General features: G+C 39.1%; 2 protein-coding genes and 1 pseudogene across 2 annotated transcripts; 2 read left to right on the top strand and 1 right to left on the bottom strand.

Moving 5' to 3' along the window:
• Positions 1–3941: 3941 nt before the first annotated feature.
• Positions 3942–12614, bottom strand: LOC112927676 (large ribosomal subunit protein uL18-like). Its single transcript, XM_072743520.1, has 2 exons — positions 12456–12614; positions 3942–4779 (listed from the first exon to the last, which is right to left on the bottom strand). The coding sequence occupies exons 1-2, from the start codon at positions 12612–12614 to the stop codon at positions 4027–4029; spliced, it is 912 nt and encodes a 303-aa protein (XP_072599621.1). The 3' UTR covers positions 3942–4026.
• A 181-nt stretch (positions 12615–12795) lies between these two features.
• Positions 12796–46688, top strand: FMR1NB (FMR1 neighbor). The gene is made up of 6 exons (XM_026009078.2): positions 12796–13170; positions 25906–26025; positions 29726–29866; positions 31859–31955; positions 44933–45081; positions 46525–46688. Exons 1-6 carry the CDS (start codon positions 12855–12857, stop codon positions 46539–46541), a joined length of 840 nt encoding a protein of 279 aa, XP_025864863.2. The 5' UTR covers positions 12796–12854; the 3' UTR covers positions 46542–46688.
• A 16567-nt stretch (positions 46689–63255) lies between these two features.
• Positions 63256–63360, top strand: LOC112927697 (small nucleolar RNA SNORA70; annotated as a pseudogene).
• The last annotated feature ends 80819 nt before the right edge of the window (positions 63361–144179 follow it).

Consider the following 144179-nt stretch of genomic DNA (forward strand, 5'->3'; position numbering starts at 1 on the left):
AACGAACTAGGGGTGGTGGAAGGGGAGGTGGGCGGGGGGTGGGGGTGACTGGGTGGCGGGCACTGAGGTGGGCACTTGATGGGATGAGTACTGGGTGTTATTATGTACGTTGGCAAATTGAACACAAATAAAAAATAAATTTATTATTAAAAATAAGTAAGTAAGTAAGTAAATAAATAAATAATAAAAAATTCATTACTTGAAAAAAAAATAACCTCTCTTTTCCTAGGCCAGATATGGACAGATTGTTCCCATCTGGGGCAGTGACCATACTGCCAACTATCACAAAGCTTGATATGTCACCCCCAATTTGATTTGACTGTGGGGGATCTTATGACCACCTCACTATCAAACAGCAGCTCCAGTGTTGCTTCTACCAGACAGAGGACTGAGCCACTCTTTGCCTGGATTTTCTACACTCCTGTACCCATTGCCCGTGATGTCCATGCTAAATGGGTACAGACGTTCATCTTGGACTGAACTCAAAGCAGGCTTTGTGTTCTTTTCACTCACTTCCAGGGACAGCCTCCATTGCCTCCCTGCCTCCTGCCTGGACACAGAGCTTCCTGAGAATAGCCATACAACTCTTTGGTAACCAAAGACCCAGTGGGCACAGGCTATATATCCGAGATTCCGGTGCCTTTAGCAGGATCTATCTGGGGGCCTTAGGGACACAGTTTATCATCATTTTATATGGGCTTTCCTTCCACCAGGAGGTGTTTCTAAGGTAAACTTGAGGAGATTCCCAATGAGATAGCTGGGGTCTTAATATCAAAGATATTCTTGATCCCTCGTCTCTGCTTGTGTTGGATACCTGCCCAGCTTTGCATTATTTACTGACTAGACAGTTTGCACTCTGGCCAACAGCTCCTGCTGTTTCTGACTGAATACCTCACTGCAAGTGAAGCTAACGTCAACTATAGGCACTAGCCACATGGCTCTAAACTGCCTCCCACCTAAGCCCTACAGTTTTCACGATGAACTTTGTGTTCTTCTTTAGGATCGTCTTCATTTTGCAGTGTCTTGTTTGCCATTGTCACCATTTCCAGAAACCCCATTGGCAAATCCAATTAATGTCTTAGTCCAATGGGAAGGCAGGTTTCACTGTGGGATAATGACAGAACATGAGACCATGTGCCTCATCTCACTAATACTTAGGCTTCTGAGGTACCCCCAATTAAACCTATTCTTGTGCCCACTGTACAGGACTGGCATCTTCTTTCACTCACCTTCCAAAGATAGATTAAATGGAGCAAAACTAGAGGCAGGGAGGCCACGTTGTTGGAGTAATGAGTCACTGAGAATGAAGATGGTGGGATCACTATGATATTTAAGAGCTAGAATCAGTGAGACTTGGTGATTATTATGTATGGGGAAAGAGAAAGGGAAGAAACTAGGGTTACGATTTACATGGTTTGGGCTTGATTAATAGTTTTCTTTCAGAGGAATGGAGATTTATTCATACAACGAATGTTTATTAAACATATACCATGAGTCAGGCAGTGTATTTGATGTGGAGATGCAGAAGAAAATGACACTCGGAAACAGAAAAATCAGCATAAAATAATAGATAATTACAGGGACAAAGAGATAATTGTGCCTCTTCATATGATGCAATGAGAAGGGCACAACTCACTCAGCAGTGTTCCTGTTAAAAAAAAAAAAAAAAGCTTAACCTAATAATTCGGAAACATCAGACAAGTTCAAATTGATGGACATTTTACAAAATAAAAGGCTGGTACTTGTCATAATTATTGAGGTCATAAAAGACAAGGAAACACTGAAGAACTGTTCCCAATCAAAGCAAACTGAAAAGACATGACAGTTAAATGCAACATGTGGTCCTGCATTGGATCTTCAACCAGAAAATACTGTCATCTTCTGTTACAGAGGACATTATCGGGAAACGTGGCTTATAAATCAGGTCTGCAGATTTCGTGCTAGGACAATGCAAATTTCCCATTTTTGATAATTGCGCTGTGATTATATAAGAGGATGTTCTTGGTTTTAGGAACTACATGAAGTATTTAGGAGCAAAGGGCTCCGATATGAACTGAAAGAAGTTTTAAGCAGCAGCATAGCGGCTAAGCATGCTTAGGCTTTGGGGTTAGACTGCAGGAGCTCCAATCCCAGCATAGTTATTTACTACCTATGAGGCTTTGGGCAAGTTATTAAAACATTCTATAGTTTAAGATTCCTCCCTGGTAAAATGGAAGATGTTAATAATAGCACCTAACTCACAGAGATGGCATGAGAGAGAGATTGCCATATGTAAAGCACTTAGCCCCGTGTCTGGTATGTATGCATAACCAATGCTGGCTGGATTTCAGCTCTTTTGCCTCTACCCTGGAAATACAGAGAGAAATGGGATATGGCTCCCTTGTTCAAAGAGCCACAGTCTAGTGGGAAAAACAAGGTTAATAGATAATAACAAAACCACGAGATGAGTGTTCTGCTAGGGATTTGAGCTGAGTGCAACTGAACCTAGGACAATGAGTTCTGCAAGAGGAAGTCAGGAGAAGTTTCACAGAGGGCTTCTGGTTTGAAATGGATCACCAGGGGTGAACAGGAGTTTGCCAAGAATGCACTTTTTCCCATTTTTGTCAGGCCCAGGACATCACTGGTGCAAAAGCACAGAGCTCTGGGAAGGGCATTAAGTAGTAAGTAGAGTACAGCTTTGGCCATGCAGTAGTGGTTGGCAGAAGGGCCAATATTGACTGCTAGTCAGTTGACACGGGTTGAGATCCCAGCTTAAATATCACCTACAGCCTCAAACAAAACAATCTCCCTAAACCTTGATTTCCCTGAAATATGGAAATATTAACACTTCCCTCATGCCTGTTAGGAGGAATAAAATAATATGCTTAGCCCAGCGCCCAGGACATGGCTCATCCCCAATAAAGGATCGTGGTTAGTACCAATGCTAGTGTTAGATATTTCTAGGGTTTGCCACGTTTCCTGATTCTTCTTTCCTAGGCACAGGCCTCCTTTGAGTGAGGCTTGGCCCTGTAACTTCCTCAGGCCCACGAGGTGAAAGCAGAAAGGATGCATGCCCTTTTTGGGTCGAGGCATTAAAGAGCCAGGATGCTGTGATTCTCCACACTCTCTTCCCCTGACACAGCGATGTGGAAGCTCAAGATGAGAGGGTGCTATCAGAAGACAGGGGCACATCTGTCAATCCAGTTAACGGTGACAACAATGAGCAGAGTGCCGCCTGCCAACCTGTGTTGGGCATGTAGCTTGAGCAAGCAATAAACCCTTGCTGTTTTAAGGTACCAAGACTTTGGCATTTTATTGTCTTTATCCACCCTTATAAGCCCTGAGGAATAAGTGACTTTTTCTAGATCCTTTGGTGTCCCATGCCTATTCCAGCTAGGGGAAAATAGGCATTCATCACTCTCCCACTTTGTTGATGGGGTGATAAAAACGGATGGAAGATTTAGAAGCATGTGTGGTTAACAGAGGAATTCAAAATCATTGTAAACAAAGAAAAGTCATCCTGTCTTGCAAAGACTCAAACAGTGAGTGGAGGAGGTGATAAACATGGAGCAGATCTTTCTTTCTCTGAATTAACTACGAATTTGGTTTTTCACATTCAAGCACCATAAGATTAGTGATGTTATAACCTAACCTTCTAGGGAAGTATCAGGAGGGACTATAATCTTGTCTGGGGCTCAGGAAAAGTCTCACGAAGAAGTGATATTTGGGGCGCCTGGGTGGCTCAGTTGTTGGGCGTCTGTCTATCTTGGGCTCAGGTCGTGATTCTGGGGTCCTGGGATCGAGTCCCACATCAGGCTCCCCACAGGAAGGACTATGTCTCTGCCTCTCTCTGCCTATGTCTCTGCCTCTGTGTGTATGTGTGTCTCTCATGGATAAATAAATAAAACCTTTAAAAAAGGTGATATTTAAACTGAGGCCTTAAGGAGGAAGAGGCCTTTTTTTTTTTTTTTTTTTTTTTTGCTTGGTGAATAAGTTTATTATTGGCTTTATCTGAAAAATCTTCATAGAAAATTATGGTTTGGTTTATTAGCTCTCAGCAGCCCGCTCCTGAGCTCTAAGGAAGCTTGCCTTCTTCTGAGCTACCCGATCTTTCTCTTGGGCAAGAGACATCTTAGGACGGTTCCACCTCTTCTTCTTAACTTCTTTCTTAGGCTTCTTCTCATAGACGGGATTCTCTCGTATAGCAGCGTGAGCTTTCTTATACATCTCCTCCATCATGTCTGGAGTAACGTTGTTCTTTATATATTGAGAGAATTGTTTCTTGTAAGCATCTTCATCTTCCTCCATTAGGTAACGCATATAATCTGCAACATTCTGACCCATGATGTGCTTTCGATGAACTTCTGCATTGAATTCCTTGCTTTCTGAATCATAACCAGGGAATCGTTTGGTACTGTGAGGGATAGACAAGCCTCCGTCCACTGCTCCCTTGAGGGCCCCAAAAACTTTATTTCCAGTGGTAGTTCTGGCAAGCCCTGCATCCAAATAGCAGGTGAAGGCACCAGGTTGAGGCACCAAGTGTGTGAAAAGGTAGCAGAGAGCATCATGAGTCTGGGCGAGCTGGGTGTAGCCATAAGAGGAGGAGCTGAGGCTGGGGTGGTCAGCAAGGCACAGAGCAGGTGAGCTCTCATGAACCAGGATCCAAGGAAAGGAATTCGGGTTGTCAGGGCAATAATAACTGTCGAAAGGTTTCCAGAACGGGAGAGGGATGTGATCCGATTTATGTCTCTGCAAGTACACGGGGGTCACGGTGCGGTGAATGGACGGGAGTGGGCAAGGCTACAGGTAGAGACGAGCTGAGACTATCTCAGGAGTCCAGGGACAATGAGGGGGAGGCAGTGGAAACAAGAACAGCGGAAGGAATAGAGACCTAGTGTATCAGTCAGGGTTCTCCAGAGAAACAAAACCCATAAAATATGTAAAATCAATATAGATTTAGTTTGAAGAATTGGTCTATGCGATTATAGGAGCTGACAAGTTCAAAATTCCTAGGGCAGGCTGGTAGGCTGAGAACTCAGGCCGGAATTGATACTGCTATCTTGAGGCAGGATTTCTTCCTCAGGGACATTCCGATTTTGCCCTCAGGGTCTTTCAACTAATTAGATAAGGTCCGCCCAGATTATTGAGGCTAATGTCCTTTACTTAAAGTCAGCTGATTGTAGATGCTAACACACAGCTATAAAATACTTTCACAGTGACACCTAGGCTAGTGTGATGGACTGACTAGGTTCTACAGCCTGGCCAAGTTGACACGAAAACAAATCGTCACACATAGTTTCAGAGTTAGAATAGAGAGCTGTTGGTGACTGAATGAATGGGGATTGGAAAATATGGAGGACTCAGGGGCACCTGGGGGGCTCAATGGTTGAGCATCTGCCTTCGGCTCAGGGCGTGATCCTGGGGTCCTGGGATCGAGTCCTGCATCAGGCTCCCAGCAAGAAGCCTGCTTCTCCCTCTGCCCTATGTCTCTGCCTCTTTCTCTCTGTGTCTCTTATGAATAAATAAAATCTTGGAAAAAAAGAAAAGAAAAGAAAAGAAAAGAAAGAAAAAAAAGAAAAAAAGAAAAGAAAAGAAATGAAAAGAAAAGAAAAGAAAAGAAAAATATAGAGGACTCAGAGAAGACTCCTAGATTTCCCACTTGAGAAACTGGACAGAAGGTAGTACTGCTGATTAAGATAGTGAACAGTGCAGAAAGTGCGGGTTCGTGGCGGAGAATCATTGAATTTTGGATGTGAGCCGTTTCAAGTGCTGCGAGTCAGCCAAGCAGAGATGCTTAAGTGAGGTTAGGGAGAGAGATCTAAACTGAAGTTTTGTAAGTAATCAAGATGTAAGGGCAAGTCAGCTGCTGGAGCGTAGTGATCCTTTGAGGGGACAGTGTAGAGTGAGGGAGGAAAAGAGAAGAAGGCCTAGCAGAGGGCCCAGCGGAGGGGCCTAGAGGAGGAGCATCCAACAGAGTAAATAAAAAACACATAGGAAAGGAAAATGAGGAGGCAGCAATCTGAAAGTGCCAAGGGCTTCCTGAAGGAGGGAACAGATTTATTGTCATCATTTAGACTGTAGCCTTTAGGGAGCCAGCAGAGGTTATTTCAGTAGGAAGAATCATTTGACTGCAGTGAGTACGGTGGGTTAGAACTGTGAGACTGTGGTGGAGAGACCCTTTAGGAAACTTTTGCTGGTCGAGGGAAGAAGTAACTATGCAGGTCTAAGCTAGGACTGTTTAAGTAGAAATAGAAGGGAGGAATGGGACTGAGGAGTATTTTGAAGCAAGATCAACCGGCATCTAATTGGACATAAGGGATTAAGAATCCCAAAAAGCTCAGAGGTAGTAAATCAAAGGGATCCAAAGGATGAGAACATCTACAGGAAAAAGCAAGTCAGGAAGAGGTACTGGTTTGGGAGAAAAAGATCGGAAGGCCAGGTTTGTACATGCTTCGAGGTATAGCAGAGTATTTACACCTGCCTCCCAAACACACCATATCTATCATGTCCTTCCATTCCTCTGGGTCTCTGTTCGGCCTCTCCTCCATGAAAAAAATCTCCCCCATCTTGTTTGGCTGGACATTTTCTATTCAATCTTCAAAACTTAAATTAAATGTCACTTTTCAGTAGCTTTCACTGACAGCCTCAGGCTGAATTATTTGCCCTCTCCTCTCTGTTCCTATGGCACTCTGATCACACCTTTGTTTCTAAGAGCATTCATCACATTGTGTTATAATTGTATTTTACATGCCTGCTTCCCACCCTAAAGCAGAGCTCCCAGAGCCCAGGGCCTCTGACTTATTCCATCTGGTTCTCCTAGAAGCAACAACATTGAACTTGCTTTGTTGATCTCGAGTTTAGAGCTCAGAACAGGGGTGAGGCAAGATATATAAAGATGAAAGCACCACTGACACAGAGTGATCAGCAAAGAAATGAAAATAAATATATCACTCAGGAAAAATCCAGCACAAATAAGTAGCAGTGGGCTAAATCTCAGGGAATGCCTACATTTAGCCAATGGGCTAGGGATTAGAAGGACATGAGATTTGTGCTTTGTCATAGCAATTATCCATTAAAATCTATTTATTTAGTGGATTCTGTGTGCCACTCACTGCGTAGGCATTAAAACTACATCAGTAAATAAGAAGCAAGATCCCTGCTCTTACAGAGCTCACCGTACTGTGGGGACACATGGCTTCCTCAGGGAAGGAAGAAAATTAACAGTTTCAAATGCTGCAAAGTGTTTCAAGGAGGATAAATACTTCAGTGGCTTTCGGGTTTGAAAATTGGAAGGTGGAGGAGCCATCTAGCCAGTTTCATTGCAAGGATAATGGCCAAGAGTTGTGATGGAAAGGAAGTCAGAGAAGTAGAGAATACAATTTTCTGGAATGTAGTAGGCCCTTGAGATGCAGAAAACGAAACAGGTGGTAGAATCAGATAATGTGAGTCCCAAACAGAGGAGATTGACCACAAGCATTGAAACCATGGTCTCAGAGAGCAAAGGGATCTAAGGTCTTTTACTGACACTTTCTCTTTACCTGGAAGTAGAAGGAGGAGCAGCGTCCATCACAGAGGGTTTTCAGGACAGTGATGAACCCAGGAAGGGTTTGTCAGTAGGAAGCTAAACTTCAGCTAATTCAAGGGGAAGGAGAACAGGGAAAAGGAAAAGTGTGAGGATTTAGAATAATTTCTCTGCATTAGGATGGAGAGGTAGGATTCTCTATACCGTAGGAGGCGCAGTGGAAGGAGCTGATAGAGCAAGTCAGATGTGGAACGTGCCTGGGTGGTAGTAGCCCTGAACTGGCTGGGTATGAGGCTATTGAAGGCGATAGAGGCTCACTCAATCTTTGGGGGTTTGCCTCCCTATACTACAGAAACTAGAAAGCTAAACACTACATTTCCCATATTTCCTTGCAGACATGGTTTTGGATGTGACTTAGGTATGACCAATTAGACAAAATTATATTATGCTTGAATTCCAAACTGAGCCAAATGTGGAGCAAAGCATCACACGCAGGGCATTCATTTTGCTGGTGAGAGTCTGGAGTCAACAGTTCTGGCAGCAAGTTCCCAATCCCCAGGTCCCAGCTAATGTAGCATTTTCCTAGAACCACCAGTTCTAGAGCCCCAGTCTCTAAACTAGAGCAAAGGTAGTAGTTCCTTTTATTGGATGACAAGGATATCTCACACGAGATACACTGGAGTGGATTGTTTTTTAACTTGGCTCTCTTCTATAGCACACAATTACTTTCAGCAATAATCATTACATGAAATGAATAAATATAAATAGCCAGGAAAGAAACGCAGCCAGTGTGAAAATTTTCTTTTACTGAACTTCATATGTATGTATATATATATGTATATATATATAGATATTAATAAATAATAAAGGAAATATTAGAATCCGAGTGCAAAAAAGAGAAGAAAAACAATGGGTTAATACTTCTTAATTACACTGATAATTTTTGGGGGGAAAAAGGGAGAACAAACTTACATCTATATATTGGTCTGTTGCAGTAATGAATAATAGCATTCTAGTTTAATAAAAATCAAATAACAAGAATAGCACTGTACAAAGAAGGATCCATCTCAATTTTAAAGATTTTCAAATTTGGTAAAATCGTTCGTGAATGAACTGTCATTTCACATTTACACTTACTAAACAAGCACAAATATTAGAGACATGAACTATACCTGAAGTGAGCTTGCAAACTGTGATGAACTAATTCTCAAAAACGAGCGTATGTTGTTGGGTCCCACAGGTGTTAGGGATTGACCAGTTGGAAGTTCTCTAAAACTGGAAGTTCTGCAACTTAACTTCCATGTAAATACAATGTTGGTTAAAGGATATGTCATTAAGATGTGCTGAATTGAAGCTTACAGATCTATTATTATGACTCAACAGTAGTCACAGCAATTTGTTTAGAACATAGTCCAATAAATGATTTTTTTTTTTTCAGAAAGTAAGCCAGACAGGAGAGCAAATGCTTTGTGGTCTCATTTATATGCAGAATCTAATTTTTTTTTTTTTAAAAAAGTCAAACTCGGGCAGCCTGGGTGGCTCAGCAGTTTAGGGCCGCCTTCAGCCCAGGGCGTGATCCTGGAGACCAGGGATCAGGTCCCACATCGGGCTCCCTGCATGGAGCCTGTTTCTCCCTCTGCCTGTGTCTCTGCCTCTTTCTCTCTCTCTCTCTCTCTCTCTCATGAATAAATAAATAAAATCTTTAAAACAAGTCAAACTCCTAGAAAAAGAAATGGAGATTAGAAAAGAGATTGCCAGGAGCAGGGAGATGGGGAAAATAGGGAGAGGTTGGTAAAAAGGTTATAAACTTTCAGCCATAAGATGAATAAAGTCTGAGGATCTAACATGAAACAAGGCAACCACAGTTGGTAACACTGTATTATACCACTGAAATTTGCTAGGAGGATAGAACTTAAATGTTCTTGCCAAAAAGAAAAAAAAAGAAAAAAAAGATCCCCCCCCCAAAAAAAAAACAAACGAGAAAGAAAAGAAAAAAGAAACAAAACAAAAGATGAATATGTCCGGTAATGGATGTCTTAGTTAACTAGATGGAATCCTTTCACAGTGTACGTGTATATCAAATCACTATGTGCACATTTTACATTTCTTACAAATTTTTTTAGCAGTTATACCTTAATAAAGTTGGAAAAAGAAGAGGTTGGCTTAATAGAACAGTGAAGTCACCTCTTGAAAACCTAGTATGACACCACCTAGGAGAAGGCACCTTGTGAGTTGTACACTCTGAACTAGGGCCAATACTCAACATACAGTGTGGTTTCTTCCATAACCGGAGACGTGAGGCTAAGAACTAAGGGTGGTGGTGAAAGATACCTGATGACCCACTTGCAAAAATTTTGTGCTTTGCTTCTCATCCCCACAACTCTGGTTCCTGTCATTTTAGAAGCTTATTATCTAAGAGAGGACTTTTTCTTTCAGGGAACACAACAATGGTTTGCACTGAACTAGAAGCTGGGACTGCCACTTCATGCCACCAGGCAAAGTAGTTAAAAAGAAAAAGAGAATGACTATGTTGGCTAGGGTGATCGATCCTGATCACCATTAAGTACTATATGCTTAGGGGAAGGAACTACGCTGTGTTTCCATTTCCCTACTGAGGCATCCTTTAGATTGCTTTCACTAAACCAATGAACATCTTTGTACATGTCTCCTTTTACACATGGATGACAGGATAGATGCCTAAAAGTGGAATTTCTGCATCACAGACTATGTGGATATTTAACTTTACAAAGTGTCATCAAATTGCATTCCAACGTGGTTGTACCCACTTCCATCGCCACCAGCAATGACTGAATTTCTATTTCTGCATATTCTTATGAATATTTATTAATTTTTGCCAATCTGATGAGCATAAAATGATATCTTATTGTTGATTAATTTGCATTCCCCTGATTACCTGAGGCTGAGCATCTTTTCATGTCTGTCTATAGCAATATTTAAAAAAGTGTCAATTCTCAATTTCCCACAAGAACAGTAGTCACATTCTGAGCAGTGGTATGTACCACCTCATGAAGCAGTTCTTGTATTCATGCCCATATGACAGATTTTCCTCCCTAATTAGGTCTGGGTTGACTAGTATCAAATTTAGCTCCCTCAAGAATATAGAATGAAAGAGGAAAGCCAGTGCAGAATTTTAAATCACCATCTGATAATCTTCAAAATGGCCACTTCGTATGGCTTTTTGTGTCCCCAATCTTGAATTAGTGTTATGTAATCCAGGGATTGCTCAGGCATAATCTTAGGGATTTTGTCCCTCTGAGTTCCAGTTAGTAATTTGGGTTTCTTTTTTTCTAAGATTTTATTTATTTATTCATGAGAGACAGAGAGAGAGAGAGGCAGAGACACAGGCAGAGGGATAAGCAGGCTCCGTGCAGGGAGCCCGACGTGGGACTCGATCCTGGGACTCCAGGATCACGCCTTGGGCTGAAGGCAGGCGCCAAACCGCTGAGCCACCCAGGGATCCCCGTAAATTGGGTTTCTAATGGCTTAGGAGTACTGGCATTGTTGTAGAACTGCTGTGTCTTGCCTCTTTGCAGCAACTGCAAATGCTACCATCCAGGACAAGTCACAGCAAGCTAGAGCGAGAAGGAATCTTCGTAATCAGGCTGCCCATAGCCCATGCTTTGCAGAAGGGGAAACGGTCTCAGAGAGCATAACCTGTGAAGCGGTCAAGAGCTGAGTGCCCAACCTGCGTGCTCTGGCTTAATCCCCTGAACCCTCAGGGTGGTTGTGTGGTGCTTGGTCACATGATCATTCTCCACATGTGCTATGACATGAACAAGGTTGCTGTTGGGAGGCAACTGTTCATGGATTTCTCAAGTTTCTGCATGTCTCAGGGGAGCTTTTGTCTTTTGTCTCTGACCCACTTGTGTTGCCTCTTCTGCCAGCATCTAGGAAACTGCAGCAGGCCACCCTGTTACTCGCAAGTAGGCTAAAATCTCCAACACTTCAGCTTCTTAGAGTTGCAAGCAGTAGTTTCAGAAGCTGTTAATAGCGTTTTGTGGGGCAGGTGTCCTCTGGTTAAATTAGTTTGGGAAAAGCTGAGCCCAAAAAAATCATAAAAAAAAAATACAAGGAAGGAAAAGCAGGTTCTTTTCTTGTCAGATCCTTTAAGAAACTAAAGAGCCCTGTGAATTGCTCCTGGATGTGGGGATGGGGTTGAGCGGGCTAATTTCAAGAATTATTTGCATAGAAACTTCCCTCCCTCCTTCCCCCTGAGGAATGCCTATTAACAGTGGCAAGAACAACAGGAACAATAGCATAAAATCAGCAGAAAACCATTTGGAAATCCAGAGTAAGATATTGCAAGAATAGGGATGGAAACGCAGTGGAGAGGGCCAGTTTTCACAACCCTTGAAAATTGAAATGAGGCAGGCTACAGTTAAGCCAGCATCAAGCACTCGCTCCTCTCGCAGGCCTGTCCAAACCGTGCAAGCTACTGGGATTTTGCCCGAGAGTCCGATTCGAGAGTCAAAAAGGGGGCTTAGAGACGATGCTGACTCTGTTTAGACATTGTAGCGCTAAGGCCCCAGGAGGGAGGCACTTAGGGCCCCCCCCTCCGATTCTTTAGTGGCAAACGATGGGAATAAAATCTAAGTGCTCTTAGAGATACTCTTTAGTGTTCCTCGCACTTTCTTTGCTGTCACGTTGTCCTGTCTCATCTGTTTGTACCCAAACCTTTAAATCTCTGCAGGCAGGTATCATTTCGGTCCGCTTAGAAGCTCCGAGGACTGTATTGGCTACAGTCACTGCGCACGTCCAGCGCCGCCCGCTCCAGCTGCCTGCCGGGCCGGAGTCGGCCCAAACCCGCAGGGTCCCTCACGGCGATCGAGCGCTGCGTACGTGGCTAGTGTGACTGCCAAAAGGGCTTCTGGATTCCGTTTCATTTTAGTGACCTAGAGTTAACATCTAAGCAGCCCCAGGGGGTAGCGGCCACCGCAGGGACTAACGGTAGTGACCGCAGAGCGCAGAGCGGGACGCAGGGGCCGAAAGCGAGCGGGGACGAAGCGGCAAGGCCGGAGTCGGAATTCTCGCGAGGCATTGGGCGGCTCGGGGACGAGCAGTCCCGCCACAGCGGGCAGGCCTCAGGCCGCATACGTTCGCCGACAGCAGGTTTCACAAGCAGCAGGAGGGCCAGGCCGCGGCGGGGTGGGGGGGGGGGGGGCGAGTGGCGCGCAAACGCGGACAGTCGTTAAAAAGGGGCGGGGCCTGGGGACGACGGCTGGCACGTGCCACGTGCAAAGTGGGCCACGTCAGCGTCACTGTCCCGGGGGATTGTGGGGCGTGAGTCAGCGACATTCGAGGTCTCACCTCAGCGAGGCGGCCACCTCTAGCCATGCCTTCCGAGGGGAAGTCGATGCGGGGGAGGACCCGGTCCAAGTCCCGGGTGCTGCGGGGAGCGCGCTCCAGGCTCAGCTCTGAGGCGGGGTGCGTTGCGGAGGATCCGGCGACGGGGTCGCATCCCGGAGGTAGCCTCCCGGGCCGCCAGGCCGTCATGGCTGCCACGCCTCAGCCTGGCTGGCAGGCGTCTCTGTGTGGCCTCCAGGCCGAGACTCGCCACTCTCTGGGAAGGATGTGGGCCCACAAGCGCTTCGCGCTCCTGTTGCTCGGCATCTGGGTCTTCGTGCTGTTCTGTTACTACCTGAACACCGGTGAGTGAGGGTGGCGGGCCTCTGGCAGCCACGCGCTCGCGCCGGCTCTCCTGCCCTTTGCCTTCTACCTGCCTCGTTGCCCCTGAGAGCCCCTCAGAAAGCCCTTCCCTCCCCGACTTCCCCGCATAAGATTCTAACCGCCCTCACCCCCCCCCCCCCCGCTTTTTGTTCGAAAAGTGGCGGTGACCTTCGCCTCCCGTGAAACGGACTTGGCGGCGAGCAAGTGAGGCTGTTTAGTAGATTCCAGCGTTGCCGAGCCCCACGCTGCCCAGTTCCAAAATGTGCTCGTCGCCCCGACCTGAAGCCCGCGTTCGTTCGTACAGCGGTTGCTCCTCCTCTCCCGGCCCCTGGCAGCCACCACTTTGCTTTCGGTCTCTGTGGATTTACCCTCCCTGGACATTTCGTATAGACTTAACATAGAATATTTTTTCTTTTGTGTCCAGCTCAGTTTACTTAGCATAATGCTTTCGCGATTTATGCCTCTGCTACTTCGCTTCATCTTAATGGCTGAATATTATTCTGTTGCATGAATATACCGCGTTTTGTTTATCCATTTATCATCTATCTGATGGGCATTTGGGTTATTGCCAGGTGTTGGCTACTATGAATAATATTGCTGTGAATATTCATGTACAAGTTTTTGTGTCAATGTGATGTGAATTCGCTTGGGCGTATACTTAGGAGTCGGACTGCTGGGTCATAGGGGAATCCCATGTTGAATTTTTTGACGAAGCCCCAAATTGCTTCACAAAGTAATCGAACCGTTTTACATTCCCACTAACAATGTGGGAGGGTCCCAATTTCACCAACATTTGTTACCACCCCTTTTTAAAATTTTTTTATTTATTTATGATAGTCACACACAGAGAGACAGAGAGAGAGAGAGAGAGAGAGAGAGAGGCAGAGAGAAAAGCAGGCTCCATGCACCGGGAGCCCGACGTGGGACTCGATCCCGGGTCTCCGGGATCGCACCCTGGGCCAAAGGCAGGCGCCAAACCGCTGCGCCACCCAGGGATCCCACCACCCCCTTTTTGATCATCACCATCCTAATGGATAGAAGTGGTACCTTATAGTGCATTTCATTAGTGTTTCTATAAAGACTACTGATACTGAGTATCTTTTCATGTGCTTTTTGGGCGGTTGTATGTCTTCTTTAGAGAAATGGCTGTTCAAGTTCTTTGACCATTTTTTAACTGGATTGTATGTGGTTTTGTTATTGAGTTGTAACAGTTATTCATGTGTTTTGGATGTATTATTTGTACATATTGTCTCCCATTCTGTAGGTTGTCTTTTTTACTTTCTTGATAATGTTTTTTTTTCATGCACAAAAGTTTTTAATTTGAGGCATCCCAGGTGGCTCAGCGGTTTAGGGCTGCCTTCAGCCCAGAGACTGATACTGGAGACCCAGGATCGAGTCCCACATCGGGCTCCCTGCACAGGGCCTGCTTCTCCCTCTGCCTACGTCTCTGCCTCTCTCTGTGTCTCTCATGAATAAATAAAGTCTTTTAAAAAAGAGTTTTTAATTTGAGGAAATGCAATGTATCTGGTTTTTGAATTTTTTTATTTTGTCACTTGTGCTTTTGGTGTCCTATCTAAGAATCCATTGCCAAATCCAAAGTTAGAAAGATTTATTCCTATGATTTCTCTAAAGTATTTTTTGGTTTTATTTTATTTTTTAAGTTTTTTTAATTTTTTAACAAAATTTTTGGTTTTAGCTTTTCTATTTAGGTTGTTGATGCATTTTTTTTTTTTGTTTTAAAGATTTTTATTTACTTATTCATGGGAGAGACACAGACAGAGAGAAAGGCAGAGACACAGGCAGAGGGAGAAGCAGGCTCCATGCACCAGGAGCCCGACGTGGGACTCCATCCCGGGTCCCCAGGATCGCGCCCTGGGCCAAAGGCAGGCGCTAAACCGCTGCACCACCCAGGGATCCCCTGAATTGATTTTTTTAAATAATAAATTTATTTTTTATTGGTGTTCAATTTGCCAACATACAGAATAACACCCAGTGCTCATCTGAATTGATTTTTGTATATGGTGTGTGTTAGGGATCCTACTTCATTCTACATGTGGATATCCAGTTGTCTCAGCACCATTTGTTGAAGAGACCATTTGTTCCCCATTGAAAGGTCTTGGCATCCTTGTTGAAAATTAGTTGGCCATAGATGTATGGGTTTATTTCTGGACTCCTAAGTTCTGTTCTGCTGATCTGTGTATCTATCCCTATGCCAGTACCATCCTTTTTTTGATTACTGTAACTTTATAGCAAGTTGAATAATTGGGACATGTGAGTTCTCCGGTTTTGTTCTTTATTCATTAGGTTTTGAGCATTCAAGACCCTTTGTAATTCCATATACATTTGAGAATCAGCTTTTCCATTTATGCAAAAAAGCCACTAAAGTTTTGATAGAAATTGCAATGAATCTGTAGATCAGTTTGGGCATCTTGCCATCTTAACAGTATTAAGTCTTTCAGTCCATGGATATGAGATGTCTTTCCATCTATTTATGTCTCTCTTAATTTATTTTAGCAGTGCTTTGTAGTTTTCAGGGTACAAGTCTTTAACCTCCTTGGTTAAATTTTATTCCTAGATATTTTGTTCTTTTGAATGCTATTGTAAATGGAACTATTTTGTTGATTTCCTTTTTCGATTGTTCATTGCTGGTGTGTAGAAAAACAATTGATATTTGCATGTTGATCTTGCAGATTCTGCAGAGTTGCAGGGTACAAGGTCAACATGCAAAAATCAAAGTACTAGCCTCCATTTCCCCTCTCTTAAAGTTCTTCTACCTCTAACCTCATCTTACTAATCCCCCTTACCTCACCTCTCAAATTCCTTTCTCCATCACCTCCCTTCACAGAGACCTTTCCTTGCTCACTTCCCCCACACCAAGGCCTTTCCTTCTTTTATGGTTTGCCTTCCCCGCCTCCTCTACTTTCACAATTGACTTCCCTCTTTCACCTTCTGCCTCAAAGGCCTCGTTTCCTCAAGCCCTCTCACAAAGTGGGAACTTCCCTCTCCTCACATAATACTAAACTTTCACCTCCTTTCTTTTTTTTTTAATTTTTATTTATTTATGATAGTCACACAGAGAGAGAGAGAGAGGCAGAGACACAGGCAGAGGGAGAAGCAGGCTCCATGCACCCGAAGCCCGACATGGGATTCGATCCCGGGTCTCCAGGATCGCGCCCTGGGCCAAAGGCAGGCGCCAAACCACTGCGTCACCCAGGGATCCCTTTCACCTCCTTTCTTAAAGAAGTGCTCTTCTGTACTTACAGAGGCCTTCTCTCTGTCACCTCCCTTCACAGATGTATTCCCTCTCTCATCATTGCTCCAAAGTTCTTAACTTTTAGTCAAGGTCCTTTCACTTTTCACCTCCCCACAATGACTTTCCTTTGCTCACCTTATAGGCATCCTCTTCCCTCACTCAAAAGCCTTTCTTCTTTATCTCACAAAGCCCTGAACTCCCTTCACTCATTCTTCCTTTGAAAATGCCTTCATTCACCTCACGCTGTCTTCTCTCTAACTTACTTTCACAAAGCCCTTCCTTGCCTCAGTCAAATTCCTTGTCTTAGCTCCTTATTTACCCTTCTCCAGGCCTTCTTCACTCACTGTCCTCTTAGATGCCTCTTTCAGCCCTCCAAAAGCCCTCCTTCCCACTCACAGCTTTCCGCTCCACCACTCAAAGGCACACTCTTCTTCCCCATAGTCGACTTTTCCTTCTTCTACTCAGTGGTCTTGCTGCCTCACTTTCCTCAAAGTCTTCCCAACTTTCTTCTCCAAATATGTCTTGCCCCCTCACTCAAGTACTTTTCTTTTCCCCACAGCCTTCACTTTTTAGCTCCAAGTTGGCCTTTTTAGAAGCACCTTCTCTACCTTACCTCCCACGGCCCACCCTCCCTTCCAACTCCCTCTCAATGGTATCCTATCTCCTCATCTGTATAAAGGCCTTGGCTTTCCCATAGTCTTTCTCCCTCCCTCAAACTCTAGCCTCAAGCTCAGCCCTTCCACCATCCACCTCTAATCTCAATGACTTCTCTTTCCCTGCCTGCTCCAGGGCCATCCATGCCCTCAACCAAGGTTCTCCCACAGCCAAAGAAGGGGGCAAAACGTGGGGAGATGCATTGTGAGTAAATGGAATATAGACCTGTATATACTATGTTGTAACTTTGTGGATTTATGACTTTTGGTGAGGGGTGAAATTTAAAACTGAATAAAGTACATGCTATGCATTCTTTTCCAGCTATTTTATATAAGCTGGGAAAATAGGATTTTTGTTCTTTCACAAATATCTCAAGATACTTTTAAAATGATTGCTTGCAAATCATATTACTTCAAATTATTCGTATTTATTTTTCTTACTATTCATCTAAAATACCAGAGTATTTCTGAATTACTTTTACTGTATTTGTAAATGTTAGTTACAAATACATTTGAAAGCCTTACAAACTGAGAGCTTTTTCATTCTCTGAAAAAGTAAGTTAAAAACAAAACTATAAATTGTACATCATTTTTTCTTAGTCCATGATTTCTTCATTTTCTATTTCTATTTTGGGTAGAACTCTTACAAAAAAAGAATACTGTTATTCAGTGTGATTTCTTTATTTCCATGGGGACTTTTTCCAATATAGGCTTAACATGTTTTCTCCTAAAATAATCCATGATTCATTCTTTATATTGTCAGATTTCCCAGATTCCCAGGAGGTGATATGACACTGGATGGATTAAGTACCATTTTGCATTTTAAATGGTTTAACTTAATTAATTTAACTAAATGCGCTGTGTTATGGGTTAAATTGTATCCCTTCCACAGAAAAAGTTGGAATTTTAAACCAAAGGACCTCAGAATGTGACCTATTTGGAGTAAAGGTCTCTATAGAAGTAATTAAGTTAAAATGAAGTGAACCCTAATCCAGTATGATTGGTCTCCTTATAAAAAGGGGAAATTGGGACACAGAATTAGACATTCATAAAGGAAAGACAAAATTAATAGAATAGGGAGAAGACAGCTGTCTATAAGCCAAGGAAAGAGGCTTTTTTTTCTCAGCCCTCAGAAGGAACCAATCCTGTTGACATCTTGATTTTGGACTTCTAGCCTCCAGAACTGTGAGACAATAAGTTTCTGTTGTTTAAGTCACCCAATTTATGGTGCTTTGTTTCAGTAACCCTAGGAAACTAATACACACTGAAGATTTAAATAATTTGGCCATGGCCTGGAGTATTATGGTGAAAGCAAGGCATGTGGTCTTAGAGCTAAATTCCCCTTCTGCTTACTAGACAGACCCTTCTGAGTTCTCTCTCTCTTTTTTTTTTTTTTCTGAGTTCTCTTAGATTTAATGCCACCAATGGAATTTGAGGTTGAGGGACTTGAGGTAGATCTGGGATATCTCTAGTTTTGTATTTTCATTTGGGCTCCCAAGACACTTTGCTTTTCAGGTTCTGTTTATGTAGAAGATATGTAGACTAGAGGCATACAGAATGAGGAGACTAGCCGATTGAGGACTGGGAGTTTGATCCCACCTATTCCACCGATTCTCTGTAACCTATTGAATCAGTCCTCATTGCACATTTTTTCAGGGAGATTTAAAAAATAAAATAAAGATTGAATAATAGGTAATATTTTCGGAATGCTTTAAAAGCTCTATGGACAAAACCATGTGACTAGTTTCTCTATTATTATATTAGAATACTTCACTTATCTCCTATCCTTGGGAAATGAATGAGACGGTGCATATGGTCTGGCTACTTGCTGTGTACCTCATTAAGCATCAAGCTTGCTCTTGCCTTAACCATTTTTGTGTGTGATATGGTTAGAGAAGCTCTGAATTAGGAGTTAGGAGACCCAAGTTATTTCGATTCTGCCACTGACTTGCTGTGTGACCTTTGATGAGTCACTTTACCTCTTTAGGTTGCAGTTACCTTGTCTAAAAATTGAGATTTCACTAGATGAGTGTTTCTCCTGACTCAGTCATTTGTATAACACCTGCCTGGCTCTTGGTTATCTTACTGTTACCAGTTTTTCGTATTTTGTTAAACTGCCTATTTTTTTACATAAGTATATTTATTTTAAAAGAAAGCTGTAGCACAACTGTATGTGGAAAACTGATCATATTTGCTATCAAGAGAATTATTTATAAAAATAAATATCCTGAAAACAAAGTAATGTTATTACATTTACAGTTCTAAGCAATAAAAATAAACAATGAAAGACATATGCCAAAATATTTACTCATTCTACATTGTACTTCATTTAATCCTTACAATCCTTCAAAATAAATATTATCCCCATTTTGCAGATGAATAAAGTGAGGCAAAGAGAAGTTTACTGACTTGAAGTTCTCCGACTAGTCTGTGGCAGAGCCAGAATGCAAATTCAGGTCTATTTGAGGCCAAAGCCCAGAAAGACTGCAGCATAGATAGACCCTCAACTTACCAAAGCCCCAGCAGAATCTTCTCCAACGTGAAAACATGAGCCACTGTTCCCATGCTGTCTCCTCACTCTTTAATTCAGTTCCTCATCTGAGAGACCTCCCTGCAGAGTAGGGCTGACAGCATAATTCATATAAAGAAAATTCAGGGTCCTTTGTTCAAAATTTATTATACATTTCAAGATGATAACAGAACCATGAGTAGGGTCCTTCTAAGAGCCAGACTCTGTAGATTGTGCAGGTCTCATACCCGTGGAGCCTGCAGCTTTGAGTCTGTTTTTTTTTTTTTTTTCTGAAATGTAGTTAGATTTTCAGTCTTTTTTTATAACAGGGAAATTAAAAAATGAAATTCTTTGTGATGGGGAAACATAATTGGTCCTTTACCATTTCTTGCTGCCATTTAAAGAAGCTGGCTCCTAATCTTTTGTTTGCTGAGCATGTTAATGAGTGTACAGATGCAAATTAGAGGTAGAGAGGATGGAATTATTCTGCCTATGAAAAGCAGTGCAGGAGGGTAAAGAGTCTGGAGTCTACTAGAGTGAAGAGGAAGATCTGAAAAGACTTGGGTGAGGGCTGATGGGAGATTTTGGAGAGAGGAAAGGACAGTTGAATTGCTCCCAGGGATGAAAGAACAGAGATGTTAAGGAGAGTTTTATAAAGGCTTGCCATATGGTGAGTTATGTCAACCTTGTTGGGTGTCATGGTAGTTTTGATATGCTAGATTGATTGATCTATCTACCTATCAATCTGTTGTGTGTGTGTGTGTGTATGTATATATATACATATGTGTGTGTATATATACACACACATATATATATATAAATGAAAAAGAGAGGAAGAGAGAAACAACCATATATTTCTTTCTGTGCTTTTAAAATAAATACATAAATAGCAAAAAATAACTACATACATAGATATTCAACTGTGTTCCTCCTAAAATTAACTCATGTAATACTTTTGGTACTCATGCCACACTTTGGGAAGTACTGCTCAAGATAATTTGTAAATAATTATCTTTCAATATAGGGAAGAAAGAAACCAGTGGTAGAGTGCAGCTTAAAACATGCTGGAGAATTTTGTTTCAGGCTGTCACCAATGGTGCCTATCTGAGTAAAATGTTTAATTGTCTCCTCTATTTCAAATGTCCATTGAAATGACCAAAAGATCTATAATGGTTGAAAACCAAAAGAACGAAGAAGGGTGCCATATGCCATCAATATGCCAGAATTTTGGAGGGTTTTCTGAAAGATAGACTGGAGGCCAGGCCAGACACTACTAAGGAAAGTTGCAGCAACCTGTGTTTGACCTCAGGCTTAGGCCAAGCCTATCTGGTAGGGCCTGGAGACTAGGGTACTTTGAGTTGGGGATCGATCTCTGTCCTAGAGGGACACCAGAAAGTACAACCTACTATAGAAGTTAACCTAGAGTGGAAAACTTAAGCCACATTGTGCTATACTGCCAGCCAATGCTTCCTTCATATGATGCACCAACAAGGACAGTCAGTTGGGGAAGAGGAGCACCAAGTGAACAAACGGCAGTTTCTGGTCCTGTCAAAGCCACTTATAATTGATTTCTTTTCTGTATGGTGTACAACAGTGAGCCCTCTACTCTATTGAAGTGTGCCTGGCAATATTAATCTCATTTTTTTGTACCCAGTGCTGGAAGCACTCTTCTAAGCCCTTGGTGTGCCCAGCTGCTTCTAATCCTTTTTTGAAACTTAAATATCATCTCAGATAGGCCATCCTCTAGTTAAAGTAGGTCCCTTACCTTGTACTGTATTGGTATCCCCTTTCTTCACAGAGCTCATTACAATTGGTAATTATTTAACTTCTTAGTTTACTTATTTTTTTTCTGTTTGCTCCACAATACTGTAAGCTCCAGGAAGGCAGGGTTCTTATTTGATTTGTTGTATTCCCAGAACCTAGAATATAGTAGTCATTAAATACATATATGAGTAGGAGTTAGGAAAAACAAATAGAACAAAATGGGTTATTTTAAATATTGTCAAGATATGTAATATACAGTGAAGATAAAACTTTAATGAATGAATGTTTATGCATAGTGTTAAAATACATACAACAAATGGTTTTAGAAATTCAAGTAGAAATGGACAAAAACCACAGTCACTGTGGGAGACTCTAATACATATCTGTTAGTCCTTGACAGAAAAAATAAAGATATTGAGCATTTGAATAATACCCTGTAGCTTGATTTAGCATTTATAATAAAGTTCATATTCATGTAATGCATTTCATATCATAAGAAAGTACTCTACAGGTTGAAAATACACACTCAAGTGTATGTGTATGGAAATTGGTCTCATTAAAATGAGAAGGGTTATTTTCATTGATGTAAAGGAGATTTAAAAATTATAAGTGGATATTATTATGATTCCATTGTAATAATTATTTTGTAAGTGGCTGATTTCCTAGAAAAACATGAAGAAGTGAAATGCTGTTCAGGAACTATTCTCTCTACAAAATACAGTCAGACTATTTATGGATGACTTTTCCCAAACTTTTAATGGATCATGCATTTCTTGTTCTGTTTAAATTGTTTCAGTATAGAAAAAAGGATGGGAAGCTTCCCAGATTATTTTATGAAGCAAATATAAACCCCACACCAAAACATACAGAGAGATAGCACAAAAGGAATTGCAGGCACACTTAGAAATGTTGATCCACAAATCCTACGTACAGTGTTAGCACTATGGGCTTTATTTCAAGAATGTAAGAATATTTTAATATTGGGAAATATATTAATATTCAACAGTTAATAAGCAGAGGGAAGTATGATTGTGGCAGTAAATAAGAGCATTTGATAAAATCCCAGTTCTGTTCTTGATTTAAAAGTAACACAAAATAACAACAGAAAATCTGTAATAAATCAGGACTAGAGGAATGCATCCTTAGTTTAATAAAAAATGTCTGCCCTAAGCCAGAAGTCAAAGTTATACTTAATGCTGAAACACTAGTGCATTCCCATTAAAGTCAGGATTGACTGTAGTATGCCCATTATCATAGCTCTTTTTCACCATAGTTTCAGAAGTTCTAGCAATACAGTGAGACAAAAAAGAAATGAGCTGTTAGTATTAGAAAGAAAGGAGACAACATCATCTATATTTAGTGATAATATGATTGTATAGATCTGGAATGAAAGTGAAGAAGAGTGGAGAGCTAATGAGTCAAATAAGGTAGTAAATCAGAATATACATGAACCAGGGCCACCTGGGTAGCTCAGTGGTTGAGTGTCTGCCTTTGGCTTAGGTCATGATCCTGGGGTCCTGGGATGGAAGCCTGCTTCTCTCTCTGCCTTGCTCTTTGTGTCTCTCAAGAATCAATAAAATAAAAATTTAAATATATATATATATATATATATATATATATATATATATATACCAAAATCAATAGCCTTCTTACATACCAATAGTAAATCAGTAAGAAAATGTGATGATACAGATCATATTTGCATAGCAAAGTATATATGATATAAGGGAGTAAACATAGTAAGAAAGGTATGGGACCTATATGAATGTAACTATAAACCTTACTCAGAGAGAAAAGAGAGTTGAATGAGTGGAGAAAGCAAACCTATTATTGGGTGAGAAGATTTTGTACAGTTATCACTTCTCTCCAAATGAGTTGACATATAACTGAATTCATGCCTAGCACATGAGACATATAATAAATGCTTTTTAATGAATATTAAGGAAGTGAACATAATTACAATAAAAACATTGCTAGATTTTTTTGACTTGACAAAATGATTCTAAGCTTCATCTAAAAATGTTCTTCAGGGATCCCTGGGTGGCGCAGCGGTTTGGCGCCTGCCTTTGGCCCAGGGCGCGATCCTGAAGACCCGGGATCGAATCCCACGTCAGGCTCCCGGTGCATGGAGCCTGCTTCTCCCTCCGCCTGTGTCTCTGCCTCTCTCTCTCTCTCTGTGACTATCATAAATAAATAAAAAAAATTAAAAAAAAAATAAAAAAAATAAAAATGTTCTTCAGAGTTAAGAATAAAAGTTTGGTAATGAAGACTAATGAAAGGATTGCCAGATCAGTTATTAAAACATATAACAGTGTAAGATAAATTATAACATTTATTGGTGGTATTGGTGCGTGAACAGATAGATTCATGGAACAGAGTAGAAAGTCAAGAATCAGATTTATAATTGTTTAATGACTTAGAATATGATGGTGAGATCATAATTAGGAAAGGGTGGATGTAATGTATTTGGACAACTGAAAAAAAAAGCATCCCTACTTCAAAATATATTCCAAGTGGATGAATGACTTACATTTCCAAACTGAAGCTATAAAAGTGTTAGAAGGAAATATTGGAATTTAGAATGTCTTTCTAAACATGACCCAAAAGGCAGAAATAGTAACAGAAGAGATTGATCTATTTGATTACATAAAACACCTAAAATTTTGAACTTCCCAAAACATCATAAAAAATATAAAGGTAGCTGACTATCTTGAAAAATATTTGTAACACATGTGGTAGACTAAAGCTTAAGTTCTCTATTATACAACAAATGTATGAAAGATGTAAGCTCTCTGATGACTAAAGGTGCAAAGTAAAACAAAAGAAATACCATTATTTTGGCCATCAAGCTGGCAAACAACAACAGAGAAGTCTGGGGTGCAAAATAACTGGTATTTGCCTGCACTACTGGTAGAAGTGTACCTTTGAGCAGCCTTCCTAGAGGGTAGTGTGACCAAAATCAAGAGCCATCCCTTAATTATTTATCTTAAGGAATTTTTCATAGCTATTTGCAAATACAGAGTTCCAGTGGTAATCATTACAGTGTTGTTTATTTCTTATCTTCTTTTTTTTTATTGAGGTATAATTGATATATAACATTGTTAGTTTCAGGTATACAACATAATGATTAGATATTTGTATATATTTCAAAAAGATCACAATAACTCTAGTTAACATCTGTCATACGTAGTTACAGAATTTTTTTTCTTGTGATGAAAACTTTTTTTTTTTAAAGATTTTATTTATTTATTCATGAGAAGCAGAGAGAGAGGCAGAGGCACAGGCAGAGGGAGAAGCAGGCTCCATGCAGGGAGCCCGATGTGGGACTCAATCCTGGGACTCCAAGATTGCGCCTTGAGCTGAAGGTGGCGCTAAACCGCTGAGCTACCCAGGCTGCCCTGATGAAAACTTTTAAGATCTACTCACTTAGCAACTTTAAATATGCAATATGGTGTTCTTAACTATACTCACCATAGTATGCATTACATCCCCAGGACTTATTTATTTTGTAGCTAGAAGTTTGTATGTTTCGATGTTTTTAACCCATTTCACCTACCTCCACCGCCTCCCTCTGGCAACCACCAGTCTCTTCTGTCTATGAGTTGTCGTCGTTGTTTTGTATCTATGAGTTCTATGCAGTGTTTTTCATAATATCAGCATCTTGTGAATAACTGAAATGTCTTTCTATGTGGGAATGGTTAACTCAGTTGTATTAGAGCCATATAATGGAATACTGTGGGATTTTTAAAAAAGATTTTATTTATTTATTCATGAGAGACAGAGGGGCAGACACATAGCAGAGGGAGAAGGAGGCTCCTTGCGAGGAGCTTGATGTGGGACTCAATCCCAGGACCCCAGGATCATGACCTGAGTCAAAAGCAGATGCTCAACCGTTGAGCCACCCAGGTGCCCTAAGTACTGTGAAATTATTAAGGATAGTGTTGAAAAATATTGAATGATATAGACAAATCCATGCTACAGAGACAAAAATGGATATACTTTCCTCTGATATAAAAGGAAATGATGCAAATAAAACTAAAAGCAGTTTGTTTGAAATATTAAGGAAGAAGGATAAGGAGAGTTTTACAATGTCTAAGGCCTTGATTTTTGTCTGTAAATAAAGATACCATCAATATATGCCAAGAGTTTCTGTGATGGAATCTAATTTAGTTCGGATACATACTGTTTCCAAGTAGTTAATTGATTGGGCCTCTGAGTGTTAATGCTGTTTGTTGGGGGCAAGTTCAGTATTATAATTCAGTTTACAGCACGAGATGTGTTAGCCTATGACTTATGCATTTTAAAATTATTTTTTAATCACAAATTTTAAAAAAATTAATAGTTTTACAGTTTCACAACAGAATCACATTCTGATTATTAATAATAGTACCTAAGCTATTATGAGATTTAAGTATAATATCTGTTAGCTCTTAGACTTTTCATAATCAAATTAAGCAAAGGGTAATTACTATTAAAAGGTCATAGAAAGTGATCAATGCTTTGTATGTTGGGATTAATAATTTCACTTTTTCTTAAGGGTTCTTGAGTTTTGTGTCTCCAAGTGAATATATTCTGTGGAGCAATGAAGATGCTGATGGACAGTCTCTGGAAAAAATTTCTGCATGGGAAACTCTGTTGAATTTTTTCCTTCCAACAAGTAAGTTCTTTGATTTTTTTTTTCCTCTCAATGTCCTCGTTTTGAAATGAGTAGTTAAATGTTTAGGAGGCAGTGTGGTCCATTGGCACGGGGGTGAGACAGACCTGAGTTTCTTTTTTCAAAAGATTTTATTTATTTATTCATGAGAGCCACAGAAAGAGAGGCAGAGATATAGGCAGAGGGAGAAGCAGGGTCCATGCAGGGAGCCTGATGCGGAACTCAATCCCAGGACCCTGGGATCAGGCCCTGAGCTGAAGGCAGACATGCTCAACCACTGAGCCACCCAGGCATCCCCAGACCTGAGTTTTAATCCTAACTCTGCCCTTTGCCTTAGGCAGGATAGCATCTCTGAACTTCAGTGTCCTCATCTTTAAAATGAAAATATTTACCACGAAGAATTGTGAGGATGACTTAAGACAATCCATAAATGTTTGTTATTCTTTATAGAAATGCTTTTCCTTCACAAATATCTAAACCTTTCACAATTTACCTTAGTGGCATTGTTTGAAATTTAGTCACTCACCCAGTACTGTGAAATCAATGTCTTCTTTAGCATTAACCAGAGAATTTTGTGGCTCTAATATTACGGAATATACCAGATGTTTTGCCATCTGTTTTAATGATAAAAAGTTCAGGTTTCAAGTCACATCATCTTTTTGTGATTCTGGATATAATGTGTTTATCAAGCACATGATGACCCCTGAGAATTATTAACCACAAATAAACATGTTTCATTTTCTACAGCATGTGGTGCCCTTTCAAGGAGAAGCTTCAAATAAATTGACATGTGAATTACAAAGATGAAACTTTTATTAAAAATCATTAAAATTTATTCTAACAAAATTTGATGTACATATATAAGCACAGAATTATATTCACTGTTTAGTTTCAGACTCTACCACTTAATTCTTCTATGATCTTGCATAAATCTCTTCACATTTCTCTATACTGGTTTCATCAAGTATAAAACAGGCATAATACCCACTCTAAATGAGAATAGCAAAACAAATGAGGCCCTTAAATAAATTTTAAAAACTGCCATGGTCAAGTTGAGTGAAGAAAGAGAAATTTGAAGGGTTTCCTGGCTGGCTCAGTTGGCAGAACATGTGACTCTTGATTTTGGGGTTGTAAATTTGAGCCTCATGTTAGACGATAGAATTTACTGTAAAAAAAAAATAGAGGTGCCTAGGTGGCTCAGTGGGGTAAGTGTCTGCCTCTTGATTTCAGCTCAGGTCAAGATCTCAGGGTCTTGAGATCAAGCCTCTTGTGGGGCTCCACACTCAGCAAGGAGTCTGCTTCTCTCCCTCCCCCCAACCCCTGCTCATGCACACACTCTCTCTAAAAAAAATAAATCTTTTTTAAAAATAACAAAATCTTTTAAAAACAAGAAAGAAATTTGAGGGGGTAGTATGTTGTGAAACTAAAAAAAAAATGGTTTAGTGATTGCCAAAATTGGTCATAAATGACAACAAATGATGATTTAAGCTTTAGAGCTTATGAAGATAACAAACTGTTCCATAATTGTCTCTGATAACATTATATAAATACTGCAGCCGCCTTTAAAAATAGTCTAAATAAGAATATCTGCATTTCCAAAATATTCCTTCATCCTGGTTGCAGTAAGTTGAGTCAAAATCAATTGTATGAGATGCCCAACAAAATCAGACTATTCCATTTTAAGAGAAACATTGGACCCAGGTTGATTCAAATCTTTCAGAAACAGTGATTAAATATTTATAAAATGTATATGCTATCTCTTTGAAAAGAATAGCTATAAGTTCATAAAATGTGAAATACTTTTAACCAATTTTTTCCTCCCCTGTATAATTGAAAAGGAACATTCTTCCCACTTAAAGCGTGCGCGCACGCGCGTGCGCACACACACACACACACACACACACACACAAAAGCCTGCCGTTTTGTCATCAGGCTGTTCATGAAAGATTTATCTCTTGTGCATTAAAGTGATAACCTTGAGACAGACTGGCAGGGAATCTTGAGAGGTTACACAATCCTCCTCTCTTTGACTCAGGTCGTGATCCTGGGGTCCCAGGACAAAATTATATACTTAAACCTGATAAAAAGTATTCTACCCTTTTTATTCTTTAGAATGCAGGTGTCTCAGTAATTTAAGTCTGAAAGTTAATTTTGGTATCTGGCATAAAGTCCATCAGATGCAATTTCAGTTTAAAATAACAGAAGCTCAGCATTAGGTGAGATCTTAGAGATCACCCAGTCCAGTCTCTTCTGTGATTTAAAATCTCTTCTATGATTTCCATTCCTGGAAGGTGGTCTTTGAGCAATGCCAATAGTGAAGAATTCAACACGCAGTAAGTCCATACCATTTCTGACTAGGCCTGACTATAGTCACCCTTTTCTGAGTGTGTGGTGCCTAGAACTGAAAATGGTATTCCAGATGAGTATCCAACCTGGGGAGGAAAGTCACTGTGGGCCTGGCAGAATTGAAGAATAGATTGCCCAAGTGTATATAACAACAAAGTAGACCAAAGTGTCACATGTCTAAAATGTTTTGGAAATGAATATCCAGGCCAACTGGTAATGCATTAAATTTGTGGCCTTGCACAGGTTACTTTGATCTTCATTTCTTTATTTCTAGAATGGGGATTGTATGACTTAGAGATTTTTTTGTGAAAATTAGAAATAATACGTGTAAAGCGAGGAACCTGGAGCAAATATGTGCCTAGTGAATAGTAGCTATTATTTTACCTTAGTTTCAGGAATTGCCAATCTTTAAAAAGGAGGCTATAATAAAATATACCAAGAGAGAAAAGTGTGCCTGTAACCATGACACTGTTCTTTGCTGATGTTAAAATTCTTTGGGGTGATCATAAAATATCAGTTATTAACTTTTCTAAGTCTGTAGTTGTTGATGGTATTGGAGATTGAACTAAATCTATGCTGGCTTTAAGCCATAATGTGGAAGTTTTCTTTTTGAATAAAACTTTGGTATCTTTTTGGTTGTCATTTGTTTCTCTTATAAAGCAGGATTTTTTTTAAGCAACAGCTATTTGAGCTTGCAAGTCTTATAGATTCAGATATATATGAATTTATTACAGTTGCATGAACTTTGGTATTCATGCCATAAGTTTTTGCCTACTGAAAATTAGAGAGTCATAACTTAAGGCCAAAAGGGAGAGACTTAAAAAATACTGTAGTGCCAATATGGTAAGTGTTCACAGGAAGTAGATCAATACCGATAGTATCCACTTAACCTTACGCTCTAGCAGTAACCTGTGAATTTTACTTACATTCCTTTTCGTTGACATATTCAGTGAGTTTCTGTAGCTTAGTAAAATTGAGTGAGAGGATATATATGATATTTTAACAAGGTGTTAGTTTTAAGGACGTTTGGTATTGTTATTTAGCTCCTTCTGTGTTAGATTTGCATCACTACTACTCAGCTTATGATCCATAGTCCTTTTAAAACTACCTTGCCAATGACCTCTTAACAATTTATATTTTTCTGCAGTTCATCTAGAATTGAAAGTGTGATGTTAAATAACTTTGTGGTAGTTTTTAGCTTAACTCTTATTTTTTCAGCATTCATCACTATTTGTATATATCATCTAGTCTGTACCAGTTTGATTGTTTATCTTTTTTGTTTTGCAGTCATCATTTAATTAAGGAAAGTGCTTATTAACCATACTGAATTCTTTTTCTTGGATTTTGTTTCTAAAAGCTTGCATTCCAAAGGAGAATGAGGTGCTGAAGGCTTGCAATGAACAGCGAGATTATAACAAGAGTGAATGTTTGGAATACAAATGCTGTTATTCATCCTCCGAGACTAGTAACTTCAGCTGCTTCGTCCCATTAAAGGATAGTAAGTTCATCCTCTTAAGTTTATTATATTTCTATTTTTAAAAATCAAATAAATAGGTCACAATGGCATAAATTTAAATTTGGATCTCCCAGGGACTCCTGGGTGGCTCAGTGGTTGAGTGTTTGACTCAGGTCGTGATCCTGGGGTCCCAGGATCAAGACCTATATGAGGCTCCCAGCAGAAAGCCTGCTTCCCCCTCTGCCTATGTCTCTACCTCTCTCTCTCTCTGTGCCTCTCATGAATAAATAAGTAAAATCTTTTAAAAAAAATTTTTGGATCTCCGAGCTTAACACTTAAAAGTGTGCTCCCAGCCCTAGAGCAAAACTGTCTAAAAGTCCAGAGGTGGTCAGGCCTCTATCCATGAATAGTTTCTGCTTAGTCCTTAGATGTGACTTTGGCAGTTCAAAATTAGTTTCATCTTTTCTTTTGCTTTAGTCACTCTCTTTCTTATTCCAAAGATTCCAGACTCGAGATGTAACCCTCAGTGTCTGGAGAAGATACCAGTCAGGCATGCCTTAACTTATTTTTCTCTTCTTACCTTCTCTTCCTACTTGAGGAGAATTCTTCCCATTTTTTAAAAAAGTTTTTTTTTAAGATTTTATTTATTTATTCATTCATGAGACACACACACACACGCACACACGCACACACACACAGAGAGGCAGAGACACAGGCAGAGGGAGAAGCAGGCTCCATGCAGGAAGCCTGACGTGGGACTCGATCCCAGGTCCCCAGGATCAGGCCCTGGGCTGAAGGCAGCGCTAAACCTCTGAGCTACCCGGGCTGCCCAAATTCTTCCCATTTATCTTGTCTTCAACCTCTCAGTATGTAACAGTAGACTCGAATGTTCCTTGTTAAGGTTTGTTTATTAGCTTCTCTTTGTTCTATTGTTTTTGAATCAGGTTCTTAAGATTTTTTTTTCTCTACAAAGTTTTAAGAACTAGGCCATCTGTTTTTGTGCCTGCATTTGGATAGTGGGGACGTATTACCAATTGGTCCCATCATGGACATATTAGATATGATTAAACACCAACAAATTCTATAAAAAGGATGCATACAAAACAATGTTTTAGGTTAATGTAGTCCTTATTCAAATTATAGCTCTTTATTGAACATCTAGCAATAATAATGGAAACTGAAATCCAATCATGAATATAGTATTATAATTTCAACACTGTCACATGGTGTTTATAATTCATTCATCAGTTTAGCCTTTATATTATATGTGAAGAGACATTTGGTCTTTGTAGAGGAAAAAATTAAAGTGTGATTATAATTCCCCAATCATATAGAATGCATTTCCAAATGAATATGAGAATAAAATATGCTTGAGGCACCTAGGTGGCTCAGTTGGTTGAACATCCACCTCTGGGTTTCGGCTCAGGTCATGACCTCAGGGTCATGAGATCAAGCCCCATAGTGGGCTCTGCAGTCAGCATGGAGTCTGCTTGTCCCTCTCCTGCTCCCCTTGCCACTAAAATAAATTAATTAAAATCTTAAACAAACAAAAATGTTAAAAAGAATAAAATATGCTTATTCACCTGCGGATTCTTGATTTCTGATTTAATGTTTTGTAATTTGGAAGTAAACATTTAAGAAGCCATTCCTTTAACAAGTTAACTATTCATAGATTAATTCACTCTTTGAGTGCTCGAGGATGTATAACATACGGCCAAGGAAAAAAACACACTTAGGCCATAGGAAGAAATATATAGTATGAGTCATAATAGTCTCAACAAAAACAGTAGCATCATTTTGTTAAGGCTTCCTTTGGGAGGCATGTATTTCAAGTGTAGTATTTAGTTGTATTTCAAGAACATTTCATAAACTTTTACTACTGATAGAGTAGCGAAAATATTTACCTGTCATATAAGACTACCTCCTTATTTTGCTTTATTCACTGATAGTTTTTTATAAGGACTTTATGAAAGAGCTCAGATTTGCTTCTCTTGCTTAAGTCATAAAAGTAACAGGATATAATTAAACCAACAGAGCCCACACAGATGTTCCGGATGTTTGGGTTTGGTATGATCAGCATGATCATGCTGGGATGTCTGCCCATTTATTGCTGTACTCTTTGCCGGAGGAGGTAGGCAAACATAAACTTTTATTTGCTGATTGCTGAGTGTATTTGGATATTTCTGTGTAGACACATTTATTCATATGCACTAGAAACACAGGGATTATGTTTGGGTCCCTATTGTTTAAAAGAAGGTAGCTTAGGAAAAGCCTCAAATAGAGTTACCATAATATTCTTAAATACATGTTATTTTATTTTTCCATAAATTTAGACATTCTCTTGCATAGTCTGTAATTCCCTCATCAAACAATTGGAAGGAAAAATACATCAGTGTACTGGGAGTGTGTGAGTGGAAGTGGTTATTAACTGCAAGTCAGAAGAGTTCCCAGAAGTGTCATCTCCATCTAGTAGACGGTCATCTACAATTGGGTCTTAAAAGCCTTGGTCTGTCTTCAAGCCAATTTGTATCAGATTTCTTCTTAGCATCTTATAAAAAATCCCGTGGCCTAGTGGCATGATGCTTCTAAGGTTTTTAAAAAATAGCTCCCTACATTCTGTAACAGTGGATATAGAGATAGAGAGCAGGACCAGGATTAGGGTGGGGTGGGTGAGGCAGTTGGAGCACAAAATTTAAGGAGGCACTCACTCTCAGGTTTGTGCAAGTGCAGGGTTGGCACTAGCATGACCCTGAGAGTAATTATTTCCCTCAATTCTCCAGTAAAGAAAAGGTACTGGGGCACATGGGTGGCTCAGCTGGTTGTCCACCTCTTCACTTTGGCTCAGGTCGTGATCTCAGGGTCATGAGATGGAGCCCTAAGCCCCGTCTGATGCTCTATGCTCAGTCAGGAATCTGCTTCTCTCCATTTGTCCCTCACTACCCTTCACCCCACCCTTGCTCATGCATGCATATGTGCATTCTCTCTCTCTCTCTCTCTCTCTCTCTCTTTCTCTCTCTCTCCCAAGTGAATGGATAAAACTTAAAAAAAAAAATAAAAGGTACCTGTTGAAGATTAAGTATCTTTTATGTTTTTATTTGAGTTAATGAGAAAGTGGTATCAGAGATACCAAAAATTGTTTAGATTTCACTGGAAGATTGACACTACACACAAGTTACCATTTTCCCATAAAGATCATTAAGTCTTTTTTCTTTTTTCCACCTTTTCCTGGAGTTTGGTGAATGTGTCATATTCATCACTGTATTTTCAGTCCATAGTAGGTTACCTCATATATTAAGGTGCTTATATATTTTTGTTGAATAAATGAATGGTTGAATGAATAAAGTATAGTAGATGGCATTGGCTAGCCTGGAAGTCAGTCTTACAATAACTTAAACTTTCTCATAACTTAAATCATTTTCTTAGACCATTTTATTGCAATGGGATTGTCCTCTACTTACCCTTTCTTTCTTTTCTTTTTTTTTTTAAAGAGTTTTATTTATTTATTTGTCACAGAGATAGAGCCAGAGAGTATAGTCGGGGGGGATAGCAGAGGGAGAAGCAGCAGCAGCCTCCATGCTAAGCAGGGAGCTCAACGTGGGGCTTGATCTCTGGACCCTGGAATTATGACCTGAGCCAAAGGTGGACACTTAAGCTACTAAGCCATTTTGAAGACACAGTGGAGTCATAGCCTTTCAACTCCTCCAGTTTGCTATCTGACAAGTCAGTTCTCTCACTTTTCACTTGGTTTCCTATATTGAATGTGTAATCCCTAGGCCTCTCTCATTTTCTTTCTTTCTACAGATGATTGAAAATAGAAGTAGAGTTTTTGACCCTTCTTCTGTAAAGTTTGATTTCAGATAAAAGATAACCCATGAATAAAAATTAAATAATACTTGCTAGAAAATAGTAGCTAGGATTATACCATGAGATTTACAGTGTCTTGTATAATAGGCCTGGTATAATAATTTCATTATGGCCCCTCTATTGTGTCTCTGTCCAGGAGTTTAATGGGAAAATTCAGGGACACTGGATTTTTCTTTAAAATGAAATTCAAAGAATTATTCCTTGATAAGAATGTATTTTCTTCTTTCTACATAGTATAAACTACTTGAGAGAGTTGAACAATATGAATAGTATATTTATTGAACACTAAAAATTTTGGTTTACTCTCATTTATTCATGTTTGTTTTTTAAATTTATTTTACAATTTTGGGTAAGAGTGGTATGTTTCTTCAGACATCCTGGGTTGTTTGTTGCAACCACAGAGTATGTGCTTATTAGCAGTTTTCTGCTTAGCTTAATTTCCAGGAACAATGAATGTTTGAGGGTGGATGGGGCATTGTCAAGCTTTTCCTGGTAAGCTGATTTTAGAGGCAATGGGAAAAATTGTGTTAGATAAAGATCCTATCCTTGATGCCAAACAAGGAGCTTAAATGAAAACCAAAGCCTGCTAACCAGCACCCCCTGCCTTTTTGGCTTAAGATATCCCTTTAGAAGTATCTCCTTAACTCACTTGCTAGTCTTCATTTCAAACAATAAAGAGATAGATAAAATATTACAGTAGGTAAAATAAATAACCACATAAAAGGGAAATAGATGCAGCAGTAAAATCAATATGTAGTGGTTTTAAAGAGAAAAGAAAGTAGCCAAACACAGTTGTTTGTCTAAATCAGAGGGGCTAAAAGACAAAAGCAGATCTGCAGTAACATGATCTGGGCCTATTTGTTGGAAGAACTCTTGAGGCATTGGAAGATACTCTTAAGCTCCTCCTCTGGTTGGATCCTGTCCTATGCATTAAATATACATACCTTCATATGTTGTACCTCTCCCATCTCGGCCTTTAGTTGGAAGCCATAATAAGTGATGTTTTGACATTCCTCAACTCCTGAAATTTGGACAGTAAGTTTTATTTACAGATTGCTTTAGGACCTAACAACTAGCAAGAGTTGGAGGGAGTAAAAATGAGAAGTAATATGAGCAGGTGGGAGAAATGAAAGCAGTTTAGGGGAAGAGGATAAGCACTTTCCAGAACCAAATGTATTTTATTCTTTTGGTGCCTAATTCGTGCTTTCCACAGTTGACCATATTCAGTCACTGCTTGTGCTAGGGAAGGATACAGAAATGTCTAAGACATTGGCCCCTCTTTTAAGGAGCTTAAATCTACCTTTAAGTCCCAAGCATGACATGTTAAATAACAATATAAGATGGAATATAATTAAGGACTAAAAGAGTAATGGCAGTACCTTGTCAAAGTTCTGAAGCAGTGGGGATCAAGATGAGTGGGAAAGGACAGAGTGGGCTCCATGGTAGAGGTGCTATTTGAGCTAAGTTTTGAAGGGAGGTCAAGATTTAGTTTGGAGGAGGCTCCCACAGAATTCATTACATCCAGATGGAGCCTCCTCACTATAAACCCCTTAACTGCTTGTCATTTGTAAGCAGAGGTGACTGAACTTTGCCCCTGGAGTAATCTATAATGGAATCTCTAGCTAACTTCTACTTAACTTGAGTTCAAGAGTGGTACAAACCAGGTACACTGAGAACTCAAGCCAGCTTGAGCTGGTTGCACATATGCAAAAGGGAGCAGAGAGCATTAGTGAAAAGCTTTCTAAGAATTTGCTACTAATAGCCTTATTAAACTTGCATATAAGATGAGTTTTGAAATTCATTACATCTTCAAGGTTATGTAAGATCTATTTTTATTCTCATTAATAGAGATCAGAAGCCTCATTAGGTTTAAGTGTCACTGGCAGGCTTAAGACTTATATAGAGATGAAGGAAGGAAAAGATCAGGTGGATGAGGACAAAAGGAAGCAGAGGAGGGGGGCTCTAGTGGGAGAGAGGAGAAAAGTGGTTGGCTGAATTGTTCCCATTACAGTAATAAAGTACCAATAATAGAAGTCTCAAGTGCCAAATTCATTTTCTAATTTTTATCTGTTTTTAGATAAAGTTTAATCTCTATGCATAGGCCAGTTAAACATCTGTGTATTATACAGTCATATGATGCTTGAGTATGTACATAGCTTTGGTAAGGTGGAAAATTCAAACAATACCATGCCTATTAAACTCAGATGGAGTGCATTTTCTTGTTTTTTTTCTTCCTATCAGATTGAATTTGCAACTTTGAATTAAGAAAAAATTCAGAACTCAGTCTGCAAATGACAAAACTATGTTTTCTTTCAACTAATAAAAAGCCCTGTTTTTTTTTTTAAGATTGTAGATCATCTGATACACAGATGATGTAAATAGCACATCCCCCATACACTTTCAATATTGCTACTTGCCAGATGGCTGTTACTGAAAATTTCTACATTTAGACAAATCCTGCTGCGTGATTCTCTGTATTATAATGTGGTTTTCATTATGCAGATAGTCTTAATACCACTTAGTTTCTTAGAATAGGAGGTAAAGAATTGGGAATAAATGTGTCAAAAATTGCCTAAAAATCATCACCCATTGAATTTTAAAAATAGGCATTTACATTTTCAAATCCCCATGTTTGTGTGTTTCATTATACTGTACAATATAATTAGTAATGTTATTTTGAAAAGCTTTATGCAGTAATTAGCCAACTGCTGAAAGGTTTGAAGTTCTTAGGATTATATACATATGAATTCAGAGAAAGGAAGTAAAGTCTATAAATTTTAAAAGTATGGCTAGTCTCTGAGAACTTTGATAAAATATGATCAGATGAGAATGTGAGCAAACTGGAGCCCTGCTCTAACATGAGTCACTATAGATTTGAAACTCACATAAAGCCTGTTCTTCTTGGACCGTGTTCAAGGTAATTTAGTTACTGAAATAATAAGAGAATCTCATTATATGGGGATTATATGTCTGAGGTGTTCCCATTGCAAGGACTCCAAGGGCAACATTTTAGAGAATTCTGGAATAGTAGGTACTATTAAAAAGAACATTTTGTTGCCAAGTAACTAATAACCTCATTGCAAAATGGCAGTGGCCTTTTCTCAGTTCCTATCCAACTTGACCTTTTTGTCACACAGTACACTGCTGACTGCTTCCTTCTTGAAACTTTCCTTCTTTGGATTTCATTGTTCCCCTTACCATTCTGATCCATCTCAGTTTGCTTTTCTTTGTTTCCTCAACTGGGGTTGTCGAGTCAACTGCCTTTGACTCAGGTCCTAATCCCAGGTTCCTAGGATCAAGCCTGGTATTGGGCTCCCTGCTCAGCAGGGAGTTTGCTCCCCCACCCCCTACTCTCAAATAAATAAATAAATCTTTAAAAAAAATGAATCCTGAAATCCTTACCTCTACCTCTTCCATATTTCCAATTGCCCTTGTGAATTATTTGTTCTGTTAGCATCTTAAATGCATCATGTAGAAAACTGAATTTATCTTTTTTGCTCTCAAATCATCTCTCCTTGATGCCTGTCCATTTTTGTCAGTGATTTCTTTAGTCTCCCAGGCCAGAAACCTTGGAGTCATCTGTGACTATTTACCTTCCTTTATTTTCAATGTGTGATCTACTCTTTTAGTCCACTTATCACTTTTTGGTTTCCTTTGGAATGAGTCTGAAATTTGCCTCTTCTCAAGTTTATTGTTACAACTTGGTCCATGTCTTGTATGCTGTCAACTTCTGTCCTTGGTAAGTGGTTTCAGGAAAGGAGCAAAAAGGAACCAAGGTGTATTAGTCTTCTAGGGCTGCCATAGCAAAATACCAGAGACAAGGGGACTTTAACAATAGACATTTAGTTTCTCACAGTTCTGCAAGCTAGAAGTCCATGATCATGATGCCAGCTGATTTGGTTTCTGGTGAGAGCTCTCTTCCTGCAGATGGACATCTTATCACTGTGTACTCACATGGCCTTTCCTTAATGCATGGGAGAAGAGGGAGAAGAAGAAAGCAGATTTTCTAGTTCTTAGTTTAAAAAATTGAAAAATTGGGGCACCTGGGTGGCTCAGTCAGTTAAGCATCTGACTTTGGCTCAGGTCATGACCTCAGGATACTGGGTCCAGCTCCCTGCTGGACTCCCTGCTCAGCAGGGAGTCTGCTTTTCCTTCACATTCTGCCCTGTCCCCCTGCTCATGCTCTTTCTCTTTCTCTCTCAAATAAATAAAATATTTTAAAAATAAACATCTGAAAAGTTAGGTTTTTTTTATAGTAACATTCATTTTACTGATTGAGGCTCCACCCTTATTACCTCATTTAAACTTAATTATTTCCTTAGAGCCCCCAATCTGCAAATATAACTGCATTGGAAGCTAGGGCTTAAATATATGAGTTTTAGGGATATAATCATTCAGTCCCATAACACAAGGCTAGCTAGCATATAAAGGCAAAGAAAGGATTGAGAACTGCAGAGGGCATTGGAATGAGGTATTTAATCCTTAGAGTTTATACAAGAGAGACTATAATAACTAGGATGGGACTACAAGTGAGATTTGGAAGATGGCTAGGAGTTGAGTACTGGGGAAGGTTCCTGTCACTTTAATAGGAATTTATGGCTTAAGAAGGGGAGAGTTAGTTAGAATGCTTGCCATGCAAGTTTGGGCATATACCTGGATTCCTAATCTATGTTCCTTCCAATACATCCTATAATGTCCTGCCAGATTAATCTTCCAAAGATAGTATTATTTCATTTCATTATATTTTTCAAGAACTTCTAATGTATCCAAGAATATCTGGATTCCAGATCTTGTGTTAGGTAATGTAAAGGACAAAAAGGTGATTCAGAGCATGCTCTGTTCTCAAGGGACACATAGTCTAATAAGGGATATATACAAATACCCAAGGTAAAAAGTCACACTCGCATTAGAAAGGTACAGGTAAAAACAATTATTTTATTCGACCTTTTCCAGTTTATGTAAAGTTTTCACATACTTTGTCTTATATGACCTTCAAAACAGAGATGCAGGAAGGTTTGGTCTCTTGCTCAAAGTTACATAATGATAGAGCAAGGATTACAAACTATAATCTGAGTTTTTCTACTATAGAAAATAGGAAGAAAAGAAATGTAGATAAAATACAATGGCATCTTGTTGCTTCAAGTCCACTCAAAAGGCTGTGGCTTTCAAAGTTGTCTATATTAGATTCATTTTGTAACTCCAATGACATTTCTTAGAACTGTCCATGTACCTTGTGTTCTGTCTAGGGAACTATCTTTACTTTTCTTGGCATACCCCCGGCTTTATTATTGCCTCTATTGTTTTGCCCATGTGGCTCCCAAATTTTGGGATTGTTCTTAATCCTCTTCACTAATTTGAATTCTCTCTTACCTTAATATTGCAACTGCCCCGATTCGTCCATGAAGTGTTCTGCAACTGCTCCAGATCCCAATGTTTTCTCTTTTGTTGGAGCCTCTCTCTACATTTGTGTTTTTAGCCACATAGTATAACTCATAATTATCCTTTGTCTTATGTTACTAGTTTTCTTTCTCTGGCTGAATTGTAATTTCTGTGAGGACAAGTTGCCAAGCTTTGTACTTCTTTGAGTGTTGATCTGTGATTTCCCAAATGGGGTCCCTGCACTAGTATCATCATCATCTCCTGGGAGCACGTCAGAAATACATGTTCTCTAGCCCTACTCCAGACCTACTGAATCAGGGGCCTGAGGGTTAAAGCCCAACAATTTGTGTTTTAACAAGCCCAGCAAGTCATTTTCTCTTTTTTTAAAAATAAATTTATTTTTTATTGGTGTTCAATTTGTCAACATATAGAATAACACCCAGTGCTCATCCTGTTAAGTGCCCCCCTCAGTGCCCATCACCCAGTCATCCCCACCCCCCGCCCACCGCCCCTTCCACCACCCTTAGTTCGTTTCCTAGAATTAGGAATCTTTCATGTTCTGTCTCCCTTTCTGATATTTCCCACTTATTTTTTCTCCTTTCCCCTTTATTCCCTTTCACTATTTTTTATATTCCCCAAATGAGTGAGACCATATAATGTTTGTCCTTCTCCGATTGACTTATTTCACTCAGCATAATACCCTCCAGTTCCATCCACATCGAAGCAAATGGTGGGTATTTGTCGTTTCTAATGGCTGAGGAATATTCCATTGTATACATAAACCACATCTTTTTAATCCATTCATCTTTCAGTGGACACCGAGGCTTCTTTCACAGTTTGGCTATGGTGGACATTGCTGCTATAAACATTGGGGTGCAGGTGTCCCAGCGTTTCATTGCATCTGTATCTTAGGGGTAAATCCCCAGCAGTGCAATTGCTGGGTCATAGGGCAGATCTATTTTTAACTCTTTGAGGAACCTCCACACAGTTTTCCAGAGTGGCTGCACCAGTTCACATTCCCACCAACAGTGCAAGAGGGTTCCCTTTTCTCCACATCCTCTCCAACATTTGTGGTTTCCTGCCTTGTTAATTGTCCCCATTCTCACTGGTGTGAGGTGGTATCTCATTGTGGTTTTGATTTGTATTTCCCTGATGGCCAGTGATGCGGAGCATTTTCTCATGTGCTTGTTGGCCATGTCTATGTCTTCCTTTGTGATATTTCTGTTCACATCTTTTGCCCATTTCATGATTGGATTGTTTGTTTCTTTGCTGTTGAGTTTAATAAGTTCTTTATAGATCTTGGAAACTAGCCCTTTATCTGATATGTCATTTGCAAATATCTTCTCCCATTCTGATGGTTGTCTTTTAGTTTTGTTGACTGTATCCTTTTCAGCAAGTCATTCTCATGTACACTCACATTTGAGAACCACAGGTCTCTAGAACATGTGGTAGGGAACTCCGTAAATAATGATTGAAATAATCTAGTCAGCCATTTTAGTGGATTTTCTATCTTTTCTATGTTGCAAATGATAAATTACATTGAAAAGTTTTTTATCTATAAGATTGATGTTATGTTCTTTAACTGTCTTAAAGAATTTATATTAATTACAGTTTTTTAAGAAACATGGAAAAATCAACCTACTAGACCAGTATCTATGATGCTCTAGTCTGTAGATGACTTGTATGGAAGAACCTTGGGAATGTATAATAATATAGATTCCCAAGATACACTCGAGAGATTCTGGTTTAGTAAGCCTGGGATTTGGACCTGAAATGTGTATTTTCTGAAGCACCCCAAATGAATCTGGTACCTAGCCCATGTGGAACTACACTAGACTCTCTAGTTCAATCATTTTTACATTCATTCTTTCTGCAAATATTTATCGAGTTCTTACTTTGGTCTGGGCACTTGCTAGGTATTACATTCTTCATCTGATCATCAACCTGGGCAGCCTCACTTTCAATGTTACAAGCCACCTAAGCCTATAGCTTCAGGGTTCCCTGATTTACTAATTCTGAGGAATCTCTCTTGTATTGGCCACCCACTTTCATGCCCATATCCTGAATCTTGTCATTCACAAAAAATTAAACCTCTGAGTCTCTGAAATCTTAAACTTTAAAATCTGAAACTACTCTTTGACCATAGGTGCTTTATCCTCTAGGTTTTTTCTTTCTTTTAGTCTTGCTACACCTGTTCTTATTGGGACCTCTAGGCTCTTTAACTCTGTTTTCCTCTATCTTTTGTCTTTTAATATTATATGGTTTTTCTTTTTTTTATATATATATTTTTTTTATATGGTTTTTCTATCCAGCCTCTGGATCCTGTTGTCTGATATGTAAATCCATTTTTTTCTAGCTCCTTTGTTTCATTGAAATTGAATCCACACCACTTGTCTGCTCCTAGATCTCTAAGTTCCTGGGAATTCTTAGAGAAAAAAAAATCTCAAAACTGTATAGATCTGTATCACAAGAAATTAACAGTGAGCCAATTACTGTTTTCAACCCCACACTCTACTTGATGTTTACAAACAATATACTTCTTTGCCACTCTGGTCTTTTCATACAGTGTACCACCCACCGATTGAAATGCTTTTATACATCTTCCTATCTCTACCCTTCTTTTATCTGGCTCACTCCACTCTGGATGCAGACCTCAGCTTAGACATGACCTCCTCTAGGAAGCTTACCCCAAACCTCTGGCCTAGACTGCTTCAGCCGGACTTCTTCCTATTTGTCTCCTACCAATCTCTGCTTACCTCTGTTTGATTATCTCAATGTATATAATTATCAGCTTATAAGTGTCTGTCTTCTCTTCTAAATCTTAAGCTTCTTGGGGGCAGGATCCATATATCGTTCATCTTCATGTCTCTAGTGTTTAGAATGGTGTTTATTTCATAAATGAGCAAATGTGTTAGTGAATGAATATGATATAAGTTGACCTATATATTTCTTTTTTTAAAAAAGATTTTATTTATTTATTAATGAGACACAGAGAGAGAGAGAGAGAGAGAGAGAGAGAGAGAGAGAGAGAGGCACAGGCAGAGGGAGAAGCAGGCTTCATGCAAGGAACCCAACTTGGGACTTGATCCCAGGTCTCCAGGATCACACCCCAGGCTGAAGGCAGCACTAAACCGCTGAGCCACCAGGGCTGCCCCTGACCTATATATTTCAAGTGTGAATATGCTGGTCACAATATGACATTTTACATAAAAAGAAGAAAATAACCTCTAGGACTCTGGACAAATCGTTTCACCCCTACTTTCTCCCTAATGAGAATGAGCATTCTTATTAGATATTGGATAGAATATCTAACATTGGATCTCAATAATAAATAAGTCTGAACCTAAGTCCTAGTTCTCTGCAACCTAAACTAGTGCAGTGCATTTCAAAATAATAAGGCCATGTTGCATTTTCTTTGTCAATTAAGGTGAAATGTATTCCATTAAATTAAAAATAAAATCTATGGATAAAGAAAACATTTTAATTACATGAAATAAAATATAGTGAAGTCACATTAGAAGAAAGCAAAAGTTCCCAATTTCTTATCTAAAATTCTGAAGTTCAAAAAGCTCTATAAACCTAAAGCTTTTTTCCTAACTCATTTGGTAGCAAAACCTGAGCTGACCTGACCTGAGACATTTTCTAGTCATTATTTAATCTTAGAGTGAATCTTTATATATTTTGTTGTAGAAAATTAATGTGTTTGATCATGAGATGTTTCCCCAGACCTTATGGGAGTATCATGTAATATTCAGTATATCATGTATATTACCTTTCTAAAACCCAAAATATTGGACATTCTGAAACACATTTGGCCCCAAGAGACTGAGAACTATGTAGTTGTTTCAGTTATTCTTTTGAGACTGAAGTTAATAGCACTACAACATAAAGAGGCCATAGGTAAATCATAAATATATTTTTGGCCTTCACCAACTATTTCATTTATGCCTGGAGACATTTTTATGATTAATCGAAGAAAAAGTATTTATTTGCTCCATATTTGTCTTACCTAGTAGAGCTCAGTGACAACTCCGTAATGCAGTTTGAGGGGAGAAAAGTGAGTATTATCTTCAAAGTCATCTTTTCAAAGGCAGGCTTATAAGTCTCTGGGCCCTACATGCTAAGAACCTGGTTGCTCTGTATAGCTAAGTAACACTGTCAGGAGCCAGGTGTCCTCTTCTGTATACTATCTAGTTTTGAGCTGAGGATAAGACTATGTATTTGTCATTACCTTTTCATAATATCATATGGAAATCTTTCTTTCTCTTTTGGGTTTCTTTGAGCATTAGCTTTGAGCATCTCTAGTTTTGCTTCTTGGCTTGTGCTTAAATCTTTGGAAAGTGAAAGATCTTGGAGCACCTGGCTAGCTTATTCGATAGAGCATGCAACTCTTGCTCTTGGGGTTATAAGTTTGAGCCCCACAGTGGGTATAGAGATTATTTTAAAAAGATTTTAACAAAATCTTTTTAAAAAGAAAGTGAAAGCTCTTATAAACATAAATATCAATTAATATTTCCTTAACCCTCATTGGGTACCAGGTTCTGTGAGATATATTAAGTTACAAGGTAAGGCTCTAGCCTGAAGATTTTTTCCAAACTCTGAGGGGGGAAAGAGACAGGTTTGCATAGTTAGTGAGAGATTGTTCTTTAGATTTAGGCAGATGTGTATTTGAAACCTGGCACCACTACTGAATAGTCTGGTGACCTTAGGCAACTTACTTTCTCCTCCCTGGTGCCTCAGTTTTCCCATCTGAAAAATGGACATGATAGAACCTGCCTCATCAAGTCATCATGAAGTTTAAGTAAGATCATGGCTTATATACAGGCCTTGGCATGTGGAAAGTCTGTCATACTTGTTGTTGTTAGTCATCATTCACTAATACTGCAGTGTGGTCTAATGGAAAGAGGCTGTGTTTTAGAGCCAAACAGACCTTGGTTCAAATGCTAGCATCTCCATTTACTACTTCTGTGTGACCTTGTGTGAGTTATCTTTCTTCTCTAAGCCCCAGCTTAATAATTTGCTGAACAGGAAATACAATATCCATCTTATAGGATTGTTATGAGGATTCAGTGAGATAAGGTATGTAAAGTATGTAAAGCACCTGGCCAAGTTACTAGCCTGTGATAGGCTCTCAGGCACCCACAACCCTGACTAATCATGCAAGTACAAGGAAGTACAATATTGAATACCAGATGATAGCAATAGTCAGTGAAAGTGCAAGCTTCTAAAATAGTAGATGATAATCTAATAATGTGAACTATTACCATTTAGTTTTGAAATTAATAGGATGGAAGAATCCCTATAGGCTAGGAGTAAAGGGAAGGTTTTCTTTTTGTTTTAAGATTTTATTTACTTATTCATGAGAGACACAGAAAGAAGCAGAGACGTAGGGCAAAGGGAGAAGCAGGCTCTATGGAGGGAGCCTGATGTGGGACCCAATCCCAGTACTCCAGGATCACACCCTCAGTTGAAGGCAGACGCGTGTAACTGCTGAGCCACCCAGGCATCCCAAGGGAAGGTTTTCTAGGCAAATATCTTGAAGGGTGAGTAACATTGATATCAGCAAAGGGGAGTTAGGACAGCATTCCTATTGTGAAGGATCAAGTGATCAAAATGACACTATGTAAATTGATAGTAATGGTTATAATGATAAATATGAATGAGCCAAATGCAATATTTTCTATCAGATTTGCTAAATATGGTGAGTTAAACAATCAGGTGGGACTGTGTAAAGAGTTATATGAGTAAATAGCCTTTTCTTTATAACCCATCACTTTTTTTATAACCCATAATTGTTATTCTATCTATCACTGTTCTATCACTGTTGAAAAAATAAGGCTTCACTTTGAACTTGGAATATTACAGCAAATGGGCCAATCCTTTACGAAGGAGAGTCAGCAGAATTTTAAAGGATATGAAGAAACAAAAAATGAAAATGAAGAGGGATGCTGAAATGTCAGGGACAGCAGAAGAGGAGGAAGGTGCAGGTGATGATAAAGAGCAAGAGACCAAAGGTAATTAACAGTAGGATATAAGATTTAAGTATTTAATATTTGATTCTTGTTACCACCATCTTAGTTCAGTTATATATTTTTTTTACCACATAAATGCTTGAACCACAGAAGTATTAGTTTCTAAAACTAATTGTTTTATCACTAATTGAGATATTTGGATGCTAGGAAGGTGTACAAGAAATGTGTCAAGTTGTTTGGGTACCACATTATTTAGTATATATGGTTTAACCCTTTAGAAGAAATAGTGGAATGCCCGCTCTGACTTTTAGGCTCCATGAAAGATACCCTTGCTAAATAATAAAGGCTTTAGTTCCCCCATACGCGTTGACCATGACAAATATCCAGGGGAAGGAGGGTAGCTTCGGTAATCTGACAGATCTACAGTCAAATCCTGGATCCTAGCTGTTAATGTCAGCTACCAGTTCGCCAAACTTAAATAATTCAAGAGAGGGGATCCCAGAATCATACACCAGGGACTACCTGACCCTCAGTCTTACAGATTCCCTAGGCTTGGCCTGGGTTTCCTCCTTCCATAATCATTATGAAGAGCCAACTAAGAATAAAATGGCTGGTGAGAAAAGAGGTATATTTTCGGGAACAGAGTATAGGATTTGGTGAGGGGATGGTCAGGAGACTCAGGCCATTAATTAGTGGACAAGTTAACCTTTCAACAACTTGATACCATCAGCAGAAATTTTTGTGTAGCTTAAACAATATAACAAATATGAAAATGCTTTGAAAATTGTAATGCATTACTCAAATTTAAGTTGTTAATTTCTAGCCTCAGTTACAGAGATGCAGAGGAATAGAATAACAGACAATTGACCTTAGTGTCAGGAGACTCTGGTTTTAGTCTCTGTTTTGCCATTACATACAGCGGGAGCTTGAGCAATTCCCTTAACTTTCCTGGGCTTCAGTTCACCAAGCTGTAAAATAAGAAGTTTGGATTAGGTGAACAGGAAATGTGATTAATCTAAGAAAAAACAAAATCCTTATACAAGGTATATATATAAAAAATATATAAATACATAATATATGTAAGGTTATATGTAAGTATATATAATAATCCTACATGTCTATATATTACTGATTTGTATAAATTTAATACATACATGTGCATATGTATGCAAACATAGACACACATATATGACATTATAAATAGAATAACAAAACAATTTCTGTGGGCCATTTACTGGGGCATGGAAGTTCACACCAACGACAATTCAGAAATTGTCATTGTATTTGCCACAGTGTGTTTTATTTTTATGCCTCACAGTAATATGAGATGGTACACTGACAAACTGAAAATACGTGAGTTAAACATAGCATTGAATATATAGAGTTTGAGAACTTCGTTGCAATCATTTCCTTTTCTAACAAAGCGTGATGTATGTATATTAGTCCTATCAAGTTGTTTAACTCTACTTTGCTTTTCTCCAATAGCATTATTTTCCCACTAAGAAGAATGTGAACCATTCAGAGCAGAGGAGACTGTCCCAGTCATCTAAACCTGATGGAGCATTTTAGTACAAAAATTAATTATTATTTTTGTCATATTTACTTCCAAATATAAAATAAAGTTGATAGTTCTGTTTCTATGCATCAAACCAGGCTCTGAATTCTTCTTATTAAAAATAGTTTCAGAATTTAAAAAATATATGAAAAGCATTGGTAGCATTTCAGGTTCTAGATAGTGACAGGATTTTTGCAAATTGGGTTATGTTATAAACATATACTTCTGTTAGGGTTAAATAACACAGAGATTTCATGTTCATATTCACCTTCTAGCAAAAGCAAAGTGTGTGTGTGGGGAAACTTAGTGGTCATTTTTCACTTTATATGATAATGTGTTTATTTTGAAAAAAAGAGGTAACAATATTTTGTAGTAGAGTTCTTATTTTGTAATTTATAACATTATTTTTTCCACTATGAAAGATACACTCATAGAAAATTTGATAAATACTCTAGAAGAAAGAAAAAAATCATCCCATAATCCTACTACCAAGACCTGAACACTGTTGTTACTTATTTTTTTTTTTAACAACTGTGTTCTGTGACATACTTGAATTGGCTTTTAAAAAGTTATCTTTTCTTTATGATTCACTTTCCTCTTTTGAAATGTGTGGGGCTCAAGTTTACCTGGGCTTGTTTCTCACTCATTCAATAAGAATTGATTAAGCTTCTGCTATGGACAGTGCACTTTCTATGTGCTAGGGATATAGTCATGAGGAAGGTAAAGTTGGCCTTTCCTTCATGGAGCTCACAGTCCAGCTGGAGAGGAAGCCAGATAAAGAAGTAATGACAAGATTCTGATAGGAGTACCAAGTTCTATGAGAGTATTTAGCAGGGGCACTTAGCCCAGACTTCAGGAAGAGGCATAAAATGAAAGGTAAGAAGGACCAATAGGTGTTTCCCATGCAATCGCGGTGTGTTGGGAGGAGTGTTTCAGATATGAAGGCCCAAGGACATGGAGTATTTGGAATACTGCAAATAGTTCAGGGTGGCAGCAACTTCAACTTAGATGTTAGATTAGAAGAACTTTATTTTTGATTGATTGATTTATTTGAAAGAGAGAGCACAAGTTGGGGGAAGAAAGAGGGAGAGGGACAAGCAAAGTCCATGCTGAGTCAGATGTGGGACTTGATCCCAGGACCCTGAGATCATGACCTAAGCCAAAATCAAGAGTCTGATACTTAACTGACTGAACCACCAGGCACCACTGATGAGAACTTTATAACCCAAATTTTAAAAATGGGTTTAATCTTGTAGACAGAAGGGAACCAATGAAAGGTTTTAAGCACAAGAGTGGTAAAGGTTAATCTATGTCCTTAGAGGTCACTCTGACTATTGTGTGGATAATTGGAAGTAAGTAGCACTGGAGTCAAGAGAATCAGTTATGAGGCTATTGTATTAATATAGATGAGAAAATATGGTGTCCTGGGCAAGGGTTAGTGGCACTGTAGATAAAAGTAAATGCATCTAAGAGCTATATATATGGCATGTAGCATTACTAGGACTTGGTTATTTGGGGAAGCAATGAGGGGGTTGAAATGAAAGTATGAATTTCAGGTTTCTAAATGATGAACCAACTGGAAAGATAGTGGTCTTATTCCTATTCAGTGAGATGAGACAATGGGGAGAAGGACAGGTATGGCAGGGGAAGATGAGTCATTTTTGGATAGGCTGTTTGAAGTGCCTTTGGAACATCCAGGTAGAGATGACTAGTAGGCAGTCAGATTTATGGGTCTGGAGCTCAGGGGAAAAGTCTGGCTGTGTATAAAAGTTTAGGAATCATCAATATAGGGATGATAATTGAAGTCCCAGTTAATGATTGATATCAACCAACAAGAATAAGAAAAAAAGAGAACACAAGCTTTTAAAGCATAGTCAGAAATGGTGTAGCTGTCAGTGGAGACTGAAAAGTATGAGGATAAGCAGGAGAGAGTTGTTGGGGAGGAAACATTTTTATATACATTTCAAACTCATTTTGGCTGATCTAAGAATAAAATTGAAAGAAAAATTAACAGGAGAAAATAAAATTAAATTATGTAGACACAGAGGCTCTATAAAGAGTTTGAGGCCTATAGGCAGTCAGGCAGTTGAAGCTTATATGCCATTCAGAGCTAAGGAGAAATAGGATAGGGGTCTGGGACTTCAAAAGGAAGACAATTCACAGGTAGATAAAAAAGAGTGAATGTTTAATAAATGTTTGCTGGGCCATACAGAAGCAATGGGATACACAGAGAAATTTTAACAAACTTTGCTAGATTCCTCGTCTGCCACACCTAGTCCATATTATACTGTAGTTATCTATGCTTAGTAGGTCCCTTCCTGGAGTAGATCCTCTATCTAAATCTTTTAGGCAGTTAGCAGGAAGGCAAAAAAAGAAAGAAAAGAAAACCTTCTTGAGTTTTTTCTTAAAAAAATCAGCCTAAAATAATCCACATGCCAAAGAGACATATTTTGGGGTGGCAAGTTTTGCTCCCCTGCAGAGTAGTTTAATGAAATCCAAGAGGTGGCACATTTCAAAGAGGAGGGAATGATCAACAGTATCAGAATTCTGATTGATTTCCACTGGATTTGGCAACATGGAAGTCATTGGTGACTTTGGCAATAGCAGTTTCAGTGATGAAGTGGGAGCAGAAACTAGGTAACTTGAGTTGCAGAGTGACTTGGAAGTGAGAAAGTGAAAGCAGTGTGGACAGCTTGTTGAAGTTTGGCTATGAAGTGAATCAGAGAAACAGTGGTATAGTAATTGGTAGTTTAGGTTGGGGAGAATTTTTTCAAGATAGGGAATAGAAGGAGCAGAGTGTAAAGGCTGGCGATGTGGGGAAGTTTCAACTGATCCCCAACTTATCCTGTTCTGTTTATTCCATGGCATTTATCACCTGTGAACATACCATATAGTTATTTGTTATGCTTATTGTTTATTTTTTGGCTTCTACCAGAATATAAGTTCTTCTAGGACAGAGGTAGTTTTAGGTATACAGTTAAGGGATATATCCCAAGTGCCTAGGACAGTGTCTGGCACACAGTAGGTGCTCAACAAATAAAATACCCATTGGATGATTGGATTGGAAATGAAGATATTTTTGTAGTATTCTTCACTTTTGTTATGATTAGTGGGCACTTGCAAACTGAAGTCTTAGGAAAAAAGCCAAACTGTACAATAAATTATCACCAAAGTTTAGTAAACAAGTGGTTGCTTTCAAAGCTATTCTCCAAGAATCTGATACTGTTGCTCTAAATTTTAAGAGCTGCATTCAGGGTAAAATTAAATTAAGAACAACCAAAAAAGTTCTCTGGGTAGAAATAAGTAATAAAACAACTATATAAGGAAATGAATACTTTATAAAATTGAAATTTTAGCAAAAGCAGTGGCAATCTATGGATATAAGCATAGTGTGATGCAGTACTCTGAAAGCAATAGGAACATCTGCAGTGGTTCTCTAACAGATTAGAAACTAGGTTGCAGGGGACACTGATAGAGATTACCATTAAGTGATAATGTGAGGGGAAAGAATGTGAGTTTAGAGTGGCAAACAACTATAGATGCAGAGTAAATGCTGGGCCAGAAATGAAAAGTTGAAGCAATTTAGGGTTGTTATTATTAAAGATTAAAAGTCAAAGGGAGCCTCGTGAGAGTGGGAAGGAAATAAGTTTTTCAGAGAGCTGTCTCCAACACCAGTGCCTAGTGCACTACTAAATCATGTCTGACATGGCTGACCAAGTCCTGCAAGAGATAGATTGGTAGATAAGTGTGTCACTAGCATGCAAACTTTAACAGTCACAGAATCATTTCCCTCAATCTATTACTGTATCTGTGCCAAATGAAAAGACACTAGCTAAATAAGAAGTACTTTTGATGCAGAGCCTGATTACTTAAACTGATTAGGGTGACTGCTTTACAAGCAGAGATGATGAACATTCTCCCCAACTACAGAGACATTGAAACTTTAAATCAAGAATGACCGGGCAGCCCGGATGGCTCAGCGGTTTAGCGCCGCCTTCAGCCCAAGGCCTGATCCTGGAGACCCTGGATCAAGTCCCACATTGTGCTCCCTGAATGGAGCCTGCTTCTCCCTCTGCCTGTGTCTCTGCCTCTCTCTCTTTCTCTCTCATAAATAAAATCTTAAAAAAAAAAGAATGACCAAGTGTTCAAAACCAAAGCTCTTCCACCTTACCCCATGGCCAATCAGATATTGGTAGAGAATCTGGATAGATGTAAAGTTTAGTTGTTAGGAAATGAGGATAAGATCTCTCTTAGATATCAGCATCATGGACAATAGAAGTGCTCCATAAAATAAGGGCTTGTCTTTAGTATAAGAAGACACATTTTATTCATTATGGCATTTTGTAAATATTTCTCATCTATTTATGGTCTAAATGATGTACAACTTCCTTTGGGAGGACTAGGAAAACTGATAATACCTATTATAGGATTGGCAGGCTGAATTCAAAGCCTCAGATCAAGCTGTAATATGTGGGTTAGCTGTTGTCTGTCCCAGATATCAGGCAGAGGACTTGCCAAAAAAACGGAGCTGTATGTGGGCTTAGCTTCAGGGTAAAATGAGCAGAAGGAGGTGAAACTCAAATGGAAAATTATTTAGGAATAGCAAGACTAGCTATATAATATGTGGGGCCTAGCACAAAATGAAAATACAGGGCTGCATGTTCCCAGTTACTAAGAGTTTCAAGATAGTGACAACAGAATTATTAAACCAAGCACAGGGCCCTTCTAAGAGCTAGACCTGTGCACAATTGCATAAGTTGCATGCCCACAAAACCAGCCTTGAGGGATAGTTGTCATACATGACAAATTTAGTTATCATATATGGATCCCTCCCCACCTTCACCCCTGCCAATGCCAAAAAATGATAAGGAGTTAATGGAACTCAGTGTTAAACTTAGCAACTAAAACTCTATCGAAAGCCTTAGAGTATGGTTAATGTATGAAGGGGAATGCAGGTGTTGGCCAGGGCCTACAGATGGCAAAGTGGTTAGGGTAAGGGTTTCTAGTTGCACTCTTTACTTTCTCTTCATTGTGCCCAGAGTCAGATTCCATTTTTAAAAGGTGAATATTACTGAAATTTCAAGAACAGATAATCCCAATCTTACACAAATTGTTCCAGAAAGTAGAATAACAAGAAAAGCTGCCCATCACTTTTATGAAGCTGGTATGCTATAGATACCACAACCAGAAGAAGATAGTGCAAGAATATTAGAGAATATTAGAGGCCAATTTAACTTAAGGACACAGATCCAAAAATCCTGTGTGTGTGTGTGTGTGTGTGTGTGTGTGTGTGTGTGTGTACTGAAGCCAACAATGTGAATGCATAGGGATATAATTACATTAATGAACTGAAGGAGAAAAATTACATCATTTTCTGAAAAGGTACAGAAGAAAGCAACTGATAAACATCAACATCCGTTTATGATTTAGATATCTTAGCAAACTAGAAATAGAAGGAAAAACTCCCTTAACCTTTTAAAAGAAAATAAACAGTATTAATGAAGACAAGTTAGAGGTATTCCCTTTAAGGTCAGGAACAGGCAATGAAGGCTGCTATCACAGCTACTATTTTTGTTTTGTTTTGTTTAAGTAAATTCTACCCTCAATGTGGAACTCAAACTCAAGACCACATGATCAAGAGTTGCATGCTCCACCAACTGAGCCAGCCAGGCACTCCCACAACTGCTGTTTAACATAACACTAGACAATCTAGCCAAAGAAGTCCTTTAAGAAAAACAAATATATCCTTTAAAGACTAAAAGAGGAAAACTCTGTGATTTGCATACAATATTGTCATTTACATAGAAAATACAAGAGAATCAACAAGCAATTGGGACTAATCAAACAGTTAAAGATTGTTGTAGTCAGCACCTAGAGTCCATAAGAAGTCTTATTTTATACCAGCTTCCGTTCACTTACTGCGTTGGGAAAGGATAACCACTCTCCTGGTTGCCCAGAAGAGAGGGGTTTTCTTGGATGCAGGACTTTCCATGCTAAAACCAAGACAATTACCCTAGCTCTGCCTCTGATTTCTTTCTTCCCTTATAACCCCCAGAAATTTACTTTCCTTTCAAGCTAGTCTATGTATTAAAATTTGTTTGGGTATTGTATTTTATTCAACATTCCTAGATATTTTTAGCATAAGGTATGGGTCTACATCAGCTCAATCTGCTCTTTTTTCAGAATTCTTCATAATAATCCTTTAAGAATAATGAAATGTTCAGTTACATGGGAAAATGTTCATGTGTAGAGTGAAAAAGATGATAAAGCTATAATGAATAGCTGAGTACCATTTTTGTTATAAAAATATATCATGTATTCATATCTTTGAAATTTTTGAGATTTTCTTTAGAGAATTTCTGCAGGTAAAATTGACTTTAGTGTCTTTTGGGGTGGTTTATTGTGGGTAGAGGAAAAAAGAAGTCTGATAGCTTGTTGAGCAGTTGAAAAAGGGGAAGGATGGGATGGTAGAAGAAAACTGGTGAAGATTGGGAGAAGTAACACAGAGACAATGTTACCATTGTAGTGAGAGGGTTTATATTATAAACATTTATGACCCACAGCTCTTTCTCTTTTTTCACATTACATGACTCTTCTCTCACATTGGAGAGAGAAAGTGATCAAATGTTATTCCTCAAGAGCCCAGGATCCAGATGGCATTGTCTTATTGAACATGTAACTAGGTCATTGGAGCAGGCATTTTGAACAATCACTTACTAAAGGGATTTTGTAAAATCCATGCTTCAACCAGAACAAAAATATAAGTTAACTAAGATATATTTGAATGTCAAGTATTCCTAGAAAGGCTCTGACACATCTTGGGGTTTTTTTATGGCAATAAAGCAAATTGGTAGCTGTGAACCCAGGTTCAAAACAGTTTTGATGAGTTGTCAGGTATTTCTTGGTTAGGAAAATGGTAGAGATATGTTCTTGGAATTTTTAGGTATATGTGTGTCACAGGGAAATCCCGTCTGAGGCAGTTTCTTCTTTTTTTTTTTTTTTAGATCTTATTTATTTGAGAGAGAGAGAAAGAGAGAGAGCGCGCGCGAGAGAGAGAGCACAGAGAGGAGGAGCATAGGGAGAGAGAGAAGCACACTCCCCACTAAGCAGGGAGTGTGACTCAGTGCTCTATCCCAGGACCCTGGGATCATGACCTGAGCTGAAGGCAGATACTTAACCAACTGGGTCACCCAGGTTCCCCTGAGGCAGTTTATTCTTTAAAGAGTTAAACACAGGTAATGTAGAGAAGAGTGGGTGGGTATAACGATAAAGGAGTAGCACTAGGAGATCTTTGGGGTGATGGAGTAGTTCTGTATGTATCTGGACTGCAGTAATGGTAACAGTGAACTTACACATGTGATAAAATGACAAAACTGTGCACACACATTGTACTGATGTTAATTTCCTGGTTTTGATATTGTACTATAGCTATGTGAGATGTAACCATTGAGGAAAACTAGGTGGTGGATATGTGGGACCCATCTGTTCTATCCTTGCAGCTTCCTGTGAATCTCTAATTATTTCACAATAAAGTTAGGAAAATTAGGACCAAATTTTCTAACCTAACCAAAAGTTAGGACCAAAAATTAGGTCATGTAGACTAGCATCACCCAGGAAAAGCCAATGTAACTCCCAAATATTCTGTCTACTTTGTCTTAGTTGAGCACCAAGGCTTGGAGAAGAGTTTTGGGCTGACTGATATGTGTGTGCCTTGCCAAGCAGTGTGTTAGGCAATGGAAAGGTAAATATAACCTGAAAATCCTTGTTCGTTTTCACTTTTATAGGCCACAGTGTCTTGCTGCAGTTAGAGAAATGACCTTCCAAAACATTCCACAATTGGTTTATTTAGACTGTTTAGTCAAATAACCAATTGATTCACTAGAGGGTGAAAAAATCACCTAATGAATTGAATGATCAGTTAGAATGTTAGGTTCTTCACTCAAGTATAGACAGACATGGGATGCATGTTCATGATAAAATGGCTTACAGAACAGCTTTTATACAACTTGACTTACAATTTTTTTAAGTAGAGGGTCATACTTGGAACAAGCATTAACAACAACTAGTACATTGGAGAATGGACCTTAACCATCTAAGCTAAGTTTAAATGTAATAAAAATATTTAGAATTAGGAAAGACCAAAATTCTCTAATTGAATCACCTCATTTTATATGTAGTAGAAGTTTATATCTGAGTAAAAACTAAGATTTAGACATATCTAGGCATCCATTTTCATAGGTTCATTACATCAGGCATGGGACCTGGTTAGCTTTGTGCTAGCCACCAGCTAGCAGAATCTTAGTGATGGATGGGTGAGTAGAGTGTGTATTCCTCTGATTGTCTCCATAGACTAGGCCCGAGCCCTATGGAGAGAAGAGCATTCTTTCCATTTCTCCTTGGAATATAATATGTATTAAGGGTAAAGCAGAGAAGAAACAATAGGCATAATAAATTATGTGATATGTTAGAATGTCATTAATACTATGGGAAAAAGTAAAAAGTACAGCAGAAGGAGAGAGGCTCAGGGAGGCACAGATTGCACTACTGAATAATCAGGATAGAATTCATAAAGCAGGGACAATTTGAGGAAAGATTTGAAAACATTAGCTGAGCTGATATCTATGGGAGGTGCATTCCAGCAGAGAGGATAGCTACAGCAAAGGCCACAGGCAGGAATGTGCCTGTCATGTTTGTGGAACAGCAAAGAGGCCTGTGTGGCTGATTAAGAGAGCAAAGGGAAGGGTATGAGGTGAGGAGGTAAGAGTGGTGGTCAGGGCCAGAGGATAGATAGGGTCTTATAGGCCATGGTGAGGATGTGGGCTTTCTCTGTATTAGATGGGAAACTGGTGTGGGGTTTTAAGAAGAAAAGAAATGGGACCTGGCTTGTGTTTTAATAGAATCACTTAGGTTGTTGTGTCGAGAATAGACTTTAGAATGGCAAGAGGAGAAAGAAGCAAGGACACCAGTGATGAGCGTGTTGCAGCAATGTAGGTAGGTTAAACCAGAGTGGAATCAGGTGAGAAGTGATGTGACGAAGGTCTGATGCTGGGGAAATTTTGAAGAAAGGGTTGATAGGATTTCCTAACAGATTGGATGTGAGGTATAAGAAAAAGAGTAATCAGGGAAGAATTGGAAGGATGGAGTTGCTATCAGTACTGATCTGGGGAAGGTTGCAGGAGGAGTAGATTTGAGGAGATGATCAGGAAATATCCATGTTGAATTTGAGATGATTATTAGATATTCCAGTGGAGATGTTGACTAGGTCATTGGGTATAGGAGTCGGGAATTCAATATTGCAAGAATTATCAGCCCGTAGATGGTATTTAAAGCCACAGGATAGAATGAGTAAGATAAAGAAGAGGACCAAGGAGTAATCTTTGGGGCATGCCAAAATTGACGTAAGGAAAAAGAGGAGAGCTAGCAAAGGAGACAGGGAGTGTCAAGTGAAGTATGAGGGAAACCCAAAGTGTATGGTGTTCAAGGGAGGAAAAGAGGAAAATGTGATCCATGGCCAAATGCTGCCAATAGGTCAATAAGATGATAGCTTACACTTGGAGGCTTATCAATACTGAGGTCATTGTAGACCTTGATGAGAGTGGTGTGGTGGAGTGGGTGGAGTGAAAACCTACTTCAAAGGAGTTTATGAAAGACTAAGAGGAATTAGAGACACCAGATATAGGCAACTCTTTTGAGAGATCTTGTTTCAGGGAGGAGCAGAGAAATCAAGCGATAGTTGATAGGTGGTGGAGACTGAGATAAAGAAAAATGTGGTTTTCTTAAGGTAATGTATATCATAATTGGAAAAAAAGATCATTTCCCCATTTGAAATTTATTGACAAATGCACAATTAATGCAGATTGTGTTGAATTAAGACTAATGGAAGAAGAGGGAGTAAAGCAGCAGTTTTCAAAGTGAGATTCCTGGAACAGCAAGATCAGTATCATTTGGGGGATGTGTTAGAAATGCAAATCTTGGCACCTATGCACCTCCCACCAAGACCTACAGAATCAGAAATCTGTACTTTAACAAGACCTTCAGGTGATTCTGCTGTACACTGAAATTTGAGAGCCACTGGTGAAAGCACCATTATCAGGTGAGTGTACTTCAAAATCATCAACAGAATATCTCCATTTCTTCATTAAGAGCGGAAGGAATGTTTTTTTTCCCTCTCCCTTCCCATCTCTAGGTTGCTCAAGTGTCTTCATCCTAAAAGAAGTCTCTGTCTCTCTCATGGGAAAAATAACAGCATATTTGTATGCTGATGGGAATGATCTAGTACAGACTAAAACACTGATGATATAGGAGAGAGAGTTGTAAACTTGTTGGAATCATGTGCTTCAACAGGCGAGAACAGAGGGATCTGATGCTTAGGTGGCATTAGGAGCAAAGAAAACATCGATGGTAATAGGCAGGAAGGCAGAGAGCATGGGCACAAGCAAAGGCTGTGGAAGTTCTTATTGTTCCAATTTTCTCAGTTAACTAGGAAGCAACATCATTAGTTGAGAGTGAGGATGGAGGAGTTTTGGCAAGCTTGGCATCACATTCTGTGAGCAATACTCTGCAGAAACAGTCACTCTCAAACATTGCTAGTGGGAGTATGGAATCATTATAAAAGGACTCCTATGGAGAAAGATTTAGCAAGATTTTTATCCTTTGACACAGCAGTCTCACTTCTAGTAATTTAGCCTGAAGATATCCCTCCACAAATATGAAACAACATATGCACAAGGTTATTTATTGCAGCGTTGTTTGTAATAGCAATATATTGGAAATAACCTGACCATCCACAGAGGACTGGTTGATGGACTACCATGCATCTGTAGAAAGAATAAGGAAGATAACTATAAGCTGACATACAGTGATTTCCTGGCTATATTATTAAATGAAAAATGCAAGGTACAAGAGAGTTTATAGTATGCTACCTTTTGTGTAAGAAAGAAAAGGGAATGAGAATATATACTTATTTTTTTTACAAAAAGAAACGGATAAACCAGAAACTAAAGAAAATTATTACATAGAAGTGGTGGGTAGAAATAGGGTAAAGGGAAACAGAGATGGGGATAAGACTTCTCTCAAGTGTCTCTTATCATATTATAGTCTTATTTAGATGTAATTCAATATATAAGGTTCACCCTTTCAAAGTGTACAGTTCAATGGTTTTTAGTATTCACAAAGTTTTTCATCAATAACAACCATCTAATTCCAGAATATTTTCATCAGTCCCAGAAAAACCCCACGCTTGTTAGCACTTAAACCCCTTGCCTTACCTCCCCCAGCACCTGGCAACCACCAATACACTTTCTATCTCTATGCATTTGCCTGTTCTGCATACTTTTTACAAATGCAGTCACGTGACATGTGATCTTTTGTGTCTGATCTCTTTCACTTAGCATGATGTTGTCAGGGTTCATCCAGGTTATAGCATGTGTCAGTATTTCTTGACTTTTAATGGCTCAATAATATTCCACTGCATGGATATACCACTTTTTGTTTATCCATTCATTAGTTCATGGACATTTGGGTTGCTTCCTTCCAATTTTTGGAATTATTATGAATAATGAGATTATGAACACTCATGTACAACTTTTTGTGTGTTTTCATATGTCTTGAGTATATATCTAGTATATACCTAGAATTGTTTGGTCATATGGTACTACCGTATTTAATATATTGAAGAACTGCCAAACTAGCAATGTATTAGGGTTCCACTTGCTCCAAATCCTCACCAACATTTTTTATTTTCTGTCTTTTTGACTGTAGCCATTCTAGTGGGTGTGAAGTGGTATTACACTGTGGTTTTGATTTGCATTTCTCTAATGGTTGTTGAAGTTGAGCATCTTATATGTTTATTCTATGTTTATTCTTATGTTTAGGTGTCAATTCCATGTCATCTTTAGAGAAAAGCCTATTCTAATCCTGTGCCCAGTTTTTTAAAAAAAAATTAATTTGTTTGATATATATATATATATATATATATATATATATATATAGAGAGAGAGAGAGAGAGAGAGAGAGAGAGAGAGAGAGCACACAAGTGGGAGAGCCAGAGGGAGAGGAAGAGAGCCTCAAGCAGATGCCACAGTGAATATAGAGACCAAGGCAGGGCTTGATTTTACAACCTAGAGATCATTGACCTGAGCCAAAACCTAGAGTCAGATGCTTAACTGATTGTGCCACCCAGGTGCCCCTGTCCAGTTTTTAATTGGGTTGTCTTTTCACTGATGACTTGTAAGTCTTCATGTATTTTGGATAAATTCAGATATATGATTTGCAAATATTTTTTCCTCTTCCATGGGTTGTTTTTTTAATCTGTCTATCTATCTATCTATCTATCTATCTATCTATCTATCTATCTAAGAGAGAGAGCACAAGAAGGAGGGGCAGAAGGAGCGGGCAAGAAGCAGACTCCATGCTGAATGGGGAGCCAGATGTAGGGCTTGATCCCAGGACCCTGAGATCATGACCTGATCCAAAGTCAGATGCTTAACCAAGTGAGCCACCCAGGCACCTCAGTCTTTTCACTATCTTGATAGTATCCTTTGAGGCATAAAAGTTTTTCATTTTGATGAAGTCAATTTGTTGATTTTTATTTGGTTGCTTGTACCTTTGGTGTCATATTTAAGAATGCATCACCTAACCCAATGTCAAGAAGTGTAAGTTTTCTTCTAATGTTTTTATACTTTTACACCTTACATTTAGATATATGACCCATTTTTACTTTATTATTCTATATGGTATGATGCAGGGGTTCAAATTCATTGTTTTGCTTATGGGTATGCAGTTGTCCCAGCACCATTTGTTGAAAATATTATTCTTTTTCAATCTGATTGTCTTATAACTCTTATTGAAAATCAATTAACTATAAATGTAAGGCTTTATTTCTAGACTCTCAATTCTATTCCATTAATCTTTATTTCTATCCTTATGTCTATACCACACTGTCTTGATTACTCTTGCTTTGTAGTGAGTTTTGGTTAGGAAGTGTGATTCTTCCAATATTCTCTTTTTCAGATTGCTTTGGCTTTCCCAGACCTCTTGTATTTCCATTTGAGTTATAATGTCTGCTTATTAATTTTTTCAAAAATGGCAGCTGGATTTTGGGTGAGGATTTCACTGAATCTGAAGATTGTTTTGGGGAGTACTGCCATGTTAAAATATTAAGTCTTCTAACCCCAATCATAAGATGTCTTCTCATTTGCTTAGGTCTTTAATATCTTTCACCAATGTTTTCTTTTTTTTTTTTAACCAATGTTTTCATTCCAGTTTTTAGTGAAAAAGTCCTGTACCTCCTTGGTTAGCTTTATTCCTTAGCATTTTATTTTTTGATGCTATCGTAAATGAAATTGTTTTCTTAATTTCATTTTCTGATTTTTTTATTGCAGTGCATAGAGATACTGTTGATGTTTGTATATTGATTTTGTATCCTAAAACTTTGCTAAACTCATTTATTAGTTCTTTTCAAAATATTTTATTTATTTATTTATTTACTTAGGAGGCATGCATGTGCTAGTGAGCAAAAGAAGGGTAGAGGGTGAGAATCTCACTCAGACTGTGCTGAGTGCAGAGCCAGATGCAGGGTTCAGTCTCATGACCCTGAGATCATGACCTGAGCTGAAATCAAGAGTTGGATGCCCAACCAACTGAGCTACCCAGTTGTCCCTCATTTATTAGTTCTAATAGATATTTTAGCAGCTTGCTTAGGATTTTACATATAAAAGATAATATTTCCTATGTATAGATAAAGATAGAAAACAGTTTTAGTTCTTCCTTTCTGATATGAATGCCTTTTATTTCTTTTCTTGGCTAATTACCTTTTCTAGAACCTCCAGTATAACATTGAATAGAAGTGATAAGAGTGGACAGCCTTGTCTTGTTCCTGATGTTTAGGAGAAACATCCAGTCCATCATTGAGTCCAATGTGCAGTTTTTATAAAGTTGTCCTTTATCAGGTTGAAGACAATTCCTTTTATTCCTAGTTTGTTTCTGATTTGCTGTTGATGAAGTGTTAGATTTTGTCAAATGCTTTTTTCTGTGTCTATTAAGATTATCATGTGATTTTTCACTTTATTTTATTGGTATGGCATATTACGTTGATTTTCATATGTTGAACCAACCTTGCATCCTTGAGGTTAAGTCCCATTTGGTAATTATGTATAATCCTTTTTATACACAGCTAGATTTGGTATTTTGTTGAGGATTTTTGTGCCTATATTCATAGTGGGTATTGGTCTATAGCTTTTTTTGATTGTGATGTCTATGTCTTTTTTAAAGCATTTTATTTATTTATTTGAGAGAGAGCATGAGTTGGGGGGGAGCATAGAGAGAGAGAGAGAGAGAAAGAGAGAAAGAGAGAGAGAGATGGGGACAAGCAGAATCCCCACTGAGTGCAAAGCCTGACATGGGGCTTGCTCTCTCTCACAACCCTGAGATCATGCCCTGAGCTAAAGTCAGATGCCTAACTGACTGAGCCACCTAGGCATCCCCATATCTTTTTCTTTATTGTGGAAAAATTTAGATTTAGCCAGCTGGACTCAGTTTAAATGATCCCAATTTTGTTGGCAACATCCAGAGCATCATAGTCAGGAGCCATTCAAACATATACCTTCTTCTCTCAATCAGGCCTGATCAGGGTGTTGACTATGATATATCTATGTCATAGAGCTTCTTCACAGTCTATTTGATATGGTGCTTGTTGGCCTTGACATCTGCAATGAACACAAATGTGTTGTTATCTTCTATCTTCTTCGTGGCTGACTCAGTAGTCAGGGGGAACTTGATAATGGCATAATGGTCAAGCTTGTTTCTCCCTGGGGTTTCTCTATTGAGGACATTTGGGCTGCCTTCAGAGATGCAGTGTCTGGAGCCATTGGAAGGTAGGTGACATTCAGATCTTTATTCTGTGACTGTGGACACCTTTCAGCACTGCTTTCTTGGCCTTCAAGGTATTTGATTTGGCTTCATCTTTGGGAGGGGCAAGGGCTTCCTTCTTTGCAAACTTTTGCACCATCTTAATGAAAGGGCTATGTCTGGTTTTGACATCAGAGTTATAATCACCTCATATAATGAGTTGTGAAGTGTTTCATTTTCTTCAGATAATAATCTGAAAGGGATTGTGGGACTTGGGCTTCTGTTTGGGGATAGTTTTTAAATTACTAATTGAATTTCTGCTTTTTAAAAGTCTATTTGGATTTTTTTATTTCTTTGTATTATTGAGTTTCAGTAATTTTTACCTTTCTAGGAATTTATCCCTTTCCTCTAAGTTGTCTAAGTTATTGGCATATAATTGTTCATAGTATTGTTTTTACTTCTGTATCCTTTTATTTTTGTTTTTTTAAAGATTTTATTTATTTATTCATGAGAGACATGGAGAGAGAGGGGCAGAGACACAGGCAGAGGGAGATGCAGGCCCCATGCAGGAAGCCCAATGTGAGACTCGATCCCAGGACCCTGGGATCATGACCTGAGCTGAAGGCAGATGCTCAACCACTGAGCCACCCAGGAGTCCCCCTTTTTTATTTTTGTAAGGTTGATAGTAATGTTTCCTCTTTCATTTCTGATTTTAATAATTTGAATCTTCTCTCTCTTTTGCTTGGTATTGATATAGTTAAAAATTTGTTAATTCTATTGACCTATTCAAAGAACCAAACTTTGGTGTCATTGATCTCTATTTTTCAACTTTCTATTTTATTCATTTCTGCTCTAATCATTTCTGCTCTCTTCTGCTTGCTTTAGGTTTAGTTTGCTCTTCCTTTTCTTGTTTCTTAAGGTGGAAGATCAGGATATTGATTTGAGATTTTTTTCTTTTAATATAGGTCTTCAGAGCCATAAATTTTCATCTGAATTTGTACCTTATAAGTTTGCTGTGTTGTGTTTACATTTTCATTCATCTCAAAGTATTTTACAATTTTCTTTTGTGATTTCTTCTTTGACTTTATGGTTATGAAGCAGTGTGTTGTTTAATTTCTACTCTTTTGGGGTACCTGGGTGGATCAGTCAGTTAAGTGTCCAACTCTTGATTTCAGCTCAGGTCATGATCTTGGGGTCCTGGGATCAAGTTCCATGTCAGCCTCTGCTCTCAGCATGGAGTCTGCTTGAGATTCTCTCTCTCCCTTTCCCTCTGCCCTTCTCACTCATGCTCTCTCTCTGTAAATAAATAAAGTCTTAAAAATAATAATTTCTACTCTTTTCATATAGTTTTAGCTTTTGAACCATGTAAATATTTGACATATCCAAAAGAGAATTAAGAAAAGCAAATTAAGTTGAATGCATACAAAAACAAATGATCCCAACTGTCTATCAGATTGGTAACTAAATCACAGAAGAAAGAATTCAAGTAAATTTTGACTCTAAACAATCTCAGTAGGATATATCCTAAAGATATAAAAATCAGGTGATTATATAATTGTGGTTTATTCCTATACTTTTAATTTTGTTTCATTGATCTATTTATCTATGCTGTCCCCAATAGCACACTGTCAAAACCACACTGTGGGACTTGATATCTGGTTGTGTAATTCCTTCAGCTTTATTCTTTAGAGTTGTTTTGGCTATTCTTGACCTTTTGCATTTCCATATAAATTTCAGTATCAGCTTGTCAGTTTTCCTAACAAAGCTGCTGCAGTTTTATTTGGATTTCATTGACTGCATAAATCAAGGAAGAATTGACATATTAACAGTGTTCCCCATGGGGGCCCAGTGTACAATGGCTGCAAACAGTATCCTCCTTGGTAATGTGTGGGTTGGCCTAAGAAACCTTAGAGACAGCCCTTTCCTGTGGACATTGATGTCTGACCTCATACTATCTCCAATCTAGTCTCCAGACAGGTATGCAGGGTACCTTTGGAAAGCCCAGGACATGGTGGCCAGGGTCTACATTGGCCAAGTCATCATGTCCACCTATATCAAATTGAAGACAAGGAGCATGTGATTGAGGCCCTATGCAGGGCCAAGTTCAAGTTCCCTGGCCACCAGAAGATCCAGACTTCCAAGAAGTGGGGCTCTACTAAGTTTAATGTGGATGAATTTGAAGACATGGGTGGCTGAAAAGTGGCTCATCCAAAATGGCTATGGAGTCAAATTGTAGCCCTTTGGACAAATGATGGGGTCTGCACTCATGAGAACTATGGCACTGCCCCCTCCCTATTCATGCTCACCAATAAATCCTACTTCCTGTCAAAAAACCCCTAGTATTAACAACACTGAGACTTTAACCTATGAACATGATATATCCCTACATTTATTTAGGTTTTCTTCAATTTCTCTCAACAATATTTTCTAGTTTTCAGTGTAAAGATCTTACAGATCTTTTATTAAATTTATTCTTAGGTATTTGATAGCTTTTCGGTACTATTGTAAATTAAATTTTTTTCTACTTGTCCTGATCTATATAAACTAAATTGATTTTTACATTTTAACTTTATATCAACATTGTTAAATACACTTATTAGTTCACATTGCTTGCAGATTCTTTTGGATTTCTTATATATATAATCATGCCTCGTGTTAAATGATAGCTTTTATTTCTTCGTTTCTACTTCTTTTACCTTTTATATGTTTTCCTTGCTTAATTACACTATCTAGGATCTTCAGGACAGTATTAAATAGAACTGTTGCTAGCAGATATCCTTGTCTTATTCCTGATCTCAGGGGAAATTAAAAAATGATTTAAATAAAAAATAAATGTTTTTTTTTTTTGGTAGCTATTATTTATTCAGACTAGTAAAGTTGCCTTTCCCACCTGCATGGCTCAGTTGGTTAAGTGTCTGCCTTTGGCTCAGGTCATGATCCCAGGGTCCTGGGATTGAGCCCTGCATCAGGTTCCCTGCTCAGCCAGGAGTCTGCTTCTCCCTCTCCCTCTGCCCATCCCCCCCACTCATACTCTCTATCTCAAATAAACGAATAAAATCTTAAAAGAAAATTGCCTTTTCTTCCAAGTTTGCTACAAGTTTTTTTTGCTATGAGTTTTTTTTTAACATCAAGTGGTAGTAGAATTTATTACATGCCTTTTCTGCATCTGTAATTTTCTAGCTTTTTCCTATATGCTAAATTATACAAATTGATTTTCCCACAAACCCCACTTCATTGAGATATATTATCATTGTTAAATATCACTGGATTAGATTTACACATATAAATCAATGTTTTTAATTTTCATTTTTAAGCCACTTACTAAGTTATAGCTGCCATGTTAAAAGCTGTACCTATATAATATATTGATGAGTATAGGTACAATATATTGTACCTATTTAATAACTTGATGAGTTTGGAGATAAGTAAAAACCATCAAGACCGTAGACATATCCATCACCTTCCAAAGTTCCTTCCTGCTCCCTTTATTATTATTATGTGATTTTCATTCCTTGCAATTTTTTTCAAGTTTTGGTTATGCTGGCTTCATAAAATATGATGGCAAATATCACCTTTTTTTTTTCTGATCTCTGGAAGTGTTTGTATAAGATCAATGTTATTTCTTCTGTAAGTGTTTGAAAGAATTTACTAGTAAAGCCATTTAGGTCTGAGGTTTAACTTAGTTGCAAGGTTTTTTTTCAGGAGGAAGGTTTTTAATAACAAGATCATTTCTTACACACATATAGGACTCTTTTCGTCTTGTGTCAGTTTTATTGAATTGTGTTTCTCAAGGAATTTAATTTGTCTGCTTCTTCAAGGGCTGCTTCTGATCTATTCTCTCACTTTTCTGAGTCTCCCAAGTACACTCTCTACCTTATCTCTTATGTTTCTCATATGTCTAATTTCCATCCTTTTTGCTCCCCATTCTTCTTTCTAGATATTATCTATTGCCCTATCTTTTAATGCACTAATCATGTTTTCAACTTTGCCCAATCTGCTGTTAAATCCATGTGTTAAAGTCTTAGTTTTAGTTATTTTATTTTCTGTTTCAGAATTTCCATTTGGCTTTTTCTTATAGTTTCCAGTTCTCTGGTGAAAATTTCTCTCTTGCTATCTATTTTGTTGAACCTATTTATCACAATTATTTCAGAGTCTGTGTCTGATAGCTCCAGTATCACCTATGTTTCTGTTTCTATCCTCTCTCTATTGCTCTTTGTCTTGTTTATTTGTATGTCAATAAATTTTGATTGAATGCCCAACATTATGTATGAAAAATTATAAAGACTTCAGATCATGTTATCCTCCTCCAGAGAGGATTACTCCTCTCCTCTGGCAGATAGCAGAAATTCAGATCACCTTATTTCAACTACAGACTTTTCTGACTCAAGGCTATTTTGCCATCTTTATATGTCCAGGTTTGCTTCTGGTTCACCCCTATTTCTAGGGGTAGCCCTCTGGGAGTTTCAAATAAGAATCAGGGTTGTTTGCTAGGGCTCCTTCTACTTGGCATATTATAACCTCTTTTTCTCTCTCCAGCACTGTGAGCCTGTCACAAACTTGCTCTGCTTTGCTGATGCTTTCTGCCTGACTTCTTGTTCTCATTCTCTGCACAACTTAAACTGTAAATAACTTTAGAAGAAAACTGGTTCCACATGTTAGGTTCTATTTTGTGTCCTCCTATCTCTCTAGGATCTTGGTCCCTCAATAGTCAGCTAACTTGGCAACTCCAAACTTGACTTTTATAGTTTTCTGAGCCCCTTAAAGGCAACCTAAAGCTGATCTGCTGGCTTCGTTGTCTCGTGCTTTATGCCAAAATGATCCTGAGGGAAAAATAGTGTGCAGAACGTAAGGATTACCTTAATGAGCTTCTCTTCTTTTTGGATTTGATCTCTCAAATCTTGGCTGTCTCAGTAGTCCCCTGATTCTTTCATAAAATATATTTTTTTTAAACCGGACTTTTGTAGTTTTTCTTGTTAGAATATTGGTCTGCTAGAAGGCTAGTCTATCACAGAAGTCTTCTGAACTCACGATTAAAATGTGTATGTGAATGCATGTATTTCCCCTTATCTCTATACATTGATCAAAAAGATATAAGAACAAAAACTCTCCAGTAACAGTGAACACAGCTAGCAATCAGATCTTTGTTTCTGTACATCATTTCCCACTAAGATGAATTAAGTTTCCTTGAAGAAATAGCTGATTTCAAGGAAAGCACAAGATGAGTCTGAGTAGCTTGCTGGACCAGAAATTAAGAAAAAGATCAGAGAATGATGGGAACATGTCATAAGGACACAGAAGCCAAACTGAAGAATTCCACCCACTGGCTAAGCCTGGAATAATTTGAACACCAAAAATAATAATGATGAGGAAACAAAAGCAAAATGAACTATTGGAACTTCATCAAGATAAAAAGCTTCTGCACAGAAAAGGAAACAATCAACAATACTAAAAGGCAGCCTACAAAATGGGGGGAAATATCTGCAAATAATATATCTGATAAAGGGTTAGTATCCAAAATTTATAAAGAACTTATCAAACTCAACACCCAAAAACCAAGTAATCCAGTGAAGAAATGGACAGAAGACACGAATAGAAACTTTTCCAAAGAAGACACCCAGATGGCCAACAGACACATGAAAAGATGCTCAACATCACTCATGATCAGAGAAATACAAATGAAAATCTGTCAGGATAGCTAAAGTTAACAATACAAGAATCAGCAGGTGCTGGCAAAGATGCAGAGACAGGAAACCCTCTTACACTGTTGGTGGGAATGCAAACTAGTGCAGGCACTCTGGAAGACAGTATGGAGGTTCCTCAAATAGTTAAAATACAAATCCAGCAATTGCAGTACTTTGTATTTACACAAAAAATACACAAATACAGATTCGAAGGGGCATGTATACCCTGATATTTATAGCAGCATTATCAACAATAGCCAAACTATGGAGAGAGCCCAAATGTCCATCGACTGAGGAATGATAAAAAAGATGTTGCATGTACACACACACACACACACACACACACACACACACACGAGAGAGAGAGAGAGAGAGAGAGAGAGAGAGAGAGAGAGAGAGAGAGAGAAATATTACTCAGCCATCAAAAAGAATGAAACCTTGCCATTTGCAACAATGTGGATAGAGCCAGAGTGTATTATGCTAAGTGAAGTAAGTCAACCAGAGAAAGACAAATACCATATTATTTCACTCATATGTGAAATTTAAAAACAAAAAGATGAACATATAGGAAGGGGGGGGGGAAGAGAGAGGGAAACAAACCATAAGAGACTCTTAAACATAGAAAACAAACTGAGGGTTTATGGAGGGAGGTGGGTGAGGGATGGGCTAGACAGGTGATTGGGATTAAGGAGAGTACTTGTGATGAACACTGGGTATTATATGTATGTGATGAGCCACTGAATTCTACTCTAGAAATAAATATTACACTATATGTTAACTAACTAGAATTTACATGAAAATTTGAAGAAAAAAATGAAGACAATTTAAGAAAATAATCATGGTAAGGGTTCCTGACTGGCTCAGTTGGTAGAGCATGTGACTCTTGATCTTGGGGTCATGTGTTTGAGCCCCATGTTGGGGGTAGAGATTACTTAAATAAATAAGCTTTAAAAATAATGGTGGTCATAGTGTGTAATACATTGAGTTATGTAAAATCCATGAATCCATGGTGATATTTAAAATTAAAGGAGAAGAGAATAAAAGAGGAGAGCTCTGTTTTTGTTTTGATGTTTACCGAAGAATGCCAGCTATGAAATGTAAAAGGAATGGTTTAATTAGAAAATTGCTGTTTTGTAATCCTCAAAGGAATAATTGGTTTAGGTAAGGATCATCAGCTGACGCAAAATGTTCTTGGGGACAAGTCTCATATCGTTACTCCACAGATTACTTTTAATAAAGGGGAAAATGTGCTCTTATAGTGGGAAAGTTCAGTGGTTACCACCTTAACCAAATGGTCAAGCCTGGCAATGCCAGTAGTGGTTTGACAGAGTACCTCCAGTATGATCCAGTAGGAGGTAGAGAATGTCATTTATGTGACACTTATGTGACAAGAACAATGTGATGTTCTTGCTAGAAATATTTTACCTGAATTTTATCATGAGGACACAGGCAGTTCTATAATGTGGGGAGTTATGAAGGACAACTGATGTGGACTCTTCAAAGGATTTGATGTCATGAAGGACAGAAGGAGTCAGGGGGATTGTTCAGGATTTCAGGACACTAAAGAAATACAAGCCAAATGCTCTGAGTCTTGAATGGATCCTGGATTGGAAAAACAGAAGCCACAAAGGACATTTTGGGGACAAAAGTAGAAATTGTAGTATAGACTTGATGTTGGACATTGAATTTATGGTGATTTTTTTGTAGAGTGTGCTAATGTAGTTAAATAAGGGGATCCTATTCTTGGGAAATGGAAACAAATATTTCATGGTGAAGTTTCATGATGAAAGTAGGCTATCTTTCTATGATTTGAAAAAAGGAAATGTGGGTATGTGAGTGTGTAGCTGGATGGATTGAGTGTAGCAAAATGTTAACAGTTGATGAACATAGGTGAGGGGTACTTGGGTGTTGAAAATGAGAAGAAAAAACCCCTTGCAGCTTTTTACTATTTTTTCCAACAAAATCCACAAGATGGCAGTAGAGGAATGTTCTTAGAATATATTTCTGCGCAGCCTTCTATAAGGTGACCATATTCCTGATTTGAAAAGCAGGATGTGAAATCCAACAAAAGATTGTTTTTGCCTTGTGAATACATTTATATGAAAGTTATACAAAAGCGTGAACACAAAATGCTATTTAGCTGTCTCATTCTGTGGAATGCTTTTATTGAAAGGCCATTTTGTTAAATTTGGTCCAAAAAAACCCTCCTAAACCGTATCTAAAATGTTGTGTGTATGGCACTTTTTCTGGCGAGGATATCCACAGCTTTCACCATGTCTCAAAGTAGTCAGTTATCACTCCCCAAAATGAGAAGGTTGAAGGGTTCAAGAGAGCAACACTAGGTCAATGCCTTAATGACATCAGGGTTGGTACTGTTTGAGTTTAGTGTAGTGCCCTGGCAATGAGTATTTGTTAAGTGGATTGATGTAGGAATGGATGGATGTAGATGGATGGGAAACCAAAGACCTCGGTGTGAATGTGACATTATGTGTCCCTCTTTCTTACACTACCCCCCCAACCCACACACCATGACCAAATGTATTTAGCAAAATATTTGTGGCCACATAAAGCAATTTCCTACCAAACAGAATCAGTTGTTTGCATCTGTTTATTGTTTTACTTCCCAAAGAAAAATAGTTTATTGGTCAATGGAGATGCTAGCCACATACAGCTTTCTTTTTATAAACATTTATCAAAAACGTTCATTTTTTTTTTTTGTAGTAACATGAGCCAAGCTTCTTGTGATTACAGAAAGCTTCTACTGTCTTGTGAGTGTCACCTGTGCCTGGTTGGTTTCCTCCAAGAGTTCCTGGTTTGGATCACAACTAGATATCTACAAATTGCAATATGGGCATCTTGCAATGTGAGAGCCAAACCACCTAACACTCTTCTCTTTTTCATTCACTAACTAAAGAGCAGGCATTGTTTTCTTTCTTTTTTTTTTTTTAAATATATAAATTTATTTTTTGTTGGTGTTCAATTTGCCAACATATAGAATAACACCCAGTGCTCATCCCATCAAGTGCCCCCCTCAGTGCCTGTCACCCATTCATCCCCACCCCCTGCCCACCTCCCCTTCCACCACCCCTTGTTCGTTTCCCAGAGTTAGGAGTCTCTCATGTTCTGTCTCCCTTTCTGATATTTCCCACTCATTTTTATCCTTTCCCCTTTATTCCCTTCCACTATTTTTTATATTCCCCAAATGAATGAGACCATATAATGTTTGTCCTTCTCCAACTGACTTCTTTCACTCAGCATAATACCCTCCAGTTCCATCCACGTAGAATTCTATGGAATTGAAAACAACCTGGTAGATAGCTATCTTAAAAACTTGTATATTGACTTGATTGTAAAAGAAAGTCCCTGCTAAGTGCCTTGATCTGGGTATCTGGGTGGTATGGATTTTTTTTAAAGGCTTATGTATTAGAATCAACCAAGGGAAAATAGAATGGCCGTTTAAGATGTATTGGCAGTTTGTAGTTTCTTTAAAGTGTCATTTACTGAATTCTTATAATTTTTTTGCTCTCTCAACTTCATTAGTGTCAGAGAATTCCTTATTGAGGATTATGAGCTACCAGTAGTTAGCAATGTGACTGCAAATGAGAGACTTAACAGTAAAATAGGCATTTCTTTAGAAAAGAACTTTAAACTCCTCTCCCCCTGCATTTTCAAGGATTTTTTTAAATGAAAATTTGGTCTAAATAAATAATGATATAAGGGGAGCATATGTTGCCACAATCCTCTGAGACCTTCATATGCTGAATGTAATTGTTGCTCAGTATAATCAGTTCTGTCATTCATCTTGAACAGACCCAAACCAAAGAATGCCAATTAATTAACTTATAAATTATATCCTTGCTACATTCAAAGCTGTTTACATTATTAAAAGATCTGAAATGGAACAATAAAAATAAACGTATAAATTTAAAAAGACAAATTGTTTAGAAGAAATGAGATAACCATTTAGAAGGAAGGAGATAACTGTACCAGGAATCTGGAATGACTTCTCTACTGAAGAGTTTAGCTCTGAGCTTTCTGGTTCCGAAGTAAAAAAGACAAGTAGGTTGGCTCTGTTGTTTGTATTTGTGTTTTGTATTTATACTGAAGAAGGAATAAGAAGTTTATTTATTTTTTTTTTGGAATAAGAAATTTATTGTATGATATTGTCTATAAACAACAGTGAGTGACATATTGGACAATGTTTTTTTTCTATGTTTATAAAACACACAGAAACCTTTGAGTGAATATTTTCTCCATTTACCCTTTATAGAAACACAGACAAAATATCAAATCACAACTTAATCACTGAAAATTTTTTTTGGGAAACTGAGGGAATGTATTCTAGGAGCATATTTTCCTGATGATCTAAACAAATCGTTTTCAAATCTGGCTGCACATCAGAATCAACTAAGAATTGTTTAGAAATTCAGATTCCGTGGTCTACCATGCATCTTCAGAGGTTCTCATTCTGAAGGTCTGATGTTGGACCCAGGAGCCTATAGTTATTGATTCTCTGTGCATACACTGATGCAAATCCTGCTTTGGGAACCATTGATCTATGATACACAATAAGCATAGCGTGTTTTCCTCTAGCATACATTTTCTTCAAACGTAAAAAATTTAAAAACATTTTTTTATTAAAACAAACATGAATTATAAATCAGAATTCAAATTTTGCATTCATTTCTGAAATAAAACATGAGCCTTACACATTTCATTCATGTAAGGGTTCATTTGGGGCTGTATTCCCAGACCCTGAGGAGATAGAGTTCGTGCCTCACTACTATTAAAGTATTTTGATAGAAAGGCTTTTAAAGCATATAGGGAATTGTATCAGTCAGGGTTCAGTGCTTATAAAATCCTTGGAAGGACTAGAAGTTTGGGGATCAGGAGGTACCACTGTAACTGGGACCCAGGGGCTAGGAAGCTGCTGCTCCAGTCCCTGCCAACAGTGCTGCTGCCTACACTACCTCCCAATGACACTCAACCAGCAGTGATAACAGCACAGGAAGATGACCTTTGTCTCACTTCCACCTCCCAAGATTTGGGACTGCAAGTGCATCTCATTGGCTATAGAATTCACATCCAGAATTGTAGCTGTAAGAGAGCCTGGGAAATTGACTTTTCAGTGTTTCCATCCCTGTGGTTTATAAAAAGGTATATGGAAGAGGTAGGAATGGGTACTGTCTAGGGATGCTGTCAAACATGATCATGAGTCAAAGTGCTAATGAGCTGGATCTAACTGGCTAGGGAAGGCCTTGAGGTTCACGAAAATGGAGATATTGCCATCCACTTGCAAAGCTGAGATAGTCTTTCTAAACACAGGCTAAAATGGAAATTAATTTTTTCCCTTTTATGGAAGACATTCTATAGATGACTCTGTCCTCCAAATGGCATTTGGTATTGGCACTGGCATTTGAGCCAAATATCTTCAACTGAGAATTTATGAATCACATTTTCCCCAAATAATAAGTTGCTCATGAAAACCTTTTTCTTTAAGTATGTATGTGATTGAATCTGAGTTATATGTGAACTGGTATCCCATTTTTTTGTTTGGCGTGTGTGTGTGTGTGTGTGTGTGTGTGTGTGTGTGTGTGTGTGTGTTATGTGTATGCACATGTGGTTTCTGGAAGGCTTTACTGAGCTGAGAGATAGGCTGGCAAGTCCCCTGATTGTCCAGACATGGGTTATCTAAGGCTGACTTTAGCCTGCCTGTATTTGGGTTGGCTTGGTATCAGAAGGGACACTTCTCTGAGTGGATCACTGTAATAATAAATATTTATTGAGCACTTGTTTTCTGGTTAACATTCTGCTAAGTGCTTGACATATATTATTTCTCTAATCCTTATAACTCCTTGAGGTATATGTTACTACCCTCATTTTACAGATTAGGAAACATGCACAAAGAGGTTAAATAACTTTCCAAGGTGACAGAGCTAGTAAATGGTAGAGCCAAAATTTGAACACAGGTGTCTGATGCTAAAGCATCACTGTGTTACATGACATTGAAGAGAACTGCTGATATCCCTTTTCTATTTTATGCTTATTATCCTTTTAGTCCCTCGATTTTGGTCCAACGAATGACCAGGTTCAGAGCTGCAATATTGAGAGTAATAATGTGTTTAGGAGGGGAAGGGAATGTTTTTACTATGAGCTAAGATATGCACCCAAAGATTCAGGCAGACCAAAATTCTGTGATTTTTATTCTGCTTATGGACTAATCAATTGTTCCAGAGCAGACACAAGATGAGAATCCTCTTGTTTTCCCTCCTTTCATGCTATTTGCAGTATACAATTATGCGGGCTATAGTACCTTCTGTGTATTCCTATAATGCTTGGCATTTAGATAGCATAATATATTGGAAAAAAATAATAACAAGGTAGAGAAATAACATGCATTTGTCCATTGTTTGAACAAATTCTGAGTAAAAGAGAAAGTTTCTCTCAGAAAACCATGAATATTAAATAATGGGAATTTGTTGCTTGTCATTGGAGTGATAGCAACAGAATTGGAGTGATTTCTGCTCCTTCTTTACCTTGTTATCCCATAATTCCACTTTTGTGTGTGGCACAGGTCCATACATAGTCAAAGGGAGGATGCAGACAACAATTTCTATCCAGTATAACATACCTAGCCCAAGAGTAAAATAAGTACAGCTGCCCTTATCTCACAGGCATCTGGTACAGTGCTTCTCAAATAAGGAATAAGGTACCATTTATACTTTGGGAGGGACGGTTCTATTGGCAAGGGCTGTAAGTAGGTTGTTTAGGGTCTCTGACTTCAGTGCACTAAGTGTCAAGTAGCCCTGACCTCATCCTGGAGGAGCAGAAGGGGCCAGGGCTCTGCATAATCCATGTGAGAATAGGGAATGCTGATTTTCTGAGGGACGTCTCTCTGGAGAAAACCGAATCACAGAGAATGAGTTTGCTCAAAGCAGAATCCCCAGATACAATACAGGGTGCCCAGTTAAACGTTAATTTTAGATAAACCATGAATTTTTTTATATTATAAATTTAATATAGACTTTAACTGAATGCCCTGGATTTTTATTTGCTGAATCTGGCAAGTAATCTGGCAACCCAAACCCAAGGTCAGTTGCAGATCTGTGACTCAATAAATGATAGATCTTCGCCTTGAAGGCAGGCCTGTTTATCTTTATTTTTTTTCAGGGTAATCTCTACACCTAATGTGGGACTTAAGTTCACTACCCCAAGATCGAGAGTCACATGGGCTCTACTGACCAAGCCAGTCAGACATCCCAAAGGTAAGCCTGTTTAGTGTGACTTCAGCTTGCATGTTTTCCACTGCTCTGTATTGCCTTCCATCTTTGTTGACCAGCTCTCCTGTGCAAAAACCATGCCCCGAAGGATGTAAAGATAGGGTTATGATTCCTGCCTTTTAATTATTTGGCTTCTCCATAATGAGAGAAGGGAGTTGGAAAGAACTATGTATTAGGGCTATCTTCTTGAGGACCTACTATGTGATAAAGCTGCATCAGTTTACATTCTAGAAGAATTTAGAAAGTTTAAACAGGGAACTTATTTTATGCCTTCCTCTGAGGAGTCTTCGTAGAAACATTCAGATTATTTTATGGAGTGAAATATCTATAGAAGCAGCACCAAGGGTGGCCCTTCCTGAAAGTGACTTCCTATTTTTCTTTTTTGGTTCAAGGGGTAGCTGATTAGGAGGCTCAACCAAGGTCAGAGGCTTACGTTCATTACTGGATTTCACATGTTGGGCAGGATAGTCCTACAGATATGAATACAACCCACCCAAGTAGCTTTCTCAAGCTAACTAAGACTTTATTAAAAACTGTGGATTCCAAAAGCTGAAGAAGCACTTTTTAACATGTACGCCTTTATCTTCCCATTTGCCTTTATTAATGAGGCTGTGTATATGAAAGTGCTCTGCAAACTGGAGAAGAATTTGAATGACATAACTGTGAAACACTATCTTGAGATGTGTGTTTTAAATGTGAAGGAATAAACATCAGAAAAATTAAAGTTACAGATGAGTTAAACAGGTAAATAGATGGTATCATCCTGCACATATGTTTCTGTAACTTGCTTTATTCACTCGACATTGTTTTTGAGATTTATCTGTGTTAATATATATAGGTGTACACCGTTAATTTTAACTGTAATATAGTATTCCACGGTGTGCGTAAAACACAGTTTTACTTATCTGTTCCCCTACCGATGGAAAATTGGGTTACATTGACTTTCTGTCTCGCTAAACAGTACTACAATAAATATACTCTAAGGTACATGTCTCATTAGGCACATACATTAATGTTTTCCTAGGACTGAAACCTAGAAGGGGTCGGTTTGATGCTAGAAAATTAAGTCACCCAGAACAATAGTATATATTGCATATGAATGCATACATATAGAGACCAGAATAAGAATATTTATGGGTATACTTACCATCTGACCTATTACTTCAACAAACCAAAGACAAGTAATTTTATATAGGTTTATAAAAGACATGAACTCGGGCAGCCCCTGTGGCTCAGCGGTTTAGCACCACCTTCAGCCTGGGGTGTGATCCTGGAGACCCGGGATGGAGTCCCACATCGGGCTCCCTGCATGGAGCCTGCTTCTCCCTCTGTCTCTCTCTGTGTCTCTCATGAATAAATAAGCAAAATCTTAAAAAAAAAAAAAAAAGACATGAACTAAAAAAAAAAAAAGGAAAAGGAGGGAAGATACGGGAGGGGTTTGGAGCTTAAGCTATAACATTTTAGATCTTAAACAGAAAATTCAGAAGCATATATGGCGAAATGTTAACTTCTGTTAAATCTGGGTGGTAAATACAAGAGTGATATTACTTTTTGCATAATATAAATATTTCATAAATGGTAAAATGAAAAATATTAAGTTATAAAACTAAAAATGATTAAGTTGAAGGAATTCAGTACATCATCCTCTGCATCTGACCACTAGCTCACACTCTGATAAAAATTGAAGAGTATAGAATTCTCCTTCCCTTTACCCCAGCAGAGTCACTTCCTGACGTGCCACACTTCCAGAAACAGGGGCATGCTTGTTCAAACCCAAGCAAAATATACCAAAATAAAAAAAAGGTGTGCAGGGAATTTCTAAACAAATCCCTGTTCAGTCATATTTCATGTCCTCTGATGGAGTTGAGGATCCAGTCAAATTTCTTCTGAGATGAGTGCTTTAAGATGGAGGCATGGCATTTCTAAACCTGAAAGAACTGGATTTTTCCATTGGCAGTTTCTTAACAATTGTAGTAACAAATCACATGGGGGAGCTCTGGGCAAAGGGAACTAGAAAAGGGTGCTGCGGGAGGAAGGAAATTTTTGCCCTAGAAACAGATTCAGACTGTCTGAGAGCCCTAACTACCTTTCTTAGGCCACTTGTTTTTTGAGCAAGGGTGAATGCTGTCTTGCAATTGCACAGCTGATCTGAAAATAAAAGAACAATAGGAATATTTTACCAATTCCTCAATCCCAAATCCAAACCAATGCAAAACAGCAGGTAACTAGGGCCCAAATGCTAAATTTTAAGAAAAGACATTTTCCTCCTTAATTAAATACAAGTCTATGTCACTATTTGATGTTATGGACCAGGAGTTGTAGGGTGAATTACTGAATTCTGACACATATTTATTCGATTAACAAACATAATAATGTTAAGAGACAAGAATAGAAATCCAAAGACTCTATAAAGCAGGGAACAAAAAAATCACATTGGTGCCTAATCAGAAGGTTATTTAATGTTAATCAGCAATCATTCATTAATTAATGTAATCTAGCAAACCAGGGTGTACTTTATTATGGTTTGCTGACCAGAGCCTAATCAATGCAGAAGCCATTTTACTTTAGATAAAACTACATTCATGTGAAAATTTTCTGCTTTATATTTTACTGCCACATAAATCCATCCCCCATTGCGTCTCACAGATCAAATTAATCTACCAATATTAATAGCAGAAGTGAAATTAAAAATGAGATCCCAGCCACTCATCCAAACTACTTAACCAGCACAGAATTAAGAAGGAGCTCTGTGTTTTCCTTTCCCCAGAACCCACGCACAGCAGAGGGCTTTGTCCTGGTTGCAAATCTGACCACATAGGAGAAATTTGCTAAAGTGGCTTTTGTGCATGCAGTGGCATCATCAGGGCTGGCCACTGCTGTGCTTCTTTGCCAACAACTGCTACTGAACATTTGCCACCTTCCCTGCTGCTGCTGAGGCTCAGGATTAGATGCAAGGAAGCCAGCAGCCCTCACAACTTCATCTGTTGGCGCTGCAGGCAGGCAGGAGCCAAGCAGCATGGCAGAGGGAGAAACCTTAGAAATCATCAATTTGAAGATCCTGCCTCGAATTGGCAAGTCATAATGAGATGGAAGTAAACGGGACTTGAAGGCAAAGGGCCCCTGAAGGCTCCTCAGAAGGAGAGAGAGCGAGAGAGAGAGAGAAAGAGAGAGAGAGCGAGAGAGAGCCCTTTGGGAGCTGATTGGGTAGAGAGGGACTGTCTTCTGATGGGGAAAGTGTGAGAGGCAGACAAGGTTTTGTTACCGTGGCACAGGGGTCTCAACTTGGCACTATGCGCCAGATATTTCTTTGTTGTAGGGGGCTGTCCTGTACTCCTATACTCTGTAGGATGTTCAGCAACATCTCTGGCCCTTCCCCATTAGATGCCAGGAGCACCTTCCCTCTCACTCCATCAGATCAGACAACAAAAATGTCTGCAGACATTGCCAAGTGTAAGGGTCCCCGGGCGGGCAGGCTTGAGAACCACCAGTGTAGCATGTGATGGCCTCTTCAGCAGTCTGCATTGTGGATTTTTTAAAAAAGATTTTATTTATTTATTCATGAGAGAGAGACACACACAGAGGCAGAGACACAGGCAGAGGGAGAAGCAGGCTCCCTGAAGGGAGCCCGATGCAGGACTCAATCCCAGGACCCCAGGATCATGCTCTGAGCCAAAGGCAGATGCTCAACCACTGAGCCCCCCAGGTGCCCCCGACATTGTGGATTTTGGTACAGCAAATGTGGTGTGATTCACCTCTATTATGAGTTGAATTGTGTCTCCCCCCAAAAGACATGTTGAAATCCTAACTCTTAGTGCCTCAGTATGTGACCTTATTTGGAAATAGGCTTCTGCATCTGCAAATAGTTAAGATGAGGTCATATTGGTATGGGGTAGGTCCTGACCCATGGCCGATGTCCTTATAAGAAGACAGAGATGCACACAGGGAGAAGGGCATGTGATGGTGGGGCAGAGGCTGGGGTGAACACGAGGCCTGCCAGCAACGTCAGAAGTTAAGAGAAAGGCATGCTAAGAGAAAGTGCCCTGCTGACACCTTGAGTTTGGATTTCTAGCCTCCAGAACAATAAGACAATAAATTTCTCTTGTTTAAGCCACCTGGTTTGTGGTACCTTTTTTATGGCAGGTCTAGCAAACAAATACAACATCCCTGCTAACGTGGGTCTGTTAATGAAGTTGCCTTGTAGGGAGGATGTTTTCAGGCCGGGATGTCAGAGACCTGCTAGTTCTCTCCAGGCCTACATCTGTTTCCTTGTGGTATATACGTCTGATCCTATCCTTTATCCCTCTCCTGCATCTTCCTCTCCAATTATTTCACTCATGCTAAGTGCAATAAGTCAGTCAGAGAAAGACAGATACCATATGATTTCACTCATATCTGGAATTTAAGAAGCAAAACAAACGAACATAGGGGCAGAAAAGGACACAAACCAAGAAACAGACTCTTAAGGATAGAGAACAAACTCAGGATTGATGGAGGGAGGTGGGTGGGGGATGGGTTAGTCGGGTGATGGGTACTGAGGAGGGCACTTGTAGTGATGAGCATTGGGTGTTGCATGTAACTGATGAATCACTAAATTCTACACCTGAAACTAATATTGTACTGTATTTAGCTGGAATTTAAATAAAAACTTGGGGGGCGGACCTCACAAACCATAGAGTAAGCATTTTTCTTCTTTCCCTGACAACTGGCATTAGTCTATGAGAAACTCAAATCCAACCAGCCTTTCATGCTTGTGGTCAAACAGTGGCAAAATTAATTAGGATCTCGAGCTCCTGGCACCTCTTCCGTAAGCTCTCCTTCATGAAAACTGTGGCTCAGTGCAAAAACTGACTACAAGTGAGGTTGTGCTTAAGAGATACAAGGAGATGACTCAACGGGAATTGGTGAGGGCTGTTGATAGCTTAGATTTTCCTTCTTTTAAGATTTTAAGACTAGGGTCTTTGACATGTTCAGAACTACCCTAGTCCTTGGCTTCAGGCTCTTCCCTGGGGTTGAAGTCCCTTACAGTTTTCAGTCCCAAGTCCAGGGAAGGTGGATGGGCAAAAGGGCGAAGTCAGGATGGGAGGCAGTGAGCCCCTGGAGTGGTCCTTGCCCCCACTGGGCCTGTGGCCTCTTAATTTAGCTCTTACTCTGCCTTGGCAGAGCCAGCTGGTCACACAGAAAAATTTGCTGTTTCAAAATGGAATAGAAGTGTCAATGAGAGTAATTATGTCGAACAAAGCTTTCCTTTTTTTCTCAGAAATTGGGGTGTGGAGACACATGATAACAGCTCCCATTTCATGTGTGCTTTTGATGTGCCAGGTGCTTTACAGACCTATGACATCTACCCTTGGGAACTGGAGATTATTAGACCTGTTTTCAGATGATATAACTGAGCCTCAGAGAGGTAAAAGGGTTTGCTCTAACTTTGTGCAACTGCAAGGAGTAGAGACCAATTTGAATCCAGTTTGGCAAGGGAAGAACTCTTTTCATGTCACCACATTGGTCCCTGCTCATGAGCCTGCAGGGCTTTACAGTGTGGATAAGCGAAGCTGTCTGGAGAATCTGGACACTGTGGGCATAACAATGACCCCCCAGATGTCCATGTCCACCCAGAACCTGTGAATATTGTACCTTACATAGCGTTAAGGATCAAATTATGTCCTCCGCCAGAAGATATGTTGATGTCCTCATCCCAGATACCTCAGAATGGGGCCTTATTTGGGAATGAAGTGATTGCAGATGTACTTAAGATGAAGTTATATTGGAGCAGGAAAGGCCCTTAACCCAATATGACTGGTATCCTTACATAAAGAAGGAAATTTGGACACGGGAGCATACAGAACAGAGAATGCCATATGATGATGGAGGCATGGATTTAAGTGCTCAGCTGTCAGGAACATCTGTGACTACTGGAAGTGGGAAGAGGCAAGGAAGGATCTTTCTTTGGAACCTTTGGAGGGAGCATGCCTGGTGGTACCTTGATTTCAGTCTTCCAGCCTCCAGACTGTGAGAGAATACATTTCTATTGTTTGAAGCCACCCAGTTTGTGGTACTTTGTTATGGCAGCCCCAGAAAATTAGTAACACATGGAAAAGCAATTTTGCCAATGTGACCAAGAGTACAAACCTTGAGATGAGGAGCTTTTCCTGATTTATTGGGGGTAGGCCCAATATAATCATAATCGTAGTCCATGTAGGAGGGCAGCAGGAGGGTCAGGAGAAGAGAGATTTAATGATATTCTGCTGCTGGTTTTGAAGACAGAGGAAAGAGCCATAAGCCAAGGAAAATGGGTGGCTTCTAAAAACTGGAAAAGGCAAGGAAATGGGGCCTCTTTTGTAGACTCAAGAGGGAACATAGCCCTAATAACAACTTGATTTGAGCCCACTGAGACCCATTTTGGACTTCTGACCTCCAGAACTAGGAGATAATACATTTGTATGGCTTTAAACCACTAAGTTTGTGGTAATTTGTTGCAGCAGCCATAAGTGATGAATACAGTGGAAAAGCTGGCAGCCTTGCCTCTGGCCAGCATCCAGCCCCCAGCACCCAGCTGCTGTCTTGGACACCAGGGTTAGAATGAGGACCTGCACAGTTTCACTCACATATCTCTCGATATATTCTATGAAAAGGAACAAAACATATTTACAAAGCAGATGTTTCTCCAGACACTGACAATAATATCTAAAAATATGAAAAGAGAAAGGATAGTACAAGATGAATGAAAAGAAATGTGTAATTGTTAGTAACACCTACTAGGTGTAGAGAACTTTACATTTTGAAAAATGCTTTCTCCTGTATGACTTCACTTCCTTTTCGTGATGCCACTAAGATGAAGATAGGTTAGGGATCCCAACATGTGGATGAGAAAACTGAGTTTCTGAGAGGTTAAATGACTTGCTCAAGATCACAAAGCTAGTAAATGGTAGGACTGCCACTTGGTGATAGTTTCTAAGTAGAAGCCTTTTCTCCTACATCATGCCTTCTTTAGCCAATGTAGTAATGTTTGGTTTAAAAATGATTATACAGTAGATACAAATTTCATAGTCCACACAACTCAGTTGCACAAGTTAGCTCACTATTTCTGTAAGTGAATTTAGCTTCTTTCTTAAGTCCCGAATCTGCCAGATAGCACAAAGTGTAATCTCAGCCACTTTTAGGTCTTGGCTTATATCACCATCCTCCTCCTTATTCTCTTCCCGGACTGTCTTCTAAGTTATAGGAGGTTCATAAAACTTTGTGTCATGGGGAAAGGGAGGGCATGCCTGCTGCTGCTGTGATGTATGCCATCCCCTATGGTTTTTGTCCACTGTCAAGAACCTATGGTTCTTGCTCCACCTCCATGGAGCAATCTCTGAGACAGTTGCATCCCCTTCTGGCCCCCCACCATATGGCCCATGCCACTTAGCTAGCATTGTCCCCTCCTCACAATCACATGACTCTTTTGGGTCCACCAGCTCATCCTTTCTCTTAAGAGTATGGGGACACCACCATGCTCTCTCTCTTTCACACACCATTTGGGGCTGTTTCAGAGTCTAGTTTTGCCCTTAGCATTTCCAGACATTATCTGTGCTGCTCCCATGCTGTGGTGGTGTAAGGAACTCCTACCAGGCTGTCACCTTACATTCACTGTTTCTATCATGGGCTTCAAAAGCTGATACTCAAAAAGGGAACATTCACATGTTTTTCTTTTCTACATCTCTGCAGTGACAGTCCTAACATGAAGGCAATGCATGTGGAATTCTCTAGCTGTTTGGGCTTGACTGGTGCAAGGGCATATTGGTGTGGGAAAACATCAATGAATATTTCAGAATATTCTGAGTCATCTTAACTCAGTTATCAACTATCTGGAAATGCATTAGAATTTGGGAAGTTTTGGCAGCCCCGGTGGCTTAGTGGTTTAGTGCTGCCTTCTGCCCAGGGCGTGATCCTGGAGACCCGGGATCGAGACCCACGTCAGGCTTCCTGCATGGAGCCTGCTTCTCCCTCTGCCCCTTTCTCTCTCTCTCTCTCTCAAATACCGACTTCAGAATAATTAAGTAGGTCATGTTGAATGCACATAATTTAATGGCCATTAAATCTCAGAGAAGTTGCTTAATTTCACTTAGCTTCAGTTGCTGTCTGTAAAATGGGGGTTATCAGGATCAGATCCAGGTTTTGTGGGGCTCAAAGCTTAAACTGTTTGGGGGCCCCTTTTAAAAAAAAGTAATAAAAAATTACAGAACCAAAATTAGGTATAAGAGGGGATATTTGGCTTATTATTTTCCAGCTTATCCATTTGGGGGATAATAACAACCTCTGTGCCTCAGAGTTGGTGAGAAGTCCAAAGATAATAGATGTGAGAATGTTTTGTAACCTGTGAAATGTGGTATGGCTACAAGATTGGAATGAACTTTAGAATCATAAGTTTGATTTGTTACATGGAAATTCTTGGTCTAAGTAATTACATGTAGGGAATTTTAACTGATCTATTTTCTGAGGTACATCCCATGTTATCTTGGAAAAGATAATTTCGATGTAAAAAGGAAATCAGTTAAAAGGGGGCTTCTGAACTCAGGGCTTAAAAGAGTTTGAGCTTACACTAAGAGAAACCAGACTATTCTAAAATAGGTATAGAGAAAAGAAAAGAAAAAAGCACAGGTTTGGAGGTGACAGTAACTTTTCTCTGTGTTAGTAAACCTGAGTACTATTTCAGAATTGGAGTGTGGTAAGTGAACCTAGAATTGGGGTTCAGAAGAGTTGGATTCAAGTTTGGCTTTGACCTAATTCATTGTGTGACCTTAAAATGGTGTCTTATATCTGATTGAAGTCTCATTTTCTTACACATAAAATGAAATGATTATACTAGATAGACCTCAAAGTTACTTCTTCATTCATTTTTAAAAAATTTTAAAACAAATGGAATTGTTTTGGTGTAAATGACAAATTTGAATTACAAATAATTTAAGGAAAAAAAATTTAAGGAATAAAAAAAGTACAAAAGAAAGTTAGAAAGTCACCTTTAAATAATTAAAATCTGAAATTCAATGACTATATTAGAAGATTAGACACAGCTGGAAAACAAATTCATGAGTTGGAAGACAGATCAGAAGAAATTCTCCAGAATATAGTTCAGCAAGACAAAGAGATGGGAAATGTGAAAGTAACACCAAAGACATGGAAGACTGAGAGATTTGATGTAATTGGTGTTTTGGAGATAGTAGAAGAAAAGGCAATATTAAAGAATTAACTTTTCAATTTTTCAATATTGCTGAAAGAAACCAATCCTCAGGTCCAGGAAACCAAAGTGAATCCAAAGCAGAAAAAATTCCCCATTTAGAGGTATTGAAGTGAACCCATAGAACATCTAAGAAAAAAGAGCATATCTTAGAAGCAGGCAGAGAGAAAAGATAGATCACCAGAACAGGAACACCAAGGATGAATGCCATCTCAACAGCAGCAATCAAAGTGAGAAGGCAGTAGAATCATATCTTCAGTAGGCTAAGAGGAAATAATCATCAATCAAGGTTGTACACACAACAAAAATATTTTTCAAAAATGAGACAATTAAAGATATTTTCAGAAAAACAAAAATTGGGATCTTCAAAAAAAAAAAAGACTTGCTAGTTTAGCACTGTGTTCGGTCCAGGGCATGATCCTGGAGACCCAGGATCGAGTCCTACATCGGGCTCCCTGCATGGAGCCTGCTTCTCCCTCTGCCTGTGTCTCTGCCTCTCTCTCTCTCTCTGTGTCTCTCATGAACAAATAAATAAAATCTTAAAAAAAAAAAAACCTCGCTAATGGAAAAATTTAAGGCTATATTTCAAAGAGGAAGAAAATGATCTCAGATAGAAAGCCTGAAAGATAATAAGGGACATGACTACAGATATTGGTTAATATCTGTGTAAATATAAAGGAACACTGATGGTATTAATTAACAAAGTGTCTAATTTGTGAAGTAAAAAATAATTCAGAAGTAAAACATTGGACAATGATAGCATATAGCATTATGAACTAGTCTGAACACCTGATCCCTGAGGTAGATATAAACTTTAGATCTGGATCAATATCTGCTGCCATTTGTTGAAACCATAGGAAATGGGAGACTCATGCAACTGGCTGCCCTTTGAACATTGGGCATGGCTCCAAGCTAGTCAGCTGCGCTTATATTTTAGCTGTTTAGCACTTCATCCTGGTGGTTCTATAACTAAGGATAAATGGAAGAATGGATATTGGGTTAGACACCTAGAAGTCACTGCCACAGCTACATAGCTACACCTGATTACCTCGAGTTGTGGCTGGGGAAGAGGAGGCTCAGAAGAGTCACCAGGCTGATGATGATGGCTGGCAGAGAAGAGGCAATAGTCTGGTTCCTCTGACTCTGAGTTTAGTGTTCTTTTTCCAGCCCCAGCCAAATTCCAAGAGAAGTTATTTTTCATCTACAACTCCTTGACACAAGTGTGTTTTGTTAGAGGCTAGCATTTAGATCTGATGTCAGACACCTGTCTGTGGATTGGCATGTCAGCTGAACCTAATCTATTAACTATCTCAAGGGGGATGAACACAGGCTATTTGAGCAGACTATTGTTCATAACTTTCAGCCCACTCTGAGGGTATCCTCCAGTGAACTGGGAAATAGCTTTCTTCCTCTCAGGAATACTTTAAACACCAGCTCTCAGAGGTCTCAGACCCTTGACTATCTGGGGGTGTCATCTGAATTTGGAGTAATCCAAGACTGTGGTTTGCCTAATTGACAAGAGGGGATCATTTTAAGTTTGTGGGACTCTGTGGGTGCAGATCAATTACCTGGTGTAATATTAGAACAGACATAAATTTCTAGGCAGCCTTGGTACTTTTAATAAGAGAGTCGACATTTGATGGAGAGGTTAGTGAGAATCTACAATTAGTGAGAATCTACTTGGGGTCTTAGGTGGTCAAAATAGCAATGAGAATATAGTGGTTCTAGCAATAGTTTATGCTGGCTTAAGTCAGAAAAGCTGACTGCAAAATTTAGAAATAGACCACACGTGAGTTAATCTTCAGAGACTTCAGGAAAGGGACTCTCTAAGGTGCTAGGAATATGGCTGACATACTTTAGAGATAATTGAATTGGCTAGTATCTTTGTGTTAACAATAGTTGCTGGGAGGAAGAAAAGGCTCCCTGAAGAGACCTTGACATTCTGGCATTTGCTTACACCACTCAACTCTATACTTTTATGTCATGTATGAATTTTTACTTAAAATAGTTCTTTTTTTTTTTTTACTTAAAATAGTTCTTGATGGGGGTGCCTGGGCACCTCAGTTGGCTAGGCATCTGCCTTCAGCTCAGGTCATGATTGCAGGATCCTGAAATCAAGCCCTGCATTGGGCTCCCTGCTCATTAGGGAGTCTCCTTCTTCTCCCTCTCCATCTGCCCCTCCACCCTGCTCATGCTCTCTCTCTCTCAAGTAAGTAAATAAATAAATCAAATATTAAAAAATAAAATAGTTCTTGATGATATGTTGCTTATTCTTTTTAAAAATTCTCCTTGCTGATTATCTCTACTCACCTATTTTTATACCTAGCTCAGATGACATTTCCTGTAACAAGTGTTGTCAAGCCTCCATATCTGGGAGAGGTCTCCCTTTCCTGTGCTCTCACAGTTACCTGCATGGATTACTGTGGTATAATTTCCTGTCTACTTGTCTATCTCTATCCCCAGTGCCCTGTGCCTGGCACATAGCCAACTTCAGTGAATATTCTTTGGACAGAGGGAGGGAGGCCTGGCTGGCTTACTCTGGAGAGCATGCAACTCTTGATCTTGGGATTTTAAGTTCAAGCTTCATGTTGGGTGTAGAGATTACTTAAAAGTAAAATCTTTAAAAACTACATTGGTTGAACAGAAAAATGAACGAATGAATTGCAGTTAAATATTTGTGAAGATTTATAGGAGAATGGATTTTCATCTCATTAGGCAGGATATAGGATACTCTCTAAAGGATATATCATTAGAAATATTTTTCAAGGGGCACCTGGGTGGCTCAGTCAGTTAAGTGTCTGCCTTCAGCTCAGGTCATGATCCTGGGGTCCTGGCATGGAACCCTGCATTGGGCTACCTGCTCAGGGGGGAGTCTACTTCCCCCTCTCCTTCTGCCCCTCCCCCCTGCTTGTGCTTTCTCTCTCAAATAAATAAATAAATAAATAAATAAATAAATATTTTTAAAAAGTAAATAAAAAATAATAAAAAAGAAATACTTTTCAAGAATATGTATGATAGGGGCATGTGGGTGGCTCAGCTGGTTAAGTGTCTGCCTTTGGCTCAGGTCATGATCCTAAGGTCCTGGATCAGGTCCTGAACTTGGCTCCCTGCTCAGCAGAGAGTCTGCTTCTCTCTTTGCCCCTCACCCCCTCATGCTTGTGCTCTTTGCCTCTCTCTCTCTGAAATAAATAAATAAAACCTTAAAATATTTTAAACTTTTTGGGGGCACCTGGGTGGCTCAGTAGGTTAAGCAACTGCTTCTTGGTCCCAGCTCAGGTCATAATCTCAGGGTCCTGGGATCAAGCCTTGTGTAGGGCTCCACTCTGAGCATGGAGTCTGCTTGGGATTCTTTCTCTCACTCTGCCCCTCCTCTCTTTCTCTCTCTAAAATAAAATAAATAAATATTTAAAAATTATTTTAAAAAGAATATTGTGGGATTTTATAAAGGTGAAATGGCAAGAAAAATTCCAGACAAAGGAAACATCATAAGTAAGCCACAGAGGCAGGGGGGGTAAAGTATAATTATGTAATGGCCAGTTCATATTGGCTAGATTCGTGGTTCTCAAACTTGAGGTACATTAGGATCACCTGGAAGACTTATAAAACTCAGATTTGGGGTGCCTGGGTGGCTCAGATCTGCCTCTTGATTTTGGCTTGGGTCATGGTCTCAGGGTTAAAGATTGAGCCCTGTGCTGGGTTCTGTGCTGAATGTGGAGCCTGCTTAGGATTCTCTCTCCTTCAGCACTTTCCCACTTCTCTCTTAAAAAATAAGTAAATAAAATATTTTTTAAATACCCAGATTGCTGGGCCCCACCCCTAGAGTTCTTGATTCAGTAGTTGTGTGGTAGATTCCAATAATATGCCTTTCTAACAAGTTCCCAGGTAATGCTACTGCTGGTGCTCCAGAAACCATACTGTTAGAACCACAAGCTTGGAGAACAGTTTATTTAGAAGGAATGGTGGTAGATAAAGCTGGAAAGGTAGATAAGACAGGTTAGGGCTGTAGTGTGGTTAGTCTTTAAATGATAAGTTGCATATTTTATTTTATTGGTTTTATTGGTGTAGGGGAACCATTAGAGATACCTAAATGTGTAATTTGATCAGAGCTATTGCTTTTAGGAAAATTAATCTTGTGGTAACCTAAAGGATGACTCAGTGGAGGTGGGTAGTTGGGGGTTGAATGGAGAGATTGGAGACAGAAAACCAGGTAGGAGGGGATTTCAATAATCCAGGTTTCAGTAAACCATTCTATATTGCTGAACCTTACCTTTTAAAATGTTAATCATTTTGGATGGAAATCTTCCTAAAATATATTACACACTTTCTGCTCTCCTACAGAGAGAATCCTGTACATAATGCATCCTCTTGATGACTCCAAGTTATCGTTATAAACATCGATGATTGCACTGGGTTGTAACACAGTGTGCTCTCATGGGTATGGAGGTGTAAAGAGCTTTTTGCCCAATTTTAAATGCCCTAGAACTGCTGTGAATTTTTAGTTTTGTGTCTTCTATTGATAACATTTATAACTCTCCCTTGGCAGCTCCTCTCTTCATTCTAATTGGCTGATTCTAATCTGCAATGGGCTGGAAAACCAGATATAATTGTGTGTAATGTAAGAGTAAATAGAGTGTGGGTGAAGTACTATTCTATGAATAAAGTCTATAAGCTTTGGGGTGTGAACTCTGCAACATTTATTTGGGCTGCTTATAGGTCTTTCATGGTTCTTCCTTGAAAATAAAATATGGCTCCATTCCAGGTAAGTGAGATTGCCAGAAAGATGAGAAAGTAAATGTGTTGTCAATGGGAGTATCATGTATTTTCTTTCCAAATAAGAATACTTGAAAGAATTTATAAAAGTCATAATTCTGAGTAAATTTACTTCAAAAATGGGGAGGTGATGGATAGCATTTATTTATTTTTTATTTATTTTTGATGGATAGCATTTAAAAAACAAATTGTTTTCAGATCAATCCTCCTTACCCCTAATATCCTTTACCCTCGTAGAAGATAGAAATTATACTCTAGACCACAAGTCATTTGTGATATTCCTCTTGAGAAGCCACCACAAAAGATGCAGAAAACTTTCTAATGTTTGAGATGATGAAGAGTGTTTATTGAAGTTATAAGACACACCATATCTTTGGTAGACTCAGGAGGCAGGAGAGTAGGGAAGATTCCCATTTGATAGCATATTGAGTCTCCAAACAGCCTGCCTTTCCAAGGGAAGCGGAGTCCTGCAAAAAGTCTTCAGGCAACTGCATATGGGCCCTGTGAAGTTTATTAACTTGTTTTTCACCAAAGTGTAAATGTGTAGATCCAAAAGCAGCAGTTGGGGGAGGGAAAGGGAAGAGAGAATGCTAGATCAAAATATTTATTACCACAATGACATTGTAAAGAACTTAGGGAACATTTATTTATAAGTTCACACACACACACACACACACACACACATTATTGACAGAAGAAATTGCTTATGAAGTCATCAAATTTTTATCCTTAAAAGAAGAAGCCAGAAAACAAGACCACAAATGACAAAACATCCTAGTTAGAGCCCAGATGGCTGCATAAAATAAATAGCCATTTCCTTGATGGAAGCATAGGCAATTTGGCTGTGTGAAGCTGCAATTCCAGCAGAGATCCTTGAAACAGATGTTGATATTGCTTGTGCATCAAAACTTTCTGAAAGAGCAAGATGTTCAGGTAGGATGAGAAACAAATAACTGGTACCTTCAAACTCTTATGTCAGTGTCACAGGGAGACAGTGCTCTCCCAAAGGGAGATTGCCTTAAGATACCCAGAGTAGAACACATAGGAACAAAAATTAGGGAAGTTGGAATTTTTCTATTTCTATTATAGACTGGGAACATCTCCCAAATCTCCATTTTCCTTGTGTTCATTCTGATCCTCCCATTCTGCCTCCCTGTGTAGCTCTGCCTTCCTGAAATCATGTCAGAGAGACTACTACATCGGCTGTTCCTTTGGGGGATGATAAAGAACCGTAGGAAGGAGAATGAAATTCTCTCGTGTTAGGAGGAATAGTTGCTTATGTGAGAATGGTTGGGACTCTAACAGATGGAGATAGGTGAGGAAAAGCTGTGCAGATAGAGGAAATAGTAGAAGGAAAGACTAGAGGTGAGGGAATGTGATGTGTTTGTGGGACGGTACCAGAGAAATAGAGCTAGGATGTAGGGTTTGTAAGAGAGGAATGGAAGGTTAGAAAGAAGACTGAGAAAATTTCATGAAAAATAATTATTGACACATAATGAATTCAAAAACATTCCAGGAAATCTTATAAAAACAGTGACAGTTTAGTTAAAAGTTTCCATCTGATATCTTATTTGAGAAGAAGCACTGAGTTCCAGTAACTCCAGAAATATTTACCTTTAGAATAGGAACAAATATTAGGAATTTTAAAAGTTAGTTATATTTGTTAAAAAAATTCAGTTATCAGAATAAAATTTTTTTACAAATAGAAATCGTGTATTTTTTATACACGGCCAGTAAAATATCCTTTATTAGAAATGAAAAAGATGTCACTAAAGATGCCTCAGATATTAAAGAAATAATAAATAGTTATGAAGAACTGTATGCCAATGAACTAAAAAATTTAGATAAAGTGGATGAATTCCTAGAAAATATAAACGTACCAAAACTCATTTGACAAGAGTTAGAAACCAAGAAATTGAATCACTAATCAGGAGCCTTCCCACAAAGAAAACTCCAGGCCCAGATGGCTTCACTGGCAAGTTCTACCAAATATTCAAGAGAGAAAAAAATTCCAGCTTTGCACAAAACCTTCCAGAGAACAGAAAATGAGTGAACATTCTCTGACTTGTTTCATGAGACTAGCGTAGTCCTGCCTGGTACTGATGGATAAAACATTTAGAGAAAAGAAAAATGGAGGACAATCTCCTTCATTTTAACAGATGCAAAAACCCTAAGCAAATATGAGGAAATACGATTCAGCAATAAAAAATAGAATAAATCATCATGACAAAATAGGATGTATGCCAGGAATACAAGACAACCATTAGAAAGCCAAACAATGTAATTTACTACATCAACAAATTAAAGGAGAAAAATCATATGATTATCTCAATAGATGCAGATAAATTATGATAAAATTCAACATCCTTCATGATTAGAATTTTCAGCAAGCTAGGAATACAAAGAAAAAGCTTTAATCTGAAAAAAGGTATTTATTAAAGTCCTACAGTAGAAGTGGAGACGCCCAGAATGACAGAGTAAGGACCTCCATAAATCCTGCCTTCCCATAAAAACAATGGAAATTCTGGCAAAAAAAAAAAAAAAATCAAAATCAACTTTTTTAGAGCTCTGAAAATTAACCAAAGATTACAACAATTTTAGGAATAGTTTTTCAAGAAAAACTGCTGAATCTCAATAAGGACAGCAGGATTTGTGGCTTTTAAACTTCTATTCCCACCTAACTCTCCACAGTTCCATGATACCCTTGAAAACTATTGGATGCTGTGAAAACCAGCAGCCTTGCAGCCATTGGAGATGAACACTAGTTTTGTAGCTCCTCAAAAAATCCCATCTCCTGAGAATTATCACTATTTGACCTGTCTGGAAGGTCCCTAGAAAAAACCTATTCACAGGTTTGTCATTATTTGACCAGACTCAGTTTACTCTTCAAGAAAAGCCTTAACCCCAGGACATTTGTTGAAAACAATCAGTGGTTAGTGATTGTTTCACCTCACAGCTACATGAAGCTGTGATACCAGTTGGAGTAAATAAGAAAATGATAAAAAAAATATTAACAGAAGATCTGGAACTACATGTCAATAGGAGATTTGAGAGCTCTTAATATATTTCTGGAGATCTTAGAAGTCCAGGCACATGTGCTAGGCTGAGAAATCCTGAATTCAAACCAAATAAAATCAGATTCACTTTTAGTGAAAGTGAAAACTGATACTCGTACTTTGGAAAATAATTTGACATTTTCTAATGAAGTAGAAAATGAAAAAAAAAATGAAGTACAGCATGGACTCAGAACAACTACTCCTATGTATATTCCCTAAATCAGTGCATGCTTATAGTCATGATAATATTATTCTAAGTTGCCAAAAGCTGGAAACAAACCAAATGACCATCAGTAGAATGTGTAAGTAATATAAAACAATAAAAATGAATTAACTGCAGCCAAGCACAACATAGCTTAATCTTGCAGCTATTATGCTGAGTGAAAAAAAGCAAGACCACAAAGAAACATACAGGGATTTCATGTATAGAAATTTCAAAACCATGGAAAAGTATACTGAAAGGTTGAACTCCATACATACAGTTAAACCATAAAGAAACGCAAGGAAAGTTATATACAATTTAGGACAATGACATCTTTCAAGGGGTTATGGTAATATGGAGGGGGTACATATGGGTTTCTGTGCAACAGCAGTAATCTTTTTTTAATTTGGTTGATGTGATACTGTGATTTATAAGAAATACATATTTGGTCATTCAGATGAACAAAATATATATCTCATGTGTATTTAGATCGTGTCCATGATTCCTGGCTCGCAGCTCCTAAAACCCTTGAAATTCCCTATGGTAAGAACCATGAAGGTATCTTGTGCTATGTTAATGAGGTGACTTTTGGAAAGCTTGTAGGTAACCTCACTGTGGGTGTTGGGTGCCAGGAGAACAGAACCTTGTGATTAGAGGGCTGGAACTTTCAGCCTCACCCCCTGACCTCCAGGGAGGGGCGAGGGGCTGGAGATTGAGTTTAGTCAACAATGGCCAATGACTTAATCAGTCTTGAAGCTTCCCTAAAAACTGAAAAGGACAGCTCGGAGAGCTTCCCAGTTTGGTGAACATGTAGAGTTGCTGGGAGAGTAGCACCCTAGAGAGAGCATGATAGCTCCATACCCCTTCCCTATACCTTGCCTTATGCATCTTTTCTGTCTCCCCATTCCTGAGTTATATCCTTACTAGATCAACCAGTGGTCTAGTAAGTAAAATGTTTGAGTTCTGTGAGCCACATTAGCAAATTAATCCAAACTGAGGAGGGGGTCCTGGGAATCTTCAATCTGTAGCTGGCTGGTCAGAAGCATGGGCAATAACTTGGGCTGGTGACTGGTGTCTGAAGTGGTGGGAGAGGCAGTCTTGTGGGACAGAGGCCTTAACCTATAGAATCTGGGTAGATAGTGTTAGAATTGAGTTGAATTGTAGGATACCCAGTTGGTGTTTGGAGAACTGCTTGGTAGTGGTTAGGGAGCCCCTCCTTTCCATGAATTGTACTTGGGATCTGGATGCTTTTAATTTGTGTCAGAAATGGGATTTGCTAGAATGGCTCTGGCTCACAAACCATGTGGTTTGGGAAGAGAGAGGATGCAAGGGTGGGAGATGAAGAACCTTGGATTCCTGGGTGGCCCTGTGGTCACCCATGGTATGGAGCAGCAGCTGGGCTGCCAGCAGTTACTAAAGGTAAAAGTTACTGATGGACCTCAGAAATAGATCCAATTCCTGGTAATTAGTTCATTTGATGCATAAGGAAATGCAAACTAATAAGAAAAAAGCAAACTATCCAATCCCTTGGTTATTTTTATCTGTAGTAGCTAAGCTGAGAATAAAAGAAAGGGATGGGTCCAGCCTTGCTGCTAAACCAAGATCAGATTTGGGTAGTCTGAGTTTGACCACTAGTCTCAAATCTCCCCAGAAAGGGGAAAAATATGCAGGAACAACAGAAGATACCTCTAAAGAAAGGACAAAACCAAGAAACTATTGAAACCAGGGGGTACAGTTTGAAGGAGTTGTTTCATTTATGGATTGGTATCATCAGCTTCCTGAGGAACTCCTACTAACTTGGATTATGAGAATAACGAATTTGGAAGCTGTATCTTTGGTTTTAGATGTTGCAGAGTAGAAGAACATGTTTGGATTGATACAGGACCCACAGCTGACTATGGAACAATCACAGATGGACCATTGTAGAACCAAACTAGAATGGAGTCACTTATGTCAAGGACAAAATGGAGATGGTCAATACAGGTGCATAAAGGAAATGTAACCTTACGGGAATTTACAACTCTTCTCAGAAATCAGCAGAGGACACCAGTTAATCCTCAAATGTCAAGTCTGTTCACACCATCTTTAGACTGCCTTGTTCCCCTGATTCAGCTACCCTGAGCCAATTAGGGAAGAAGACCACTAATTAACCAATCAGCTGAATAAGCCAAAAAACCTTTGCATTTAATTCATAAAAATCCCTTAGTTTGTGAGCAGCTTGAAGCTCGTTGTTCCCATAGTCTTGGGTGGGTCTCTGGCAGTGTCAGCTTTACCTGAATGTTTTATGGGAGTGGATATTATGTCTGGCTGTGGAACACTTCCCCCACCTAGTATTTTAAAACCCAAACCTGTTAAAGAAGTCCTAGTGGGTGCTACAGTTAAGGAATGTAAGGGTTGATGGAATTAAGGTAAATGTTTGTAGGAGAATTGAAATGTTTGAACAGACTTTATGTGTACTGTGTGTGTCTCTTTTACCTGACGGTATTATGGGGATGGACATTGTATCTGGCTGGGGAACACCTTCCCTATGTAATATTGTAAAATAGAAGGCATGTAAATCCACCCTTCGAGCAATATTAATTGGACATGCTAAATGTGAAACAGATTGCCTGAGCCCACACAGGATAGAATAGAATCTGGAGTGTTGGTAGAAACAGATTCTTTGTGTGATAGCCTTATGTGGGGTATAGATGGGCTTATGGTAAAAACCTGTGAACCCCTCCCAGGGATAACTATGGGACTTAGGACTAGAGGATTTCCATGCAAGTGGAATTTACTACCTTGTTGTTGGACATTATTAATTGAGGCTGCCCCTATGACTGAAGAACATTAAAATGATCTTAAAATCTGAAGTACCCACAATGTGATGTCAGAGGAACACTGTAATGGGGAATGGCAGTGCCCAGAAGAGCTCCATAATAAAATGGACATTGTTTTATACAGGATTATGCTGCCTGGGGAATGCAAGGAGGATACTCACTAACAGAGAGCCTCTTTTCCCTTAGAACTGACTCTGGAACTGCATGAGGAAATGCCAGATTCTATCATCACTTGGACAGTGCCCTATAAACAGCTCTCCACAGACAAGGAGCTGCTTGGTTTGTGGATGGCAGTTCCAGGGTGGATGGACAACATCCTGTTTGGGAGTCTACCACTCTATAGAAGGTAAAAACAGATGAGCCTGGTGGGTTGGATTGCATGCTGTTGTCCCAGCAGTTCTGGGAAGAATTGAACAGTGGGAAAGGCCCCTGTGTTTGGCGATTTACTGACTTATGGGTGGCGGCCAATGGTCTGGCCATATGGTCAAGGAGGAGGGCAATAGAAATCTGGCTAATGAAAGGGATGCACGTGTAGGGCACAGCCCCATGGCAGTTTGAGAAGTGTGTTAAAATACAACATGTGGATGCCCATCAGAAGAACCCCTCCCAGGGCACCTGGGTGGCTCAGTGGTTGAGTGTCTGCCTTTGGCTCAAGTCAAGATCCCAGGGTCCTGGGATCAAGTCCCGTATAGGGCTCCCCACAGGAAGCCTGCTTCTCTCTCTGCCTATATCTCTGCCTCTCTCTGTGTGTCTCTCGTGAATAAATGAATAAAATCTTTTTTTTTTTTAAAAAAAAGAACCCCTCCCAGGTTTAGAAGGTAATTGATTGGAATCGATTAGCACCTATTCCCATGTGCTCACTTAAGGTAGTTAGCTGGTAGTTACCACTTAAGGTAGTAAGTGGACATTGGGGGGTTCTGCAGCAATGCAGAGATAGACTGAAGCTACACATACTCCTTTTGCAGCCTCTGAGGCACCAGAATTGTTCTGCCTGCCAGCAGAAGAGACAGAGTGCGGAGTGCAGATGGCTATGTGGCAGATTCCCCGGTGGGAAGGCCCTGAGCACAGCTGGCAAGTGACACTCCTGCTAGGAGCCTTGGGTGGTTACAAATGGGTCTTGACAGGAATAGACACTGACCCTAGACTGGGTTTTTGCTCACCTGGTGGTAGATGCACAAGCTCTAAGTGCCATAAAAGAACCGGCACAGAGGTATTGCACTAATTTGAACCACTGAACATCCTGTCTTCAGGCCAAGGAACATATTTTATAGCCTATAAATGGCCAACAATGGCCAGAGAGCTACCCTTCTGAGACAACTAGTTTGATAGAGAGTTGGAATGGGCAAATAAAACGTTGGTTGTCCAAAGCAGCAGGAGATAAAAGCATGGAGGGCTGTTTTACGTACGTTCACAAGTGTAAGCTCACACTCAGCATGAGCATGAGTGCGCCTAAAAGGAGGGTTCCCACTGGATGGATTTCACTGTTTTCCTGGTGGAGCTGGCGGAAGAGAGTGTGGAGAAGGTACGGAATATCCCCCATCACCTCAACTTCCCTGCCCCCCCCCCATTTGATGCGGTAGACCAGGAAGGGCGGGAAACAGGGATGATTCCCAAGTAAGAAACTATTACTGTTTTTTTTAACCATTACGTCACAATTCCTAGGAACCTGAAGGGACAGGATGTGCTTTTACCCCTTCTGACCAAATTAGGGCTAACAGTGAATGAGACTATATTGCCTGGTAGTAAATATAGCATTTATAATATTGCTGCCTGCTAACTACAACAGCACAGTGGCTGAACCTGATGTCCCTTCTAAAGGTGGCAAGAGTTTGGGTATAAATGGGGAGAAGGAAAAATAGTAGCTGACAGTAAGGGAATGAATAAATGGGTTATGTAATGAGGGAAATCCAGTATTGTATTGACTAACACCTCGAAAGAGGCTCAGAGCGATAGATGGTATGGTCTCTTAGCTTAAGTATACCAGATGCATGAAAGGGTGACGCCACATATTGCTGACACCACTCCTGCCTTTGGAAACTGACCAGATAGAAAAGAAGCCTGCAACCCTTGTCCTGGGAGACATATTCATAACATATGATTAAGGACTGGATAACTATTAATGACTGAATGAGATTCTAGTAATGTGCCAGCATCTTTTGACCTTTGTGATTGTTTTGCTGTAAGGGATCCGTGTTCCAAGGCCAGGGGGTGGACAGCCAAATTGTGATTTATAAGACATACATACTTGGTCATTCAAATGACCAAAATATATTTCTCATACTTATTTAGTTTTTGTCCAAGGTTCCTGGCTCTCAGCTCCTGAAACCGTCTGAATTTCCTGTGATAAAGAGCCATAAAGGTATCTTTTCTCATGTTAATGAGATCCTTTGGAAAGCCCTTAGGTAACCTAAGGATGGGGTTGGTTGCCAGGAGAACCAACCCTGTGATTAAGAGTTGGAATTTTCAGCCCCAGGGGAGGGGAAAAGGGCTAGAGATTGAATTTAATCATCAATGCCCATGATTTCATCAATTATGCCTATGTAATGAAGCCTCCATAAAAACGCAAAATGACGGGGTTTGGAGGGCTTCTGGGTTGGTGAACATGTGGAGGTGCTGGAAAGGGCGTGAAAGCTGTGTGCCCTTTCTATATCATGCCATGTGCTTCTCTTTCATCTGACTATTCCTGAGTTATATCGTTTTATAATCAACAAGTGATCTAGTAAGTAACATGTTTATCTGAGTTCTGTAAGCCATCCTAACCAATTAATTGGATCTGTGGAGGGGGTTCTGGGAACCTCTGCTTTATAGCCAGTTGGTCAGAAGACAACATGGGCTTGTGATTGGCACTCTGAGTTGGAAAGGGGTTTGTTGGAACCTCCAATCTGTAGCCGGTTGGTCAGAAGCTCGGGGAACACTTAACCCGTGGAATCTGATGCTGTCTATGGGTAGAAAGTGTCAAAATTGAGCTGTAGTATGGGACACCCAGTTGATGTGTACAGAATTGCTTGGTGTTGGAGGGAACCCCTGGCCCCATGAATAGGATCTAAATATTTTTTAGTTGAGGTGACATAGGTATTTATTAATTCATTTTCTTTATGTATGGTGTATTTACAAAAATGTAAGAAAGAGCTGTTCTTACAATTCAGCTAAAAAACAAGAAGTTACTGTTTATTATAATATTAACCTTAGCAAAATAGAACTGTTGAGGTGATTTTGCTGCTTAAATAGTCATATAAAGCATGAGTCTCCATTTCTCTTCTCCCATGGCTTACATATTTCTGTTCATTACATAAGGCATAGTTATATGTCTATTAATAAGCATGTGCTATGTATATATTTCAAGATACATTGTATAATGGAAATATTCACAGCATATATTATATATTATGAATATATTAAATATATATAACTATATATATCCATTCTGTTTCTAGCAAAATATATATAATACATAGATATGCTATATAAGGATAAACAAGGTGCTCTAAGTATTGTTATTTGTATTAGTTGAACTTACATTGATATATGTAAGGACAGGGAGGTGGAAATTATATATATCAGTATATCAGTGCAAGTTCTTTTTTTTTTTTTAAATAAATTAATTTTCTATTGGTGTTCAATTTACCAACATACAGAATAACATCCAGTGCTCACCCCGTCAAGTGTCAGCGCAAGTTCTTAGGAATTAAGGGACACAGGCTGTTCCTTGATTACCGAGATGGCAGAGTAGACAGGTCATACTTATGAGTGAGGCCTTTTAATGGAGGGATCATTGCTTTTAATCTATCTAACCATTGTACTCAGAATCCTACTTGTAACTTCTGATTTCCAGTACATATAAAACAGTTTATAAAATGCTCTTGAGAGCAGCCAGGATGATTGCTGAAAAAGCATGAGGATTTTTTGGGCAGTGGTGCCAAGGGATTCTCAGAGGAAAGTTATCTTGATATAAAGGAATTATCTTTAAGGCCCTGGCTTGCACTAATGATCTGATTTGGCCTTTCTAGCATTTATAGTTGTAAAGAGTTCAACTACAGATAATGTCTGTCTACTTGAAGCTTTTGAACTTCAGCTACTAAATCAATCCTGGAGACTGAAACACAAAACACATTTCTTTTACTATGCAAACCTCTCACCAGGCTGCATCTACCCAGTAACCAATCTGGTTCACTCTAGGTGTCCTTAGAGCACAATTTCATCACCATTGCTACTTTGTATGTCTAGAGAGCGAATTCTCTCTTGGCTAGGGTTAAATTGGTAAGTATCCCATGCTCTCAAGTCTGATCCCTTAAAAATCTTCTGCACATCTACAGGGTTTTTTTCCCCCATGATCTTCAAATAGGTACTTATTAGATATGTGATGGCAAGTAATAGAGCATGAGCATGGTGTTGGGCAAATATAAGTCAGGGGACCAAGCAGAGTACATCTAATTGGAATATCCTCTAATTTAAGACTATGCAAGTCATTTGATAGGACGCAAATGATCTAACTAAAAAAGAGGACAGGTCCTGGGGTCAACATGCATCTCTCACACCTCTGTAATGGTCAGTCACATTCTCTGCTCAGAAAATGTAAATAGATGAAAATGACCCTGAGACCACCCACAGAATGCACTGACTCCTTTGCTGATCTTAATATTGATACTTTGCTTTTCCCATTTTGTTTCTTTAAAAAATCTTTTGCAGGATCACAGCCTGGTAGATGTGGGAAGGATCCTAGGGAAATTCTAATCTGGTGCTTATCCAGTTGTGCTCTGAGAACATTTCTCAGAGCCACCAAAGAGGGGACTCCAGACTCCCCTATTCCAATATAATCAGAATTCTGTTCATTTATTCATCAAAGAAATATTTTCTTAATACCTATCGTATGCCAGCTCACCACACACCCCGACTCCGTGTGTGTGTGTGTGTGTGTGTGTGTGTGTGTGTGTGTGTCTATGAGAATACCCAGTGGCAAGAGAAAACATGAGTTTTTGGAGGCACTGAAAGGTGGGCCAGTATGACTGAGTACAGAGTAAGGATGGGAAGGCTGAGGTGGTGATAATACTGAAGCAGAGAAAGTCTGTTTTGTGTGGTGGATCTCAAGTCCCTGGACTCACTAGATATTATTTTTATAGCAGAATTTGGGGACTGCTGTGGCTTACCCATGACCATCTCAATAGTCTACTCTTTCAGGTGGCAGATACACTGTCAAGTATTCATTTGGGAGAACGCCTAGGAAGGTGTGATGTGTCTTTGATAAAAGTAATTTCTTTTTATTTTATTTTATACTATTATTATTATATTTTATTTTATTTATAACTAACTCATTTTGCTTGACGGAAACTATGGCTACTGATTAGTAACTTCCCACTTCCCTGACAGCCACCATTCTACTTTCTATGTTTCTGTGAATTTGACTATATATGACTTACACTCATGAGAGTGAAATCATGCAGTATTTTTCTTTCTGTGACTGGCTTATTTCACTTGTTATAATGTTCTCAAGGTTCACTCATGTTGTTGTGGTATTGTAGAATTTCCTTGTTTTTAAAGGCTGAATAGTATTCCATTATCAAAAAGCCAAAGGTGATAAGTGTTGGCTAGGATGTGAAAGAGATGGAGCCCTTGAACACTGTTGGTAGGAATGCAAAATGGTGTAGCCACTATGGAAAACAATATGGAAGTTCCTAAAAAATTAGAAATAGAACTACCATATGATCTGGCAATCCCACTTCTGGGCATTCATCCAAAAGAATCAAAAATCTTGAAGAGACATTAACACTGTCATGTTCATTTCAGTGCTGTTCACAATAGCCAAGATGTGGAAACAACTTAAATGTCTATCAACAGATAAAGGATAAAAATGCTCTTGATAATAAGGAGGTAGTGGCTAGATAAGAAGAGTGTTAAAGATCTTAACCTCCAAGTCCTGGCTTATAATTAACTGAATTTTTTCAACAGTTAGTTCAAATCCAGGTGTTATTTCTAGAAATTTTCCATGGGAATCATGTGCCAGGGTGGGAATATGTTGCTTTGGAACAATGATAGCTATGATATATGAGTGGTACACACTCTATGTACATTATCTCACTTAATCCTCACAATAACCCTATGAGGTAGACACTATTATTGTTCTCATTTTCAGGTTTTGCAGGGATTAATTAACTTGCCCAAAGTCCCATAGCTAGGTGTTCCAGAGCAGGGGTTTGAATGTTTTGGGCCTGACACACAGAATCAATTTTTGAAAAAGATGCTATCATTTCAAAAGTATATTTAATTGAAAGACATGACCAGTAGCAGTGTCAGGAACTCCCCCACTATACCTCAGGGTGCCTAGTTTTCTTCACTTATGAGCTTAGTCAAAGCTATACTTTGAAGTCTGGAGCTACAGCTCCAGAAAGGTGAGCACACAGTGTCCTTGCCTGAAAAGGCCTTTGGTCTGTTTCTCTGGAGACCCCTGATTAATACAGGAGGAAGTATGACAAGCAAGTTAATGTGGGAGATTCATTTAGGAAGCTTAATTTCAAGTTGACAGAAAGGGAGAGGTTTGAGAAAAAGAAAAAGGGAGAAAGAGAGAATGTGATTTCAATAGCTAGGGAAGGATGTAGGGAAGGAGTTGATACTGTATTACTACTTACATAAACCGGTTGGGATTAAGTTTGGGGTAGTAATCCAAGGCCAGGAGAGGGTTCCATGGTGAATATTCCTGAACCAAGAAAGAGGGTTAGCTGGGAGGAATATATAGAGGACTGCTTTTTACCACAAGGATGGTCCGTAGGAGGGAGCCAGGGATTTGTCTTCTACCAGAGTAGTACCTGGCATTTAAGGTCATGGGTTGATACCCAGGAAGCAGTGCCAAGAATGAGATTTCTACACACCAAAGTAGGAGCTGCAGGGTCACACAGATTTCGAATTAGGATAAATCAACCTGTGGAGGGGGTAATGGAAGGGCTGAAATCATGAAATGTAACAAATGGGAGCAAGGGGTGGGCTAGGAACCTAACTGATGGTGTATGAAGTAAAGAACGGAGCAAGAAGCGGGCCAGGCAGGGATGGGAGAAGCCAAGTGAGGAGTGACTCATTGAAAGGAGATTTCGAAGTAGAAGGGAATGCTCTTGGCTCCTGCTTTTTGGCTCTCAAGGTCCTGGTTCCAGGTGGTAGGGCAAGTTAAAGGCATGCAGCAGAACTGTTGAAATTGGTGATTCAGGTATAGGTTTGGCATTGCCCTCTAAATTAGAATATATTTCTTGATTGTTGACAATTTCCAAAGTAATATACAATGTAAAAATTGCTTTAAATTTCAGCCAAATTCATAATAGAAATTTGGCAGATTTTCTGACTAAAGTTCCATAAGGGCTGGGCTTTTGTCCATATGGCTCATCCCTGTAATCTGACTAAGAATAGTATCTGGCGAGAAGTAGGTATTCAATAAATGCCGAATGACTTAGCAATATGGCTGAACATGCTTAAAAAGAAGAACGAGGATTTGAGGAAATAGTGTGAAGAGGAAATGGACCAACTGATGCTGAAGATTTAAATGAGCTTAGAAACAACCAGTAGCAAAACCTTTAGAAAGATGTGGTGGAAGGTAGAATTTAAGACCAAGAACAGGGAATTGTAGCATCTTCTTTTTTTTTTTAATTTTTATTTTTATTTATTTATTTTTTTTGTAGCATCTTCTAGAATGGCTGAAAACCAGGAACAGCAACAGCAGCCTAAAGCAGATTAGAAACAACATGAAACGGAGATGATGTAGTTAAAGCAAAAAGAAGTACTCAACACCCATTTCCTCTCTCAGTAAATGCGTATTTCAAGGACCATCATTGAATTGTAACACAGCTCTTTAAAAATGATCTTCTGGACTTTTAGGGTTGGTGTGCTTAAGGAGGAGTGCTCTCCAGTAAGAAGTCTTATACCAAGGAAAAGAGGAAACAGATTTTGTTGACAAATGAATGGCTGTACATGGGTGGCTTCCAGGGAACAAAAGAGGACCATACTAATACTAGCCACAATTAATTGACTTCCTTCACTGTGTCAGGCACTTTATATACATCATTTCTAATCCCCTCCCCAGTCCTCCAAGGTGAACGTTATTATCCCTGTTATACAGATGGGGAAACTGAGGCTCAGATGTAATAAGTGTTTTGCCTTAGGTACTGTACTCAGAAATGGTGGACCTGAGATTCTCAACCATTGTGCTGTGCTCCTGACTCATAACCAAATAGTTCTACCACCAAGAAGGAACAGAAATAACTGGAATCGCCTCATGAATTTCCCTTGTACAGCTTTTTAGGAATCCGCAATCCAGGAATATGGCTATAATTATCACTGTTGAGCTTGTATTCACTTTCTTTTTTTCAATTTCAAGTTTTTATTTAAATTCTAGTTAGTTGGGGGATCCCTGGGTGGCTCAGCGGTTTAGCACCTGCCTTTGGTCCAGGAGATAATCCTGGAGACTTGGGATCGGGTCCCGCGTCGGGCTCCCTGTGTGGAGCCTGCTTCTCCCTCTGCCTGTGTCTCTGACTCTCTCTCTCTCTCTCTCTCTCTCTCTCTCTCTGTGTGTGTCTCTCATGAATAATTAAATAAAATCTTTTAAAAAAATTCTAGTTAGTTAGCATATATGGCAAAATTGGTTTCAGGTATAAAATTTAGTGATTCATCACTTACATATAATACCCAGTGCTCATCACAAGTGCTCCCCTTAATCCCCATCACCTATTTAACCTATCCCGCCACTCATCTCCCTCCATAAACTCTGTTTGTTTGCTATAGTTCAGAGTCTGTTTTATGGTTTGGCTCTCTCTCTTTTTTCCTTTGCTCATTTGTTTTGTTTCTTAAATACCACGCGTGAGTGAAATTATACGGTATTTGTCTTTCTCTGGCTGACTTATTTTGCTTAGCATAATACACTTTAGCTCCATCGTCATTGCAAATGGCAAGATTTCATTCTTTTTGATGGCTAAGTAATATTCCATTGTGTATATGTATCACATCTCCTTTATCCATTAGCCAGTAGACATCTGGGCTCTTTCCATAGTTTGGCTATTGTTGGTAATGCTACTATAAACATTGGTGTGCATGTGCCCCTTCAAATCAGCCATTTTGTATCCTGTAGTGCAATTGCTGGGTCATAGAGTAGTTCTGTTTTTAACTTTTTGAGGAACCTCCATACCATTTTCCAGAGTGGCTGCACCAGTTTGCATTCCTGTGTTGTTAATTTTAGCCATTCTTCCATGTGTGAGGTGGTATCTCATCATGGTTTTGACTTGTATTTCCCTGATAATGAGTGATATTGAGCATCTTTTCATGAACTTGTACTATCAAAGATACACAGGTCTTGTGAAAAGGTAACAGTGAAAATGGTAATTGAAAGGATTTGGAGCAAGTATTATGTTAAAACCTCAAGATTTCTGGACTTGTCTCCTGGAGAGACTTCCCCTACACAGCAGAGGACACTGGTGCCACATGGCATGCAGAAAAAATGTAGGTAAAAATGTACTGTAAACAAAAAAGCCCTATGCATCCACTTTGTAGAGTTGTCATAAGGATTAAATGAGTTAATACATGTAAAGCAGTTAGAATAGTGCCTGGCACATGGTAAGCCCCTAATACATGTTAGCAGTCACTGTTCTCTCCATTTGTCACCATCATCATCACCATTGCCAACTAAGCACAAACAGTGAGCAGGGCTGTGCTGATGCATATATATTTTTTCATTTGGCATCTCCAGCAAGTCTCTTGATTGGCAGCAGCAGAGGTTTCTTCAAGAAGTAAGGAAGTGTCTTTGGCTGTAGGAGGAAAACAGTGAAAACAGTGGCACTCTACCCAAGCAGAAGTGTTGGAGTGAAGCAGTAGAGAATTCTTGCTTGGAGTGAGGATATCTCCATGGTCCTGATATTGATTCTATACTAGGAACTTGCTGTGTAATCCTGGGTCCATTTAATCCATTTAACCTCTCTGAACCTCAGTTTCATCATATGTAGAGTGGAGATAGTTATACCTAGTGGTTAAACATTTTATCTTCCCCTTGAAACTCTACGATATAATTATGTTGGGTGTAGATCGTAGCAAGGTGGATTCAATAGCCAAATATGATACATTCCTTATGCTAGAGAGTACCAAAGTCATCCAAACTATTTATTTACAAGCATGGTTTTGCCAAAGAGCCTGAGGAGAAATGGGCCCCCCAAAAAGAATCCAAGTAATTACAATGTATTGCATTTCAGAACTGTTATATAAATGGAATAATAGAACGTATAAACTTTTGGGACTTTTCCAATTAAGCATAATGCCTTGGAGATTTACCCAAGGTGTTGTATGTATTGCTGAATAGTATTCCATGGTATGGATGTACCACAGTTTGTTTATCCACACATCTGTTGAAGGATATTTGGATTCTTTTCACTATGGGGATATTACAAATAAAGCTGCTATGAATATTTGGTACAGATTTTTGGATGAACTTAAATTTTCACTTAATTGAGGTAAATTCTCAAGGGTGCAATTGCTGGACTATATGATAACTATATTTGGTTTTATGAGAAACTGCTGATCTTTTTTTCCAGAGTGGCTGTATCACAATATATTCATGCCATCAATTGGTGAGTCATCCAGTTTCTCTGCATCCTTGCCGGCATTTGCTGTTGTCACTATTTTTCAATTCAGCTATTCTGATAGGTTTGTAGTAACATCTCATTGTAGTTTTAATTTGCATTTCTCTGATGGTTAATGATGGTGAACATTTTTTATGTGCTTATGTATCATCTCTATGTCCTTTTCCTTGAAATACAGCTAAATATCCTTTGCCCATTTGTATATCCTGGAGAACAGATTAGTGGCTGCCAGGGGCTAGGGATGGGGTGGGAGGGGGAGGAGGAGAAAGGTGGATATGATGATAAATGGATACAACACAAGAGATCCTTATGGTGATGGAACTGTTCTGTATCTTCACTGGGACTGTCACAAAGTTACAAAAGTACATAGAACTAAATACACATGTGTACACAACATGCAAAAACACACAAATGAGTTCAAGTAAAATGGGGGATATTTTAATAAGTTGGGTGGACTATATCAATATCAATAACAATATCAATATCCTAGCTGTGCTGTTGTACTATAGTTTTGTAGAACATTACCATCAGGGGAACTAGGCAAAAGGTACATTGAAATTATATATTATTTAACAACTGGATGTGAATCTGCAATTATCTCAATACAAATTTCAATTAAAAATGTAATTGGAGACAGTAACTGTATTAAAAGCCTTGTTGTTTTGTTTCAAGACATCACCTTTTTCCTAAGGACTGATAGATTATTCAGTGAATTAGGATCATTGCCATAGCCTATATCAAAATGAAAGGAATAAGCAGAGTACAGGGAACCATTTGTAATAGCTTAGGATATCTTAAGCACCATTCATGATTAATTAATCATGTAATTTACATAAAGTTTATCTCCTAATGTAGCTTTTTGTATGCATAGCCTGTGGCTGCATATTTTACTTACTTATTGCCTGGCTACACACTAGTAGATGCTCAATAAATATTATACTAGATGGATGAATGAACGAACAAATGAACAAACGAATGAGTAAATGTTGTCCCAGAGAAACTTGTCAAATGTAGATGTGAACTTCCAGAGGACAATGGAGCACGAGATTAGCAATTACAATGAGAAGAGGGTTATCTGAAGCTAACATGAGTAGCTTTCATTTTTCACAGATCATAAAAAAATATATATTCATTGTAGATAATGTGAAAAGCACAAAAAAGTGTAAAGCCATGAATAAGTAATTTAATAATTTTGCCACTAAGATACTTGTTAATGCTTTGGCCAATATTCCTCTAATTATATATTGCATATGTGCATATGCACACAGACATGCACAGACACTTTTGTGAATTGCTATATATACCTGCCTTTGATCTCTCTTTCTGGTAGGATAATAGCATTTTTCTTTTCAATTTGTATTGCTCTTTATATATTAAGGAAAATTACCTTTTGCCACATTTGTTATTATATTTCCAGTTTATTATTTGCATTTTAATTTTGTTTATGATATTTGGCATGCAGGAGTCTATTTTTTGCCTATAGCCAATGTGTCACTCTTTCAAAAAGCAGTGCAGTGAAAAGCATAGCTTTGAGTCAGAAACTGGACTCTGCCAATTGCTACTAGCAGTATGACTCTGGACAACCTCATAACTCTATGACTAAGTTTCATTAGCTGTAAAATATAGATAATGATACCTAAATTATAGTTTGTAAAGATTAGAAATAATGTCTTAATAACATGGGGAAAATACAGCCTCTACTTTATAGCTTTGTTGTAAAGACTAAATGAGAATAACGCATATGAAAGGTGAGCATAGTGGTTCCGGTTCAAGATGGTGATGTAGGAAGACCCTGAACTCACCTCTTCCATAGAACATACCAAATTACACCTATTAATAAAACAATTCCTCCTGAAGAACTGAGGGCTGGCTGAACAGCTACCAGACAGCCAAAGACAAGACAACAAGACAAAGGCAGGAGAGATGGAGACATAGTAACAAAGGAAATCACCACTTCCCACACTGTGAATGGCAGTGGGGAGGGAGAGTATTAAGGGACTGAAATAGATTTGTTTGTCCTTGGGCATAGAAAAAAGCCCCAGTTTAAAAAAGCAACTAGCATATAAAATAGACAACACTAGGGCTCTGCCAAGCAGTGCAGGAGCTGTGGGAATCTCTCCAGGTCAGAGGAACTGGAGAATGACCTGGTTTACGTTCCCACCCGAGCCTAGGGTCCACAAGCCCATACAGCCCCCATTGTACTGGGGCACAGAAAAAGAAGCTGAGTTTTAAAAGGGCCAAGAGGCTGTTGGTACACTCTTCTCTTCCTCTGCCTTAAAATCCTCAAATTAAAAAAATCTAATTTATGCTTAAATGAACTAGAAAAGAAGAACAAATAAAGCCCAATGTGAGTAGAAGAAAGAAAATAATAATGACCAGAGCAAAAATAAATGACATAGAGGATAAAAAAAAAAAGAAAAAAAATCAGTGAAACCAAGAGCTGGTTCTCTGAAGAGATAAACAAAATTGATAAACCCTGAATCAGACTCATCAAGAAAAAAAGAGAAAGAACCCAAATAAATAAAATCAGAAATGAGAGAGGAGAAGTAACAACTGACACCACAGAAATACAAAGGATATAAGAGAATACTATGAAAAACAGTATGCCAACAAATGAGACAATGTAGAGACAGATAAATTTCTAGAAACATACAATCTTCCAAAACTGAACCAGAGAGAAATACAAAGTCTAAACAGATTGATTTCAAGCAATGAAATTGAATTTATAATAAAAAACCTCCCTCAAATAAAAGTCCAGTATTAGATGGATTTGCAAGTGACTTCTACCAGACATTTAAAGAAGAGTTAATACCTATTCTACTCAAACTATCCCAAAAAAAGAAGAGGAAGGAAAGCTCTCAAATACTTTTTATGAAGCTGCATTACCCTGATACCAAAACCAGACAAAAGCACCACAAAAAAAGAAAACTGTAGGGCAGTATCCGTGATGAACATGGATGCTAAAATCCTCCACAAAATATTAGCTAATAGGCATATAACAATACATTAAAAAGATTATTCACAATGATCAGGTGGGATTTATCCTTAGGATGCAAGGATGGTTCAATATTTGCAAATCAATCAATGTCATATACTGCATCAATGAAATAAAGGATAAAAATCATGTGGTCATCTCAATAGATACAAAAAAAGCATTTGACAGGATGTGACATCCATTCATGATAAAAACTTTCAACAAAACGTGGTTACAGGGAACATATCTCAACATAATAAAGACCATATATGAAAAACCCACAGCTAACATCATCCTTGATGGTGAAAAACTGAGAACTTTCCCTCTAAGGTCAGAAACAAGACAAGGATGCCCACTCCCATCACTTTCATTCAAAATGCTACTCGAAGTCCTAGCCACCATAATCAGACAAGTAAAAAAATTAAGAGGCACCCATTATGGTAAAGAAGAAGTAAAACTGCCATTATTTGTAGATGACATGATATTATACATAGAAAGTCTTAAAGACTCCACCAAAAAAAAAAAAAAACTACTAGAAGTAATGAAGGAATTCAGTAAAATGACAGGATACAAAATTGATACCCATAAAGTGGTAGTATTTCTATGCACTAACAAAAGAATCACAGAAAGAGAAATAAAAAAACAATACCATTTACAACTGCACCAAAAAGGATGAAATATCTAGGAATAAACTTAACCAAAGAGGTGAAAACCCTGTGCTCTAAAAACTATGAAACACTGATGAAAGAAATTGAAGATAAAACAAATGAAGGGAAAGACATTCCATGCTCATGGAAAGGAAGAATTAATATTGTCAAAATGTCCATATGGCTCAAAGCAATCTACAGATTCAATGCAATCCCTATCAAAACACCAACAGCATTTTTCACAAAACTTGAACAAATAATACTAAAATTTATATGGAACCACAGGAAACTCCAAATAACCAAAGAAATCGTGAGAAAGAAGAACAAAGTTGGTGGTATCACAATTCTGGATTTTAAGATATACCACAAAGCTGTAGTAATCAAGATAGTACAGTACTGGTGCAAAAATAGGCACATGGATCAAAGGAAAATAATAGAGAACCCAGAAATAAACCCACATTTATATGGTCAATTAATCTATGACAAAGATAGGAAGAATATACAATGGGGAAAAGACAGTTTTTTCAATAATGGTGCTGTGAAAACTGGCAGCTATGTGTAAAAGAATGAACCTGGACCACTTTCTTACACAAAAATAAACTGAAAATGGATTAAAGATCTAAATGTAAGACCGTTTGAAACCATAAAAATCCTAGAATAGAGCAAAGGCAGTAATTTCTCTGACATTAGCCATAGCAACATTTTTCTAGATACATCTCCTAAGGCAAGGGAAACAAAAGCAAAAGTAAACTATTGGGACTACAAAATAAAAAGCTTTTGCACAGTAAAGGAAACAACCAACAAAACTAAAAGACAACCTACCAAATGGGAGAAGATATTTGCAAATGATGTTTCTTTCTTTCTTTTTTTTTTTTAATGTAATCTCTATGTCCTATGTGGGCCTTGAACTCATGACCCTGAGATCAAGAGTCACATGTTCTATCAACTGAGCCAGCCAGGCGCACCGTAAATGATATTTCTGATAAGGAATTAATATCCAAAATATATAAAGAATTTATACAACTCAACACCAAAAAAACCCCCAACAGTCCGATTCAAAAATCGGCAGATGACCTGAATAGACATTTGGCCCAAGAAGACATTCATATAGTCAGCAGACTCATGAAAATATGCTCAACATTACTCACCATCAAGGAAATGTAAATCAAAATCACAATGAGATTATCATCTCACACCTGTCAGAATGGTTAAAATCAAGAAGAGAAGAAAAAACAAGGGTTGGTGAGGATGTGGAGAAAGGGAACTCTCATGCACTATTGGTGGGAATGTAAATTGGTATAGTAGAAAACAGTATGGAGTTTCCTCCATCCAATAATTCCACGATTGGGTATCTGCCCAGGGAAAATGAATACACTAAGTAGAAAAGATAAATGCAACCTTATGTTTATTGCAGCATTATTTAGACTAGCCAAGACATGGAAGTAACCTAATTGTCCATTGATAGAGGAATGCATAAGGAAAATGCACAGCCATACAAAATGGTGGGATTGTGCTATTTGAGACAACGTGGATGGACCTACAGGGTATTATGCCAAACAAAATAGGTGAGACTAAGAAAGACAAATACCATATGATTCTATTCATAAATGGAATCGAAAAAAAAGGAATAAAATGACAAAAAGCAGAATCGGATTTATAAACACAGAAGACAAATTGATGGTTGCCAGGGAGGAAGAGGAGTGGTGGGAAGTTGAGCAAAATGGGTGAAGGGGAGAGGGAGATACAGACCTCCAGTTATGAAATGAGTAAGTCATGGGAACAAAAAGAGCATAAGGAATACAGTCAATGATATTGGAGTTTTTTAGTCCCCCACCCCACCCCTCAATGATACTGTAATAGTGATGTAATAGGACAGATGGTAGCTGCATTTGTGAACATAGCATAATGTATAAACTTGTCAAATCACTAAGTTGTACACTGGAAACTATTATAACATTGTGTGTCAACTATACTCAAATAAATTTGAAAACTTGAAAAAATCTTTACTATTTATAAAGAAAATTAGCATGGTACCTGGCACATGATAAGTGTTCAGTGTTATTATTCTTTTACTGCATTTATCCATGGGAACTCTTTTTCGTTCAGCCAGAAAATATCCATCCATATTTTATATATTTTAGCATATGTGTGTGTATGTATATATATACATATTAGCATATGTGTGTATATGTGCACACACACGTTTTTTAAAGTAATTTTTTCTACCTTTGTCTCTTTAATCCCTGTGGAATTTGTTTTAGAATGATGCTATAGCTCTCCTACCAGGATGACACTTTCCTGGCACAATTTATTGAATGAGTGTTTGGTTGGTTGAAACATCCCCTAGTTTTTTTTTTTTTTGGTCAGATCTGAGAATGAGTATTTTTCTAAGCTTTGCTTTGATGTTTGTGGGAGCTGGTGCATCAGAATCTGGTGTGGGTAGAGGTTTGTGACAGGGCCTTTATGATGTAAAATTTCTGTAGTGTATCATAATAAAAATTATTTGAAATGGAACGACGTTTGTTTTCTATCCCAAAGAACTATTTGGTAATAATTTTGGGCTTAGCTCAGCTACATCCCTGCTCCCCCAAAGTTGACCAGCAATATAGGCATAGTGTGGGAGGTTGTTAGAAATGCAGAATCTCAGGCCCTTCTCCAGACCTGCTAAATCAGAATCTGCATTTTAGCAAGAGCACATGGAAGTGTGAGAAGTACTAAGCTAGATCATACTTTACTGCATATATATAAACACACATATATTTTTTTATTACAAAGTAATGAATGTTCATTGTTTAATATGTGGAAATTTTACTAAAGTGTAAAGAAGTAAAAATTACATAAAATCCAGCCATCTATAATTAGCATCTGTGAATTTGATACTTTTCTAGAATTTTATTCATTAATTTTTAAAATCAGCATTACAGTATACATATCATTGTGCATCTCAATTATTACCTCGCATTTCCACACGTACTAAATATTCTTTAAAATCATGATTTTTAAGCGGCATGAAAATCTACCCTATGGATGAGGTTCATTTACTCAGCCATAACTCCATTGTTAAATAGTTTCTATCTCATTGGTATTGTGCTGTGAACATTCTTGTACATGCATTTTGAATAAATATTTGATTAACTCCCACAGATAGAGTCTTACAGGATTAAGGAGCAGGAATAATTGTAGGCATCTTAATATCTATGGCCCAATTATTACAACAATTTACCCTTCATAACAGTACACAAACTTCCCTGCTGTGCTGTCTTCTAGGCAGCGTTTCTCCAATTCTTTATTTTGAAAAGAATATATAGTCTGTAGTCTGATGATTATAGATTCATAGAAAGTTGGAAAGTAGTAAGTAGTAGAGTCCCTTGAGCTCGTCACCCAGTCTCCCAATGGTGACATCTTAAGTAACTGTAGTTCAATATCAAAGCCAAGAAATTGACATACAATACTGTTAACTAGACAACATATTTTATTCAGATTTCACGAATTTTTATATTTACTCATTCGTGTGTGTGTGTGTGTGTGTGTGTGCGTGTGTGTTTACCTCTAGGCCATTCAATCCATATATAGATGTGTGTAATCGCCATCACAGTCAGGATACAGAACTGTTCTGTCACCACAAAGGAACTCCCTCGTGCTACTCCTTTATAGTCACGCTCATCTGCCCCAGTCCCGGTCCCCTGGCAATCATTAATCTCTTCTCCAACTTTATGGTTCTGTCATTTCAAAAATGTTATATAAATGCAATCATACAGTATGTAATCCTTTTATTTTATTTTATTTTTTTAAATAACTTAATTTTTATTGGTGTTCAATTTACAAACATACAGAATAACACCCAGTGCTCATCCCGTCAAGTGCCCCCCTCAGTGCCCATCACCCACTCACCCCCACCCCCCGCCCTCCTCCCCTTCCACCACCCCTAGTTCGTTTCCCCGAGTTAGGAGTCGTTTTCTTCTCCCTTCCCTTATATTCCTTTTCACTGTTATTTATATTCCCCAAATGAATGAGAACATACACTGTTTGTCCTTCTCCGATTGACTTACTTCACTCAGCATAATACCCTCCAGTTCCATCCACGTTGAAGCAAATGGTGGGTGTTTGTCGTTTCTAATGGCTGAGGAATATTCCATTGTATACATAGACCACATCTTCTTTATCCATTCATCTTTCGATGGACACCGAGGCTCCTTCCACAGTTTGGCTATTGTGGACATTGCTGCTAGAAACATCGGGGTGCAGGTGTCCCGGCGTTTCATTGCATTTGTATCTTAGGGGTAAATCCCCAGCAGTGCAATTGCTGGGTCATAGGGCAGGTCTATTTTTAACTCTTTGAGGAACCTCCATACGGTTTTCCAGAGTGGCTGCACCAGTTCACATTCCCACCAACAGTGTAAGAGGGTCCCCCTTTCTCAACATCCTCTCCAACATTTGTGGTTTCCTGCCTTGTTAATGTTCCCCATTCTCACTGGTGTGAGGTGGTATCTCATTGTGGTTTTGATTTGTATTTCCCTGATGGCAAGTGATGCAGAGCATTTTCTCATGTGCATGTTGGCCATGTCCATGTCTTCCTCTGTGAGATTTCTCTTCATGTCTTTTGCCCATTTCATGATTGGATTGTTTGTTTCTTTGGTGTTGAGTTTAATAAGTTCTTTATAGATCTTGGAAACTTGCCCTTTATCTGATACGTCATTTGCAAATATCTTCTCCCATTCTGTAGGTTGTCTTTTAGTTTTGTTGACTGTATCCTTTGCTGTGCAAAAGCTTCTTATCTTGATGAAGTCCCAATAGTTCATTTTTGCTTTTGTTTCTTTTGCCTTCGTGGATGTATCTTGCAAGAAGTTACTGTGGCTGAGTTCAAAAAGGGTGTTGCCTGTGTTTGCCTCTAGGATTTTGATGGAATCTTGTCTCACATTTAGATCTTTCATCCATTTTGAGTTTATCTTTGTGTATGGTGCAAGAGAGTGGTCTAGTTTCATTCTTCTGCATGTGGATGTCCAATTTTCCCAGCACCATTTATTGAAGAGACTGTCTTTCTTCCAGTGGATAGTCTTTCCTCCTTTATCGAATATTAGTTGACCATACATTTCAGGGTCCACTTCTGGGTTCTCTATTCTGTTCCATTGATCTATGTGTCTGTTTTTGTGCCAGTACCACACTGTCTTGATGACCACAGCTTTGTAGTACAACCTGAAATCTGGCATTGTGATGTCCCCAGATATGGTTTTCTTTTTTAAAATTCCCCTGGCTGGGATCCCTGGGTGGCGCAGGGGTTTGGCGCCTGCCTTTGGCCCAGGGCGCGATCCTGGAGACCCGGGATCGAATCCCACGTCAGGCTCCCGGTGCATGGAGCCTGCTTCTCCCTCTGCCTGTGTCTCTGCCTCTCTCTCTCTCTCTGTATGACTATCATAAATTTAAAAAAAAATTATAAAAAAAATAAAATTCCCCTGGCTATTCGGGGTCTTTTCTGATTCCACACAAATCTTAAAATAATTTGTTCTAACTCTCGGAAGAAAGTCCATGGTATTTTGATAGGGATTGCATTAAGCGTGTAAATTGCCCTGGGTAACATTGACATTTTCACAATATTAATTCTGCCAATCCATGAGCATGGAATACTTTTCCATCTCTTTGTGTCTTCCTCAATTTCTTTCAGAAGTGTTCTATAGTTTTTAGGGTATAGATCCTTTACCTCTTTGGTTAGGTTTATTCCTAGTTACCTTATGCTTTTGGGTGCAATGGTAAATGGGATTGACTCCTTAATTTCTGTTTCTTCAGTCTCATTGTTAGTGTATAGAAATGCCATTGATTTCTGGGCATTGATTTTGTATCCTGCCACGTTACCAAATTGCTGTATGAGTTCTAGCAATCTTGGGGTGGAGGCTTTTGGGTTTTCTATGTAGAGTATCATGTCATCGGCGAAGAGGGCGAGTTTGACTTCTTCTTTGCCAATTTGAATGCCTTTAATGTCTTTTTGTTGCCTGATTGCTGAGGCTAGGACTTCCAGAACTATGTTGAATAGCAGTGGTGAGAGTGGACATCCCTGTCTTGTTCCTGATCTTAGGGGAAAGGCTCCGAGTGTTTCCCCATTGAGAATGATATTTGCTGTGGGCTTTTCATAGATGGCTTTTAAGATGTCGAAGAAAGCTCCCTCTATCCCTACGCTCTGAAGAGTTTTGATCAGGAGTGGATGCTGTATTTTGTCAAATGCTTTCTCTGCATCTAATGAGAGGATCATATGGTTCTTGGTTTTTCTCTTGCTGATATGATGAATCACATTGATTGTTTTACGAGTGTTGAACCAGCCTTGTGTCCCAGGGATAAATCCTACTTGGTCATGGTGAATAATTTTCTTAATATACTGTTGGATCCTATTGGCTAGAATCTTGTTGAGAATTTTTGCATCCATGTTCATCAGGGATATTGGTCTGTAATTCTCCTTTTTGGTGGGGTCTTTGTCTGGTTTTGGAATTAAGGTGATGCTGGCCTCATAAAACGAATTTGGAAGTATTCCATCTCTTTCTATCTTTCCAAACAGCTTTAGTAGAATAGGTATGATTTCTTCGTTAAACGTTTGATAGAATTCCCCTGGGAAGCCATCTGGCCCTGGACTCTTTTGTCTTGGGAGGTTTTTGATGACTGCTTCAATTTCCTCCCTGGTTATTGGCCTGTTCAGGTTTTCTATTTTTTCCTGTTCCAGTTTTGGTAGTTTGTGGCTTTCCCGGAATGCGTCCATTTCTTCTAGATTGCCTAATTTGTTGGCGTATAGTTGTTCATAATATGTATTTAAAATGGTTTGTATTTCCTTGGTGTTGGTAGTGATCTCTCCTTTCTCTTTCATGATTTTATTAATTTGAGTCTTCTCTCTCTTCTTTTTAATAAGGCTGGCTAATGGTTTATCTATCTTATTAATTCTTTCAAAGAAGCAACTCCTGGTTTTGTTGATCTGTTACACAATTCTTCTGGTCTCGATTTCATTGAGTTCTGCTCGAATCTTTATTAACTCTCTTCTGCTGGGTGTAGGATCTATTTGCAGTTTTTTCTCTAGCTCCTTCTTGTGTAAGATTAGCTTTTGTATTTGAGTTCTTTCCAGTTTTTGAATGGATGCTTGTATTGCGATGTATTTCCCCCTCAGGACTGCTTTTGCTGCACCCCAAAGATTTTGAATGGTTGCATCTTCATTCTCATTAGTTTCCATGAATCTTTTTAATTCTTCCTTAATTTTCTGGTTGACCCTTTCATCTTTTAGCAGGATGGTCTTTAACCTCCACATGTTTGAAGTCCTTCCAAACTTCTTGTTGTGATTTTGTTCTAATTTCAAGTCATTATGGTCTGAAAATATGCAGGGGACGATCCCAATCTTTTGGTATCGGTTCAGACCGATTTGTGACCCAGTATGTGGTCTATTCTGGAGAAAGTTCCATGTGCACTTGAGAAGAATGTGTATTCAGTTGAATTTGTATGTACAGTTCTGTAGATATCTGTGAAATCCATCTGGTCCAGTGTATCATTTAAAGCTCTCATTTCTTTGGAGACGTTGTGTTTAGAAGACCTATCAAGTTTAGAAATTGCTAGATTGAAGTCACCAAGTAGAAGTGTATTATTATCTGAGTATATCTTGACTTTGGTTATTAATTGATTTAAATATTTGGGAGCCGGTTACAGAGGGTTTACAACTGTGGGCTGCGTGCTACAGGGAGAAGCTGGGGAGACTGAGCCCAGGGAGACCTCATGAGCTTAGAGGTCAGCAGATGCAGAGCAGTGAGTGGAGTCATTCAAGCACTTTATGTACCAGTGAAAAAATATACATTTATTGGGATGCCTGGGTGGCTCAGCAGTTAAGCGTCTGCATTAGGCTCAGGGCGTGATCCCGGGGTCCTGGGATCGAGTCCCACATCAGGCTCCCCGCAGGGGAGCCTGTGTCTCTGCCTCTCTGTGTGTGTCTCTCATGAATAAACAAATAAAATCTTTTTTTAAAAAAAAATGCATTTATTTATAATTTTCATTTAAAAAAATAAATAAAAAAAATAAATATTTGGGAGCTCCCACATTTGGGGCATATATATTGAGGATTGTTATGTCCTCTTGTTGGATAGATCCTTTAAGTCTGAGATAGTGTCCCTCTTCATCTCTCACTACAGTCTTTGGGGTAAATTTTAGTTTATCTGATATAAGGATGGCTACCCCTGCTTTCTTTTGAAGACCATTTGAATGGTAAATGGTTCTCCAACCTTTTATTTTCAGGTTGTAGTAGGTGTCCTTCTGTCTAAAATGGGTCTCTTGTAGACAGGAAATAGATGGGTCCTGCTTTTTTATCCAGTCTGAAACCCTGCGCCTTTTGATGGGGTCATTAAGCCCGTTCACGTTCAGAGTTACTATTGACAGATAGGAGTTTAGTGTCATCATATCTATTCAGTCCTTGTTTTTGTGGATTGTTCCACTGAACTTCTTCTTAAAGGGGAATTTGAAGAGTCCCCCATAAAATTTCTTGCAGAGCTGGTTTGGAGGTCACATATTCTTTCAGTTCCTGCCTGTCTTGGAAGCTCTTTATCTTTCCTTCCATTTTGAATGAGAGCCTTGCTGGATAAAGTATTCTTGGTTGCATGTTCTTCTCATTTAGGACCCTGAATATATCCTGCCAGCCCTTTCTGGCCTGCCAGGTCTCTGTGGAGAGGTGTGCTGTTACCCTAATACTCCTCCCCGTAAAAGTCAGGGATTTCTTGTCTCATGCTGCTTTAAGGATCTTCTCTTTATCTTTGGAATTTGCAAGCTTCACTATTAAATGTTGAGGTGTTGAATGGTTTTTATTGATTTTAGGGGGGGATCTCTCTATTTCCTGGATCTGAATGCCTGTTTCCCTTCCCAGATTCGGAAAGTTTTCAGCTAGGATTTGTTTAAATACATATTCTGGCTCTCTGTCCCTTTCAGCGCCCTCGGGAACCCCAATTAAACGTAGGTTTTTCTTCCTCAGGCTGTCGTTTATTTCCCTTAATCTGTCTTCATGGTCTTTTAATTGTCTGTCTCTTTTTTCCTCAGTTTCCCTCTTTGCCATCCACTTGTGTTCTATGTCACTCACTGGTTCTTCCACCTCGTTAACCCTCGTCGTTAAGACTTCTAGCTTGGATTGCATCTCATTCAATTGATTTTTCATTTCTGCCTGATTGGATCTAAATTCTGCAGTCATGAAGTCTCTTGAGTCCTTTATGCTTTTTTCTAGAGCCACCAGTAGCTGTATAATAGTGCTTCTGAACTGGCTTTCTGACATTGAATTGTAATCCAGATTTTGTAGCTCTGTGGGAGAGAGGACTGTTTCTGATTCTTTCTTTTGAGGTGAGGTTTTCCTTCTAGTCATTTTGCTCAGTGCAGAGTGGCCAAAAACAAGTTGTATTGGGAAAAGGAGCAAAAGAGAGGAGAGAGAAGGAAAGAAAAGAGAAAAAGAAAAAAGAAAAAAGGAAGAAAAAAAGAAAAAAAAAGAGAAGAAAAAGAGAAAGAAAAAGAAAGAAAGGGGAAAAAAAGGGGTGGGGGAAGCAAACAATTCAAAAAGCAAAACAAAACAAAACAAAACAAAAACAAAAACAAAAAACCCGGGGTAGTATCTTCTGATTCTGTATACTTTAAGTCCCTTGACTTCCCCTGGAACTGGTCCGTCTAGCTGGTCTTCTGGGGGAGGGGCCTGTTGTGCTGATTTTCAGGTGTTAGCACTTGGGGGAGCTGCTCAGCCCCCTGCCTGGTGCAGGGCTCAGTGGGGGTTGTTCACCCCGTGAGGCCCCAGGAGGAAGCCACAGTGGCGGGGGCAGCTCTGGAAACCTGGAGTCAGCCCCCGCAGTAACTCTGGGGCTCTCCGTCTGCAGGGCCTGGAGGCTCCGGGGCGGGGCCGCTGATCTGCTCAGCTCGGGGCAGGAGCGTCCTTGCTGTCCTGGGCCCTCCCGGCCTCTGCCTGTCCCAGGGGTAGGCCGGATCCTGGGCTGTGTCCCGGCGCCCTGTGCTCCGGGGCCTGCGCTGTTGGATTCGCGCTCCCGCCCCGCAGCCCCCTCCCCGGAGCCGCCGCCCGAGCCCCTCCGAGCTGCTCCGGGTCCCGCCGTTCGCGCTGCAGCCCTTAGGGAGCTCGGCGCACTCTCCCGGGGCGCAGGTGCCTGTTAGTGTCCCAGGGAGCCCGAGGGCATCCCCGCCCTCCTGGGTCCTGCTCTAACTCCCTGCGGGCCCCTTTCCACCCGGAAGGTTGGTGCAGCTCCTGCTTCTCCAGGACGGGGCTCTCCTGTCCTGGGGACACTCGCCCCGGCCTCAGCCCGGCTCCTCGCGGGGCCCCTCCCCCTTGGAGGCCTTTTGTTTCTTTATTTCGTTTTCCCCGTCTTCCTGCCTTGATAGAAGCATGAACTCTTCTCACTGTAGCGTTCCAGCTGGTCTCTTTACATCTCAGGCCGAGTTCGTAGGTTTTCAGGACGATTTGAAGGTTATCTAGGTAATTTGGTGGGGACAGGTGTCTTGGGGACCCTACTCTTCCGCCATCGTGCCCCTCCTCCCAGTATGTAACCTTTTTAAATTGGCTTTTTCCCCCCCTCGGAATGATGCACTTGAGATCTATTCAAGTTAATGTATGTATCACTATTTCACTCCTTTTTATTGCTGAGTAATATTCCATTACGGGTATATTATCAGAGTTTGTATCAGAGACATTTTTGTTGCTTCCAGTTTTCAACTACTATGATTAAAGCTACATGAACATGTATGTATACATTTTTGAGTGGACCTAAATTTTCATTTCTCAGAGATAAACACCCAAGAGCGCAATTGCTGGGTTTTATGGTAAATGGATATATAGTTTTATAAGACATTGCCATACTCTTTTCTAGAGTTGCGGTATCATTTTATATTCCCGTCAGCAAGGTATGAGTGGTCCAGGCTCCATATCCTCTCCAGCATTTGGTATTGTCACTATTTTTGTTTTAGCCATTCTGATAGGTAAGTAGTGATATTTCATTATAGTTTTAATGTCTATTTCCTTGCTGGCTAATCATTTTTTAAAAAAGATTTTATTTATTTATTCATGAGAGACACACACAGAGAGGCAGAGATATAGGCAGAGGGAGAAGCAGGCTCCCTGCGGGGAGCCCAATGCAGGACTCAGTCCCAGGACCCCAGGATCATGCCCTGAGCCAAAGGCAGACGCTCAACCACTGAGCCACCCAGGTGCCCCCGCCCTGCTGGCTAATCTTGAACATCTTTTCATGTGCTTATCTGCCATTCATAGCTTCTCTTTGGTGAAATGTCGGTTTGTCTTTTGCACAATTTCTAATTAGATTGTTTTCTTTGTACTCTTGAAGTTTGAGAATTTTTTATGTATTCTCTTTGAGGTCTGTAGTCTAGTTCACAGGGTTGTACTGATGTCAGTTTCTTGATCTTGATATTGTAGTACAGTTATATAAAATGTCACTGTTGGTAGAGACGGGGCTAAGGGTTCAGGGGCCTCAAGTACTAAAGTGGTTAACTTTTTCAGATATGGGGTTTGCAGATATTTTATTACCTTTTTTGTAGTGTTTGTAATCAGATAGGAAAGCATTCCTTCCTTAGTGGTGTTGCACTGATCTGGCTTCATCTCCTGCCTCAGGTTGCAGGGTCTACTCTGCCTCAAGATTCCAATCTTGGGCAGGAAATATATTAAGTCCCTCTCTCTCTCTCTCTCTCTCTCTCTCTCTCAGAAGGCCTTTAACTTCTTGCTCAGCTTCAATCTTTCTTCTGGATGTTTCTTGATCTCTTGGTGTATAAGCCTTATGCCTGGCTTTATGCTTCCAGAAGCCTGGGTTCCCAGGCTCTTTTTGATGGCTGGCACTGGCCCAGTGTCATTCCTTTGCTACCCTTCTGGTCTTGACTTCTAACAACACCTGATCTGCAGTATCTGCTACACTGAAGTAGAATACAAAAGCTGTCATAACACGTAGCTGCACAGCCTTGTGAAAGAGCCATTTTAACCTAGAGAACCCAAGTTAGGAAAAACTGCAAGATTAAGTTCCAATCTATTTGAAGGTAAAATCGAGAATGGCGTGTATGCTGCATCCATCAGTGGCTAGGGATGAAGACACAAAGGGTACATGAACAAGGCACTGCACCTTGTAGGGTCCTGCCATTCTCTACTTGAAGGAAGAGAAAATGTATGAGAAAGGGAAGAGAATAGAGGGAGACAATGATCACATTTATTCTTTCTGAGTTCAGTTATCATGCATGATAACTAGAACCAGGATCTGCTTTTGTTTGATGAACATGATTAATCTTACAAATGAACAATCATTAATTAGAGGAAATGACATTCATTCCTCTTGCCTGTCCAATAGTTCCAGATTTAAAGTCATTCTGTGAATTGAAGAAATGTTTAATGAATGCCAGTGTTGTGCTGGAGCCAGCAAGAGCTGATTGCACGTACCTCTTCCCAACTCTGCCTTCAGTGACATAGTGTTAGTAATCTGAAGTCAGCCATGGCAAGAATATTCATGCCGTGAGATCAGCAAACACTACACATCAGGACTTTTTTTTTGTCTCTCATGGGGAGTCACTTGCTCAACATTAACCAGTTCACCACGGGATGCCTACAATTGGGTAATTGCGTAGACTCTGGGAGATGAGCCATAATCTTGCTCTCTGGGACCTCAAAATCTAGGAGTCACAACCCCCTTTGGAGCCCTTGGAGCCCAAACCTCTTCTGTCAGCAGTTTTCTTCAGCAGTCCCACCCTTGACCACCTTTTCCTTCCTTTCCCTCTTCTCAGCCCTTCCTCTTTGCCTTTGGGAACTCCCATTTCATTGTTAAGCAGCTTCCTTATAATCTCATTACTTTCTCTGACCATCTCTTGCCTTGCCTTGATTGAAGAGTGCGTTTCTGAGGGTAGCTTTTTTTTTTTTCAACCCTCTCAAGTGGAACCCATGCTCCCATGCCCCCAGCCTATAATGGGTCTCAAGCAGTGGCTGCCATTCTGTTGGTTTTCTGTGGCTATTTCAGACCATTATTACACCACCTTTATTCAATTGCCCCTCTTCCCATACTATCCAATTAGACTATCTTCCTTTCATTAACCCAACGAGGGAACACAGTAGGAGGAACAGGTTTGGGAGGGAAGGTTTTTGACTTGGTAGGTACTGGTGGGAGGTATTGCTGGAACATGAAGGTGGGAGATGTCCAGCCAGGTATTGGAAATGCAGCTTCCAGGGGCCTTTGTAAGCAAGAGACTTTGTGGGATTTTCCTGGAATCAGTACAAGGGGTTCCTTTTCTCTTCCTACTTCTTTTCTACCTACTTTTTAGCACTGGATAAGGAAAAGACAACAGTCTACCAGAGATAAGAAAATATTTTGTTTTATCTTACAAAGCATCAAATTAAAATGAATTTATATCTAGTGTAGTTTTACTAATATATATTTCATTTTCACTTCAAAAATTGAGGATCCAGAGCACCTGGGTGGCTCAGTGGTTGAGCATCTGCCTTTGAGTCATGTCATGATCCCGGGATCCTGGGATCGAGTCCCACATCAGGGTCCCCACAGGGAGCCTGCTTCTTCCTCTGCCTATGTCTCTGCTTCTCTCTGTGTGTCTCTCATGAATAAATAAATACAAATATTTTTTAAAAATTGAGGATCCAATGGTTTATGGAATACAGTTGTGGTTTACTACGTCTATAAAAACCATTTACATGCTTGACAAGAAAATATTGTCAGCATTCTCAAGGATTCAGTTAACCAAAAAAAAAAAAAATCCCTTTCTGACCATTCTGATTAATTAAAGTATATTTTAATTCAGAGGTCCAGAGTAACAAAATAAAAGCTCGCACTTTGGCAACCTTGATCTGTTTCACAACAAATAGCAGGAAAGAAGAGAGGGAATCATAACCTCCACTGGGATCTCTCTCCATTTCTACATGTGTGAGCCCATCCTGAGAATGCATACCCAGTCTGATACAGGTACTTTAGCAATTCACCTCTTCTTTTCCCTGGAGCACACTGGTTGACATTGGAACACCAAGAGCTTTTTGACAGATTTCTTAAGAAGAAAAGCCTTTCCTAACAGCTTTATTTTCCCTATCCTACCAATTACTGTCTAAATGCTTTCAAATTCTGAAAGAGCAAGGCAAGAACATGATACAGTTATCAGTCCAAGTACTTTCAATGCACTCTTCTGTCACCAGAGTGGTTTTTATTGTTCTTTTATCAGCAATCGTGATTTTATAAAGTGTGTGCTGTATTAATAATAGACCAGGTTGATGAGTTACTTTGCTATCAATCAATTTACTGAGCAATCATCATTACAAACCACTTAATCTTCACTGTGACAGCTTCTGATAATGCCAGAAGAACTTCCATGATTAATTTACAGTTTGCAATCCATATACATCAAACAGATAGTGCATATAGTAATATTTGCCACAGTTAATGCAAAAAGTGAAGGCAGCAAAACAGTTTCATTATGATGTGGAAATGCACCTTTCTAGGGAGAAATGAGGATTTAAAGTGTATTCATGCTCATATGTAATCTTTATAAATATTTTGGGTTGTACATGCCAACCAACCTTATACATCATTATGAATATTTAGCTAAATGCTAAAAAATGTTGACCCCATTTTACACATATAGAAATCAAGACATATACAAGGGGTTGTCAACATCCTATAAATAAAGTAGCATATAATTCTACATTTCTGATTCTAAGCAACTTCTGAGTAGTATTAACATGATAGAAATATAGACAGACAACAGTATTGAAGGTTTGGAGGAAACCTGGAGACATTTTATTTTTCATTTTTTATTGCCTAAATCTAGTAGGATGAGATGCAGTATAAAATAGTGGTTAAGAATAGGTCTCTATCATGACACTGTCTGGGTTCAGATTTTAGCTTCAGTATTTATTTTATTTTGTTTTTTAAATTTTTATTTATTTATTTAGCTCCAATATTTCTTTTTTTTTATTTTTTATTTATTTATGATAGTCACAGAGAGAGAGAGAGAGAGAGAGAGAGAGGGGGAGAGAGAGAGAGGCAGAGACATAGGCAGAGGGAGAAGCAGGCTCCATGCACCGGGAGCCTGACATGGGATTCGATCCCGGGTCTCCAGGATTGTGCCCTGGGCCAAAGGCAGGCGCCAAACTGCTGCGCCACCCAGGGATCCCGCTCCAATATTTCTTAACTGTGTGATATTTGATAAGTAGCTTAACTTCTATGTGCTTTAGTTTCCTCATCTGTAACAGTAGGGATGATGATGATAATGGTAGTACATGCATCTTTGGATTGCTAAGAGCATTAAACAGTCAACATTTAAGGTGCTTAGAATAGTGTGCATATGACAAATGGTGTATAAATATTAGCCAATATATATAACGATTTTGCAGATCCTTTAACTCATTGGCTAAGTACCTGCTGATTGACTTTTGTAGCATGTCTATACAGACTTTGTTGGTTTGTTTGTCTTGTTCCATCCAGAATAGATACCATTATCACTTCTACGTAGTCCTCCTTCATTCTCTAATTCAAGATTAAGTTCCCTCCTAGGCTTTCCTGCTTCAAGTTAAAATAATTACAGATCTTTTCATCTTTCATTGTAGCTTAGATTTTCCTATAACCTTGATTACCTCTTTCCGGTGTCCCTAACTCATATCAGGAATGATTTTGCCTGTTCATTAGTGTGACTCTGGATGCCTTTTTAAAAAAGGTATATTTATTTATTTTAGAGAGAGAGCAAGCGAGTGAGGAAAGGGGCAGGGGGAGAGGGAGAAACTTTAGCAGATTCAAGTGCTGAGTGCAGAGCCCAATGTAGGCTGATCTCAAGACCTGAGCCAAAACCAGGAGTCCAACGCTCAACCCACTGTTTCACATAGAGGCCCCTCTGGATGCTTTTATTATTCCATTATAATGGAATAATGGTCTCCAAGTTTTGAAAGGTCCACAAGAGATTGTCTAAGGCAATGTCCCTCAAAATGTGGTGTGCATCAGAATCACCAATGGCTCTTATTACAAATAAGAATGCTTTAGACCCACCCTAAAAATTCTGATTCAGTAGGTCTGCTGGGGGACTCTGACAGCTTTATTTTTCTTTTACAATCTTACAGGTGATTCTGAAGCAGAAAGGTTGGAGGCCACTGCACTAGGGCATATATTTCCCTATAGACAGAACTAGCTAGATGTACTGGGTCAAATACTAAAGAGACTCCTTAATGGGAAGCTGGAGCTTAATGCAGTCAGGTATAATCCCATGTTCTCAAGGGACTCTGTTGTTATTATCATCATTAATAATATTTAAAATGGAATAATAAAGTTAACACTTATATAGCACTTATTATTTACCAGGTGATGTTCTAATGCATTATATTGACATACATCTATCAAGGTATTTCATCTCCATAACACTGTGACATAGAGGCTACGTATCTTACCTTATTTAGCAGAACTACCTACCATCCTTGTTTTCAGAAACAGAAACAGAGACATAGAGAGGATACTAGCTAATCGTAGGGACCACTTACCCTTTGCCAGGTTCTGGGCTCAGTAATTCTTTCCCATGCATCTAATCTTCACAACATTTAATGAGGACAGTGAGACCTCAGTGAGGTAAGTTCTTTTCCAAAGTTCCTGCTACTGGTGGGTGACTGTACCACAACAGTTTAGGTTTTCACTGATCTCAAAGTCTGCGAGCCCTAGTTGTCAAGCTAGGTTATTGGCTCTTTTTTTCATAATATGGAGAGTAATAATGAGCATATATCCATCTCTGATTTGTAGACTCTTTCATGGTGAGATAAAGGAGTTGGGAAAAACGTCATTCTTTGAAAGGCCTTTTGAAGCCCTGTTCTGAAGAAAGTAGGAGTTTCATTCAGTAAATTCTAGAGACAGGTCCCCCTAAGAGTGAATCCAATAACCTAGGGCAGGAACCTCTACCATGCCTTCCTCAAAGGAGTCTTTATAAAAATGTTCGCAAAGCCCTAGGTTTTTCAGAGAATGAAATGGAAGAGGAGGGGTTAGTCTCAGGGGCTTCTTGGCTGAAATTTTTCACTTTCTCCTAAGTCTTGCAAATGTTCTCAAACCTCAAAGCACAGGAGAAAAGGTGTTGGTGATGCATCTAGGTATGAAAGGCAATGCCTTTGGGTTTCAAAATACTGAAATTTAGGGGAACATTTTTGATATATTAAGGAGACAGAAAACCCTTGAGCTTGGAACTGGACTAGAAATCTGCTCACTGTGTACTAGTTGGGAGGCTTATACAGATTTTGACATTCTTATCTAGGAGTTGTGTGATCCTAGAGATAAGACAGGAAAGTTCTTGCTATAGTTCTTTGAGTGCCTGGGAGATTAAGAACACTTTTCTCTTGGGCAGAGTTTTGGATTGTCCCTGCTGTTTGTGGGCAGCTGCATTTTGGGACTGGATGAGATTCTACAGATTCAAAGGAGACAACCAATTTCTTTGGGTTATATGTATTTCCTGTCATTTACTAACAATAATATAATAAAAAGGAACAGGCAACACTAATAAGAAGCAACAATATATAAATAGATATGTGGAATTGAATACAAGAAATAGTCTGCCAATGTATAGCAAAAAAAAAGTAAATGAGGTGGCAAAGGCCATGTCCATGTGTGGTGACAAAGATGGACTTCTTTGTAGGAGAGATTATGGTATTTGGGGGAGAGGGTAGACTTGCTACTCCAAGTGTGATCTGCAGACCAGCCACATGGACCTTACCTGGGAGCCTGTTAAAAGCAGAATCTCAGGCCCCCTTCTAGATCTACTGAATCAACATCTGCATTTTAACAAGCTCAGCAGATGATTTGTTCTCACTTTAAGCTTTGAGAAGTGCTGGGGAGGAAGAGTTATTTAAGGTCTCACGTTTGCTGCTCCAGTTTTGTGTTTCCTCGATGAGGAAATCCCCCCTTTTTTTGTGGCAGGAAAAGGGGAAATGAACCTCTTGAGTGGTAAATGTAGAGACCAATCTTAGAAAAAGCACCGAAGCATATTACTGTCTGCTTCTCTGGTCCTGACAATGAAAGAAAAATCAAGAAATGGTTAGGTCTTTCCATTTACATTGCATGTTGTAAATAGGCACACAAAAATCATTACCTTCTTCTCCATAAACATCTATGAGCAAGGCTTTGTGCATGTGACACTTACTTGGTTGCGACACTTTTATTCATAGCTGAAAAGTATTGAGAAGCATCCCTAAATCGGCTTCAGATTTGGGGTAGGTGAGGAGCTGCTGGGGGAAGTTAAATGAAGTTGGTAAAGAATCATTCTGACAGGATAGGTATTAAGACTAACTACTTGTGTAATGCTATGGGAGCCTGGAGCACTGGCTGTAATTGAAAACCTGAATCTCCCTTTTGTATACAAGGAGACAGTGAAGGCCCCATAGCTGAAAGTATTCGAAAGTTGTTTTCAGCCTATATAGGGACTTTGCCTTATAGTAAAAAGCAGCAATATAAAACCTTTTGTTTTTATTCAATAAACTATTGACCGGTGGAATCTGTGTGGCTTTCTCATCATGGAACTGAGTGAAAATACCAGCTACACAGTTTGGGTTCTGATTGTGGTTAAGTATATATTTTAGTAAAAAAAGTTTTGGGCAGTCAAAAAATCCAGGGGTAACCACCTGCTAGTGGTGCAAATGGAGCTGTGCTTCGAAATGTAACACTATTTTGCCAGGCTTCCAGGGACTAAAGGATACCATGAAACATGATTTATGTGCTTAAGTCCATTGTCACATTGAGACAGTTCCTAAACAGTATTTACAAACAATAGCCAGACTTTGGGTCCTCAATAAAATGACAAAATGTATTGATAGTCCTGGTAAGTCTGTGACTTCCAGCTACTCAGCCAAGGCTGCAGTTTGTTTAAGAGTACATGGGGAATTACATCAGAATTTGAATCCTGATCCGACTTACTCAATGAGACCTCACAATTATGTTTTCTATCAGTCATTAGCAATGAATGAATGGCCTTTCTTGGTTATATCTCCTGGAAAGAACTGAAGAATCATCTACTTATGTCTAGGAAAACCTATCAATCAGTCAATGAGCCAGTCTACCAACCATGAAGCCAATTTATCTGAACACCAATCAAGCAAGCAACAAATCAATTGAATTCCACAAATTCTTAAGCTCTTTGTACCAGACACTGTGCTAGGTGAGGATGGTATAAAATTTAATAAGATAAGGTCCCTGGTCTTGAGGAAAAGACAGGCATTTAAAGAAAAAACATTATATGATAAGCGATAAAATAGAGGACACCATGTTTTCTGCCTGGAAATAGTGGTGAGATGGAGGGACAGGTCCAGGTAAGATATATAAAGGAGATGACATTTCAACTTTGTTTTAAAGAATGAGTCTGAATGGTGAGATAACCTCTCCAGAACTAGGTCACAGCATGAGCAAGATCATGGAGGCATCAAAGGTCATGGTTTGTTTACAGAACAGTGAAGAATGAAGATAGCATGGGGGTGGGGAAGTCATGTCATATAAGTGCCATCTTCCACATGCCTAAATAGATTAATCTGAGCTCACATTACAGCTGCTCAGCAGCTGGATTTCTCTAAAATAACCCAAATAGGCTTGAAAAATTGTCATTTCCCACATGGAAGAATTTAGACCCCTACTAAGCCAAATGTTTTCATCTGAATATTAAAAGGTTTGGGTAGCTAGATCATTTCTAAGGGCTCTTCCAACCCTAATGTTTTTAGTTTCCATGTTTATGTTCAAAAGATGGGTAATTAGATAGAAATGCTTATACCTTAAAGGAAGGAGGTATATTTCAAGCTGAAAGGTATCATTAGGTATTTAAATCTGTTCTCGATTTCTGCCTTAATGTCACAGCTCTAAGATGTTAGTTTGAACTCTTTGATAGTTCTTAACTTTGACAAAGATGCTAAGGAAGGCATGTGCCAAAAAAAAAAAAAAGGGAAGGCATGTGCCTTGTCAACTTTTTTTTCTTTGTCTTGTGTTTACTTTTTCTGATTTAAAGAATGGCTTGTAAGGAAAATACATTCAAGTGTCTGTGCTGTGTATGTCATTGTGCTGATTTGCATGAGACTTCTTAGCTGCATGGTGATTAGAAGAAAGAACACAAGGCCCTAGAAGAGGGAGCTGTTACAAAATGTCAATGAAGATGATTCATCATAGCAGATGACCAGGCTTGTCTCTAGGCCTACTGACCAAGAGAAAGTTTTATCTGTGATACCTTCTCATTTCCCCTTTCTATATCCTTGTCTCCCCTGCCTTTTTAAAAGATTTTACTTATTTATTTATCCATGAGAGACACAGTAAGAGACGCAGAGACAGAAGCAGACTACCTGCAGGAAGCCTGTTATGGGACTCGGCTCACTCAGGGTGTAAGCCGAAGGCAGCAGCTCAACCACCGAGCCACTCAGGTGTCCCTATCCTTGTCCCCTTTATTCTCCTTTCCCTTGGAAGTACCATATAGTCATCTGGAAAGAGGAGATATTTTTGGCAAGGAATTTACTAGCATCCCTTGACTATCATTACATGGATAACCACCTATTCTATCTACTTACATGTTGAGCCCTTAATAGGCCTACCTGCTTGTAAGACAGTCAGATGTCTTGACAAAGATTTTCTCCTTAACCAAACTTTAGTCAGGTTCCTCTGAGTCTTCTTCTCAATTGGGTCTTGACCTTGGCTGAGCCCAGTTTTAGTGAAGAATTCTGCTAGGGCAATATATCAAGAATCCCCTCATCTTTGGAATCTAATCAAGCTCCTCTTTTCTTGTTTATGTGTGATCAAGCCCCTCATTGCAGGAAACCTATCAAGTCAGTTTAGTAGGAATCTCTCTACCCTTGATATCTAATCAAGTTCCACGTCACAATTTCCCCTTCACTGTTCTCTTCCCTCTTCTCATTTGCCATAAATCCCCAGTTGTCTTTGCTGTATTGGAAACTGAGTTCAGGCTCTCTCCCTTATTGTGATAGTCTCTTCCTTATTGCGGTAATCTTGAATAAAGTCTTCCTTACCATTTTAACAACTGCCAGAATAATTTCTATTTTTTTAAAGATTTTATTCATTCATTCATGAGAGACACAGAGAGGGGCAGAGACACAGGCAGGGGGAGAAGCAGGCTTCATGCAGGGAGCCTGATGTGGGACTCGATCCCCAGCCTCCAGGACCACAACCCGGGCCGAAGGTAGCGCTAAACCACTGAGCCACCCAGGCTGCCCTGCCAGAATAATTTCTCTTTGACAGTCTGCATGAGTCTTTGTGGTAGGCAGGATTCTAAGATAGCACCCATAACCTTCACCACTACCCCCAGGCCCCAGGTGTTACTCCCGTGCTTATGTTGTTACATAGCCAAAGGAATTTTGTAGATGTAGTTAAGGTCACTAACCAGTTGACCTTAAGGTAACGAAATTGTGGTGGCTGGCTTAACCCAATCATGTGAGCCTGTTAAAAACAGAATTTTCCTATCTGGTAGCAGAAGAGGAAGTCAGAGAGATTCAAAGAATGAGAAAGGATTTAATGTACTATTGGTGATTTGAATACGGAGGAGCTAGGTGGAAAGGATCTGAGAGTGGCTTCCAGGAGCTAAGAGTAGTCCATGGTCAACAGCCGGCAAGTAATGGGACTTTGGTCCTATAGTTGCAAGGAAATGAATTCTGCCAACAACTTGAATGAGCTTGGAGATAGATTCTTCCCCTTGAGCCTCTTGATAAGAGCCCAGGCTAGTTCATCTTGATTTTTTCAATTGCTGACACCTTGATTTTGGCCTTAATGAGACCCTAAGCAGGGAACTTGGATGAGCCTGTTTTGACTTCTGGCCTACAGAACAGGGAGCTAATAAATGGGTGTTATTTTAGGCCACAAAGTTTGTGGTAATTTGTTACACACCAATAAAAAAACCCAATAGATCTTATTGACATATCAGAGAGAAGGTTGATCGACTGCCAACTTTTAGTCAGCTCTGTAATCTCCTCTATGTGGCATAAAGCCGTACGGCCAGGTTTTTCTTAAATTCAGTCAGCTCAACTCCCTAATTTAAAAGATAGGTAAAATCAACTTTAGGATTTCATGTGGCATGAGAAATTGAAAATAGAAGTCAGTGGCATTTATGACACAAACTCATTCATTCACTTAACAAATATTTATTGGAGGTCTACTATGTGTAAAGCACATATTATATTCTGAATGACCCAGGGTTTTATAGTCATCTGATTTCTTACACCTGCTTTTGTTTGTTTGTTTGTTTGTTTGTTTTTATAGAATTAGAACCTACATGAGGACAATCATTTTTTTGCTAGCTGTTGCTTACCCTACCTGTATTAGTCAGGGTTATCCAGGGAGACAGAACCAATAGGATTGCAGATGTAGATATATAGAGAAACATAGATATAAACAAAAATATATATAAATCTAGATCAAATATATCTGTATGTTTTTAATCTCTATCTCTATCTATTTATCTAGATATTTAATTTAAGGAATCGGCTCATCCCATTGTGGAGGCTTGGCATATCTCCGCAAGGTATGCCATCAGGCTGTAGATACAGGAAGAGTTGCAGTTCAAGTCCAAAGACAGTCAGCTAGCAGAATTCATTGTTCTTTCAGGGAGGTCAGCCTTTTTCTCTGAAAGCCTGATTAGATGAGGCCCACCCACATTATGGAGGGTGTTCTGCTTTACTAAAAAATCTACAGATTTAAATGTTAATCTCATTTTAAAAACATCTTTATAGGGAAGTCCTGGTGGCTCAGAGGTTTAGCGCCGCCTTCAGCCTAGGGCGTGATCCTGGAGACCCAGGATCGAGTCCCATGTCAGGCTACCTGCATGGAGCCTGCTTCTCCCTCTCCCTGTGTCTCTGCCTCTCTCTGTGTGTGTGTGTGTGTGTCTCATGAATAAATAAATAAAATCTTTAAAAAAAATACCTTTATAGAGACATCCAGAATAATGTTTGACCAAATATCTGGGTACCGTGGTCTGGCCAAGTTGATACATAAAATTAACCATAGCACAACCTGTCATGAACGGAGTAGTTGAAGATCAGGCTTCTACCTTTTTCTGACAGTCAACAGGGAAAGAACCATATTTATTCACTTGCCAGAGACAATTTACTGCCAGAGACAGAATGAGAGAGTTCCCTTGCCTACCCAGTGACTTCTGTCCCATACCTAGCAACCTGATGAACCTTTCTTCTTTTCTTGAAGAGGATCCAGGAGAGGGTTGGAGAAAAGAATAGTAAGTTTCTCATAAGCTCCAGAGATAACAGAAATGTCCTGAGACAGGAACTTGGGGAGTAGAAGAGTTCTTCCAAAATGCAAAAAAAAAAAAAAAAAAAAAAAAACAACAACAAAAAACAAAATGCAGTGCCTGCCTTCAAAGAGCTTATAACCTAATTGGAGTAATACAGAAATGACTGGTGACCCTTGCATCTCCTGGTTTTGGGAGGAGAAATCAAAGAATTTGTATAATCAACATCACACAATTGGCCTTCTTTATCAGCGGTTTCCCTTTCCATGGTTTCAGTTACCCGTGGTCCACTGCAGTCCAGAAGCAGATGATCCTCCTTCTGATGTATTGTCGGAAGGTCAATAGTAGCCTAACACTACATCACATGCCTACTTACGTCATTCACCTCACATTATCCCATCACATGGGCATTTTATCATTTCACTTCATCCCAAGAAGGGTGAGTACAGTACCATACAGTATTTTGAGAGGGAGACCACATTCACATTTTATTACAATATGTTGTTATAAGTGTCCTATTTTATTATTAGTTATTGTCGTTAATCTCTAATTTATAAATTAAGTTTTAGCATAGGCATACATGTATAAGAAAAAAAAATGGTGTATGTAGGGTTCAGCACTGTCCGCAGTTTTGGTCATCTCCTGGGAGTCTTGGAACATACGCCCCATAGATAAGGGGGAGACTATTGTAAATCATGTATGGAAGAATAATTCCACCCATGAGTTATAAACTCAGTGATTCAAAGTTATCAATTGGGCAGGAAAAGGTCATACTGCTACTTTCTTCAAGACCAACAGAGTCTTGGGAATAAGAGCCTGAGCTCAGATAGCCCTGAGTTCAAATAGTGACTAGGGCCACCTGCTGTGCGTGCGTGCATGTTTATGCATGTGCGTGTGTGAGGATGCATGTGTGTCCGATCTATAAAATGGGGGTATGCATACCCACCTCACACGGCTTTTGTGAGGATGGTTTAAGATATCTTATGGAAGGAAACTCAAACAGTGCCCAGAACATAGTAGGAGATTGACAAGCTGGAGTTTGGATTATTGTGAATAGTAGCAGATCAGGAGAGCTACAAGAAACGGGGTGCGTGAAGTGAGTCCATTCTTTAACATTCCCTGAACAGTACGGGCTTGTTTATGGACCTACTCACCTTTGTCAGTGGATAGCAGATGGCGAGCAATGGATCTTTTCTCAATCCTTTCTTCTTGTCTCATAAGTGACATTAACAGGACCAGTACATATGAAGTAAATATGAAAAATCAAAAATATGTATATTGTTTACCTTGCACATTATTTGCTGTCTTATATTGTGCCATGACTTTTGTATCGAGCTTTGTGACCTTGAATGGAAACAGCAAGTTACTTTGGATTTAATTGTTATAATTTATTGCTTTTTCTGCCTTCAGCTGCTGACTGTAAATTTTTGTAGAGAAACACAAAATCGCTTCCTGTTCTTGACACATAAAGGGCTTTTTCCCCCTAGTTATGCTCATAATTTTATGCTGGGTGACCTTTGCATCTGTGGCTTGGTTTTATGATTTAAAAACTGCGCTTTGGCTGACAGACAATTCTGGAAATGATTTTTTTTTAACCTAATGCAAATTGCCTGAGCCCAAGACATAACGCGAGTTCCTCTCTTTATATTTCCTGTTAGCATCACCAGCGTCATGCTGCCTATAAATCAATTAATCTGCCCTGGATGAGAGGCTCAAGTCCTGTGAAAACCGTTTGAGAAAATACCTTTGTTTCTACCAACTTTCATTTCCAACATGGAATTCCTGTAAAATCACATTAAGAGGCAGTTGGAACTAAAAACAATCAATTAGTTTCTTGTTTAGATAAAAGGCTCAGTTCTGATCTATAACGAGGACCATCTGAGTGGGAAAGAAGAATTTTAGTACTGATTATGACTCGGTTGTGTCTGAAGCCTTACCCTCTCTTTCTTCCCCTGTTGTGTGTGAAGAGAAGAAAGCACCATAGGTAATTGGTATATGCAGCCCCCGCTGGTTTTTGATTGTGGAAACACAGGCCAAGGCCTGAGCATCTTGTTGACTCAGTTGAACAGATGGAAAGCATGAAGATTCACCCTCATCAGCAGGTTAGAATTTGGCAACTTGAGCTTATGAGATTCAATATGCATATGAATAAATAATAAGGAAGAAAAAGTATTTATCCCCAACAAACTTAAATAATTGTTCCTTTCACAAAAATGCAATAAAAGCAATATTAAAAGAAGTATTTTATTTTCTCATAAACACTAATGAACAAGGGCAAAGTGGTCCTGGACTTGGAACTGTAGCTCATAAGAACCATTTAAGGCTGTACCACCCATAAACCCCTTAGCAGGCCGATTTCCTGTTGAAATCTACGGGGAATTCACCAACTTCTGGAGGAGAAGATCAAGTCTCAGAGAAGCTTCTGCCTGTAAATTCATTCACTTTCCTCTCTTCTTTTTATGGTACATATATTATGATGATCAGTTTTATTACTGCTAGAGCTATTTAAGAGAAAACATGCTGGCAGATGATTAAGGCTGACCACGTCCAATGGTGAAGTTACCACAAGGCCTTGCAAAAGGACAATGCTAACCTGTGCACAGACTCGTTTGATTTTTGCATTCACTTCTTTATATATTATACACATACACAGGGAACAAAATGTGAAACTAAGGGGGCAGAGCAGACATTAAGGGGTGGAAAACATTTTCACAGCAGTATCTTGTCAGCTTTCCAGTATCCTCTGACTTATCAAGATCCAGACTCTCACAGCTGGTGCACATTTTGATGCCAAATGACCGGCATGGCTGAAATTAGAAGTCACCACGTCTCCCTGTATCAATTTAGTCTTCTCGTTGTCCCGGGTTACTTCCGAACATAAGTTTGGATTTTAAAGAGAATATATTTTTTGGAGATGTGGGCTTTTTGAACTTAAGTCTAGGCCAAGTAGATATATGGCTGAGAAGTAAAGTGAAATGAAAACCCTGCTAAGTGCCTTCTTTTAAGTTGTCAACCAGGGATGTGCCAAAGCTATTGGCAGAAGTTCAGGTTCTTTCGAACAAGGGCAACTTACCAATCCAAGAACCAAGGACAGCAAAGGAACTATGTGCTTGTGCTCTCCCATATTGGCTCATTAGGTTTGAGTCACCCATTCTTAATAGGAATCATTATCTGGCTGCTAACAATATCGAGAGCAGGCCCAAATTTAGGGTTCTTAAGGGCTTTTAAGAGGACAAGGGAGCAACAACAGCAATTCTAACAGTAGAGAGGTTGAACTATATGGAGACAAGAGTGGTGGTGTATCCATCTGAGAAAAGGTGTTCTGAGTGTCTGATTCATGGAATCAATTTGAAGAGTAAAACAAAATGCTTTAGAAGGTTTCCAGATCACATGTGCATGAATGTGTGTGTGCGTACATATGCACACTCATGATGTCTGTGCTTGCAAATAGGGATCTCATAATGTCCTCATGACATCATCTTCTGGAGAGAAATGTTTTTTTCAGCTATCAGGTTTTGAAGGTTTGGTCCAGTCCAGTTTCTGAGCCCCTCCAATGTGAAGAGAGCCAAAAGATCCTTGTGGTTGCAGGATTTTAGAATTAGCCTCATTTCCATTGGCCTTGAACATCTAATGTGCTTGGTGGTGTTTTTAGTTCCCTCATATGCTTACCAAATCATAACTTTCCCACTCCCACCATGTCCACCTGGCTTCTGTGCCCGAGTTCATGGTGTAGTTTTGAGTTTCCCGCTGGGACTAAGTTTGTTTTTGATATCTGCCCACTTGGCTCAGTTCTTATACTCAGATACTGACTCTTTCCTTCACCAAGCCCTACATTTAAGAGTTCCTTTAAACTTGTGACATTGGCCTGCCTGCTGCTCTAACAAATACCCTACAGCTGAATCAGTACCCCTCACCGTGGTTGGACAGACTGAAGATTTGTTTTGCCTCCTCACTCGAATAGATTGAAAAGTCAGAGCATGCCATTCACCTGAGATTTTCTGCCTGATGACACTCAACATCGGAAAGTTCATACTTTGACAAAAAAGGCATGTTGAGGTTGAGAATACCATGAAATGTCAAAATGAATGAAAGTATTAAATAACAAGTAATCTTAGTGTGTTTTAGTAGTATATAACCTATTTGTATATAGTTTCAGTTTTTGAACAACTAATCACTGGCCTAATGTACTCCTAGTTCTGGCTCTGATTCGGTCATTAACAGTACCAATTTATATCAATGTTTCCTTTTATATATGTTACAAACTTTATTGCAAAGTTTATAAGCAATGATTGTCACACATATGTGGAAGTGAGGTATGCATTTTAATGAAATATGTCATATATTTATAATTAATTGAATACAAGAGGTAGGAAACATACTGGTTTTATGTAAACCAAATTTAGAATTTAAAGGATTTCTAAGTTGGTCTTCTTTATTTTTTAATTTTTTATTATTTTTTAATTTTATTTATCTATTCATGAGAGACACAGAGAGGGAGAGGCAGAGACACAGGCAGAGGGAGAGGCAGGCTCCATGTAGGGAGCACAGTGTGGGACTTGATCCCAGGACTCCAGGATCACGCCCTGGGCCAAAGGCAGGCACTAAACATCTGAGCCACCCAGGGATCCCTATTTTTTAATTTTTTAAAGTAACCTCCATGGCCAATGTGGGGCTTGAACTCATGACCCTGAGATCAAAAGTTGCATGCTCTACAGCTTGGTGTTCTTTAGAAAGAGACTGGGGGGCAAGAGATAAAAGATAAAGGAGGAAGAACTTAATTATGATGAATCATTTTAGTAACAGAGAATATATTTCCCCATTATTTCTCTACTTTTCTGGGTTTTCATAACAGTAAATATACTATATGTGGTAATTTTATAAAGGTGCCAAATTATAAATAATACCTCCTTTTTTTTTAAAATTTTTATTTATTTATGATAGTCACAGAGAGAGAGAGAGGCAGAGACACAGGCAGAGAGGGAGAAGCAAGCTCCGTGCACCAAGAGCCGACGTGGGATTCAATCCCAGGTCTCCAGGATCGCGCCCTGGGCCAAAGTCAGGCGCTAAACCGCTGCGCCACCCAGGGATCCCTAAATAATACCTCCTATCACTGCTAAACCAACAGAGGACTTTTAAATCTGTAACCAGTGCTAAAATATGACATTTTCATAAAATACATTTCCATTTTCTCGATGTTAATACCTTGTTACCAATAATTCCCCAAATCTTACAGTGGGACCTAAATAGATTTCTACATACCCAGAGGAGGGGAGGGATGGTCCTACCTTCCAAAGCTGCCAGATTTGCTTCTTTGGGGTCTCCTGAAGCGTGCAAGGGGGAGGTCAAGCATAGAAAGTGGTGAGGCAACTCGGAGCCCATGGACACTTACTTCTGCTCTCTGCAGAACACTTTTTGTGCAGACTTTGGGGTAAAACTCCTGCTCTATACATATGTGTATTTATTTATTTATTTATTTATTTAAAAGTTTAAAATATGTTGCTGATTAACAAGAACTAAAATTGAGATTAAGAGGGGCTGAAATGTCAGGCTGAGACACGTTCCTGAACACAGAATTGCACACATGAGTTCACTACTCCAGTGCATGTGTACAGATACTTAGCTATGTGAATTATAATTTTTCCAATACTAGGCAACCAAAGGAAGTCCAGAAACAAATTAGATGTTGAAGCAAATGCTAGTTCAAGGGGATCCCTGGGTGGCGCAGTGGTTTGGCGCCTGCCTTTGGCCCCGGGCGCGATCCTGGAGACCCGGGATCGAATCCCACATCGGGCTCCCGGTGCATGGAGCCTGCTTCTCCCTCTGCCTATGTCTCTGCCTCTCTCTCTCTCTGTGACTATCATAAAAAATAAAAATAAAAAAAAATGCCAGTTCAATTGACAACCATAACCCCAGATTTCAAAACTTCATGTATATCCCAGACAGTTTTGTGCTTGTCGTTAACTGACTTGGTAATAAGTAGATAGCTTCACCTTTGAGCTCATACAATACACCCAACAAAATCAGGTCGATATATGGAAGTTCCATGTAAGATCATGTTTTTTAAAAATCTCACTGATAAAAAACTTAAAAGCTTTAAGGCTCACTGATTTAATGAAAATAGTGTCTCTTTTACTATAATGATAATGATAATAATCATTTTTACAAGGTATGATCTTATCCATGATCTCATTTGTTCCAACAGCCTAGTAAAATAGGTAGCATGTGAATTGTCATTTCTATTTTACTGAGGAGAAAATTAAAGCTCAAAAAAGTAAAATGACTTACTCAGAGTCACAGGGTTATTGTGGCCCAAAGCCAGGATTCCAATCCAATTCTTGATTCCTCACTCAGCGATTTTTACTCAGCCCGCCTTGCAGCCACACTGCCTGAATGTTCCTGGTTCTGAAGTTAGGGACCCTTTCTCCGGGGTGGAGTGCCTCTGATGCCAAGGTTCACAGGAAGGTGCATTGGTCTCTCAAGGAAGGAGATTCTTGGTGCACTGTAGATTCTGACCAGTGTGGTGAATTAGGAGGTGCCACACTGGACTTCAATGGTGAAGTGAGCCTAAGATGAGAATTTAATTAGACCTTTCGATATCTAATGAGGGTTCACATAATTTATCACCAGTAGAGAGCACTATAAGATTAGAATTAATGGCGGGCCTTCCTCAAAGAAAGGATTGTTTATATCATGAATGTATTACCAAGGCAGAGTTAAAATGATTGATTTTAAGCAAGAATGATCTGCCCTTGTAATAGTAGATCATTTCCATCAGTTGAATCTTTAGAGAGCAGTCATTCAAAACTTGCATTTAAATATAATATCAATATTAAAAGAAGTAGGCATTGCTTGCTTGCTGAAGTGAAATGGAAGAGACTCAATTCTGAATCAGAACCCAGGCTTGCCTGCTTTCTCCTTGAATATCTTGCTTCCAAACTGCTGTTGGAGTGTTTGTAACGTAGGGCTCCTGTTGTTGCAAATGGGACTTCACACATACAGAATAGGCTCTAACATCAGTTAGTCGAAAATATTACAGGGCTTCATTCCGATTGCTTTTATTTCTCTTGCTTGGCATTTGTGGCTGCTGGGTTTTCTTGAAACATTTTTCTGGTTATAAATATAAAATCAAGATTCATTTCAGAAGTAGCCTTCAGTGTATTCATTGTATTCACATAGTTAAAAGACATGCAGTAAATACAAATCAGAGCTCACAGTCGATGGACTGAAATATTGGCATTTAGTTGCAACCCGATTATGGTATTTTACTAGTCTAAACACTGAGATGTATCACACAATGACTTTCGTGCTGTGGAAAGCTTTGAAATGGATCTGCCTTAAAGATAGATGCATTTACACTTCATATGTTTTCCATCATTTTTTTTTTTTTTACCAATTTGCCAGCTCCCCAAACTAGCGGTATTTAAACAAATTCTTCCCCCACAGCCATTTTGTTCTCTGATTTCACCCTGCCGTGAAGTCTCAATGTGAAATTGGCGATAGCATGATTGATCATTTAGCTGACAGCATAATCATGAGCACAGGGTAGAAACTTAGCTTCATATCCAGTAAGAGGAGAAGCTGGAACGCAGAGGTATTAAAATACGAGTATCTCAAACGAAAACAGAGGTAACATGAGAGCTTTAATGTTTGAATAAATCTTCCCCTCCCCCCCTGATAAATGTGCTTTCCTTTTCAATTTTGTTTCAGTACTCAGGTTTTCTTATAAGTAGTATATTTATTGAAAAAGGCTCTCTTCCTTTACCCCTCCTTTATGACAGCCATGAAAGAACACCCTCCTTTCTCCCCCTTGCAAAATGAGCCTGCAAACGCTCTCTCCTCTAAGTCCTTAGTGACTTGTTTGCCTGAATAAGGAAGGGGCATGTCTGTAGTAATATCGCATGTTGGATGAGCCCCATTCAGAAAACAATCACAACCAGGCTTCTGTTTATACAGGTGCCATTAGGTGGACTTACTGTCACGGTGAGATGTTAGCTAGCCAACCAGGTGCACTGCACGTGGAGATGAGGACTTTGCATTTTTAAACACGCAAGGAAGCTAACTACTGGCATGAAAATTGGGTCCCTCAAACATAGGTTCTGTTGTTTTATTTCCCTGAAGGGGCTCTATCTGCACTTACCTAGTATACTGAACCACTGTGCCCATTGTTGCTATTGAATACCAAGTCCATTAACAAAGATTTTTATAGCCTTCAACAGGGTTTTCAATTGGAGGTTGTTGTTTTTAATTTTGCCTTTCATATAAGGATTGGCATTTTAAGGCTACTGTGAACGTTGATTTACTGACAGTGATAGATAACACCTATGAAATACAGAATACGGTTCTCTGGAAAATACTGGTGTGAACATACATATAACAGAAGAATATATGATGAAAAGATTTCAAATTATTTGTGTTAAATATCCAATGAGACAATGGGTAAAGAATGCCCCTTGTATCCTCTAGAATCCTACCATAGCAAGATAGTATTTTTGTAATAATATTTCAAATCCTACATATTTTGAATCTATTCTTTGGGGCTGACAGTTTTATGTATACATGAATGTCTCTGAAGTGAAGGTATGAGCAGAGGTTAACTTATAAGCAAAAAAAGGCAAATACCGAGGTGCTTCCACTCAGCCTGTGTGAAGAAAGAGAGTAGAAATATCCAGAAAGTATCCCGAGGCTTTCTGTATGTTATAGGGCCCTTGCTCTTTCCAGCCCTTTCCAATTCACATTTTTTCTTGTTCAGTTGTTCAACAATTGCTTATAATTTTTGCTTTATATTTGACTTATTGTCTTGTTCTCATAGTTGAGCTTAGAAATGGTAAATTAAAAGCATGAACAGAGGAACTTATCAGAGCTCCCATCACTGAGCAGAAGCTCTCAGATTTGGGGTGTGATTCACTTGTGCCTTTCATGTAATTTTTGCTCTCTTTGCAGGCCAGCCTTGTTCTGCAGAGAACTTGTGGCTGCTGTTTTTCTCATTATTTCCTTATTTCAGGTTCCAGTGATGTGCATGTGGGGGGCTTTAAAAATGTCCTTCTTGTGCTGTATGTGTCCTCCTAACATATACCTAAAAGTCATGAGCATCCAGGGTAATAGGATAGACTTGAGACAGGTCAACGTTTTTCTTGTCTGGAAGATCTTTTATTACACAATAATAGAAAAGTAAAAAATTTGGAGCCAGAACAGAACATACAGGTCTCTAAATATCATGTGATCCTCTCTCTACACTACGTAGGACAGAGTTTGGCATAACCCATCTTGGACCAGGTCCAGTGTGGTATTCAGTTACTGGCAGTGCTAGAAACACTTGGTGAATCATGGACTCGCTACTAACCAAGCAGTTCTGTGGCTCTGACCCCAGGGCTGGTATAACAGCAGGACTTCTGTGTATTACACACAAAGATGGAGATGTAGGGAGTGATCTTGTCCACCCACTCTCCAAAGGCGTTTAACACATTCTTCTGTTTAATCCTGCACGTTTGTAGACTAGTATTACATTTGTTCCAATAACTCTTTGATTCTTAATATTCCCTCAAAATTGACTTCAGGAAGAATCTGTTATATCATTCTGCCATCACAGCCAGGGCCACATTGTAGACACTCAGTAAATTTTCATTTTAGTAATGAATGAATGAATGAATGAATGAATGAATGAATGTGTTAGGATGAAAATAAGGGTTTAAAAATTAGATTCATTTTGTTGGTCTTTCACCCTGGTACCTCTAATTATGTTTCCCCTTTCAAAGATTGATCTCAAGCAATATTGTTGCTGTTTCTAATTTAAAAATCTCCATCTCCTTATATTAATTGAGAAAATGTTTACCAAATACCTGGAATGGTTCTTGATACATGGTAGACGGGCACTACTAGAATAAAAGTTTGTTAAGCTCTTCTTTTCCAACTAGGGCTGGGCAGAATGACTCCCACCAAGAAAGGAGGTGAGAAGAAGGGCCGTTCTGCCATCAACAAGGGTAGTGACCAGAGAAAACACCATCAATATTCATAAGCATATCCATGGAGTGGGTTTCAAGAAGTGTGCCCTGGGGCACTCAAAGAGATCCAAAGATTTGCCATGTAGTAGATGGAAACTCCAGACGTGTGCATTGACACCAGGCTCAACAAAGTTGTCTGGGCTAAAGGAATAAGGAATGTTCTGTACCATATCTATGTGTGATTGTCCAGAAAATGTAATGAGGATGAAGATTCACCAAATAAGTTTTATACATTGGTTCCCTATGTACCTGTCCCCACTTTCAAAACTCTACAAGGGAGCCGGGGTGCCTCAGCCTGTTATGAATCTAACTTTGGCTCAAGTCATGTTCTTGGGGTCTTGGGATCAAGCCCTGCGACAGGCTCTGTGCTCCGCGGGAAGTCTGCTTCTCCGTCAGACCCTCCCCCAACTTGTGCTCACTCTCTCTCAAATAAATAAATCAAATCTTTAAAACAAATCTACAGACAGTTAATGTGGATGAGAACTAACCACTGATTGTGAGATAAAACTATAAAACTGCAAAAAAAAATAGAAACAAAGTTTGTTGAAAATAATGTGACTTGTACTGGTAGGTTCAATTATTTTAAATAAAAGAAAGAATAAAAGGGTACGGCATCTATGAGATATAATGCAAACAAAGGAATTTAGGGCTAGGCATTAGCTTTATACCATATATAGAGAAAAAGGTGAAAGGGAAGAAAAATCCAAGAAGAAGGAAGAAAGGAAAGAATTGTTTTAGTCTCCTATTGATTGACATTCCATCTTATTTTGGATAAAAATAAATGTCATTCTTCATGCTTTTTTGACATTTAAAAAATTGTGATAAAATACATGTAACAGAATTTACCATTTTAAAGTGTACAATCCAGCAATATTTAGTACACCTACAATGTCGTGCATCCATCACCACTATCTAGTTCCAGAGCACTTTTTTTACCCCAAAGGAAACCTCATACTCATTAGCAGTTACTCTCTACTTTCCTCTCCTCTAAATCCTCTATGGTTTGCTTACTGTGGATATGTAATATAAATGGAATCATATAATATGTGGCATTTAGCTACTGATTTATTTCATTTAGCGTAAAATTTTTGAGATTTATGCATGCAGTATCTATCAGGACTTAGCACTTCATTCCTTTTTATGGCTGAATAATGTTCCATTGTGTGGCTAGACCACATTTTGTTTATCCACGAATCTATTGATAGACACTTAGGTTATTTCCACCCTTCGGTTATGGTGAATAGTGCTACTGTGAACATTTGTGTATGAGTTTTAATTTGAACACCTGTTTTCAATTCTCTTGAACATATACATAGGTGTGGAATTGCTAGGGCATATGGTAATTCTATGACTAGCTTATTAAGGAACTGCCATAGTGTTTTCTGCAGTGGCTGAGTCATTGTACATCCCCACCAGCAATGTATAAAGGTTCCAACTTCTCCACATCTTCACCCTCACTTATTATTATTTTTTTATTTTTATTTTTTTGTATACTTTTTTATTGGAGTTCGATTTGCCAACATATAGTCTAACCCTCAGTGCTCATCTCGTCAAGTGCCCCCCTCAGTGCTCGTCACCCAGTCACCCCATCCCCCCACCCACCTCCCTTTCCACCACTTCTTGTTTGTTTCCCAGAGTTAAGAGTCTCTCATGTTCTGTCTCCCTCTCTGATATTTCCCATTTTCTCTCCTCTCCCCTTTATTCCCTTTCACTATTTTTTTATATTCCCCATATGAATGAGACCATATAATGTTTGTCCTTCTCCAATTGACTTACTTCACTCAGCATAATACCCTCCAGTTCTATCCACGTTGAAGTAAATGGTGGGTATCTGTCCTTCTTGATGGCTGAGTAATATTCCATTGTGTATATAGACCACATCTTCTTTATCCATTCATCTTTCGATGGACAGCTCCTTCCACAGTTGGCTATTATGGACAATGCTGCTAGAAACATACCCTCACTTATTATTTTCCACTTTTCAAATTGTAGCCATCCTAGTGGGTGTAATCCCTTTTCACTCTAAATGTCCTTCCAAACCTACACTTCAGAAGTCTGCAGTACTGTGCGGGGCACACATGAGGCATTCTGTGCCACCAGTGCTGGCTGAGGGCCACATGGTGAAGGAGGAACAGTTTGGCTTTTGTGCCTTTATATCCCCATTCTGTATCTTTCCTTTATCCACTTTCATTAATGCTTCTTTTCTTTTTTCTAGTGCTTAGTTTCTACCTTGCTCAAGGTTTGATTTATTCACATCAAGAGAATTTGACAGCATCTCATTCCTGATGGGGGGT

The sequence above is a fragment of the Vulpes vulpes genome, chromosome X (genome assembly GCF_048418805.1).
Source record: "Vulpes vulpes isolate BD-2025 chromosome X, VulVul3, whole genome shotgun sequence".
Lineage (NCBI taxonomy): Eukaryota > Metazoa > Chordata > Mammalia > Carnivora > Canidae > Vulpes > Vulpes vulpes.

What these genes read in the sequence shown, in the direction of transcription:
- LOC112927676 (XM_072743520.1), bottom strand. Translation starts at nt 12,614, where the DNA reads ATGCGGCCTGAGGCCTGCCCGCTGTGGCGGGACTGCTCGTCCCCGAGC. An exon ending in CACTACCGTTAGTCCCTGCG is followed by an intron (nt 4,780 to 12,455) that starts GTGGCCGCTACC and finishes CTCTACCTGTAG; the next exon opens with CCTTGCCCACTCCCGTCCAT.
- FMR1NB (XM_026009078.2), top strand. Translation starts at nt 12,855, where the DNA reads ATGCCTTCCGAGGGGAAGTCGATGCGGGGGAGGACCCGGTCCAAGTCC. An exon ending in GAATTTTTTCCTTCCAACAA is followed by an intron (nt 26,026 to 29,725) that starts GTAAGTTCTTTG and finishes TGTTTCTAAAAG; the next exon opens with CTTGCATTCCAAAGGAGAAT. An exon ending in CTTCGTCCCATTAAAGGATA is followed by an intron (nt 29,867 to 31,858) that starts GTAAGTTCATCC and finishes TTAAACCAACAG; the next exon opens with AGCCCACACAGATGTTCCGG.